General features: G+C 34.7%; 3 protein-coding genes across 3 annotated transcripts; 1 reads left to right on the forward strand and 2 right to left on the reverse strand.

The window, feature by feature from the left end:
• Window positions 1-22,774: 22,774 nt before the first annotated feature.
• Window positions 22,775-61,147, reverse strand: LOC133321031 (HIG1 domain family member 2A, mitochondrial; the record flags this gene model as incomplete). Its single annotated transcript, XM_061530135.1, has 3 exons — window positions 61,133-61,147; window positions 23,028-23,182; window positions 22,775-22,940 (listed from the first exon to the last, which is right to left on the reverse strand). Coding segments are annotated over exons 2-3 (314 nt in total), but the record flags the coding sequence as incomplete, so codon positions are not given.
• LOC133321028 (mucin-5AC-like) lies at window positions 36,525-41,607 on the forward strand. Its single transcript, XM_061530131.1, has 4 exons — window positions 36,525-39,900; window positions 40,165-40,655; window positions 40,720-40,894; window positions 41,369-41,607. Exons 1-4 carry the CDS (start codon window positions 36,534-36,536, stop codon window positions 41,605-41,607), a joined length of 4,272 nt encoding a protein of 1,423 aa, XP_061386115.1. The 5' UTR covers window positions 36,525-36,533.
• A 160-nt stretch (window positions 61,148-61,307) lies between the features above and the next one.
• LOC133321032 (potassium channel subfamily K member 1-like) lies at window positions 61,308-77,305 on the reverse strand. The gene is made up of 5 exons (XM_061530136.1): window positions 77,082-77,305; window positions 67,236-67,376; window positions 66,957-67,166; window positions 66,677-66,880; window positions 61,308-61,591 (listed from the first exon to the last, which is right to left on the reverse strand). The coding sequence occupies exons 1-5, from the start codon at window positions 77,302-77,304 to the stop codon at window positions 61,308-61,310; spliced, it is 1,062 nt and encodes a 353-aa protein (XP_061386120.1). The 5' UTR covers window position 77,305.
• Window positions 77,306-131,571: the final 54,266 nt, after the last annotated feature.

The raw sequence follows: 131,571 nt of genomic DNA on the forward strand, positions 1-131,571 counted from the left end.
AAAATTCCGCGTGGATGCGGAGTTATAGCATCAATAGTAAACATACCTCGAAATTTTTGAACATATAATATGCGTTTATCTTAAGAACGGTTGCAGATAGCGTTTTCAAAATTTGCCTGAATAACGAAGGTGTGAATACACACCATCCATACAAAAATGAGCATGGTACGATCAACGGAAAATGCACTCTTTACTGCATTTTAAGAATCAGCATATTAAAAATTGAAAATATTTTGTTTGTAGACTCTAAAATGCTGAAAAGATTTGACTGAGATTTTCACAGAACGTCATAACATGCCCTGGGAATAACGTATGCTAAGATTCCACTTCTAAGATTTCCCGAGGATGCGTTGTTATAGCATCGAACGTAATCATACCACAAAAATTATGAACATGTAAATCGTGTATGTCTTAAGTACGGTTACAGACACCGACTTCAAAGTATTGCTGAGTACCGTGAGTGTAAATACGCATCATCCACACGACAGACCGCGGACAAGGGAAAATGCAGAACTCATTGCATTTAAATTTATACGTAGTAAATAGAAAAAATATTGTTTGTGGACTCAAAAACCATTAAGCAGATTTTATTAAAATGTTCCCGATCCCATGGAAGTAACATAGATTGGAAAAACTGAGGAGTAATAGCATCAGAAGTATTCATACATCTGAAAGAATGTACATATGTAGAACATTTTCTATGGGTATATCTTAACGTAGCGGCTTGAAAATATGGTTGAGTAACATGGATACAAATACTCATCATACGATGAGGAAATACTTTCAAATGATGAGGATATATTTTGAAATACATACATATGCATGTATGTACATATGTATATTGAAATAAAAATTGTGTAGAATTGAAAAAAATTGGTTGACATTTTAATTTTCAATTTTTGTCAGTTTGTGAAAAAAATTTTATTTTGAACAAAATCAAACAAAGTGTTATTTGGATTTCAAAAAAAAAAAATACAACAACAATCATTTTAATTATAAATCGACTTATCACCTGGAACAAGTCAGAGACTGGGATAGGGTAAATTCAGATACACCACTGTTATTTCAAACCAGTAAGGAACGTTCAAAAGTTGGACGGGCCGGACAATATGATACCCTTCACAACTTTGGGTACATACAAGAGATGCAAATATATACAATATCTGGTAAATAGAACAGACTTCGCATCTTTGAAGGTCTATTGAATTGGTATTGGGCGAAATTAAATGTGTGATCTTCATAGATATTTGCACCAATGAAAAAACCATACACATACCATTTTGACAGATGGACATGCGTAAATCGACTCAGAAAGTTATTCTATGCATATTCTCAAAAGGAACTATGGGTGTATCACGATTTCTTTTGCCTGTTAGAAACTTATGGACAAAGACCTGTACTACAGTGTGGTGAAGGGTATAAAAATCGAGTTTTTTGAGGCTGCATATTTATTCCTTTATACTCTAGTACTAAGAGCTAAACACTTTCTTCAAGGCTTCTAAACAATTTGTGGAGGAGGTAACAGATGGAGGTGATAATATATATTTTTTGAATGGTTGTTACTTTGCGAAAAAACAAAAAACAAAAATTACCACCATTACAGAAAACAGCGAATTATTTAATAACTAATATACAACTACTACAACATGGACATTAATGCGAGCATATAAAAATACAAGGGTTTACCTAATTTTAAATTAAATTTAGTAAATATTACAGCTGCATATAGGATGCTTTCTAATTGACCATATCTAAGTTTGAATTTGATAATTTCAGCAGGGGCAGCGAAGCGCCACGGGCCCCGCTAGTATATACATACAAATGAATTTTATGTATTTCAAAATATATCCTCATCGGATGATCCGTATTTGCATCCATTTTTCTCAACCAAATTTTCAAGTCTTAAAATATACACATAGCAAATGTACATACATATATTCTATCAGATGTATGAATACTTTTGATGCTATTACTTCGCATCAACGCGGACTTTTAAAAGCTTGTCTAACCTATATAACTTCCATGGAATCGCATGACGTACTACATTTTACCTTGATCGTACCATGCTCATGTTGTAAATGTATCCTATCAGACGTCGTCCCTTCGAAGGAACATTGACGTTAAATTGAACGAACTTAAATATGTGATCTTTATCTATATGTAAACCGACTAACATCAATCCCTACAAATATCATTCTGCAAATCGATTTAAAGCAAACATGACTCACGCTATTTTGTATGCCGTACTGTTTAAAATTTAATCTCAATCAGACACCCACTGATTATTTGGTGTACAATCAACATATCTAAACCTGAACCGATTTCAACGAAACTTGTCACATATTAATTAATATTAACATCAGTAGGTTGTATCTATCGGCCTAGCTATGGGTCTTTAGTGCACCATTTACTTAAAATCGGACGAAAATATATAAAGGACGTATATGTAAATCTGAACCGATTTTCACGAAACTTATCACACATCATTCTAGACTTACTTCAGTACGCTATGTCAAAATTCTTGTTAATCGAAAAATACATAGGGCTTTAGTGCTACATTAACACAAAATCGGAAGAAAATATAAATGGGAGCTATATCAAATTCTAAACCGATTAGCACACATAATTGTAGGCTTAATTCAGTACGTTTTGCCAAATTTCGTGCAACTTTGGTGTACCATTTACGAAAAATCGGGCGAAACTATTTATGAGGGCTATATCCAAATCTGAACCGATTTTCACAAAACTTTGAGCACATTATTCTAGACTTAATTCAGTGCCCTCTGCCAAATTTCGTGCAAATCAAAAGATGTATAGGAAGTATGGTACAGCCCAAATAAATGAGCTGTACCATACTTCATCCAAATCGGATTATAAATGCGACTTGTACTTTATTTACAATTTAACATCAACAGACGGACGGACATGCATAAATCGACTCTATGCTTATTCTCAAAAGGAACGATGGGTCTGTCTCGATTTCTTTTGCCTGCAAGAAGGGTATAAAGAGGGAAAATGTGTGTACAGTATTAATTTGTGTATGCAGTCCAAATTATTTAACCCTTTGAGCCCCGAATTTTTTCCACAATCCTAGAACAAATTTCTGTTCAATTTTACAAGAATCAAAAATAATTCTGAGGGTAGAATTTGTACAATTTGAATACGAAGCGATTTAAATAATTTGGACTGTATACACAAAGTAGTACTGTGCACAAATTTACCCTCTTCTCTATATTGAAAATCTCATAACTTTACCAAAATTTTTAATTTGTTTGATATTTCTTTTGATATGTGTCGTCCATAATCAGGTCTTGACATATGAAATCCAAATAATACATATCTACTAGCTGCATATAAAATATAAGCTCTAAAACATTTTGTTGCCTGTGGGCAACATTGGGTCACAAAGGGTTAAATCGTATCGTATTCGAATTGTACGAATTCTGTTATCAGTAATGCGTACAGTACTAATTTGTGTATACCGTCCTCATTATTTAAATCGCTTCGTACTCGAATTGACGAATTTCGTTATCAGTATCACTTTTTTGATTGAGATATTTCCACCTTTATCATTTTCATAAAAACAAATTGGGAATTGGCAACACCTACATAAAGGTGGTTTGTGAACTTAGTAAACATCTGTGGTTTGTATATTTACTAACACTTTGCTATAATTGCCAGTTCTTTGCTATAATGGCCAATTCTGCTATAAAAAAGGGGCAATTTGTATGGGGGCTACTGTTTCCCCTGCCCCATCAAAAAATTAAGTAACCTATGTTACCTCAAATGTACTCAGAAGTCGACTGTGAAAATTTCATGAAAATCCTTTTAGTAGTTTAGGAGTCTATAGCTAACACCTATCAAACAAACTAACAAACAAACAGAAATTGATTTTTATATATATAGATGCAGCTAGTCGATATATATTCCATGGATTTCATATGTCAAGACCTGATTATGGACAAAATATATCAAAAGAAAAATAAAGCTTTTCAATATAGAGAAAAGGGTAAATTTGTGTACAGTACTAATTTGTGTATACAGTCCAAATTATTTAAATCGCGTACTATTCGAATTGTACGAATTCTGCCATCAGAATTATTTTTGATTCTTATAAAAAATAATATAGTATATAATTTTTCTGTTGATTTTGCATTAGGGTTTCTTGATAATGGACTTTTATTTTTCCGAAAGAATGTACTGTATCTCCCGAAAGCAAGAATGTAGCGATGTCAAATTTTGTGCATAACCTATTTAGGATAGTTGCATTAAATCTGTGAGCAGAAAATTGTTCTAAGATTGCGGAACAAATTCGGGGCCCAAAGAGTTAAGTGTAGTATATATAAGTGTTGCGAATTATTTTTTTAATACTTCAAAGGAATCGAGGGCTGATCAAAAAAACTTTACCACAGTTAATGTTTTAATTACGTGACCACCACTGTATATACCTTATAGGGTCGAAATGATTATTTCGAGGTACAAACGGAAAAACAAAATTAGTATACCTTACACCAGAGTATGGAGGGTATACTAATTTCATATCAGAGCTATGTACGTACTGAGTAACGAGCTAAAATTTGGAACCGATTGGATTTTTAGTTATACCCTTCACCACACTGTGGTACAGGGTATTATGTCTTTGTGCATATGTTTGTAACAAGCAAAAGGAAACGAGATAGACACATGGTTCCTTTTGAGAATATGCATAGGATCACTTTCTGAGTCGATTCACGCATGTCCCTCCGTCCGTCTGTCCGTCCATGTATTTTTGTGAACAAAGTACAGGTCGCATTTATGATCCGATTTGGATGAAATTTGACACAGATCACTTATTTGGCCCAAGGACGAATTCTATTGAAATTGGAGAAAATCGGTTCAGATTTTTATGTAGCTCCCACATATATTTTCGTCCGATTTAATGTAAATGGTGTACCAAAGTCTCTATATATCATTCGATCTGCACGAAATTTGGTATTGTGAACTGAATTAGGTCTAGAATGATGTGTGTTAAGATTTCTGAAAATCGGTTCAGATTTAGATATAGCTCCCATATATAGTTTCGTCCGATTTTAAGTAAATGGTGCACACTAAGACCCAAAGTTAGGCCGATTGACACAACATTTTGCACAACGTACTAAATTAATATAACCTAACGTGTGGAAAGTTTTGAATTCGGTTCAGATTTGGATATAGCTCCTATATATAATTCGATTTTAAGTACATAATGCACCAAGAACTCAAAATGTGGCCGATATGCACGAAACATACTAAAATTAGTATAACTTAAACTGTGACTAGTTTCGAATCAGATTTTGATATAGCTTTTATATAAATTTTCATCCGATTTTTAGTAATTCGTGCACCAATCGAACACGCGGATTGATATTTACTTTAAATTGATTTACATAATTTTGTCTCATTGTAAAAAATATCTGATCAAATGAGAAATTTAGTATAGGTTGCAGAATGACATGTTTATGGAACCATTTTTATGTTAATGGTCCTTCAAAAATGCGACGACTATTAGGATTCATCTGTTGAATATACCTAAAGTGGTGATGGGTATCATATAGTCAGCTTTTACATATAGTCGACTTTACTACTTTCCTTACCGATGCAGAATATGCCAAACCACATAAAAGGTGTAAAGAAGAGCATAATATGTGGATTAAATATTAAAAATCGCTTAATATTTTGATTCGTGTATGTGTAAAAGCGTTCGTATTGAGTTGTTTTTCATTTTAATTAAACCCGGACCGGCCGCCCCGTTCTTTTATCGTATATTCAGATTTAGCAAAAGGGGCTTTTGTAAAATTTTAATTATACCCGGCCTGGTCCCGGGTTTCTTGTATTGCATAATCATATTTAGCAAAATGTGATTTTTGTAAAGTCGGCATCTTATTTTTAACTAAAGGAGGGTGCGGAAGAGGCAAACGCCAAGTTCCAAAATGACTTCTGTCGCACCCTCTCACAAATTGGAAAGATGCTCATGAATACTTCACCGACCTCTAAAAAAGGACTTTATATCGAGAATGTTATGGACAAACAAGCTTTAGATATATTGAAATAAGAAAAGTATAATGTTAAAGTGGCCATTGAGACATTTTTATTGTGTGAAAGGGAAGACATATATATATATCTATATATATAAAAGAGTTGCGTTATAAGTGACTGACTGATCATCAACGCCCAGAAGAAACGGCTAAAGCTAGAAACTTGAAATTTAGCATGTAGATGGGGTTTGGTGAGTAGGCGTGTGATAAGGCGGGGTTTTTGGAAATTCGTACTAAAAGGTACTAAAAACTGTATTACGGGGGAACGGTTAGATGTAGAACTTTTAAATTTGGCACGTAGCTTTGTCTAGGACGAGCAAAGTGGAATGTGTGAAAAATTTTGGAATTTAGTACTAAGAGGTACTAAAAAGTACTAAACATTATATTTGAATGGAATTGATAGAGAAACACATCTGAAACTTTGTATGTAGCTTAAGTTATTACAATAAGAACGACGTGCAAAAATATTTGTTGGAAATTAGTACTAAAATGGAACTAAAAAGTACTAAAACTTTATTACGCCGGAACGGTTGGAAGTAGAACTCTGAAATTTTGTATGCAGCTTTGTCAATGATAAACAAATCAGAATGTGTGAAAAAAATTTGGAATTTAAAAATAAGAAGTACTAAAAAGTACTAAACATTATATTTGAATGGAATCGGTAGAGATACATATCTGAAACTTTGTATGGAGCTTAAGCTCTTACAAATAGAATAACGTGCAAAAATATTTTTTAGAAATTAGTTCTAAAATGATACTAAATAGTACTAAAAATTGTTTACGCCGGAATGGTTGGAAGTACAACTCTGACACTTGGTATGCAGCTTTCTCAATGATAAGCAAATCAGAATGTGCGAACAAATTTTGGAAATTAGTACTAAAGGTACTAAATACTACTCAACAATGGAACAGGTAGGGATAGATATCTGAAATTTGGTGTGGAGGTTAAGAATGATGTCCAAAAATATTTATTAGAAATTAGTACTAAAGTGATACTAGGTAGTACTAAAAACTGTATTACGCCGGAACGGTTGGAACTACAACTCGGAAATTTGGTATACAGATTTGTCAATGATAAACAAATCCGAATGTGCGAACAAATTTTGAAAATTAGTATTCAAGTTGATATCTTTCTGAAATTTTGTAACTTAAGCTATTAAAAATAGAAAAATGGACAAACATATTATTTTTTGAAATTGGTTCTATAGTATTTTAAAAAGTTGTGAAACTTCGCATATAGCTTGAACTATTACAAATAGAATACTATACATAATTTTTTTGGAATTTAGTACTGAAGAGGTGATAAAAAGTACTAAATAATAAAATACAATGGAACTGGTAGAAATAGAAATCTGAAATTTAGTATGTAGCTTACTCTATTGCAAATAATATGCAATGCATAATTCTTTTGAAATTAGTTCCAAATACTGTAGTATAATGGAACCGAAAGTAAAGTACAAATTAAAAAAGTTGTTTTTGAACATTTTTAGTATAAAGTACTAATTAGGAAAGTTTACAGACAGATATCCGAAGTTTAGTATTTATCTTTGACTATGGCAAAAAATATGTTTTATGGAAAAAATTTCGGAACGTATTTATTAAAAATTACTAACGGTTATATGAAATATAGTTTCCAATCCCGCATGGATCTATACCGCAGCGAATGAATACGCGCATTTTGCTTAAAACTTCCAATGTGGTATACAACGAACGAGACTTCATATACAAATAAGTGCAACTATGGAAACAAGCCGCTGAACACCACAAGTACTTAAGTGTAGGCACTTTTAAACACAAATGTTTCATTGTAATGAATAATGGGCTGGATCTTTATGCGAGGATATACTAAAAATGCCGACATTTTTTCGATTGAGGATTTTGTAAATCGTAATGCACCAGAAATATTAATTACCGAAAGGAACAAAAAAGGATAAAAACGTATTATGGCACTATTTGAATTGGTCCATCGGGAGGATCGAGAAAATAGTACACTACAGAAAATATAAAAATAACTAAGTTGTACTCGATTTAGTAGGATAGTAGTATCAACGTTTCTCTTTGAAAGAAATGCGGAGTAAGATCTAAGATTAAAAAAAAAGATATAAAACCTATAATTAAAATGTTTCAAATTTATACTTAATCCAAAAGTGTATTGTATAGCTAAATTCATGTTTATTTTTTAAATATTAAAAGATTCGCTAACAACGTAGCGGGCCTATTCTAGTATACATATATATGAGCTTAATGAATGTAAAATATTGTCTTTAGTTTTAATACATTTTCACAATTAGTAATGGGACTGGGCGGACTATATGATTACTTTACACTTTGGGTAAATTTTTCATATGTATCCTAACAGACGTCGATAAATTAACAGAAAATTGAAGGAATTTAAATATGTGATATTTGTGACTAACATCAATCCATACACATGCCTTTCTGCAACCTATGCTAAATTTCATATCATTCGAACAGATATAGGGGGACCCCCCCCATTCTCGGTTTCAAAAAATGTAACTTTGTATTTTGATTTAATTTGAATCTACACTAATTCAAGAATGTCCCTACAAAATTTCAAGTGAAAATCTCAAGAACTCTTGAGCTGATTTATTCTTCTAGTATCAAGTGACGGCAAGAGGGCTTCTCAAACTTTAAGCGTTCCAGTGAGGAGTTATCATGCCTTCCCTCAAAAATAAAACAACAACAAAACAATAACAATAAAATTTTGTGAATTATTTTCCTTTCCCTTTAAATCTTTAAATATATATCTGCAAAGCTACATACCTTAACAAGCTTTGGTATTGATTTACCAGCCCATTGAAAATCTTGAAAATTTTAAATCGAGAATGGGGGAGGGTTCCCTTAAAACAAAGTTGATACGTGCTATTCGGCATGACGCACTGTTCAAAATTTAATCTCAATCAGACACACGTTCGAAATATATATGGAAGCTTTGTCTGCATCTATACCAATTTGATATGATAGGGATTTCGATCTTAAATCGGACGAAAATATATATGGGAGCTATATCTAAATCTAAACCGATTTTACCATTTACTTTAAATCCGACGAAAATATATATGAGAGCTTAGTACACATTATTTTAAACTCAATTCATAGCGTTCTGAATTGAGTTTAGAATAATAATAATTTCGTTCAAATCGAATAAATATAGGGGCCTAGGTACACAATTTACATCAAATCGGACGAAAAAATATATGCGAGTTATATGTAAATCAGAACAGATTTTCACGAAACTTAACACACATCATTCTAGACTTATTTTTTTACGCTATGGTAAATTTCGTGCAAATTGAATGGTATAAAGGGACTTTGGTGTCCCATTTAAATTAAATCGGACGAGTATATATAGGTGCTCTATGTAAATCTGAACGGATTTTCCCTATTTAAAAAGGTTTGTCCTTGGGACAAATAAATGAGCTGTGACAAATTTCATCCAATTCAGATTATAAATGCGATCTGTATTTGTTTGCAATCTAACATCAACAGGAGGACGGACTGCATAAATCGATTCAGAAAGTGAATCGATTTTCGGGTAGCCCCTTGATTTTCTTCCAATTAAAAACCAAAAGTGCTAAATTGCAGCCAATTTGGTCGATAAATACGTCCAATAAATACCACAAAATACTGAAATGAAATGGGAAATTGAAAAACTTCATACTATGGTGGAGTGTATAATAGCCTAGACAGACGACAGCCTTAATTCAAATTAATTTGTACATTATCCTCATTTTTATGTGTTGTTAATGCACAAAATCAAACTGAATTTATACTGAATTAAGGAATTTCAATATGGCAATGCTGTAGAAAAAAAATTGTTTGTTGTCAAATTTGTTTACGTTTACGAAAATAAAAATTAGAAATAAAGACAAAATTCAACATTTCTTCAAATTTGGACCTGTTTTATCTTCATTATAGCTGTTAGTTTTCCTTCCTGTCATGTATCAATTTCAAAAAGATGTAATCCTAAAAAATATTGTAAACAAATGTCAATATTTTCTTCCTACACACAGACAAATAGTTTTGAAACAAAAAACTGGTTCATAAATGCAGAAACTCTCGTCTGTCAGGGGTAAATTTTAATTCAAATTAAGAACTTTTTAATGCAAATTAAGGCTGTCGTCTGTCTATGGTATAAGAATATATTCTACTTTTTTAATATCAGAGCTAAACTTAAAATTCTTCTTGATTTAATCGAATAACATTCACCATATTTAACATTCATTCAAATTTATCCTTAATAATCCTCCTCAACTTAAACCAAACGTATATTTCGCTACAGCATATGATATGATTGAAATAAAAATTGCAGCTTTTCTCGCCTTATAGCTTTTCTTTCAAAGAAACTTTCTCACATTCCGACGTTCAGATTAACAGAAAGTTTTCATATTTCTAGATAAAAGTTTTGTGAATAATTCAGAAACTGAAAACGTGTCATATAAATCTTACGGTGACATATGCAAAAAGATTTTCAGACCAACTTTCTGTTGGCAGTTGCAGTTTCAACACTTCAACTTACGTGTGTTGGTTTATTATTAATGTGTGTGAGATACATGGATTTAAAATGTGCTGGTCCTGACTTCATAACTATGTTCAGTGCACACCGAATTTTTGGAATATGACCAACAGGCGGCAAAAATCAAGGGAGAACGAAGTGACGGAGGGTTTATTAATCCGCCAAACTAGTCACGTGTGCAAACATGACGCACTTCAATCTTACTCAGCGTATATCACAAAAGGTGAAAATGTGGAAATTTGTATACCCTTCGCCACACTGTGGTACAGGGTATTATGTCTTTGTGCATATGTTTGTAACAGGCAAAAGGAAACGAGATAGACACATGGTTCCTTTTGAGAATATGCATAGAATCACTTTCTGAGTCGATTTATGCATGTCCGTCCGTCCGTCCGTCCGTTTGTCCGTCTGTAGATGTTAAATTATAAACAAAGTACTGGTCGCATTTATGATCCGATTTGGACGAAATGGCACAAGTCACTTATTTGGCCCAAGGACGAACCCTATTGAAATTGGGAAAAATCGGTTCAGATTTATATAAAGCTCCCATATATATTTTCGTCCAATTTAAGGTAAATGGGGCACCAAAGACCCTCTATATCTTTCGATTTGCACGAAATTTGACACAGAGTACTGAATTAGGTCCAGAATCATGTGTGCCAAGTTTGGAGAAAATCGGTTCAGATTTAGATATAGCTCACATATATAGTTTCGTCCGATTTAAGGTAAATGGTGCACCAATATCCCTATATATCATTCGATTTGCACGAAATTTGGCATAGAGTACCGAATTAGGTCCAGAATGATGTGTCCTGAGTTTCGAGAAAATCGGTTCATATTTAGATATAGCTCCCATATATAGTTTTGTCCGATTTAAGGTAAATGGGACATCAAAGTCCCTATATATCTAGTATTGAATTAGGTCAAGAAGGACGTGTGCCAAGTTTCGAGAAAATCGGGTCAGATTTATATATATATAGCTCCCATACTGGTTTTCAAATCGTTTGAATCGAATAATTCTGTGTCAGTGTCAATCCCTTTCGGCGCCTATGTTACAAAGTGTTAAAATTTTGGAACTTTGTAAAGAGAATATCAATCGAATGGATATTATACTTATGCTTCTAAAGTGTGGATCAATATTGACAACTTTTAGTAGAGAGATGTGCTACCAAATATGTTTCCAATACTAAATTACCAAATTGGGGGGGCTACATGAAGATGTGGGCCAATATTGATAGTTTTTCTAGAGATATTTGGTACCCAATGTGAACACAAAATACCTAATTGCAGACGTAGTGGTTAAAAAAAACGTGCGTAATATCCTCAAAATATCAATCTTTTGATCGTACCTGTATATGGGGACTATAACTAAATGCACACCGGTATACTGTCGAACTTGAACTATTTATGTGGGTTATGACAATAAACGAACCAATATTGAACATTTTCTGCAAAAACGTTCTTCAAGGAAACGAAGTACTAAACTAAAGTACGAACATTTTTAAATCTTTGTGCGTCGACTTCAACATGTTCTTAAATAAGTCGAAGTGTGTCACCAAAGTAACTATGGGTTTTTTAATGGATTAAGTTCCAGATAGCAATGGCCCACGACAAATAAATACGTTAGCTACACCTCATTGAATATATCGACTCCACCGAACTTTAAGTCGGTTTTTATCTGTTTCATAAATATCTAAAATTTAGTTACAGCAAGTGTTTAAGTTATCCTTTCCCTTATTTCTTTTCTTACAAACTTCACTTATGTTGATTGCTATAACTCGTAAGATGTAATGAGCTTACATATTACATTTATTGTATACTTTTTGTAATACTCAATGCTTATTCTGAGATAAGTACAACTAAGTGGGGGATTATAAGCCGATTAGCCTAAAGATGCCATGAATGGTAAGCATTTCAGTTGTATGCATTTTACACCTAGTATTCTTATAGTAATGAGAAGAACAAAGTCGGACAGACCCGACTATATAATACCCTACACCACCTTGGGTATATTCGAGAGAATCTTCTAAAATCGTATGGTTGCCCACAATATATAAACTAATTCTTAACGTATATTCCGCTTTAATGATTTCAGTTGTATGTGTACAGTATCATGTCGACCGAAATATATGTGATATTAATCAATATACGAACCATTTGCCAATCTATGTAACATTTTATATCAATCGGGCATACTAAGGGTGCTTAATGTTCCATTTGTATGAAATCGGACAAAATTATGGGACACTCCAATTACCAATCCATCTCAATGGGGCAAACATTGGATATTTGGTGCATCTGATGTAAATGGGACGAAAATATAATGGAGCTATAATTTTCAACCGATTTCAAAACATCATTCTAGGATTTGTTTAGTTACAATTTGGTATGCTGTACAAAATTTCGTGTCAATCGGACATACATTGGATCTTGAGTTTGCAGTATTATAAATTCCGACGAAACTATTTATGGAAGTTTTATACATCTGAACCGATTTTAAGCATTTCCAATAATGTTCATCCTTGGTCCAAAAACGATCAAATCATAAATACGGGCTGTGCAGACTAACGGACATGCAGAATTCGACTCGAAAAGGGAGTCTATGTATATTTTATATATCAAAAGCTGTGGGGTCTTTCCTTTTGCTTGTTACAAAAATACACCCAAGGACTTAATACCATGCACCACATATGTATAAAAGCATACACCACAGTTCATACTTCTAAAAATTACCTAAAACCTTCCAACCTTCCAGGTGTAAGATTGAGATATGTAAAAGTTTTATAAATTTGTACTAATTTGTACTAAATTCGGTATAATGTGAATTGTGAGTGAACCGATAGAGTTGGAATCCTGAAACTTGGATTTGGGATCACTGTGGGGATGTAGGGTTGGGGTATGTAGGAAATTTTAGAAATTTGTACTAAGTGTACTAAATTTTGTACAATTTAAATTGTGGGTGAAGCGATAGAGCTGGAGTCCTGAAATTTTGATTTAGGATCACTGTGGAGGTGTAGGAAGGCTTGGAAATTTGTACTACTTTGTACTAAATTTAGTACAATTTGATTTATGGGTGAACCGATAGAGTTGGAATCCCGAAATTTTGATTTAGGAATATTGTGGAGGTGTAGGATTGGGGTATGTTAGAAGTTTTGGAAATTTGTACTACTGTGTACTAAATTTAAATTGTGGGTGAGCCGATAGAGTTGGATTCCTGAAACCTGGATTTAGGATCAGTGTGGGGGGTAGGATTGGGGTATGTAGAATGTTTTGGAAATTGGTACTTCTGTGTACTAAATTTGGTACTGTTTGAATTGTGAGTGAACCGATAGAGTTGGAATCCTGTGCTACAATTTGAATTGTGGGTGAACCGATAGAGTGGGAATCCTGAAGCTTGGATCACTGTGGGCGTGTAGGTTTGGGTTAAGTAGGAAAATTTGGAAATTCGTACTACTGTGTACTATATTTAGTGCAATTTTAATTTTCGGTGAAACAATAGAGTTGAAATCCTGAAATTTGAAATCATGGTGTAGGATCGGGATATGCAGGAAGTTTTGTTGGATGGTTGAGGAGGGGTAAAATTTGGCTTGGGTGATAGGATTGGGGTATGTTAGAAGTTTTGGAAATTTGTACTACTGTGTACTAAATTTAAATTGTGGGTGAGCCGATAGAGTTGGATTCCTGAAACCTGGATTTAGGATCAGTGTGGGGGGTAGGATTGGGGTATGTAGAATGTTTTGGAAATTGGTACTTCTGTGTACTAAATTTGGTACTGTTTGAATTGTGAATGAACCGATAGAGTTGGAATCCTGTGCTACAATTTGAATTGTGGGTGAACCGATAGAGTGGGAATCCTGAAGCTTGGATCACTGTGGGCGTGTAGGTTTGGGTTAAGTAGGAAAATTTGGAAATTCGTACTACTGTGTACTATATTTAGTGCAATTTTAATTTTCGGTGAACCAATAGAGTTGAAATCCTGAAATTTGAATTTGAAATCATGGTGTAGGATCGGGATATGCAGGAAGTTTTGTTGGATGGTTGAGGAGGGGTAAAATTTGGCTGCGGTGAACCTTTGGAGCTCGAATCATGAAATTTGGTACTAAATGGTTCTCAAATTCAATTTATGGTCAATATTAATGTGTGGATTGTTTAGTTTTTCTGGCATATGTAGTATTTTGTGAAAATAAAAAAAGATGTTAATACATGTTTAAGTATTTCCTACATTCGCTAACGAAGTTGCAGGCATATTCTAGTCTCTTATAAAAATTTAAATCCACTTCATTAAATTTTCTAAAAACTATATTTTTTAGTATTGGTATTCATTGTGTAGGAGGAAGAGAACGAAAATATTTTACTCACTCCATGGCTGTCGTAGACAAACCACACTTCATTAAATGTTCCCGAGTGTTCTCTTTGCTGTTTTTATAAGTAGGTACTTCTGGAAAATGAACATCCAATGACGGACGATGACAAAAGAAAATGCAAGGCTGGTTCGAACCATTAAGGAACCATTTCTAATTATGTTTTTCTGCTGTATTGATGTAAATAATTAAGAACATTCTTGGTGTCTATAACAAAGCATTTTTATTGACTTCAGTCTGAAAGTGAAGCATTCAGGCCTAAGCATAAGGCGTGGATTTTTTAAATAATTTTTTCCAAAGGCCTACTATAAGGCGTGGATTTTTTAAATAATTTTTTCCAAAGGCCTACTATAAGGCGTGGATTTTTTAAATAATTTTTTCCAAAGGCCTACTATAAGGCGTGGATTTTTTAAATAATTTTTTCCAAAGGCCTACTATAAGGCGTGGATTTTTTGAATAATTTTTTCCAAAGGCCTACTATAAGGCGTGGATTTTTTAAATAATTTTTTCCAAAGGCCTACTATAAGGCGTGGATTTTTTAAATAATTTTTTCCAAAGGCCTACTATAAGGCGTGGATTTTTTAAATAATTTTTTCCAAAGGCATACTATAAGGCGTGGATTTTTTAAATAATTTTTTCCAAAGGCCTACTATAAGGCGTGGATTTTTTAAATAATTTTTTCCAAAGGCCTACTATAAGGCGTGGATTTTTTTTAAATATTTTTTATGTAGCTACTATAAGACGTGGATTTTTTAAATAATTTTTTCCAAAGGCATACTATAAGGCGTGGATTTTTTAAATAATTTTTTCCAAAGGCCTACTATAAGGCGTGGATTTTTTAAATAATTTTTTCCAAAGGCATACTATAAGGCGTGGATTTTTTAAATAATTTTTTCCAAAGGCCTACTTTAAGGCGTGGATTTTTTAAATAATTTTTTCCAAAGGCCTACTTTAAGGCGTGGATTTTTTAAATAATTTTTTCCAAAGGCCTACTATAAGGCGTGGATTTTTTAAATAATTTTTTCCAAAGGCCTACTATAAGGCGTGGATTTTTTAAATAATTTTTTCCAAAGGCCTACTATAAGGCGTGGATTTTTTAAATAATTTTTTCCAAAGGCCTACTATAAGACGTGGATTTTTTAAATAATTTTTTCCAAAGGTCTACTATAAGACGTGGATTTTTTAAATAATTTTTTCCAAAGGCCTACTATAAGACGTGGATTTTTTAAATAATTTTTTCCAAAGGCCTACTATAAGGCGTGGATTTTTTAAATAATTTTTTCCAAAGGCCTACTATAAGGCGTGGATTTTTTAAATAATTTTTTCCAAAGGCCTACTATAAGGCGTGGATTTTTTAAATAATTTTTTCCAAAGGCCTACTATAAGGCGTGGATTTTTTAAATAATTTTTTCCAAAGGCCTACTATAAGGCGTGGATTTTTTAAATAATTTTTTCCAAAGGCCTACTATAAGGCGTGGATTTTTTAAATAATTTTTTCCAAAGGCCTACTATAAGGCGTGGATTTTTTAAATAATTTTTTCCAAAGGCCTACTATAAGGCGTGGATTTTTTAAATAATTTTTTCCAAAGGCCTACTATAAGGCGTGGATTTTTTAAATAATTTTTTCCAAAGGCCTACTATAAGGCGTGGATTTTTTAAATAATTTTTTCCAAAGGCCTACTATAAGGCGTGGATTTTTTAAATAATTTTTTCCAAAGGCCTATTATAAGGCGTGGATTTTTTAAATAATTTTTTCCAAAGGCCTACTATAAGGCGTGGATTTTTTAAATAATTTTTTCCAAAGGCCTACTATAAGGCGTGGATTTTTTAAATAATTTTTTCCAAAGGCCTACTATAAGGCGTGGATTTTTTAAATAATTTTTTCCAAAGGCCTATTATAAGGCGTGGATTTTTTAAATAATTTTTTCCAAAGGCCTACTATAAGGCGTGGATTTTTTAAATAATTTTTTCCAAAGGCCTACTATAAGGCGTGGATTTTTTAAATAATTTTTTCCAAAGGGCTACTATATACAAATTCCTTTATAAAACCGAATAAAATATTCCATCCTTTTTATCCGTAATAACACTTTTCAACTTTAACCAAAGAGCACAATACAGAAACGTGTCTTTCGCTACTGCATTAGCTACGTATGACAGAAATAAAAATCTCAACTCTTATCGGCTTTTAGTATGTAGTTCTTTAAAAACAACTTTCCCACATTTCTACGTGCAGAAACGAAACTTTTATTTGGGCAGATAAAAGATTCCTGAATAAACTGAAAATCTACAATGTAAATCTTACGGTGACATATGCAAGAATACTTTCGTTGAATTAGCACTTCAGTAGGTCGATTCAGTAACTTATAACGATCCGACAATCGACAATTTTGTCTGCACATATGCCATGTACAGACGAGCGTTGTTCGCTCTCTCATTCGTTGTTCGACCCTTAATTATGAAGTAATTACTTAGTTCCCCATACAAAATTGTCTGAGCGAACACCGATTTTTGTACGTAGTTCAATTCGAATCACTCTCTGAATCATCAAGAAATCTGTCCCATCCCTAACAACTGAGAGCATTAATCGAAAATAAATTAATTTTGACAGCTTGAAAATATTTATAAAATTTTCAAACTTTTTTAGTAATATTGAAAATGATGAATGAAAAGTAAAAAATTGTCTAGTTTTTATATATGCAACAGGATGTAAATTTTGTTTTCTACATAATGCAATGTGAATTTCTTTCCCCATGGTTCTAATTAGCGTACAAAACAAGAAACAAATTTGGGGACACTCAAACAAAAAAATTCTCCAAAGTTTTATTGTGACATTTGAATTTAGAATAATATAAAAATGTATGAAAACAACAATATTTTCAGAAAAAATGGAAAACATGAATTAAAAGTAAATAGATATGGGTTCATACTATAGTCAGGAGAAAGAGAATTATTTTTTCTTTTTAGATCCATGTGTAATTCACGTAAATATGTTACAATTTTGGTGTAAAACAAGAAACAAAGAGTTTGAAATAAAAAACTCTGATGGCATGAATTAAGAATAGTGTCGTATGAACGGGTTAATTCATGTACGTAATTCTGAGAGCGAACTACGTTGTTCGAATGCCCGTCAGAACATAGCAATACAATCGTTTGCAGTAACGAAAATGTTATTCTGTAAAAATGTAGACAAATTGTCAATAAACTTTCAAAAAGCTTTCAATTTTGAACATTTTGAAAACAAAATACATACAAATTCAGAACAAAACAAGGCATGTTCAATATTGAAAAATATTTGTCGATAAGTTAACTTCGAATATTTTGGTGTTGTTTATTAACAACATTTTTAACAATTGTTGTTAAAAACTGTTATAGAATTGAAATATTGTTTATTTTGTCGTTATAATATTTTATCGATTTGAGAATAGTTTAAATTTGATAGTGAATCGACCCACAGGACAACTTTTTTGGCAGTTGTATTTTTAACACTTCAACTTACGTGTGATAGCATTTGCTTATTATTAAAGTGTGAACGAAATATCCCAACATACATACATGGATTTAAAATAAACTGGTCAAAACTTCATAACTCTGCACAAAAAATTTTCGGAATATGACCAACAGGCAGTATATATTAAGATGTCACGTATGCACTCATCTTCCCACCTCCAGATCCATATTTTGTTAGAATTAATGGAGTTGAATATCAAGGCTTTAGAGATAAGCTTAGTGACGCCAATAAAATATTAGTTTTTACAAACTATTAGAAATATAAACAAACTGTCTTTAGAAATAAGAAGTAAGCAGAGTGGAAAAGGCTGTTGGTCGGGAAGGGCGGCATATACTATACCGTACATCACATTGGTTCACTTTAATAGGTGCTCTTAAGAATCTTATGATAGCCCATAAAAAATATATTTTTGTATATAAATATGACACGATTTTAATCAAATTGACTCAAGTCATTCTAGACTCAATGCAGTAGTCTATGTCATATTTTATGTCAATCGAAATAACGTAGAATCTAAGCTATGTCCAATTATACTCTGACAATCTTAAACTACCAAATCGCTACACCACTCAATCTAGATCCTTACACGGGGGCTATGCCGAAACATGTACTTACGTTGCAACTTTTTATACCTCTACCACGGCATACAAATAGTTATCTGAAATGCAAATTCCAAAACAGCGCATGACTTTAGGATGTACTCAGGTAATACTAAATTATGGAAAATTGTCAAACATCTTTAGTTTGGTGTGTAATTTAAATATTGTAATTGTCATTTGAAGGGGTCTTTTCTGTCCTCTTTTCCAGAAGTGATTGAAAACTCATTCAAAGCGGGGTTAAAGCTGCTAAGAATATTCTACAGAAATGTTCGCCATAAAGTTTTACTATAGACTAAAACTCAAAAATCTTAAAAAAACAAAAACTTATTTTAGGGTTAATATCGTACTTATTACTAGTTTTATTAGAGACAAAAATGTTCTCCATCAATTTTTAGCATAAGTCACTGAACAAGTGAAATCTGTATATCGTTAGCTAAAATGCAAAAAGGCGTAACTAACAAAAGCATAATTGTGTGGGAGAAGCAAAAAACTGTTTTGAATGAAAACTATAAACATGTCATGTGAAATGAAAAAGTATGCCAGCAGGGTGATATTGCATGTGACGAATAATAGACTAAAATTTTTTAACAAATTTAGTTATTTAGTTTAATGGCAATCATAACAATTAAGTAAAAAAGTGAATTTTTGAATATTCATTCAAAAAGTCAATTTTCAATTTTTTGTTAGTTACGCCTTTTTGCATTTTAGCTGACGATTTATAATGTATATACCGAATATATAATCATACATTTTGAACAAAAAATCAAAATGTTCTTGCATTTTTTTTTTTTCAAAGACATTTCCCAGTACAGTTCCCTATTGATATTGGGAAAATTGGTTCAGATTTAGATATAGCTCCAATATATATATATATATATAAAAATGAATTTCTGTTGGTTTGTTTGTTTGATCAGTGTTAGCTATAGACTCCTAAACTACTGAACGGATTTTCATGAAATTTTCACAGTCGATTTTTGAGTACATTTGTGGTAACATAGGGTACATAATTTGTTGGTAGGGGCAGGGGAAACAGTAGCCTCCATTCAAATTGCCCCTTTTTTGGATAAGAATTGGTAATTTATAGCAAAATGTTAGTAAATATACAAACCACAGATATGTGCTATTGTGTCTTATTGGTTGTACTTGCTAAGCTTTTTCCATATAACATTTTGTATGATAAAATAACATTCTTTAATTTTATCAGTACAATTTTGTAACAATTTTGTTATTCCTTAAAAAATTACATTTATTTTGATCAAGAAATAAAGCAAGAATACAGAATAATTTCATATCGGCAGTACGGAAAATAATAAGAAAATGACAATTAAAAAAGTTTGTGATTTTGTGTTAAGTTGCTATTATTGCAGGGAATAACTTTTAAATATGAGTTTTGTACCTATGAATAGATGTGATACCTAAAAGTGTAGCAAGGTAACAGGGTATTATGTCTTTGTGCATATGTTTGTAACATTTTGAGAATATATGTACATAGAATCACTTTCTGAGTCTATTTATGCATGTCCGTCCGTCTGTTGATGTTAAATTGTAAACAGAGTACAGGTCGAATTTATAATCCGAATGAGATGAAATTTGGCACAAGTCACTTATTTGGCCCAAGGACGAACCTACTGAAATTGGTGGAAATTGGTTCAGATGTAGATATAGCTCCCATATATATGTTCGTCCGATTTTATGTAAATTGTGCACTAAAGTCTCTGAAATTATTCGCTTTGCACGAATTCTGGCATAGCGTAATGAATTAGGTCTAGAATGATGTGTGTTAAGTTTCGCGAAAATCGGTTCAGATTTAGATATAGCTCCCATATATATTTTCATCTGATTTTATGTAAATTGTGCATATAAATCTCTGAAAATCATCCGATTTGCACGAATTTTGGCAGAGCGTAATGAATTACGTATAGAATGACGTGTGTTAAGTTTCCTGAAAATCGGTTCAGATTTAGATATAGCTTCCATATATAGTTTCGCCCGATTTTAGGTAAATGGTGCACCAAAGTCCCTCAAAATCATTAGATTTTAACGAATTTTGGCACAGCGTAGTGAATAAGGTCCAGAACGATGTTTGTTAAGTTTCATATTTTGAATAAGTCAAAATTATGTTTTGCTTTTGAGATTAAATTTTAAACAATGCATAGATTGCAGAATGACATGTGTAGCGATTGATGTTAGTCGGTTTAGATACATGTAAAGATTACATATTGAAGTTCGTTTTTTATTTCAAAACACTTAGATATACTGCACTTAAGACGTTCAGTGTAGAACATTATTGCATTTTTCAATAAATAACAGTTTAAATTAAAAACCAGTAATGGAAGCTCAAAAAGTCGGACGGGGCCGACTATATGATACCCTATAATACCACTTTGGACACATACAAAATATGCTCATATGTACAATATCCTTTTTATAGAAAAGACATAGCATGTTTGGAGGACCATTGAAATGGAATCGGACGAAATTAACTGTGTACATAGGTATTTGAACTGAATTAAAACAATCCATACACATACCAATCTGAAATATATGAAAAATTGAATGCCAATGCTGCATTTACACAAAATCGGAGGAAACTATATACGGGAGCCATATCTAAATCTGAACCGTTTCAACAAAACTTCGCATACATCAATCTGGACCTAATTATGTAGTCTGTGCAAAATTTTGTCGGAAAACAATCTGACAAATATTGGGAAAATACGTGAAATCGGACGAAACTATATATTTAACAATATGTATCTAAGTCTGAAACAATTCCAACAAAACTTCGCATACATCAATACGGACCTAATTCAGTACGCTGTGCGAAATTTTGCTCAAATATTGGCAGTATGGTGTATTATTTACATAAAATCGGACGATACTGTATATGGGAGCTATATCTAAATCTGGACCAATTTTCTCCAATATTTAAAGGATTCGTCCTTGGGTCAAAAAAGTGACCTGTGCCTAATTTCTTCCAAATCGGATCATAAATGCCCACAACAATACATGTACGGACGGAAAGACATGCATAATCGACTCAGAAAGTGAGTCGACCCATGGTTCTCAAGAGGAACCATGGGTCTTTCTCGATTAGTATTGCCTGTTCACAAAGTCATAATACCCTGTAGCACAGTGTGTGGATATGCAATATGGATTTAAAAAAAACTTGAAGTGAATAGTGTGCATTTGAATTATAAATCGTTTGAACATATATATATATATATATTAATCTGTTGGAATTTCTCGGTAATTATCCAAACAATTGAAATTCGTCGCACAGTGTTGCATATCTTACAAATACTCTTCGGTTTCATTTAGTTGTCTATGCATTAAAATTCAACATTTCATATGTTGATTACGACAGATAACTCGATATCATTTCAAATTTATTTATATGAGGCAATATACATAAAAAAAGAGAAAATTAAATGTACTACACGAAATAGAAAATATACGAGAACTGCGTCATAAATTGGAATCATGTATATATCGTATATATGTATTTTCTCACAGCTCTTATACTTTATTATAAACATTTTAGCTTTTTTACAAAAAAAAATACTACAAATTAAATAAAATATTCCCCCAGCGTTATGAAATGCCCCCAAGAACATAGTAAAGTATATAATAGCAACAGGCTATGACTGTTGCACTCTCCTTTTTCCTTCGAGTCCTGCCAAGATAAATGCCAACCGGCATCTCACTACACTCACTTATCTTCCTTCTTTCCGTATGTCATCACAACACCGGTAATCAAGGCAACAACTGTAAAACCTTGCGCCGCAATACGGGCTCTCATCATCATTTGGGACATTCTGCGATTGCCAGTACGGAAATTATACAGACCATAACCCAAGGCACAAGCTGTGGCAATACATCCTATAATAGAGAATGGATGACGTTATGCTATTTTGTTCGTGTTTGCAATTATTTTCTTATATAAGTAAAAATGCATGTCAGACCTACCAATTGGTACCAAGGGATTTTCCTTAATTTTACGCATCATCTTTTCTTTGGTTGTCTCTGGAAACACCGGTCCAGATTCAATGCGCATTTGTATCCAGTCCAATTCTTCATCGGGAAGTTGTACCTTTTGCGGGGTTTGTGAACTCATTTTGTCTGTTTTTGTCAATGTTTTGGTTTCTTTCCTGGTGAAATAAATGAAATCAAGTGTTGGTCAACGTTAAAAAACACTGGTGTTGGTCAGCTGTTTTGGTAGACCGAGTTTGGAGCCAATGCATGAAATATGACGCCGTTTATTTATAACATTTGCTGCCGTAGGTGTGTTTTAGTGAACAATTGGTCTGTTCCCGTACTGCAAGAATCTACTAATTTTTACTACGATAACGAATTTTCCTTTATGATATCGAAGAAAATAGTTAAATCTAGTAGATTCTTGCAGTACGGGAACAGACCAAATGTCGTTTTTTATAACGCATTTGTGATGTGGATTTACGAAATCCTGAAAATAAATTAAATTTATATTTTTTTTTATTTCACCAAACACGTATTTCTGGGTTTCTCTTAAACGAATCATCTAAAAGAGACAAAATCATTTCAGTCGCTCAGCGCACAAATGAAAAATAGAGAAAGGTGATGATATATGGTGTTTTTAAAATTGCTTTAATAATTCGAATTAAACTATATAATGAAAAATGCATAATGCCGCCAATCTTTATTATTCAGAACAGATGTTATAAGTATAAAAGTTATGACTATACCAAGAACTTTGATAAATTTAATATTTTCCAAAAAGTGTAGTTAATCTATATGCGCCGAGCGACTAATTTAAAGAAAACAGTTGCAACATGTCGTAATTTATGTCACAAAAACAGAATTGTATTGTTGTATTTATTTTTAGTTATTCTGACATTAAAGCCACAACATAGATGTATATTTGTCCTTTGTTGACAAAATATGCCTTACCTTGTATATGTACCGAACATGACACAATGAATAGGTAGGCCATCTAGAGCAGCTGATGTCTTGATTAACTGCCGAAGTGCGTAATTTCTACTTGAATTCGATATGCAATGTTGCCAACCATATGAAATATTATATGGAAAAATTTGACAGATCGTCGAGACAAAAACAAATATTTTTGTTTTGATACATCACCTTATTATTGCATCATAGTACCGAGCATGGCACAATGAATAATGTTACGTTATTGGATTTTACTAAATCCCGTGTAGACGTTGTTTTATTTCCCGATACAATTCGTACCAAATAAAACGCGGGTTCTTTCAGATTACGATTATTACAATGACTTTATTCACACAACTTTACTTTACACGACGGTTTCAATTCGCGATCTGATTCACAACTGACTCACTGCCTTTCCATTCCCTCTATTTATATGAGCCCTGCCTGTCGCTACAGAAGTTTCTAGACGATCTGGTAACACCTAGATCACGAACAATCTACCAATGCAACAAACACATTGAGTAACAATAACAACAACAAACTTACTGAGTGAACAATAACAACAACAAACTTGAGTAAACAAACTTACAATAACAACAACACATATACAGGCGAGGGAATAACAAAGAAAGAGGAATAACAACAACACATATACAGGCGAGGGAATAACAAAGAAAGAGGAATGACGTTTAACAAGAATTGTACGACAATAACAAAATAGAAAATGAAAGAGGAAATGGAAGGATGTAGAAAAATCTATACAGTGGTTGTTGTTGTGAAGTTATTCAAATAAACTGCGTAGTAGAAATTTACGTTACAATCCAAATTCTTAAATTAACGGAATTCATCTAAATTAACTTAAATCTAAAGTTATATTCGTAACATTGCCCCCCGCTTAATCCTGTTCGTCCCGAATAGGCACAGTTCCCGTTCCGTAGGGGATCAGCCGCTCCAAATGTACAACTTTCATCTTCGACCTGGGACTGTCGCTCCTCTGGATGCGATAAACGACGTCATTTATTTTCGTGACAATCTTGTAGGGTCCTTCCCAGTGCGTTTGCAATTTGGGGCATAGTCCTTTCTTTCGTTGTGGGTTGAACAATAGTACCAGTTGCCCTTCTTGAAACCCATCGGTATTTGCCGCTCGATCGTACCTTGCCTTCATGCGGTTGCTAACCATTTTTATTCGATGTCGGACTGCATCGTGGACTTTACTAAAAGAGTTTTGGCTGTCTTCATCTTGGTTCACATCGTCGTTTGGGGTAGCACCGAATATCAAATCGCCAGGTAGCTTTAATTCATTTCCGAACAGAACTTTGGCTGGGGTCCGGGATGTGGAATCATGAATGGCCGATCTATAAGCCAATAAAAACTTTGGAATATGCTCATCCCAGTCTCGTTGGCCACTGTCCACCACTTTCCGTAGATGTTCTTCAAGGGTGCGATTGAATCTTTCCACCATGCCATCTGAGTGTGGATGTAGGGGCGTCGTTCTGGTTTTCTTAATTCCGTAGGAGTCACACATTTCCTTGAAGATCGCTGATTCAAAATTCCTACCTTGATCGGAATGAACCTCAGATGGAACACCATAGCGACAAATCCAATTTTTGCTGAACACATCCACAATTGTCCTGGCTTCTTGATTTGGGATAGCATAAACCTCCGGCCATTTACTGAAGTAATCCATGACCACTAAGACATACCGGTTCCCAGAGTCGCTTGTGGGGAACGGTCCAGCTACATCCATTGCGATTCTTTCAAAAGGGGCTCCTGAATTATACTGCTGCATGTAGCCTCGACTCTTCCGTGTTGGACCTTTAGCTTTTATGCACCTTTCACAATTGGCGATCCAGTCGGCAATGGATTTTTGACAGCCGACCCAGTAAAATCTCTGCTTTACCTTTTCAGCGGTCTTTGCTATGCCAAGATGTCCTCCACTTGGCCCATCATGAAACTCCGACAAGACATCTCTTATTTTAGAATCTGGGACGACGATCAAGTTCCGGTGGGATTTACCGTCCTCACTTTCCCATTTGCGGTATAAGCAACCATCTATTATAAGTAGACTGTCCCACTGGGCCCAATAAGATTTTAAAAGAAGGCTTTCGGAGGTAATTTCTTTGCGACTAGGTCGCTTGCCCGTTTCTATGGCCGAAATTATTTTGCCCAGAATGGGATCTCTTCGTTGTTCCGTCGACCAATCTTCTCCCGACTCAAACTGCAATCGTCGGACATCCACGATATTCTCTTTGCACTCAGCCTTTGAGCAGTGGCTGTATTCTACCTTGCATGGCCGACGAGACAGGGCATCAGCATTACCGTGTTTTCCGCCTTCTCTGTGCTCGATTCTGTTTAACGGTGACTCATTGGTGGACTGTTGAGCCATTCTTCTACCATCTTTCGTTAGAGGTGGTGACGATGACCTGGATCGTTTGCGCTTAGCTCTGCATTCGCGCGCAATATGACCTGCTTTATCGCAGTTGTAGCATCTAACCCTGGGCGTAGTCATCCCTACTAACTTTGTTTCTTCTATTACCCGCCTCATGGCGTCCTTGATCAAGTTAACGAGAGATTTGTGTTCGCAACATTCGGTCTCCAGTTGGCGAATCTTGTGGGTCTGGGGCTTAACAATTATTCTTGCCATCTCTTGGGCAAGGGCAAACGACACAGTTTCGGCAAACGACGCTTTTGGTGACGCATATGTTGCACATTTAATCTCAGGGTCACGTATGCCATTCACAAAGGTTTCGATTTTCATACGGTCCAGCAATGGGTGATTCTCTCCTGGATACGCCATTAGCACCAAACGTTCCACCTCAGCTGCAAAGTCTTGTAACGTCTCGTTCGCTCTCTGTACTTTTCCCCTTAGTTCCATAAGGTAGATGTTTTGTTTATGTTCGCCACCGTACTTACGTTCCAGTGCAGCAATAACATCTTCATAGTTGCTTCTAGAAGCGACAGGAATACTCTGTATAACATCAGCAGCACTGCCCTTCAATGCCAGAAGTAGTGCAACCGCTTTGTCGCTGTCGTTCCACGAATTTCTAGAAGCCACTGTCTCGAACTGTAACTTGAAAACATTGAATGACGTAGAGCCGTCGAATACAGGAGGTTTGATTTTTAGTGTGTTATCAGGAACTCGCACCGGACCACCCTTAATTTCCAGTTCTGATATTTTCTTCTCCAGATTCGTAACCCTGTGGTCGTGGACCAGAAATTTCTCATCCACAGACAGAATCTTCTCGTCAACCGACTGCACTTTCTTATCCAACTCTTTTATTTGGACCTCCACGGTTTCCACTCTCCTTCCAATAACTTCTGTAATGTTCTCGAGTTTATCCATCATTCTTCTCGAATTTTCCTCGCTCCTTCTGTAATTTTCCTCAAACATTTTAGCCAGCATTTCTCTTAAATCGTCACCCCTGGCAGAAACTGACGAGGCTTCCCCACCGTTGGATTCGCTAATTTCCGATAAATCCACTTCATCCTTACTGTCAAACTCATATGTATCGATGTTCATACCACGGCGCCCGAACTCATCCAACAGACGTTTTTGTAGCTCAGCCTTGTTGCCAGTAGAGGACAATTCCAATTTATTGAGCTCCTTCTTCAAGTCTTCCACTCGTAGATCCTTGAACTTCATCGTAGTATTATCGTAATCCCACTTCTGACACCAATTGTTACGTTATTGGATTTTACTAAATCCCGTGTAGACGTTGTTTTATTTCCCGATACAATTCGTACCAAATAAAACGCGGGTTCTTTCAGATTACGATTATTACAATGACTTTATTCACACAACTTTACTTTGCACTTTACTTTACACGACGGTTTCAATTCGCGATCTGATTCACAACTGACTCACTGCCTTTCCATTCCCTCTATTTATATGAGCCCTGCCTGTCGCTACAGAAGTTTCTAGACGATCTGGTAACACCTAGATCACGAACAATCTACCAATGCAACAAACACATTGAGTAACAATAACAACAACAAACTTACTGAGTGAACAATAACAACAACAAACTTGAGTAAACAAACTTACAATAACAACAACACATATACAGGCGAGGGAATAACAAAGAAAGAGGAATAACAACAACACATATACAGGCGAGGGAATAACAAAGAAAGAGGAATGACGTTTAACAAGAATTGTACGACAATAACAAAATAGAAAATGAAAGAGGAAATGGAAGGATGTAGAAAAATCTATACAGTGGTTGTTGTTGTGAAGTTATTCAAATAAACTGCGTAGTAGAAATTTACGTTACAATTCAAATTCTTAAATTAACGGAATTCATCTAAATTAACTTAAATCTAAAGTTATATTCGTAACAATAAGTAGTCTATTTAGCGCCGCTGATGTCGTGATTAACTGTCAAAGTGGGTAATTTCTACTTGAATTCGATGTGCAGTGTTTCCAACCATTTGAAATATTATATCGAAAAATTTGACAGATAATCGAGACAGTGGGGAAGTTGAATATTTTTTTACGCCTCGTTGGATTTTAGGTAACGTTGTCAAATATAAATTTTATTTGAAAATCCCAAAATCAAGTATAGATTTGCTGGGGTTGCCATCATCTATTTAGCAAATGAGACTACCTTTAATAATTATGCCATTGAATTAAGTCATGTCATAAGTCATGTCATAAAATATAAATGATTTGCCAAATGCAATATTACATTCCAAGTTGCTAATGTATGCAGACGATGTCAAGCTGTTTATCGCCCATAACTCTATGAAGCCCACGATGACTTAGGATTTATAAAACGATGGGATAAAGAATTCTCTGATCCCTACATTACAAAACAATTTTTTACATCTCTTGTGCGACCCATATTAGAAGATGGCTCTGTTGTATGGGATCCCCAATACACAACATATTCCGATAAAATAGAATCAGTGCAGTTAACCTCTACTTTTTGCACTGAGAGGTTAACATTGAAATAGCGACTTTGTGTTGCCTTCTTACAGTAGCAGGTTAAAATTTATTCCTATTCCTATTATTGCCTACATTAAAAAGGAGACGTATTATGTTGAACAATATGATGGTAATTAAAATCCTTAACGGTAATATACCCTCAGACTTCCTAATTTCATCCATTAGAATAAATGTTCCTTTTCGATCAAGTAGATATTATCAACCATTATACGTAGATTTTCATCGCACAAATTATTCTATGGGAGATCCACTTAGTAAAATGTGTATTGATTTCAATTCTGTATATTCTAAAGTAGACTATAAGTTGTAGCATCTGTAGATATAGCCTATGAACAATGTGGATCAAAAAAATTTAGATATTTATTATATTGTATTTTATTGTACATAGCATGTATATTTATACGCTATCTTAGAATATTCTAATTTTTTAGAAAACATACATTTTCATTATTAAAAAAAAATTCCAATCGACATGCATAACATTTTATGGATTTTATTTTTTTTTTATTAAAATACGTTGGATGTTAACATTCCATGCCAATTGCCGAGTCCACTACTGCATTCATGGTGTGTACAACACATAACATTTACAAAACATCACTTAACAGATGACCACGTTACTACATCTGTCATACGTTACGTATGACACTAACCGTCATGTTTGGCATTAGTTAGCATCTCTGTTTATACTAAATACAACCCTGCCTCCGCTAATGCCAACGATTGGCAATGCTACATTTTATTCGTGTGCTTTCGGATTTTCTGAAAAAATTTCGTTTTCGTCTCGCAAAAGAAAATTTTAATAAATTTTTACATTACGTGTCATTGTTAAACAAATAGAATTTGCATAAAAGTGTAATATAGCAAACTGGGAATATGTGTTCTATCAAATATCGTTGAAAAGTACAGTGTTTCAGCTTAAAAAATCGATGTGCATGTGAACAATTCGAGGAAAACATTTTTTGCTACCATGTTCGTGCCGCTAGTTATGTACATATATTCGTCGTATGTGTGTTTGTTTGTGTAAAATTGTGTGTTCAAAAAGGAGGAATAGAAAAAAAAAACGAGGAGAAACAAATAATAATGATGAACAACGTAATAGCCAAACAACATTATTAACAAAAAGAAAAAAAAAAACCAAACGACGACGTATAGGAAACTGAAAAGGAAAAAACGTCGGCAGAGGCAGCAAATGCTGTGTTGAGAGAATACAAAATAATTTGTATTACTTTTTGCCCAACGAGTGTGTGTGTGGCGGCAATGCATGCATGTATGGCGCGATATACATGGGACATAATTATAAATTAGTTCACAACAATATCTTTAAATAATCAAAGCAATTGAAAAAGAAAAAAAAAAACAATAAATTTTAACTTTGATACAGTTTAACTAGCTGTACGGTGACCGACCGACAAACAAGTCTATAAAAACAACAAAAAGTATTGCCGAGTGATCGACGACGACGTCAGCAGTGGCGGCGACGACGACGACGGTAAATCACATCAACAAAAACCGGTAATCAGTGAGAGGGAAAAATACCTGGCTGGTGTGGTTGGCGGTGACAACAGCACACAGAAATTGATAAAATAAAATTTAGAACTCGACCTTTGTTTTATTTTCAAAACTTCTAACTTGGTCAGCAAAACAACATACCAACAATCAAACAAGGCTAAAAAATACGAAGCAGCAGCAGAATACAACAACAACGTTAACCAAGTGTAAGTTTACCCCAAATTTAAGAGTTAACCCCATTGTTGTTGTTGTTGGTACGTTTACAATTTTAGAAATGTGTGTGATTGAATTTCTTCTCGGCCCGCAATGAAAAAATGCGCGCGCGACCACATTAGCATTGTTGACGCAGGCCAACATGATGATGGAACGCGTTACTGGCTGTTTGCCTCAACACAAACTCCACTCCATCCATCCACCACTGTACATTTCGCTTTAAAATTCCGTTCGTTTGGTGGAATATGTGTTTAGTTGTTGTTGGTGGTGTACAAGTGTTTGGTGTGTATTTGCGCGAAATATGTTGTATTCAAGTGATCCACATTGAATATGCTTTGCTTTTGGTTCTGATTTTGTTGTTGGTGTTTTCTTTTTTGGGGCTTTTACTTAGCGTGTTTCCGCGTATTGGTGTTTAAATGTTTGCGCGTTGACTCTACAATGTTGTTGGATTTTTTGCAGTGTGGTGTATTTTTTGACATGCTTGTCTGTAGGTGTGTGTGTGCAAGCGTGTATTGTTGTGCATGGTTGTGTTTTGTGCTCCATCGTCATCATCATCTTGTTCTAAAAGCCGCGCCACATCACACATAGGCCATGCGTTGTGTTGTGTTTACTGCCTGTGGCTGTGTGTATGTGTCGGTGTGTAATTCTTGTGTTTTTTTTTCTTTTGTTTTTTTTTTCAAACCTCAAATCTAAACTTTTTAACTTCAAATGAATGGAATGATTTATTATTGAATGTCCCATCCTTTTTTTGTAGACAATCGAAATTCATCCCATCCATATATTTTGTGCCCTCTAACGAATTTCTTTTCCCATTGATGATGATGATGATGTTTTTGTGTATTGATCGATTGAAATTCTCACACATATACAGTGGCTCCATCGAATAATCGGACAAGTGGTTGTCAGATATAATAACGCTATACATTTCAAAAAAAAATGTCTAAATGTGTAATTTTTTCGCTTTTATTTACACATTACTTACTTATATTTCTGAACAATACAAAAAACAACAACTTTCCTAGTGATAACAGTAAATTTCGTCAGAAAAACAAAATTAACTCAATTTATTGTGTTCAACGCAAAATCGGACAAAGCAAAGTATCAATGTTTAAAGTCCCGTTATTATGCAAATATTAACTTCAAATCGCTATTTTGTTTGTCATATTCATTCGTAAATTGCATTTAGACCAAGAAAGTGGTAATACTAAATAAAAATAAATGTAAATGGCTCCAAAAGGGAAACAATCCAGTGTGGAAATCAGGCAATTAATAGATAAATTGAGTTATGAAGATAAAACAGTAAGAGAAATTGCCGAATTGGTAGGAATGAGTAAATCTACTGTCCACGACATTATAAAGAGGTTCCGTGATGAGTTCCGATTGACCAATAAAAGCAGAGAAGGTCAAGGGAAGATATTAAATGAGCGAGAAGAGCGTTCGATATTAAAAGAAATAAAACAATATTCATTTTAAACCGCAAAAGAACTTAAAATAAATTTAAAAACTCGCACTGGAAAAGATGTGTGCCTAAATACTATTCGCAATACATTGCATAAATATAATTATTATGGGAGAGTTGCAAGAAAAAAGCCATTTATTAGCCTTAAAAATAAAAACTGTAGTATAAAATATGCCAAGGAGTTTTTACTAAAACCAGACGATTATTGGAAGCAGGTAATTTGATGATAGATCATCTTAAAATAAATTTCTATTGATAGTTTTCATTATATTAAGGTTCTGTTTACTGACGAAAGCAAATTTAATTTGCACGGATCAGATGGGAAGATGTATGTGTGGCGTAAGCCAAATGCTGACTATAATCATGAGAATACAAAAGCCACTGTTAAGCACGGAGGAGGTTCCGTTATGGTTTGGGGCTGCATGTCGAGTGCGGGAGTAGGTAATTTGCATTTTATTGATGGTAAAATGGACAAATTTGTCTACCTCAACATTTTAAAACAAAATGTAAAGCAAAGTGCAGACAAATTGGGTATCGCGAACAACTTTGCCTTTTATCAAGACAACGATACCAAGCACACATCAGGTGTAGCAAAGCTTTGGTTGATCCATAACTGCCCCAAACATATACAAACACCTGCACAGAGCCCAGACCTTAACGTAATTGAGCATCTTTGGGAAGAATTAGCTAGGAGAGTGTATGAAAAAAAATTTAACTCCTTAGTACAGCTTAAGGAGGCTTTACTGGAATCGTGGAACTCCATAGAGCCGGAGGTATGTCAGAATTTGGTCAAATCAATACCGAAGCGTTTACAGGCCGTTCTGGACAACAAAGAATATGCAACTAAATATTAGTTTCTCGATTTTTTGCATTTTTTACCATTGATACTTTGCTTTGTCCGATTTTGCGTTGAACACAATAAATTGAATTAATTTTGTTTTTCTGGCGAAATTTACTGTTATCACTAGGAAAGTTGTTGTTTTTTGTATTGTTCAGAAATATAAGTAAGTAATGTGTAAATAAAAGCGAAAAAACTACACATTTAGACAATTTTTTTGAAATGTAAAGCGTTATTATATCTGACAACCACTTGTCCGATTATTCGATGGAGCCACTGTAGGTATTGTTTCCATTTGAAACAACAAATACAATGGAATAATTTTATACCTGCGTTAACTGATGTTGTTCCTGCAGATGAAGATACTAACCATTGATTCTCATTAATATGGTCGGTCAAATATGTATCTAAATTGATAATTTGACTTGAAATCATTATTGAAATCTCTAGAAGGACACCGCGACAGCCGCGTTGAAGTTTTTATTTTTTTAAACTATTGTAAAGATTTTAAAAAGAGAGTTATATTAAAGGCTTTGAAAAATTGTTATTTAATAAAAAAATTCTCGACCATTGGAATCCTTTTTTAAAAGTGTGTCAAAAACGGCCGATTAGAGCTCAAGACCAAATTTTAAAGGAACCACTTCGCGGACCATTTGGAACACATATTTGTTAAGAGTCTCTGATTTCTTTGAATAGACCCTGTTTAAATGTTTAAATTGCGGACATAAATTTTTTCCGTAGGTGAAAGTCAGTATCATTTTTTGTGAAACTTTGGAGGCCCATTAAGATATGGATATCAATTTGAAGTAGATGAATTCCTGATTAGAAAAATTGTTTTTTTTTTTTTTTTTTTTTTTTTGCTGGAGAGGTACATGCTTCCTTAGATATGCGATTCCAAAATTTCACTGGGTCCCTTATATGGGATTGAAGCTGTTTCCTATGAGCAGAGATTTCCACAAATGTTACGTGACCGATTCTTCTTTTTAATGGCCGGCATTCGGTCCGGAATTTTAGGCTTCTATGGATAGATATCACAAATCCTCCTTTTAAATAAACTTTTAATTTTTTAATAGTAAGGGCACAGAGAGAATTCGGCGATCGTTTTCTTTCGGTAAGCGGTTTTTTTGCATTCCAACAATCATATCAAACACAACTAATGTATGTTCTTTCATATATGTTTCCTACAAAAAAAAATATTATAAATTTCCGTAAAATGCCACAGGTGAGGCACCTTTGAATATGCCCAATAAACTCAATTAAAAACGGAGTTTTTAACTTATGGCTTCGATTTCTCAAAATTTCAAATGGGGTAATAAGATTAGGAAATTAACAGAGTTTTTCACCATAGCCTAAAACTTTAAACTTGAACTACAGTTTCTTTACATACAGACGTTCGCCGAGTAGGACTCGGGTCGTTTATATTGTAGACCCCACTGTCTGTTGAAAAGGATCCGATTGAATTCACCTTTTGAACTCGTAGAAGAGATTCTATCGGTTAGGTTAACGATACGGCTGTCATTTACAGCCGTTCACTCAGATACATTTATCCATTGTACTCATCCTGGTTACCAAAAAAGAAGGAAGTATAGTAGAGGATGTTTAAAGAGTGTTAAAAAATTGAATATTTAAGCCATGTCAGAATCTTGACAAAACTTAGGATCTTCTTGTGGACTATTCCGGATAAGTATGTTAGATTATCGATTTAATATTTGCCAGACTGTATGTGTCTTCTGCTACTTAGTAGTGTACACCTACAGAGTATATGTTTAATTGCTCTTCCTCATCTTCCCAGCATAGTTCACTCCGTTAATGTCCCATTTGGAAATGGGTGATCTAAACCTGCTTTGATCTGTTAATATCAACGATTTATATCTCCAGCAGAGAGGTAGTTTTACGGCGAGAGACCATCTGTTGCCGGCTACCTCGCAGGTTGTACAGATTCCTTAATCGCTAGATTGGACTACTGTGAATCCCCTCGAGTAAGCTCATCGGCTATCTCATTCCCTTCCATGTTACTATGTCCTGGAACCCAACATAATTTAACTACCTGTCATAAATCATGAAGAGCATCTATCGATTAGAAAGACCCCTAAAGAATAATGAGGATATTCTTAGTGGCTTATAAAATTAAAGTTATTTTAGAGTTGGAGAAATTCCTTATCCACTACGGTCAGCAGTATCACATTTTTTCACTATTTTTCACATTGAAAAATCACACACTGCACACTGCGTTTTCCTCATCCGTCAAGGAATGGCAAGGACCATTTATGAATGTTTGGGATTGTCTTGTCATCAAACAATCATTCAGACGATTGCACCATCCTGAATGTAACTGACTCAAACCTACGTTGGTCGCCCTTTGACCAACGAAGTTGAAGTTCGAAGTTTTTCAATAATTGAATTTAATACATATTCCCCAATCTCCATCCAGTTATAAAAACGGAAACCAAAACATTTTCGCAGTAAGGATTCCTTTTCAGATATCAGATATAAAAATATTGACAATATTTGTGTGCTTATGCATCTATTATTTTCCGACCGTAAGATTAAAGAACAAGATTTTATGCCATCTAACATCAATTGTTTTATTCTGTATCAGCTTACATGTTTCATAAGGCAGTTTATCTCCAAATAAACTGCAGAAAAATATAATTGTTTGCAAGAAATTTCGGAGGTAACTATCCTCGAACTCTTTCTCAACGAACGAACCAAAAAGGAATTAGGTCCTTTCACAAAATTATTTAATTTTAGGACACTATTCCTCCGAAAATTGATGTGTAATTAAATAAATAATAAAAATTTTAATAATGTTCACACATCATGTTTAGTGACAGCAACGAAGGCGGCGATAATGACGACAACTTCACTTTTATTCGTTTTCAAAACACCGATGACTTTGTAAATTAGCTTTAATTGCCAAACTTTGTAGAAATTATCTTGCTTGTGTATATGTGTGTGTTGATGGCACCAAACACAAACGTGGTGTACATACAAAGTAAAATGCTCTTCTCTCATTGCACAACAACAACAACAACAGCAAATAACAGGCAGCATACCCCATTCACAAAATTGTATTTACAGCAAAATACAAATAAGAATTTTGCACGTTCAACGAACTTTTGTTTATATATCTGTTTGTTGCTTTACTTGTCGCATTCTACACGATGACCAAATGTACTGGCGCTGTTATATTTCTAATGTAATAGCAAACCTTAATGAGAAATTTTTAAGATTACTTTGACGACATTTAAATGCTTTTTGGTCACAGGGTATTCGATTGTAGTTTTTCCTACAGGATCATGTTTCAATTTCTTATATATAAATGCAAATTGTATGGCCATATGAGTTCTAAAGAATTTCTAGAGGTATGCAATTTTACCTAGGTATTCGGTGGGAAGAATTTCTTCTAACGGTAAATTGATTTCATCCTTATATAGAATACATAACTTTCCTATGCTTTACTTTTTAAGAACATTAACATTAATGCTAATCTTTTGTACATAACCTTATAACTAATCCGAATTTCTCTTTACAGATTCTATCCCAACTATACACATTTTGTAATTGAATGTCAAGATGAGTTACAATCAAAAACCGCCTGGTCCTGGTGGCAGTGGTATGGGAGGTGGCGGTGGTAGCGGCGGCCCTCCCAATGGCCCCAATAATATGCCACAAGTAGCGAAAACATTTGCTGGCATTCAACAACAAATGCAAAATTTAGTTCATGGTCAGAATCCATTGCCACAATCTTCACAGGCTGACTTGAATGCATTTTTCCAACAGCAACGTATACAGAGTATGCTAAAGCAACAACAACAATTTTTGCAATTTCAACAACAAATGCAACAGCAGCAACAACAACATCAGCAGCACCAACAGCAACAGCACCATAACATGGGCGGTGTGGGTGGTGGTGTTCCGGTTGGTGGAGTACCAGTTGGTGGCGGTAGTGGTGGTCCGAGTTCGGGTGGCGGCGGTGAACCTTTGGCATTAACACGAACTCCCGGTGCCGCCGAGCTATTAAACAAAACCTATCAACAGCAGGCTAATGGTAATCCAGCTGCAAATCCCACATTCAATCAGCTGCAGCAGACATTGCAGGCATTGCCTACGAATTTTGTGCAGCAATTGCAGGCTTTCCAATATCAAATACAAGCTAATAAAATGCATCAGCAACAGCATGGTGGAGTGAATCCACAAGGTGGTTCCCATTTGGGGCAACAGCAAGTTATGCCACAAGGTGTACCACCGCCACCCACCACAACAGCAATGTCTCATCAACAACAGCAGCAGCAACAGAAACACCAGCAACAACAAAACGCTGCTGCATTGTCGACCGCAGCAGCTGTGCAGCAATTTCAACAGAGATATTTATCAGCCGCTGCCCAAGTGGTGGCCAACAATAACAAACTAGCTTCGGTAGCTGCGACTCCACCGCCACTAACTAACCAGATGAAGACTCCAAATATACCAACAAACACTCAAATCACACCGGTTACAGGTGCCAATATAGGTGGTAGTTTAATACCTCCACCGCCCACCACCAGCTCCTCCTCGTCGCATCAAAAGGCAGGTCCCGCTAACATGGGACCAACCACTGGCATGAATAAGCACCAAAATCCCCAAGCTCCACCTCCATCCATATCAATGACACCCTCAAAACCAACATCCACAACAGCGATGCCCAGTGCCGCACACCAACACAACAAATTCACACCACCTACAAATGTGGCGAACAAAAACACATCTGTTCCGCCTCCAGGGCATAATCAGAATTTACAAAAGCCATATGCTGGTGGCGGTGGCAGTGCATACAACAATGCCAGCAGTCCAGCTAAAACAGGTACTGCCGCAAATCCAGATACGGCTACAGGGGCTGCCCTAAAGTCGCCACAGTCAACACCAGTGCAGTTGACCAAGCAAACGCCTGCGGCAGCTAATACCGCCAATACAATGGCTAACAAAGTAGCTGGTGGCAATACCAGTACAACATTGGCTCCCCAAACAACGGCAACCGTTACCACGGCAGTGGCGTCATCACCCCAGAAAGTGACGCCTCAAACCGTAGCAACTACTGCGTCTACTACGAGTGCTATACATCCTCCAACTCCACCTCAACAGCCTACGACAAATCCTCCCAGCAGCAGTGCATTAAAAACTACGCCAGTGGCACCACCTACTCCCACAACAACAAGTGCAACGGCCCCACAATCTGCACCAGAAGTTACTGATGCGGTAAAGGCAAATATCTCCGAAAAGGAGTCACCACTAAAAGATCAGGGTGCTAATAAAAATATCGCCTCAGAAGTGCCAAAAATGTTGGCCACTTCCGAAGAACAGAAAAAAGATAACGAAAAATCGGTTGGCAATAATAAAACTGAAACTTCTTCGCCCAGCAAAGCTGCTTCTGTTGCTGAAACTAGGACTGAGACAAATGCTGAAAAGCCGGCAGTCGAAGCAAAGGCTACTGAATCGAAAACGCTGGAAGCCGTCGAGTTGAAATCGACGAAAACTGAAAGTCAAGATGTTGACTCCACAAAAAAGGATCCTTCTTCCATTAATACCACGTCGGAGCAGCCTAAAATCACAGAAAGTACAGCAAATAAGGCTGTGGCAGAACAACCTGCTAAAGAAGCTCCACCAAAAACATCAGCAACTGAAGAAAAGGAAATGGTTGCACCAAAACTCTCTATTGAGTCGAAACCTGTCGATAAGTCAGGGCATAAAAACGAAACAACAAATGATACAACAAAAGAAACTACAAAATTATCGCCAGTAGTAACTCAAACGGCGGCAGATAACAATGATGATCAAACTAAATCTAAATCCAACTCGGAAGTAGTTCTACCCGTAAGCACTGAGGCCAAGTCCACCGACAAATCAGAAACAAAGGAAAAAGTGGAAAAAGACGAAAAAGAAGTTGACAAAACAACAACTAAAGAAACAAAAGAACACCTGGCAGAGAAACAAGACCAAGAAAAATCGGTTACTCAATCAAATGCCAATGTGGAGATTAGGGAAACTAAACGTGATGTTAGGGTGTCTTCTGAAGATGTAGTGGCCACATCTAAAAACTCATCAAAGACAGAAAACAAGTCTAGTAGCTCACCAGCAAAAAGCAACACCACAACAACAACAGCAACTGACAGTGCTAGTAGCGATCCAACTACCACTAAGGAATCAACTGATAGTAGTAAAACCATTACCAGTTCTGCAGCTGTTACGAGTTCAACTTCAGCGGAAACTTCCACGCCAGTTAAAAAACAAGGTCGGGCTGCGAAGACAACAACTGCCAAAGCTAAAACCACTTCCACAGCGACCAGCAGCAGCACTTCTAACGAAAGCAAATCGGCCGAAAAGTCGACAGAAGAAAAATCATCAACTCCAGCCCGAGCAAAGCGTAAATCTAAAGCCGCCGAACCTCAAGTATCGGATTCAGCTCCATCAACGCCTAAAGACGATGATTCAGATCGTAAATCAAAACGTCATCGTCTTAAGACAATTCTGTACCAAAGTCCACTTCCTGAATTGGCCTTCATCACGAAGCTGTCGGCCAGTGAGGCCTCAAATTCACCCAAGCCTATGTCAAGTGAAGATCGCCTAATTGTCTTCTATAAAAATGAATATATGGCCGTACGCAATGCCGAGGGTACTTTCTATTTGTGTCAGACCATGCAAAATGTATACCGAACATCGCCACGTATTAGCATTCGTTGGCTGTCCGAAGATCCCAAGGATAGTAATGTATATATACCGGATTTTTATGATCACACCGATATCGAATGTGTTCTAACTACAGTCGAACTGAAACGCATCGATAAGGGACATATGCGTTTGCCGAAATCGGAACGAACGCGTATTGAGAGCATTTTGAAAAAAGCGATTGACGTGGAAAAGGGTTTAGTACCACGGCCAGAATTAACGGAAGAGAATCCAGATGGACGTAAGTAGATTTTTTAAAATTACTCCAGGACATTTCATATAGTTTTTATTAGTATGTTTATAAGGTCCAAAAAAAGATCGATTGTTTATTTTGTTACGTTGGAAATTTAGGCAAGGTTTCTCAGACTTCCTAAGTATACGTCGTATTAGTACCGGACAGTTTCAAAGGAGGTGTTAATTGTGTCTCTTCTTCATTGAAATAAATCTTTGCTCGCTGTTTAGATTTTGTGTAATAATTTTTCATTTTTTTATATTTCTTTGACAGTTGACATTTCCCTCTTTAAAGATGAATCTCAAATTGAAAAGAAATCAGCATCTTTGGTTGATGGTGAAAGCGGTGGTTATCCTTTGGGAACAACGGGCACTAGAAAATCCCGAAAAGGTGGCAATACATCAACGGCAGCCAAAACATCTGCAGCAGCTCAAACACCTACCACGAAAACAACAGGCAAAAAACGGAAGCGAAGTCTTGGTGCAACATCGTCCGCTGGTAAATCGCCAGCAAAGAAACGAAAAACTTTAACCAAACGTAAAAAGAAGAGGACAACAAATCACAGTGATGACGATGAAGATGACGAGGAAAGTTCCGATGATTATGAATCGGATACGGAATATAAACCAACACAAAAACGTACCACAGTTGCGGCGAGTGCAACCAAAGCAACGCCAAGAGCACAAAGATCACCGTTGGCTAAGGCGAGGGCTGCATCGCCCATAACACCAACAACATCTAGATCTAGAAATGTACCTCAAAAAGTAAGTAATTTTGGGAAAATTTACGAAGTATATATTTTTTATTGTTTTATTTTTTATTCAATAGACTGCATCTCCCACACCATCGCCCTCAACATCAAAGGCCACACGAGGCGAACGAGCAGCCAAAAGGAAATCCCTTACAGATGCTGGTTCTTCCGAAGAATCATCAACGCCAGCCAGCAAGAAACCAGCAACAGCAACCTCAATTAATAATACAAAATCTGCAACTAAATCCAAGAGTAAGTCGAAGAAGTAAAACCTTTGGAAACTCCAAGAGCAGGAGGTGGAGTCGTCGGCGATATAATTAGCAAGCATAATCATAATTTTTTATGTCATGTCATGGGTCTCCTCCAAACACACTCACATACATTTATATATAGTGCATATATACGTGAACATACATAGAATTGTCATTCTTTTTCGGCCAGCATATTGTTTTTTTTTTGCCTTAGAGAAACTATAGAGTGGAATTCTAAAGAACAAAAATATCAATTGGAAACTACTTTTGGAGTTACCATTCATTCATACATGCATATACATAAAAACATTTGTATTGGTGAAAATTTATTTAATTCCTCTCATACCTATTAACACCATCATTCACAAAAAACTTCGTTCACCTGCCATACATTCGATTAGCAAAAATTCCATTTTTCAATGCATTTTAATGAAATTCTCACAATTATTGTGTGTGTGTGTAATATTCTTTTCAGCAGATGAAAATGTTGCGTTGGAGGATTCAAAAACTTCAAATAAATCAAATAATAACGAGTCAACCCCAACGACAATATCGAATTCCAATAATGCATCAACATCGTCAAGCAACTCCAAAACTGCCGCCACCACCACTTCATCATCTGCCGTCAGTGGTAGTAATGGTGCAGAAGCTGCAGCTACAACCATGGCTGATAATGGTGGTAATGGTAACCGAACTTCACGAAGTCGAAAGTAAAACATTAACATATATTTATAGAGATGATATTCACCAACACAAAATGAAGAAAACAAAATACACAAATTAAATATGTAGGAATGTATGAGAAGATGAATTACTTAAACGGTAAACTCTAGTAGGTTTAGTTGATATCAAATAAGTTTTTATTTATGATTTAAATGATATTTTCTTTGTTCTCTTCATTATACGAAACAACAACAACAGGAACATAATTTATATGTAAACTTTAATAGAATTTAGTTAGATAGTAAGGCCTCAAGTTTTTCCTCTTTCGTTGCTTGTCTTATGTTTTTTTTTTTTAATTTTTCATAACGTATTTACATTTTTATTTTAACTGTAAATGCAAAAATCGTAAAAACAAAATCTGTGTAATATTTCTCATAATTTAAGGACAATGAATGCTGAAGAGAATGAACCCAATAGCTCCCCACGCCCTCCAAACTCCCTATGTATGTGTACGACATTTAAGTGCGTATTTTTTTACATGTAATTATAACTATATTTTCCATTTGATTTTTGGATATTCTTTAACAAAATAATGTAAATTTAAGCTAAATATGTTTTTTCTATTTTTTTATGTTAGAATGTGTTTTATTGTGCATTTAATGTACAAGTAATTAATATATATATTGTTTAGTGTATGAAATTTATAAGTAATATATTTGTACTATTTTAAATCCGGATTAAAATTAACAACCACAAAAAGAAGAAGGGATTATGGAAATCAAATTACATATTCGTAAAATATGTATGCAGAAAGTCACATATTTGATTTCTGTTTTGAAGATTGTGTGCACGAAATCGTTAAGTCCATCTTTATATATGTATATCGAATCTTATTGAGTTCAGAATAAAACAATTGTTTAACGTTTTTGTTTAATTACTTTTTTTGTAATAATTACTACTTTCTCGTCATTTTTTAAAATATTTTTTTTTGTAAATAAATTCCGTCATTAGTCTTTTTTGGGTTGGATAACAACAATCTTGTAATTTTATTTCCAACAAAGAATGTGTTTGATTTCCATATGTCTATATTAAAACCCGATACACTGTTTATATAAACTAGTTTTCCAAAAAGTGAAAACAAATGTATTTTTTTCTTCTCTTTCCATAAACTTTTGATTCCTTCCCACCCCTCTAAATATTTTGTTTTTTTTTACATAAAGAACAAACAAACAAAAATAAAAATTAAAAAAAATAAAAAAGAAACATCAACAAGTTTCCCCGTTTAGTTTTAAGCTTCTTAACACGTTAATTGACAGATAGCTGTAGAAATTTATATAACCACCATTGGATATGAATGGAATACAAACAAAAGAAAAAGAACAACAACAGCAATTCTCATGTATAAGTTGATAAAAAATGAAAAACAAAAATGTTTCTTCCCTACCCCTCAAATTGATTGCTGCTATTCACCACTCACAACATATAATATATGCAAGAACATGACATTTAACTTTAATCCAATAACAGATAAATTAAAATATAATCAATTTTAAGATTAATAGAATTAAATAACAAAAATATAAAACATAAACAAAAATACAAAACAAATTCAACATTAAAAATCTTTAAAATATCTTAAGATTTTTAATTAAAAACAAAGAAACAAAAAATGAAATTAACAATTTAAACATATTAAAATAAATATAATAATAAATAATAAAAACAAACAAAAAAAAAAAAACAGAAAGGTGTGTTTTAACAAAAAGTTTTCGTGTGTTTGTTGTACATTAATTGCATTTGATTTTGGCTAATAAAGATGTAAGTAATCTTATACGAATTAAACAAATAATAATTATCAATAATATAAAATAGCCCGCAGTTGGATAAAAATGTATTCCAAATGAAACTTTAACTTTTATTAAAAAAACTTTAAAATTTTCTTATACGCAACGTGAATCTGGGACTCCTTATCAATTGGAAATATACTAATATACTGGAAATATAATTAGGTTGATATAAATGAAGAAGAAACATGTGGAGAATTCTATGTCTTGGCCCATTTTCGGTACGCTAAACGTCGATGCCGAATGGGGTGTTTTCTTTTATCAGAATATAAACAACCACAGCCTTAAGGCTTAATAGGGTATATACACTTCATACATGCCTCATCGAAATAACTGTACTAGACCCTAAATGTCTATGGACCAAATTTGTTCATATGTTGTTACTTTACAGGATATTATACTCTGCACAGTCTGGTTCTGGCTCTAAACTTGGTTTTGGTTTTATATGAATTTCTATCCGGCATGGGTAATATGAAATTCAGTCGGCCAAATCACCATTCTGAGCCTAAATCACCGAATTCGTTATCGAGTTCTGTTTCGTATAGAGAAATATTTCGACCGTTGTACATTTTTCGAGCCTTCTTCAAAGCGAGGAATATGAAAATATCCGCCTCGAAGTCGTCAGCCACACTATTCACCATATGGACTGCGGAGATGAGAATGCCGTTGAATATGCAAGTCGAGGGGCATACAATTCCGACCACCAACTACCCCAAAATACTCGTGGTCACATTCGACAGCATGTTCAAATCGTCCGCGCAAACCACAACTATCTGCGATAAGCTGAAAAGTAGGAACAAGGTCCTCAAGTCGCTTGCCGGCAGCTCTTGGGGCGCAGATAAGGAAACTTTGTTGACCTCTTACAAAGCGATAGGTCGGTCTGTGGCTATGCGGTTCCAGTGTGGTCTGCGAATTCCACTGATACGCAATGGAGAAATATAAACTGCTACAACAACAACAACAAAAAATTATAAATATAGGTCCACTTTTTCTGGTAGCCTCCATATAACGGTACCTCCTAATTTTCGGTATTTTGGGGGGTTTTGATCGTATTTTTCCACCGAATTGGCTGTAATTTAGTATTTCAAGTTCTTAATAGGTACCAAATCTCTCCACATAACATTATAAATATAGGTCAATTTTTTCGGATAACCCCCATATAAGGGTACCCCTAATTTTCGGTATTTTGGGGTTCTTGAGCGCGTTTTTCAACCGAATACGCTGAAATTTGGTACATTGGGTTCTTAATAGGTTCCAAATCTCTCCACAAAAAATTATGAATATAGGTCAATTTTTTCGGATAGCCCCCATATAAGGATACCCCCAATTTTCGATATTTTGGTGTTCTTGAGCGCGTTTTTCAACCGAATTTGCTGCAATTTGGTATTTTGTAGTCGTATATGGTAACAAATCTCCATACCAAAAATTAACGTAAGGTTCGATAATGAACTATAGCCGCATTTAAACCTAGCCCCTTTGTGGAGGTTCAAGAAGGAGTGGACCGATATTCACCATCTTTGAATTTGAACTAGGTTTGGAAGAAATAATAAGATGTGCAAAGTCTGGATGAAGTCTTAATTTTCTGAAACGGGTTTGGTCCAAAGAAACCAATATTTCGATGAGGCACATTTTCACCGTGTTAAAGTGCATACATCCTCATTCGCCATAAGGCTGAGGGTATAATTATCCATTAAAAATTTCTGAAATTTGTATTCTAATTTACATTATGGATTACATAATGCGTTTTTAAAAATGTCGGTATTGGTCCACTTTTTGGTATGTTCCCTATATTTTCATTTCTATTACCTGTCAGTAAGCGAGGTAAATAACCAAGCGAGGTAAATAACCAAATAAGAAATATGGTACTCGAGAGTGTGAATGATGCTCGGGGCCACTTGAGGTCATCGGTAGAAGAAATTGTGGCGAAGGAGATGGATAAAGTGTATTCTGTAATAGATCGTCTAAATGATAATGTCAATAGATTATCCATAAATCCGAAATCACCCTACAGCATAGAAGTACCGTAACACCTCCCGTTTTTAGTTCAGGTAGCCAAAGTATAAAAGTAGAACGTTTTGGGTTGAACTCTTTGGGAAAACCAAATAGTTTATCGGTGGAAGACTTCGTATACTGATTGGAATAATTCCAACAACATTATAGGTTAGTTTGGGAAGGCATTCTAAATGAGTTCCACATTCTACAATCTGTTCCTGCATACGAATAGTTCTGGCTCCAACAGAGATCCAATAACAAACGGTTGGGAATCATTAAAACATGGTTTAAACGAAAGGTTCAAGACGAGGCGGACGACTTTTGAAGCAATGCGGGATTTATTAGAAAGAAAGCATCGATGCATTATTTCACGATGTTAATCTGATGAGGGCCAAATTAGAGAATCCCGTCACAGACTATAAGATGATTTCTTTGGTCAAAAAGAATCTAAGGAAGAACCTATCAAGCATTGGGTATTCTATGCCCGTATAATCGCTAGAGCAATTAAGAGAAGTGTGCCTGGAAATTGAAGGCCCCATTTTCGACGTGACACGCTGTGCAAGAAGAAGACATATATAATACCAAACAGTTGACCATGAAGAAATTGTAGAAATGTCAGCTTTACATCAAATTGTCTGCTGAAATTTCCAAATAGTAGGGCATGGGTTTAGGGAATGTCCTTTGTCCCAAAGAATATTATTTTGTTTTTGTTCTTCCTCACGGGAAACGTGAGGAAGAACATGGAACAATCGTTCCTCCGACCAAACCCACTGTGATGAACCATTAACTGAATTAGTCAGATTAGATTAATACCAATAATTATTCTCAGATCCGTCGATATCTTCCACTTGAGGTCAGTGGAAGATAATGAAAATGGAAGATCTGAAAGTTTTCAAGAACCATAACCAGCCGATAATTGTGCCCATGATTTTGAAAGTGGTATAAGTCATATTTTTTTTGTTTCGAGATATTTAGAGTTTTGCATTTTAAAGGATTAAAAAATATTCTTCCATTATGGATTATGATTTTTTGACATTAAAGTAGTCCCAACAAAAAAGAATTTATTATGATTGTGAAATTTATTGTCATTTTTAAAAGAAAATGTGGTTTTGAAAGGTTTAAATGACTTGTACCACTTTCAAAATTAACTGCATGACTTTATAAATGACTTATACCAAAAATGAAACAATTTTTTTAGTAATTAACGTTTTATGCAAACTCATTTCATTGTGACAAAGTAAATTATTCATTAGTATTTAGAGAAATAAAGTGTTTGTGAAAAATTGGTGGAATATAGGGTAGTAGATCCATCATATCTTTACGTTTTTCTTTTGTTATTGGTCTTATATATATATATATATATATATTTCTTCTTATATGGGGCATTTTTTAGAAATCTGATCCATTGTATTTTTAACCAAGGCACAGCTTATTCATTGATGTTTTTCTTTCTATTATTCGTTGATTCTTTTATTTGTTTTGTAGAAATAAAATCTTTTTGATCCATTTGTACTACCGAAAATGGGTTTCTCATCTTACATGATTCTATTAAATTATAATAATGCTCAGAGACGTATAAATAATTAGATTTTTTAATTTCAGTTTCTATCAAACCAAAATCTCAATCATTTGGCAAGAAAGAATGGCCGGATACCATAAATTTATGATCAATTGTTTCAACATTATTATCAGATGACTGAACAATTTTTAACCATATTAAATGTTAAATTGTAAATTTTGTCCTGAGCAGGCATCACTGTAAGCTTTTGAGTGGTAATGTCCCGAATATGCTTTAAGATGCAAGACGCAACTTCCTGTGATCCTCTTGAGGCGATTGATTCACCCCAAACATACATTTTAGCATTTCCATTGTGGAAATTATGAAACCCTAAATTGTATATACTTAGATACTTTCGACCTGAAGTGTGACGTAATCTCGTGTAATGGCTCTCACATGCTGGAAAACTCTGAATATGATCTAGTACTACTTGAAGTTTTTCTTCATCAGTTTTTCTAGATGAACTAGCCATTTTGCCACGACCATCCATTCCAGGTGTTTCAGAATTTAAAGCACGGTTTAATCTTCCGTTAGATATTTTTAAAGTATTTTGTTTTTGCAAAATAGTCAGGCTTTTTTAAAGTATCCAAAAAATTTTTTGTTTCATATTCCTCTCCACTATTTCTGTTAATGTTTCTTATATTTTGTGCATAATTCTGTGGTTTGCGTGTTCTCTTTCTTGATTTCATTTTACGCTCTTCCATTTGTATGGTTTCTGCATCTAATTCATCAGAAGACGATATCATTCTTATTCCTTTCCTTTTCTTGGGAGCACTACTTACATTTATTCGCCGTAAAATGTCTACAATTAACTTGAAATCTGAAGACATGACAAAACTACTTTGTGAACACACTGACTTATACCACTATCAAAACCAACAATATTTGTATTTCACTTAACAACTAAAAAATAAATGCATTTTAATGACTTAGTTTGCATGGCATGCTGCTACTTTCTTCAGATTATATTATTTTATTAAGATTTGACAAGTAAAAGCTGATAAAGTAGATTTTTAAAACTTTTGACTTATACCACTTTCAAAATCATGGGCACAATTCCGAAGCAACAAATGTAGAAATAAGCATATGAAGAATAAAATGAGAATAATGAAAATGAGTCAAAGGCAAACAAAAAATAGGGAACTATAGAAAGTAATTTCTGAAGCCGTCATCCGATGCAAATCAAAAAAATATCCTAGATCATATGCCACTATCAAAATCGAAGGCAAAGAGATAAAAGGTCTCCTAGATTCAGGAGCCCCAGTATCGATAGCAGAGAAATAGTTGAGGAATTAAACCTACGGTTAACCCATAAGACACAAACGTTAGTACTGCGTCAGGGAAAACACGCCAAATAATGGGAAAAGTTATCGTAGATTATAAGGAAAAATTGGCACTGATGAATTTTTATTTATGTCCGGATCTCGAACAAGATCTTTATTTAGGTAATGACTGTTGGAAATTATTCAATATTGCTCCTGAAATATTCTCCATCGAAGAAATTAACTTGGACCTACAAAAGCAAATTCATGGGAACTCTAGCAATGAAAATATAAATATGCACAACGAACAACGAAATAGGCTAGATGAAATCATAAATAAATTTCCAACATTTGAAAAAATGGACTAGGTTGCACGAAACCTGAAAAATACAGTTGTGAGAAAGCCGAACAAAAATCGCTTCTGCCTCGATGAGAGGACAAAAGTAATCCGCGCCCTTAAAATGTCGTGTACAACTTCGAGTAAAAACAATTCTATAACGACCGCGGTGATCCGCGTAAACTACATTACGATGCCGAAGTACTCGATTTCGATTGCAGTGATTTGGCCCCTGGTTCGTCTCGTTAGCTGCTGCTATGTATCCACCCTGTACTACTGAATTGCTTCATTAACTGTTTGGATGTCGTGACGTGCACAAAGGATTTTCGTCTTCTCATGTAAGTGGTCTATTGAAGTCACAAGATACACCTCTTTGCAGTACTCTGGCAGGATTGAATGTTTATACCAAATTGTGGATGCCACGATTGCTCAACTGCGTCTATTTATATATAGATCTTATACATAGTTTGCTCGATGATTAGCATTTAATTTTTCATAAATTTCAGATTGGTATGTGTATGGCTTGTTTTAATTTAGTTCAAATATCTATAACTTCACGCTAGAGGCTAACGAATTTTACCCTTAATTAGAAATCGGAATAGTGGACCAGTATATTCAAAGGTAGCAGCATCTCCGCTGCCCATGTGGTAAAAAATGTGTATGTTATTGGCGGATATTTTCATATTTCTCATATGGAAAAACTCTGCAATGTTCATGAGGCAGATGTCATGAATTTTTTGGCCCTGACGCCAAATCTGTAATATTCATCTTAGCAGGAAATCTGTCTATTTTTCAATGTGTAAAGGTCATCTCTACTTTTCTGCATCTCAAATTAATTACATACTTTTAGCGCGATAAAACCGCTTACCTTCATTCTAATACAAAATTGGAAATAAAATAAAACAATCAATTATCGATCTACATTCTACTATTCGATATTTATTTGTTTTTTTTTATTATTTTACATAAATACATATATAGGTTTTTTGTGCATATATGCGTGTGTATACGACACGTACGTACGAGTATATCATTATCATCTTTACTATTATTTTGTATGTATATATTTTTAGTTATATGAATTTGTATATTGTATCAATGTCGTTTATATTTAAACAAATGCCAATATTTTGCGGGGTTTCCTTAAAATGTTTACTTGTAATTTTTTTTTAATTTTTTTTAATATATTTTTGTAATATCGTTGGAAATAAAATTATACGAATAATTATATATTTTATTTTTGTTGTTGTTGTTAAATAGTTTGTATAATACATTTTTGATTTTGAAAGGCATGGAATTGTGGCGGAATGATATGACATTTTGGAATTAGGCTGGGATATATTTCCGGTTATTTTTTTTTATTTTTGCACAACAAATATTTACAAGTATATTAATATTTTTAAATTAAAAAAAACATATTGTTAAGAAAAGTAAATGAAATGAATAATGCATTTTTTGCTGATATATGAATTTATTTCGTTTTCAAAAAATTGAAATGAAACCATAAAGCTGGTGTAATAATATTTGTAACAATTCTAACAATTAACATATATCTTCATTTGTTTCAAAAATGTAACAATCAGTGCCAATAAAGCATAATAAATCGTGTAGCATTAATATACGAGTATGTGTGTACTTAGGTATTTATATGGATTGGGTAATTAATGTGAATTATACATATTTTTTCAATTTCAATTATATACGGGAATTGAAATTTTCCGGAAATTTAAGAGCAACAACATTTGGAATAATAATAGGAATAATAGGAATCAAAATCGGCGCAGAAAAGGTAGCATTCAGTTGCCTTCGAACCAAACTAGTCTGACCATATCTCGAAGGATGTTTCTGTTTCTTACTAAAGCTCTAAAAATAACGACAAAAATCGGCGATTATCGTTAAAAGGGAACTATTTCGAATTGTGGTTTTATGTGACCCATGGCGTAATCGCGTTGATCTGAACATCTTAACATCGTAATATGTCTTCGAAGCTTAAAATAATTTCGATTCAATTTCTTATTTTTATACCCACACTGTGGTACAGAGTATTATGTCTTTGTGCATATGTTTGTAACAAGCAAAAATAATCGAGATAGACCCATGGTTCCTTTTGAGAATATGCATAGAATCACATTCTGAGTCGAGTCCGTCCGTATGTCTGTCCATGCTAAATTGTAAACAAAGTACAGGTCGCATTTATGATCCGAATTGGATGAAATTTGGCACCGCTCATTTGTTTGGCCAAGGACAAACCCTATTGCAATTGGGGAAAAATCGGTTCAGATTTAGATATAGCTCCCATATAAATTTTCGTCCGATTTAATGTAAATGGTGTACCAAAGTCCCTATATATCTTTAGATTTGCACGAAATTTGGCACAGCGTAATGAATAAGGTCTAGAATGATGTATGCAAAGTTTCCCAAAAATCGGTTTTAGGTAAATAGTCCACTAAAGTCCCTATATATCCTTCGATTTGCACGAGATGTGGCACAGAGTAATGAATAAGGTCTAGAATGATGTGTGTTAAGTTTCGTGAACATCGGTTCAGATTTAGATATAGCTCTCATATATATCTTCGTCCGATTTAAGGTAAATTGTGCACCAAAGTCCTTATATATCTTTCGATTTGGACGAAATTAGACATAGCGTACTGAATTAAGTCTAGAATGATGTGTGCAAAGCTTCGTGAAAATCGGTTCAGATTTAGGTATAGCTCCCATATATATCTTCGTCTGATTTAATGCAAATTGTGTACCAAAGTCCCTATATATCTTTCTATTTGCACTAAATTTGTCATAGCGTACTGAATTAAGTCCGGAATGATGTTTGCAAAGTTTCGTGAAAATCAGTTCAGAGTTAGATATAGCTCCCATATATATTTTCATCCGATTTCAGGTAATTGGTGCATTGAAGTCCCTATATATCTTACGATTTGCACAAATTTTGGCATAGAGTACTGAATTACGTCGAGAATGATGTTGCTAAGCTTCGTGAAAAGATCCATAGCTAGGTCGATTGACAGAACGTATTGAAGTAATATAAATTAGTCTCTTGGTAGTTTCCCTGAAATCGGTTCAGATATAGATAAATAAAAAACGCGACGTATGTTAGGATATATATGTACAATATACCCAAAGTGGTGAAGGGTGTCATATAGTCGGCCCAGTCCGACTTTACTACTTTTCTTACTGATTTACACTCAATCCGTTCAGAGGTGTTTAAAGTCATGCTGCGTTTGGCATTGCTGCAAAATTAATACGGCGAAGCAGGACAACTTAAACTGGCAAAAGGTTAACATTTAAAGAAGAAAACGATCTCTCTCTCCCTTCAATAGCGAACGGTGGCAGTAACAGCCACCTTTCAACGAATTGAGATGGAATCTGTCAAATTGTGACTGGCAGTACATGGCGAGAAGACCAAGCTGATGGTATCAACGCGCAAGACGTCCAGTAGACTCGGACCAAATGTGGAACTTAAAAACTACAGCTTTGAGGTAGTTAACGATTTTATATATCTCGGTGCAGCCAAGGCCAGTCCAAACACACACTTAATTGATGCTGATACTACCCGTGCTGTTGTATGGATCAAAAACATGGGCACTTGCGTAAGCAGCTCTTGGATTGTTTGAGAGAAAAAATATTCGAAAGATCTACGGGAACGAACTGCCTCGGCATTGAATATCGGCGTCGAATAAACAATGAGTTGTACCATATATACTTGGACATTGTCATAGTTAGTCGTATCGAGCTGCAGCAACTTCGGTGGCTAGGCCATGTTGTGCGAATGGATGAGGATACCCAGCTCAAAGGGCATATAAAAGAGAGCCTACTGATGGTTCACGCAAATGGGGAAGGCCACGAATTTAATAGAAAGATCAAGTGGAAGAACATAGTCTTTCAAATTGGAACAAGACCGATGTGCAGGAAATCTTTTTAAGCTCGGCTTATGGAACAAACTATGATGCAATAATAAGGTGATGTATCAAAGCAAAAACCTTTGTTTTTGTCTCAACCATCTGTCAAATTTTTTACTTATAATATTTCACATGGTTGGCAACACTGCACATCGAATACAAGTATAAATTACCCACTTTGGCAGTTAATCGAGACATCAACTGCGCTAAATTGACTACCTATTTATTGTGCTATAGAACAAACGTTCTGTCAAAAGCCAGCTATGTTTTCAAACTGTGTAAATACCATATGAGGCTAATTGAGTATTCGATTTCCTCCCAACATCGCGCTGTATAATATTTTTCCACAAACGAAATCATATTTCATAAAACGAAACAAAAGGTGTGGTCCATTTTGGTGCCTTCCCCATGAGTCAACCTTTTGAAAATTTTGAAAATGAAGTGAAGTTAGTCCAACATTAATAAACTTAATTTCGTATTAATTATTACATTTATTCTATTATTCATCGAATTTGTAAATGCTTTGCAGTCATTTGGTGCGCTAGAATTCCATATTTCATTAATTTTTCCTTCAGTTCTTAACTGACTGTTTTATTATAACCCATGTATTTAAAATTGGATTTACGAAGAACAATAGGTCGGCAGAGATATCACTGGTCTATATGAAGACTAATTGAATTATATAGATGGCGATTGAAAGGGTATAGAGGCACACTCCCTCTGTTTTCAAAAGAGACCATTTAGGTAAATTGGCCGTCCTTGAGCAAAACTAATGAGATGCGCCATCTTTGGTTTTAAAAAGTACAAAAATCGTTATGTGCTGTCGGGCGAAGTTTTTTTATTCTCTACCAAGTGGTCTGAATTAAAAATACCCTAGTTCGGTCTGCAGGATGTTTATGTTCTAATAAAATCAAATACCAAATTAGACACTCAATTTAAAAAACGTATACACAATTAATTGCGGATCGATATACTTGTGCCACTTAAAACCATTGACCTTTATTGAAAAATTCTCTGAGGAATCCAAAATGCGGCTGAAACCTCTAAAATATTTATCAAGACCAATAGGTCGGCAAAGATATGGCCGGACCTATATTAGTCATGTTTGTCAGCCTCCAAATGTTTCATAATACGAAATTAGGACCAATTCTGTTAGAAAAGACGGCGAATGTAAATCCACTTAAGCTAAAAAATTGAGAAGGTCTATTATTTTGAGTTAGAGTGTATTTTGGGTGTAGACAAAATGTTATTGCTCTTAAATTTCATACAATTGAAATGGTTTTAAATAATAATTGTGTATCTATAAAACATATTTTTACTTTTTCATTCAAAATCAAATTTTGTAAAAAAAAACTAAATAAGTATTTATTTTTATTTGCTTGCTTGTATCTATGTTAAATATTTGTTTAATATCGTTTTATTGGTTTTCTATGTATGATTTTTTTTGCTATTATTAAAAATATTTATTGTTGTAGAATTCCTTAAATATGTCTCCATTTGTTTGCATAAAAAAAAACAAATAAAAAATTGTGTCTTAAAATAGTCGTATGTATTTTATTATTTCGATGAGTGTATAAGAGAGTATAACTGTTTGACCTAAACAACGAATGTCATAAAATTATAATAACAAATATATGTATATATTATTATGAGTGGACGTATAATAAGTTTTTTTTTTTAATAACAATATAATAATATTTTGTATATAAAACAGAAAAAGAAAATGTGTTTGTAATACATACACTTAGGTTTATCACTAAAACAAATAAATGTTTATTATTTATATATTAAAATTTGTTTTTTGTTATTTTAATAGAGTTAAACAGAAACATAGCATTGAAAATAAAATATGTAGCTTTAAGCTTTATGGACATAGTTCCTAAGAAACACAAAGCTATATTGTAATATTTCTAGTTCATAACCAACTATGTTGAAAGCTTGAGCACAACATTTTACAAAAAGGTTGGGCGCCAAATTGAGAGAATATAAACACGGTAATATGTATTGAGTTTTATATGCAATAGTACCTCGATATCGAATGATTAGTCTTAGGCCGTTCCGGAACGAATTAGCTCAAAGTAAATATTTCAAAAAGGGAATGATCGGTAATAGAACCTCTTCTTTAGTTCATCTAGTTTCTTAAGCTCCAATCCTTCAGTTTGGTTAATGAAGGGACATGTATAGGAGATCGATTGAATCAAAAGGAACTAGGTGAACAAGAACTTAGTTCATTTTGATTTAATTGTTTCTCTACACCCTTTCGTGTAGGAATTTTGGATTCGCATCCTATGTTCGCATTATGACTACTTTTTAATGAAATATTCGAGCTATTGGTGGCATTTTAATAAATGAAATTTCAAAAGCAACTACTAAAATAATGAAATAATAAGTACATCACGTTTCAGTGATAAACACGTTTCACAAGCCGTTTGGAATCGAAGTTTGAATTAGCTGAATTAAATTATGGCTTCATTCTAGGTTTCTCACCATTTCCTCAAACTAATTTTTTCCATAACTACATCGTTTACTACGCCTAGAAAATAAATTGCAACAAAGGAAAACCGTGTAGGTCGTTTTCACACTTGCTTCTGAAGCGTTACTCGTAGCTAGTGCTAGATATAGCTACTCATATGCCGACTGTCAAAATAAATGCCGTATAAACACGTTTAGGCGATACCTTATAAATTGATTCCTAATAAAAAAACTCCAAAAATTATACACACATTGAGATAATGTAAATGCCAATCAGCTGTTTGATTTACCAATATTCTGAAGTCTGCCCAGCTGACTGAAAATAAAGTTTTAAAGCGCATTTACAATATAATAGTCATTGCCTCGATTTATTTGCCATACAATAATAATAGCAAGTATATTACGATTTACCATACAAAAATACTATATAATCAGATCTGGATCAATGAAATGCAACACTGATTTTGTACGAAAAATCATCTGATTTATTTAAGAGTCGGGAAAATGCGCGTTTTTAGTTTAAAATGTTTCATTATACTTTATCGTCAGTCTTGTCGTTTTAATAAACGTTGAAGTATTGAAGTATGTATATGTAAACTATTATCAGCTGACTGGAATTTACATCATCTAAATGTACATGTAAAATCGTATACCCAAACCGTTTAGATAAATGTCAATCAGCTGATTTATCTGCATAGCTGACTGAAAAGAAGTTTTACCTATGGCACACCAAACAAGTAGTCCATTTGGCGCAGCTGATGACTCGATTAACTGTCAAAGTGTGTAATTTCCACTTGCAATGTTGCCAACCATGTGAGATATTATAAAATTTGTGAGATACCATAAATTTGACAGATGGTCGAGACAAAAACAAATGGGGTTTGTTTTGATACAGCACCTTGGTTTCACCCATGATGCAATAATAAGGTGATGTGTCAAAACAAAACCATTTGTTTTTGTCTCGATTATCTGTCAAATTTTTCCTTATAATATTTTAAATGGTTGGCAACACTGCACATCGAATTCAAGCAGAAATTACCACCTTTGACAGTTAATCGAGACATCAGCTGCGCTAAATGGACTACCTATTCATTGTGCCATGGTTTCACCCATGATGCAATCATAAGGTGATGTATCAAAACAAAAACATCTGTTTTTTATTCGACTATCTGTAATATCAGTCATGGTTGGCAACATTGTACTTCGAATTCAAGTAGATTAGCCAGTTGAGCTTGATGGACTACCTAATTATTTGAAATTATAACGATTTAGCACGGAAACTTTTTTTCGGTCGTACATTTAATTTTATTTCTCCAACTAAAAAACTCGAAGCGATATTGCCTCTTAAAAGTTTAGTAATAAAAATTGCGCGGAGCATTAAACGTCTTCTCTCAAGAGTTGGGAGATCTATAAGTTTCAATCTATTTTCATAAGGCGGGAGAGCTAAATCTGTATTCCATGGTAAACCTCTAAGAGCAAAAAGAAGAAATTGTTTTTGAACTGATTCTATTGTGTCAGAATAACATTTGTAGAGAGGACTCTAAAGTACGCAACAGTATTCCAAGGTAGGTCGAACAAGAGTTACAAAGAGACGTTTGGTCACGTAGGGATCATCGAACTCTTTAGACCAACGTTTTATAAAGCCTAACAACGACTTCGCTGTATTAACACAAGCCTAAATATGTAAGTGGAAACGAAGTCTATTTTCTAGAATAACACCAAGATCGACAAAGGAGTCTACATTTTCTAATGTGTACGACCCTATTGAGTAATTACAGGACACATGTCGAGTTCTAAAGAACGATAGTTTTTGCATTTCTTGAGATTGAGAGACATGCCATTAAAACTACACCAATTTGCAAGGGAGTGCAGATCATTTTGCAAATAAATATATTGCTTTGGAGAATTTAGATTTGAGAAAAATTTAACATCATCAGCAAACATTAGCACTCTTGACGTTGTAATAGCTGATGGGAGGTCGTTTAAGTACAGAACAAATAAAACCGGACCTAAGTGACTGCCTTGTGGAACACCAGAAGTAACAGTTATGTTCTTAGAGAAAATTTCATTATATAATACTTTTGTGTACGGTGTTGTAGGTAAGAAGATATCCATTTTAAGAATAATGATGGAAAACCCATGATGTCCAATTTATACAAAAATAGGTGTTGTGCTACAGTGTCAAACGCTTTACTGAAGTCAGTGTAAATGACATCTGTTTGAAGTTTATTCACAAAACCATTATGGACGTAACATGTTAGCTCTAATAGATTAGTTAAAGTTGACCTCCCAGTTAAGAAACCATTATGACATGGAGATATTAGAGGGGCAACAATATGGGATAACCTACGTGTTACAGGTAATTCAAATAACTTGGGGATAGCACTTAATTTAGCAATTCCTCTATAATTTTCAATGTTACTTCTACTACCAGATTTGTGAAGGGGAATTATAAAACTGGATCTCCAAAAATAAGGAAAATACCCAAAAGACAACGAATCATAAAATATATTAGTAAAGGGGAATATATAATTCATGAGCACAGGATTTACGGATATATTCAGGAACAAAATCCGGACCGGGTGATTTAGAGTTATTTAACGATTTCAGTCCATTTAAGACTTCGCGAGAGTAATAGGAAGGAAGTTATTTTATTTGCAAATATTAGCAAATATCTTCTTACCATATTTATGGTAGTTACGTGTATCTTTTAAGCAGGAACCTTGCATTACCAAGGTCTACCGCGAACCGCGAAAACATGACGATCCTTGTAAGGACCTGTTAACGTAAAGGACTAATAAAAAACAATCCTTAAAATACTAAGGATCATCTAAACGATTTAGAATACATAAAACCAATAACCCAACATAACTTATTAACAAAAATAATAAAACCATCAAAAAATAACAACAAAATCGTACAAATCCTTCCAAGAGAATAACAAAATCATAAGTGCAAAGAATCATTAACAAATTTATAAGACAAAAAGAGTCTTATTTCTTCACAAACTAGTGCGAAGGCGGAAAAACAGAGAGAACAGAGCAAACCAGCAACACGGAAGCAAAGATAAGAGTACGTCCATCAAACAAGCACAATAAAGTATACAAAGACGCAGTAGAAACCGCAACAACTTTCAAACCTTGATCGACCAAATCCATCCAAAGGAGGAACCTGCAGTCTGTAAGTTTATGTCTAGATAATATTAATATTACAAATTAAGTATATATTACATATTTATGAGTGATACAGAATCGGTAGGGACAACCTCGGGCTACGTGTCCGATCTTGAATTTGAAGAACCTGTAGAGATATATCAAATAGCTTTAGACCCAAGATTTGATTCTAATGACGGATATTTGACAGAAGTTAACGGACACATTAGGCATACTAACCCACAAAGACGGATCATTAGAAGACGACGTAGACAACGCCGGGTAACACCAAGACAACATTTCTAATACACTTTTCCTCCAACATACTACACCTTCAAAATGACACCGAGTAACTTTTGTAAAGTAAAGATTGTAAAGTGCAATAATATTCTTACGGACATTCTTGACGAAAATGAACTTACTTACATAAACGAAAATTTCCAACAATTGAAATACAGTATCTACAATCACAAACTCAAAAAGCGAATAACACAATTCATCAACAATTGCGACATATGTATAAGAAAAATACGATAGGAACCCTATAAAACCGAAACTTCAAATTATTGAAACCCCTGACGGACCGGGACAAATAATACATATAGATGTATTTTACAGCCTGGGAAAACCCCTCTTTTTAACATTTATTGATAAATTCAGCAAATTTGCACAGGCAGTCAAAATTGAGAATCGCACCTGGATAGAATTTAGAAAAGCACTTACTCAATACCTGGGAATAGTTGGTAGTATAGGGAAAACCGTCACGGACAACGAACTAGGCTTTAAAGCTCTACCTCTTTTAGAGTTCCTAAAAGAGAAAGACATAGAAATTCACTTTACGTCTAACAATAACCACTCATCTAATTCAGACGTTGAAAGGTTACACAACACAATAAACGAACACATAAGAATCCTAAGGCACGATGCTGACAAGGATATTGATACCGTAGAGGAGAAGATATATAAAGTAATCTCGTTTTATAATAACACCATACACTCAACCACAAAATGTAGACCCGCAGACTTCATCAACGGGAAAATCGGACAGAACAAATACCCCGAAATAAAAGAGAAAATTCAGAATGCGAAGCAAAAGTCAATAGATAAGATTAATGATAATCGTGAAGACTGTGAACTTCGTACCGGTGATGTTTATATAAAACATGATCGTGGCGGGAAAAATCACTCAAAGTTTCTGAAAGTTAACGTTGAGAAACTAGATGAAAATCACGTAATCACTAAAACCGGTCATATATATTATAAATCCCACATAAAACGGAAAAGGGCTTTTCAATAATTCCTCTGTTATTTCCAGAACCAAAAACATGATGAAACTATTAACAATTATACTTCTACTGAGGACCGCTGATCCACAAATACTGAACGTTCAAGACTTAAGCGATAACCATGGATACCTCCCCAAAAAAATTAAGGACGTAGACATAATAGACTACTACATACAAATTATCCATGTGATCAACACAACTAAATACATAGATATAGCGAATATGATAGACTACAATTTTCAGAAATTAGCCAGTACATACACTAACCTAACTCCCTCATTGGAAAGCGTCAAAAGTAGCATGGACCTTTGTAAAACAAAAATTGATAATCTTACACCCACATTTAGACTGAAACGCGGACTCATTAACATATTGGGAAAAGGGATAAAATATGTCATTGGAACTGTGGACAGCGAGGACGAAGAAAAAATACTAAATCATTTTTCCCGAGTAGATGAATTTAATAACGTAACATCAACAGAAAGTAACAAACTGACATATTTAAGTACGCTACTATCAAATAAAGTAACTAATATGACAGCACACATAAATAACCAACAACGAATAATACAAACATACATTAATCAATTTAGGATAATAACATGTTAAGTATAAGTAGTAATATTAGCGCATTCATTATTTTTTTAATCTACATAAGAATGAATAAGAGAATTTATATATTGTCATCATCGGAGCTTCGAACTAACGGTGGAGGAGTTACGGCCTCACCAACATTTACCATATAAAGAACACCTACACACGTTAACATATGTTCGTATGAATGTGTACTTTTGCATATTGGCGTGTGCAACACTTCCGCCACAACTCAAATTAATAATTCCTTAAAATCAATCAGACGACCTATTTTTGGTGTCATTGTCCGAAGCACATAATTATAATAAGCAATTAATCAATTTACCAATAATTCTTTAATTTTAGATCAATGCACTTCTTTTCCAATAACTTTCTTAATTTGCAAATTCAGTACATTTCCATAAACAAAATTGAACCATCAACAATTCATTGGAATTACATGGCATCGCTTTGATTTGCCAATGTCAATTTTAATAAACAGGTCAATCATAAAATTTACTATAATTTTACAATAGTTTATTTCTTTACTTATTCATTCTTTTAGTATAAATAAGACAAACAAAACATATTATAATTAGTTCTTAATTTTGTTTTATAAAAATAAATAAATAAAAAAAACATCAATTTAATTGTTATGCTCAAGCTTTCAAATTCGAACGTTACATTAATGGCCTTTTCCGATCTACTCAATCTAATGTTCACAGTTTTTTTTGTCATTTTTTTTACCAAAGAATGGTCAATGACAATAGGATGAATGGAGGAGATAGACATTTCACCCAATATTTAATACAGCTAAGTTAGTTATTCTTTTGTAAATTCTACATTTAAATTTACTTATGCAGGTAGGTAGGTATGTATGCTGGTATATTTTAATAGTAGTTAGTATTTGTAATAGGTATGCAGCATGTCATCTAGTCAGTATCTATGTGGTTAGTTAGTTAGTAATTTGTCAGGATTTGAGTTTGCTTCTTGGAAAGCGACTTAGTAAATAGTAATGAATTGATGCCCGTAGTTTGTATGTATATGTGTCATTTACGAGGATATGGTTTCTATATATTTCGAATTTGGCAAACATTACTCTCGAAGAGATAATAAAAAACAAGTGAGGAGTGTTGCCATATTTTTGTTGTTGCATCAATTAGTTGTTAAATTTGATCTTCTTGAAAAGTATTTTTATGTTTTGGGTATTTTTCTTCGATACATTTTTTATGTATGTAGTATGCACCCATATTAAAATGATGACTATAAAGAGAGTATGTGTGCAATGAGACCAGTATTCCGAATACTTAAAACAGTGTTTTATTTTTTCCTGCTTCTTTCAGTTATCGTCAACTTTCTCTTACTTATGGCATACGTAAATCTCTGCTCTGTGATGACGAAGATGGTACCTCATCGGGACTGGGTGAATCATCACCACCATGTGGGCGAATACGTACAACGGCACGTCTTGTATCTTCGTTACGCTGCGGCATATACAGGCCAGACGGTCCAGAATAGCATGTTGTATTATTTCCTGCTAATCGTAACTTTTCAGTTTCGCCAAGTGTACTTTCGGTAAACAGTTGACCCAAATTCAATTGTGGAATATCATAAAATATTGTTAAGACCAGCATCATAGCAATGAGACCTGAAAGAAAAAAAAAAACATGAAAAATAATAAAATGTTTATCGTTTTTATGTTGAAATTTAATGAATAATAACAATTCGGCTCAACCGAACATCGAGCATTGTCGTCACAAGACAGAAACCCAAAAACACCCCGCTAGTACTTATTATACCCTTCACCAACTGTGGTACAGGGTATTATGTCTTTGTGCATATGTTTGTATCAGGCAAAAGGAATCGAGATAGACTCATGGTTCCTTTTGAAAATATGGAATCAGAAAATGATTCTATTTTCTGATACGATTTATGCAAGTCCGTCCGTCCGTGTATTTTTGTGAACAAAGTACAGGTCGCATTTGTGATCCGATTTGGATAAAATTTGACACATGTCACTTATTTGGCCCAAGGACGAACCGATTTTATGTAAATGGAGCAACATACTGCCAATATTACTCCGATTGAGGCAAAATTGTAAACAGAGTACTGAATTAGGTCCAGATTGGTGTAGGCGAAATTTTGTTGGAATCGGTTCAGATTTAGATAAGCTCCCATAAATAGTTTCGTCCGATTTTATTTAATTGTAGCACCGTAGAGTCAAATTTAGAACGATAGGTGCAAAATTTTGCACAGCGTACTGAATTAGGTCAACATTTACTTATGCGAAGTTTTGTTGGAATTGGTTTCGATTCAGATATATAGTTTCCTCAGATTTTGTGTAAATGGAGCACCATACGATTGATACAAAATTTTGCACAGCGTCCTGAAATTACTGCAGGTTGACGTCTGCGTTTAGATTTAAATATAGGTCACATATCGACGCCTCCGAACCATAGTATGCTAAGTCGACTTAGCATGTTTTAAAGTTCTTTACGTTTTTAGATACTACGGTCCTTAATTTAAATTCACTGAAATGTTGGTAATCATCGGCCAATCCAAACCAAAGGTTTAAGCAAAAATGTACTTAGCATGGCACGTACTATTGAATCGGTTGGAATCGGTTGAAGACGTTTCAGGTTTAAATATAGCTTCCATATATATATATATATGATTTCATCACAATGATGTACGAAGTAACGAATTTGTGTACAACGTACCAAATCGAACCTTGAATAACGTGTATTGGATTTTGTTTCGAGATAAATTTTGGGTAGCGCAGAGTGTTGCACCATACCAAATGGTGGATGCCACGGTTGGTCAAATACGTCTATTTATATAGATCCTATACATATTGACGTTCAATTGTTTTCATAAATTTCAGATTAGGATGTGTATGGGTTGTTTAAATTTATTTCAAATATCTATGTACGCAGTTAATATCGTCCGATTCCATTTCAATGGTCCTCCAAAGATTGTATGCCTAGTCTATCTAAAGGATATTGTACATATGAGCATCTCTAGTATGTACCCAAAGTAATCCTTACTGATTACTTTTTGGGTTGAACTTTTTTATCGAACGGAAGCACTGGTTGACGGGGTGGCGTAGGGGATATTAGATACCAAGCAACGGCTCTGATTGGCTTTAACATGGCGAAGTCCAGGCTTATCTTGGTCCCTCTTTCATCTCAATTGTGGGCACTGACCTCCCCGCGGTGCCACCTGGGGAGCTATTCTCATCACCCGATGAAATAGTGAGCTAATATGTGCCGCGAGTTCACCCATAAGAACTATAAAAAAATGTAGTATAGCTGCCATGAAACGAGACATGAAATTGGCTGCGGATTTATGGTTAACAGGAGAATAAAAGACCTCGTCTCCAGATTCACTCCAGTAGATGAGCGAATTGCTATAATCCGTATAAAAGCGAAGTTCTTTTACATCAGTCTAATTTGCGCCCATGCTCCGACCGAAGATAAAGATGAACAGACTAAAGACATATTTTACGAGCGCCTAGAAACAGCATATGACCGTTGCCCTGGCCATGACATTAAAATTCTGCTAGGAGATTTTAATGCAAAAATCGGAAAGGAAAATATCTTTGGCCCCACCGTCGGAAAATTCAGCCTTCATGAAGACAGCGGCATGAGGTTGATTGACTTCGCGGCAGCAAAAAACATGGTAGTTAGCAGCACCAGATTCAAGCATCTCGATATACCCAAGGCCACCTGGATCTCTCCTGATCATGTAACGAGAAATCAAATTGATCATGTTGTGATAGACGGAAGGCATTCATCCAGTGTTTTAGACGTCCGATCGATCCGAGGAGCGAATATCGATTCGGACCATTACCTTGTGGCAGCCAAGGTACGCACCCGTCTTAATGTTGCAGCAAAGGTGCGATCTAATACAACACGGAAACTCGACGTCGAAAAGCTGCAAACACAACAGGTAGCCGAGGCCTACTCCGCTCAACTTACCCATCTGCTTGAAGAAAGCACTTCTTGTCCCGATAATAGTATAGAATCACAATGGCAAAGAATTTCCCACTCCCTACAAACTGCAGCAAAAAGAACAATTGGGTACCAAAAACCACCACCAAGAAACCCATGGTACGATCAGGAGTGTCATAATGCTACTGATGTGAAAAACGCAGCGTATAGGGCAACCCTCAAGAGAGTAGCAACACGTAACGTGATGGAGAATTATCGGGAGAAAAGGAGAGAGGAGAAACGTGTTTTCAGAAAAAAGAAGAAAGAACAAGAAAAACGTGAGCGTGAGCAAATCGAGATGTACAGGAGTCAGAATGAAGTCCGGAAATTTTACCAACGAGTAAAGCACCAAACCGAAGGCTTGGGTGCAGGCACATCCTCCTGTAGAGATGAAGAAGGAAACCTGGTGACAGATACAGACAGCGTGTTGAGGATCTGGAAGGAGCATTTCGAAAAGCTTCTATTATCAAATAGTGGCGATGAAGAAGATATCCCAGAACCAATAAGAGATGATGGTATAGAGTGTATACCACCTAGCCAAGATGATGTCATAAAAGCAATTAATCGGCTCAAGAACAACAAAGCAGCAGGAGCCGATGGGTTACCAGCCGAACTATTCAAGACTGGTGGCCAGATGCTGGTCAGGAGCATGCACCAGTTGATTAGCACTATTTGGCTAGATGAATGCATGTCCAAAGATTGGAACCTCAGCATCCTGTGTCCCGTGCACAAAAAAGGAGACAAGACGATATGTGCCTACTATAGGGGAATAAGTCTCCTTCCCATCGCATAAAAAGTGCTATCCAATGTGCTGTGTGAACGATTGAAGCCAATGGTCAATGACATCATCGGACCATACCAATGTGGCTTCAGACCTGCCAAATCCACCATTGACCAGATTTTCACTCTGCGCCAAATCCTGGAAAAGACTCACGAAAAACACATCGACACATACCACCTATTCGTCGACTATAAAGCCGCATTCGACAGCCCTATGCGTTCAGAGGTGTTTAAAGCCATGTCTGCGTTCGGTATTCCTTGCAAAATTAATACGGCTCTGCAGGATAACTTTAAGTGGCACAAGGTCAGCAGTGAAAGTAGGAAAGGACCTATCGGAGCCCTTCAATACCGAACGAGGATTCAGACAAGGTGACAGTTTGTCGTGTGATCTTTTTAACATCCTACTGGAAAAGGTCATACGAGACGCAAATGTGAACAGAAATGGCATTCTGTACACCAAACATCACATGTTACTCGCCTCGCCGATGGCATTGATATAATGAATTACTTCAGTTTTGAAATTCGGAGAAGGATTGTGATGGCCAACAGATGCTACTATGGTCTAAGTAAGCAGTTTAGAAACAAGGCCACCTCCCGCCGGACCAAACTCACACTTCACAAAACGCTGATACTACCCGTGCTATTATATGGATCAGAGGCATGGGTACTTGCGCAAGAAGATGAGGCAGCTCTTGGGGTGTTTGAGAGAAAAATTCTCCGAAAGGTCTACGGACCGATCTGCGTCGACGGTGAATATCGGCGTCGAATGAACCACGAGCTTTACAATTTATACGCGGACATCGACATAGTCAGTCGTATTGAGCTGCAGCGACTACGGTGGCTAGGCCATGTTGTGCGGATGAATGAAAATGCCCCAGCTCAAAAGGCATATAAAAATGAGCCTACTGATGGTTCCCGTAGAAGAGGAAGGCCACGAATTAGATGGAAAGACCAAGTAGAAAACAACATCTTGGAACGTGGTCTTCCAAATTGGTGGACTTGCCCACAAGACCGACGCACTTGGAAATCTTTTTTAAGCTCGGCTTATGGAACAACCGTTCTGTAACAAGCCAGCTAAGTAAGTAAAGTAAGCACTGATTGACAGTTTGGTTGGAAACATCATTGCCAGTAAATGTTGGTAGACATTTGTGGAACATATACCATTAAACAGTGATAGCAGGTTAGTATTTCTGGTGTCAAGTTGTTTACAAGGTAACATTGGAAATCATTTCCGGTTTAGGTCCATTTATTTAATATATTTCCCAACAGTTTTTTTAAGGTACACTTTCCAAAATCTTTCGCTTTCCATTTATGATTGAAAATTTTATTCTCTATGGCGGAGGGTATAAAAAATAAGGCTTAACCAAATATCTTCTCGAATGAAAGTCGAAATTCAATTGGATTCAAACTTTGTTTGCTGTACAAAATGGGGCATTACCTGAAAAGAATTCGAAATATGCCAATTCATGTTTTGACTGCAGGGTCTATAACCTTCTGAATGTATAATACAATGTTTTCGTTAGCATGTGCACCGCCATTGTTTTCTTAATTTCAATGGGAAATGCAGTTCTTTGGGAAAATTTCGTTGGCGGAGTGTTTTTTAAATTTAAGTTTTTTTTCATAATAATAAAAAATACTTGTGATGGAACAGGTTCAAAGTCGATTTACTCATATTAAATATGTCTTCTAAACAATAACAAAATTTTGGTTATTTTGGCGCCCAACGTACATTTTTAAGTTTGATTCTATTTTGATGTTATCATTTACGTTTCACGCCAATTTTGCTGTAATAAGGAATTTTCTGGTTCATAATGTATAAAATTTCATTTAAAGTTCTGCATTTCTTCAATCATTTTGTCTTTCATCCGTTCTTCCATGATCTCATTTCGATTGACATACAAAATATTCTTCTACCTCTCCTTATCACGAAATTTCCATTTAATTGCATTACAAATACTTACCCAATACTAAATAGGCGGTAATTAACATTTTATATAACGAACGATTATCAATGGAAACACCATCACCGGGTATATAATCACCCAAGCCAATTGTCGTTAACGAGATGAAACAATAATAGAAGGCATCCAGTATACCCCATGTTGGTTCCAAATAACTGAAAACAGCAGTTGGTATGGCAAAGAATAACAATAGAACAATTATCACTGAAATGAGGGGAGAGCGGAGAGAAACGATAGTTAAAATAACACAAATCCTCCAAGTGTAACTCCTCCAACTTACCCACAATGGTCAAGTGCATAACACGAATATTAAACGGTTGATACAAATGACCTAATCTCGAATTTAATTTGCCCAATAGCCAATTAGCCGGTATTAACAATTTCTCAACCATGGCACTCAGCAGGACCAGTGTCAACGGTATACCAATTGCCGCATAAATCATGCAAAATATTTTACCCGTTTGACTGAGGGGTGTTACGTGACCATAACCTATGGGAATAAATGTTATTTTTGTATTGGAAAATTATGTATAAGTCTGTTGATCAATTTTCAGCTTACCAATTGTTGTTATAACAGTACTGGAGAAAAATAAGGCTTGGCCAAAACTCCAATTCATTTCATTAGTGGCATTGCGTAGCGGTGATATGCCACGATCATTGGCCGTAATGACAGCTTTAAGGAATTCCTCCAAATCATCATCTGCAAGAAACAAAATATAATCAATAATCGAGGATAAAAGAAATCATTAGAATATATATTCAAATATTTGACATTAGGTCTGCACGATATAATTTTAATAAGATGTTGGAATATCTTATATTTTGGATACATAAATAACCAGTAAGGAAAGTAGTAAAGTCGGACGGAGCTGACTATATGATACCCTTCACCACTTTGGGTATATTTAACAGATGAATCCTAAGAGACGTCGCATTTTTAAAGGACCATTAAAATGAAATTGGATCCATAAACATGTAATTCTGCAATTCATTACGCTGTGCCAAATTTCGTGCAAACCGAAAGATATTGAGGGACTTTGGTACAACATTTACCTTAAATGGGACGAAAATATATATAGAGCTATATATAAATCTGAACCAATTTTGACGAAACTTAACACACATTATTCTAGACCTAACTCATTACACTGTGCCAAATTTCGTGCTGATCGAACGATTATAAGGGAATTTTGTGCACCATTTACATTAAATCGGACGAAAATATATATGGAGCTATATCTAAATCTGAACCGATTTCCAGGAAACTTAACACACATGATTCTACGCCTAATTCATTACGCTGTGCCAAATTTCGTGCTAATCGAAAGATTTTAAGGGACTTTGGTGCACCATTTACATTAAATCGGACGGAAATATATATGGGAGTTATATCTAAATCTGAACCGATTTTCTGGAAACTTAACACACATCATTATAGACCTAATTCATTACGGTGTGCCAAATTTCGTGCAAATCGATAGATATATAGGCACTTTAGTGGACCATTTACATTAAATCGGACGAAAATATATACGGGAGCTATATCTAAATCTGAATCGATTTTCAGTAAACTTAACACACGCCATTTTAGACCTAATTAATTACGCTGTGCCAAATTTCGTGGAAATCGAGAGATATATAGGTACTTTTGTGCACCATTTACATTAAATCGGACGAATATATATATGGGAGCTATATCTAAATCTGAACAGATTTTTCCCAATTTCAATAGGGTTCGGCCTTGGGCCAAATAAGTGATTTATGCCAAATTTCATGCAAATCGGATCATAAATGCGACCTGTACTTTGTTCACAAAAATCCATAGACGGACAGACGGACGGACATGCGTAAATTTCAATAGGGTTCGTCCTTGGGCCAAATAAGTGATTTATGCCAAATTTCATGCAAATCGGATCATAAATGCGACCTGTACTTTGTTCACAAAAATCCATGGACGGACAGACGGACGGACATGCGTAAATCGACTCAGAAAGTGATTCTATGCTTATTCTCAAAAGGAACCATGTGTCTATCTCGTTTCCTTTTGCCTGTTACAAACATATGCACAAAGACATACTACCATGTACCACAGTGTGGTGAAGGGTATAAAAATCATAGTCGGAATTACTCAATCAAGCATTTAATAGCTTTTGGGTACTAATTCAGGCATCAGAATAATCGAAATGGAATCTATTTTAACTCTACCAGGGGGATTTCACTCCTGCTGGTAAAGTGACGGAATACGACTCCGACTCTTTTTGATGTCGCTTGAAACTGGATAAGCTTCTTTTTTAGGTTTTCTTAATTTTCTACTTTCTATTTTCAATGACGTGTTATAAATCGCTTTCACAATTCACTTAGAAATTTATACTTTTCGGAACAAATTAATTAATAACAGCTTATTTAAATTGTTGCCTCATCGTCAACCCCCTTCATCTGTGTAAAATTTCGTGAAGTTCGGTTTATAATTGTTGCCTATAGAGCGTCCAGAAAAACAGACAGAAATAAAGTTGTTGGTCCATTTCATTCTATAAATACCAGAACGATTGGGCCATAATTGTGGTCTGTATAGTGTTTACATTTATAATGGCCAAACGGACGGACGGGCACACTTGTCTAGATCGACTCAGCTAGTCGGAATATGATGATCGGCACACTTAAAGTTGGGTCTAGGATCAATATTTCGTGCTTTTACAAACACTTGCGGATACACATTGCTATAATACCCTGACAACATAGTTGTGTAGGGTATACATAGCCGTTATAAATTTCATATAAAAATTGAAAAAATTAAAATGGCCTTTTATTAACAACGAATTTGACTGTAATTTGATATTTTGTGCTATTATTGGGTAGCAAATCTTCCTACCAAAAATGATAATTTTTGATGCACTTTTAAGGGCAGTCCCCATATAACGGTTCCTCTAAATTTCGACATGTTCGGCGCTTTGTGAGCGTTTTTCAAACAAATCGACTTTAGTTTAGTATTTTGAATGCCGTAATATTAATATTGACTCAAGTTTTAGGGTAGGTCGTATATATAAAATCATTATGGCATTTCATAGTTAAACATAAACCATCGATTTCATGATATTATTTACTACCATGAAATGAAATATTTAATTATACCCTTCACCTTCACCCATATGTCTTTGTGCATATTTTTGTAACAGGCAAAAGGAATCGAGGTAGACCCATGGTTCCTTTTGAGAATAAGCATAGAATGATTTTCTGAGTCGATTTACGCATGTCCTCCTGCCGTCCTTGCATGTATTTTTGTGAACAAAGTTCGCATTTATGATCCGAATTTGATGAAATTTGGCACAGCTCACAAGGACGAACCCTATTGAAATTTTAAAAAACCGGTTCAGTTTTAGATATAGCTCCCATATATAGTTTCGTCCGATTTTATGTGAATGATGCATCAAACTCCCAATATTTGTCCGATTGGGACAAAATTTTGCACAGAGTACTGAATTAGGTCCAGACTTATGTTTGTGAAGTTTTGTTAAAATCGGTTCAGATTCAGATATAGCTCCCATATATAGTTTCGTTCGATTTTTTGTGAATGATACACCAAACTCCAAATATTTGTCCGAGTGAGACAGCGAATGCAATTGAGGAAAAAATTATGTGTGATAAGGTTTGTTGATATCGGTTCAGATTTTGTTTTCGGTCTCATATATATTTTCGTTCGATTTAATGTAAATGGTTTTACTCGATTTCATACAAATGGTACACCAAAGAATCCAAGTCTGCCCGTTTGACATGCAATTTTTCATTGATTTCAGAATGGTATATGTATGGGGTTTTTTTAATTGATTCAAATATCTATCTAGATTGCACATTTAATTTCGCCCGACTTCATCTAAATGGCCCTCCCAAGATTCTATGTCTGTTCTATCTACAGGATATTGTATATATTAACATCTCTTGTGTTTACCCAAAGTGGTGAAGGGTATCATATAGTCGGTCCCGTCCGACTTTTGAACTTTCCTAACTGGGTTTTTCTTATGTTTGATCCGAAATTTTGAATTCATATTTATAATCAGAGACCATAGCTCTAGAAAACGTGTTCAAAAATAATTTGATGACTATAATTTTTAAAAAATTTGACCTCCATGTTTGATTTACCATATTTAATTTAATAAGAATCCTCAAAACTCTAATATATGATATTTATTTATTTCATAAACCCACTGCTTTAATTATGGCCAAAAAATGGGATCTCTGGCTATAGTGCATTTGTTTGAGTAGTCTATTTCGAAATGGATAATAAATTTAACAATTATTTTACCACCAATGCCAATAAAGAATAAAATTCACGAGACTAGGGTTTCATTATAACAAATAATTTACTCAATAAGTATTTAAACAGTTGTCTCTACCTATAACTTTGTCTATATTTGCATTTCTTTTATATCCCATAATTATAATCCATTAAATAATCTATATAGAGAACTTTACTCAATCGGCATGATTTAGTATTTATTAAAAGTAGTAATAGTTTTATCGGGATTATTTTGAATACCATTGGATTGGAGTATTAGGAAAATTGTCATTTATTGTTTCATGTATTATAAGTTACTTTTATCACGTCAGAACTTTAATTATGCCATATGAGAACTGAATCGGACGAAATCATTGATTGGTCACTGGAATATTATTTAGTAGAATATTCTGCTTCCTCATTTGTATACCCACAGCCTTATGGCTAATGAGGGTATATACACTTTGATACGGCAAAAATGTGACTCATCGTTTTTTTTGTCCGTTACGGACAATTTGGAGCAACCTATTACCTTTGAACAACCTATTACCTTTATCAAGCCTAGATCAAGTCCGAAGATTGGACCCATTGGTCCACTCCTTCTGGTACCACTCCCGATTTGAACCAAACTGTATACAACCTATTATATTTTCCAAGCCTTCTGGTACAACAAAGGGTCAATATTTTATAAATTTGTAAATTTACATTTAAAGTTATTTGAATAACCGATTGGATCAACAAAAAAATCCAAAACCTCTTTGATAAAAATATATACCTCGTATAAAGCAAAAAGTAAAATCTGTCTGTAATTAATACAAAGGTCCCTCTCCGTTCGCGGTAAGTTTAAAAGCATAGCCTGTTTATACTCTTCACCACGCTGTAGTACAGGGTATTATATCATTGTGCATATGTTTGTAACCGCTATTAGACACATGGTTCCTTTTGAGAATATGCATAGAATCACATTCTAAGTCGATTTATGCATGTCCGTCCATCCGTCTGTCTGTCCATGTTAAATTGTAAACAAAGTACATGTCGCATTTATTACCCGACGGCCCAAGGACGAACCCTATTGAAATTTGGAAAAATTGGTTCAGATTTAGATATAGCTCCCATATATATTTTCGTTCGATTTAATGTAAATGGTGTACAAAGTCCCTATATATCATTCGATTTGCACAGCCTACTGAATTATGTCTAGAATGATGTGTGCTAAGTTTCGTAAAAATCGGTTCAGATTTAGATATAGCTCCCATATATTTTATTTTCAGGAAAACATCATACAATAGCTCTTATATAACATACCGCCTGAAATATTTGTCATTAACAGATCTCGTTATGCCGATCCCGATATTCCCCTTCGATCTAATACGAATACAGTTTACACCATCTCACCTTTTACTTGTGTATATTTCTCTAAAAACTTATTTCTCAAGGCGGTTATGGCAGCACGCTCTTGCAACTCCACAGGATGTTCTATATTTCGAAATAGAATAGCACCCATTGCTAAAAATCCAATATAAAATAAAACGAACGTTACAAAAAGTATTCGTTGCTTTCGATATTGTGGCGGACAACAATCATTCGATAAACCGGGCATTAGATGTGCCGTTGTACCGTCATCCGAATCTTGATATGTTGGACGTATTAAACATATTGAACCGATACTGACACCGTTATTTAAACTTATATTTGATTTTTTACGATAATTATGAGATGTTGTTGCTGTTGTTGTCGATTTTTTATAAATACTTGGATCCGACATCGATATTAAACGATCAATTGGCGGCGGGGCTAATGTATGCGTTTGATATTCAATTTGGCCATTATCATAGCCTTCTAAATTGTCGTAACCTTCTTTAAGTGGCATTTTTTGGTATTTTTATGTTTTATTTAATTTTGTAATATTTTTGTACTTTCAACAAATATTTTTTTATTTGTATTAAATTTTTTTTTGTTTAAAACCGTCTTAATTTTTTTCACAGAGCTATATACACCCTTCCATGTCTACGATCAGACTAAAATACCAATTCAAATTTCAGCTTGTCTGTTATCTGTTGTTTATTTATTCGTCGGTTTTTTGTTGAGTTCTGTTTTGGTATTCATATTTTTTTCACTCATTACGTTACTGTATTATCTCATATTTCGTTTTCGTTTGCATTTTTTGTCATTTTTTTCTGTTACGCCTGATGAAGAAGTATCATTCCATTTGAGCAGCCAATGGTGTTGCCATTTTCTTTCCAAAATAAGAAAATGGTCGGTTTCCAAAACAGGAAAATTATCGGATTTTATTTCTTAGACAAATAGCCCTTTAGAGGGCTCCAGGAAATAAAATATCTTTAATCTTTACGTCATTCTAGACTCAATACAATATACTTCGTTCACCATTTACATAAAATCGAACGGAAATATTTATATAGGGGAGCTGCGTCTAAATCGGAATTGTTTTCGAAAAAAAACATTATACATCTCATGACATTCATAATTTTGTAACCACAACAACTTGCTCAACCAGGGCTTTGATTTTTTCTATAGGAGATATTCGAGATTATCCCACCTAAAAAAAAAACACCCTCCAATAGGGAACTCGATTTTATTCGCTTAGATTTTTTTCTGCTTATCTGGAGATTCGTTTCCGAATAACTAGAGCTTTGACATTTTTTCTATAGATAAAACTCTCTATAGAAAATAACAGCGATCTCCGCTTTGATTCTTTTTCTATAGAAAAAAGTCTTTGCCCAAGTGGAGCTTTGAATTCTTTCTATAGAATAAAGTCTCCGTTTAAGTGGTGCTTGAATCTCAGATTTTGTTTTTTATAGAAAAATGTCTCCGTCCAACTGGGGTCTATGAATTTTCCTGTAAAAAGTCTTTGCCTAATTAGGGCTTTAATATTTTTCTATACAAAAAGATTAAAAAAAGCCCCAGAATCATTTTCTATAGAATAAAAGTCTCCCTCCAACTGGGGCTTTGATTTTTTTTTTTTGATAAATGGCTTAGCAAGGGCTTAGAATTTTGTTCTATAGGGAAAAACTGAAGCTTAGAATTTTTTCCATAGAAAAAAGTCTCCGCCCAACTAGGGCTTTCGATGTATTTTTGTAGAAAAAAGTCTCTGACAAACTGGGACTTTGTATTGTTTCTATTGAAAAATTAACCCTTATAAGGGCCTTGGATTATTTTCTATTATTTGATTTTTTATAAAGAAAAAAGTCTCCGCCCAACTGGGACTTTGAATTTTTTTACAGAAAAAATCGCTCACGCTTAACAAGCGCTTTTTACTATAGAAAAACTGGAGCTTTGCATTTCTTCCGCCCAACCAACTGTTTCTATAGAAAAATCAACGCTTTGGATTTTTTTCTAAAGAAAAATGTCTCCGTTCATCTTGGACTTTGCATTATTTTCTATAGAAAAATGTATCCGTCCAACTGGGGCTTTATTTTTTTTCTGTAGAAAAATATATTTGACCAAGGGGGGCTTTGATTTTTTATAGAAAAAAGTCTCCGCCGAACATGGCCCATCTGGGGGCCTTTGAATTTTTTTTCTACAGACAAAAATATCCGCCCAACTGGGACTTTGAATTTATAATATAAAAAGTCTCCGCCCACTTGGGGCTTTGGATTTTTTATAGGGGAAAACGGCGCCCAAATAGGTCGTTGAATTTTGTTATAAAAAAGTGTCAGAAAAAAGTACCCAAATGATTTTTTCTGTAGAAAAACACAGAAGCCAACTGGCACACAAATGGGAGATTTCGATCTGGAGATTTGAATTTTTTCTATAGAAAAAGAACACCAGCCCATTTTTATACCCTTCACCACACTGTGTTACAGGGTATTATGTCTTTGTGCATATGTTTGTAACAGGCAAAAATAATCGAGATAGACCCATAATTCCTTTTGAGAATATCCATAGAATCACTTTCTAAGTCGATTTATGCATGTCCGTCCGTCTGTCCATGTTAAATTGTAAAAAAAGTACAGGTCGAATTTATGATCCGAATTAGATGAAATTTGGCATAGCTCATTTCTTTGGCCCAAGGATAAACCTATTGAAATTGGGAAAAATCGGTTCAGATTTAGATATAGCTCCCATATATATTTTTGTACGATTTAAGGTAAATGGTGTACCAAAGTCCGTATTTATCTTTCGATTTGCAAGAAATTTGGCACAGCGTACAAAGTGTGCAAAGTTTCGTGAAAATCGGTTCAGGTTTAGATATAGCTCCCATATATATCTTCGTCCGATTTAAGGTAAATTGGATACCAAAGTCCCTATATATATTTCGATTTGCACAAATTTTGGCATTCAGGAAAATCAGTTCAGATTTATATATATATATATATCCCATACATATTTTCATCCGATTTAAGGTAATTGGTGCAACAAAGACCCTATATATCTTTCGATGTGCACGAAATTTGGCACAGCGTACTGAATTGCGTCTATAATAATGTGGGCTAAGTTTCATGAAAATCGGTTCAGATTTAGATATAGCTCCAATATATATTTTCGTCCAATTTAAGGTAAATGGTGCACCTAACTCCCTATATATCTTTCGATTTGCACGAAATTTGGCACGGCGTACTGAATTCAGTCTAGACTGATGTGTACAAAGTTTTGTAAAAATAGGTTCAGATTTAGATATAGCTCCCATATATATTTTCGTCCGATATAAGGTAAATGGTGCACCTAAGTCCCTATATATCTTCCGATTTAATCGAAATTTGGCACAGCGTACTGAATTCAGCCTAGACTGATGTGTGCAAAGTTTTGTAAAAATCGGTTCAGATTTAGATATAGCTCCCATATATAATTTCGTCCGATTTTAGGTAAATGGTGCACCAAACTTTTAATGTTTGTCCGATTGACGCGAAAGTTTGCACAACGTATCAACTTGAGACTAGAATGACGTTATTACGTTTTGTTGAAATTGGTGCATATATACTTCGAACGGGTGCTTTATTGAGATTAAATTTTGAACAGTGTATCAAGTACACGAATAGCGTGTATCAAGTGTTACATAAATTTGTCTTATTATACGCAAACAATTCTAAATCTGCCCGAATGAAATGAAACTTATCGTAGGTTTCAGAATATATGTACGGATTGGTGTTAGCCGTTTCACATATTGATAAAGACCACATATTTGAGTTCGTTCAATTTCATGTCAATATGCCTTCGACATCTATTAGAATATACCAAAGTGGTGAAGGGTATCATAATTTTTTCTATAGAAAAAGAACACAGGCTCATTTTTTCTTAAAGGAAAAATCACCAGACTGACTGCAGATTTATTTATTTTATTTTTTCAAAATTTTCTCGTAGGGCTTCCTATCTTTAAAATATATGAAATATGTTTCTATACCATTTTGGTAGAAACATATTTATTTTTCGATGGCAACCCTAGCTTTCTTCCCTCATCAATCTTAGCATAGCTTACAATTTAATTTTTTTTCAGAATATTTGCTTCTGATGCAGCTAAGAATGAATCTGATTGTATCATATTCTTATATTGTTATTGTTGTCTTGCCATTGTTGTTGTGTTTATTGTTTATATTCCAAAAAAATAAATAAAAGAAGCAAATCAGCTATTTTTTGTCCCGTTTAGACATATGACTAATTATGTAACGTTTAAAAATTTAGACAACTATAGGACGGCGAACACAAGTCTATGGGGGTACATTCAAATTGCATGTACATTACAAAGAATATGAATTACACAAGACTGTATGTATGGTTTGTATGTCTGTACAAATTTACAGGCATGCGACATGATCATTTTCTTTAGAGAAATTTCTACTGATAAGCATTAGAATAAGAATAATAAGAATAAGATAAGATTGCTTAGAAATGAGGAAATCGAATTCTCACGCTACAGCCACCAGTAACAATAGAACAAAAACAATTGTTAACTAGTGGAACCCTGATATTTTTAGATGTAGATGGAATAAAGTCGGCATTGACATTTTCACTCCCTTGAGGTGAGAAATTTTCTTTAAAAAGTTTAAGTCTGTCTTTATTTTTATAGAAAAAATCTGTGTTTAATTTTTTTTAATTTTTAAATTCTTATGGAAAACAATTATATACAATATACATTTCAATAAAATTTAACATCCAATAACAAATCACTTTCGAACTTACCATTTAAACACGCATGTTTATCCAGAAATTGATTTCGAAATGTTTCCACTCGTTGCGAAATCACATCAATTTTTGGCGCTTCAATGGCTGAGAACATCGCTGCACCCAAGACCAAAAACAAAACATAACCGCCGCATAAAAAGCAAAACCGACATCTTCCGCTTTTGTTGGCGGACGTGGCTGATGAATTTTTCGAGCTAATCGGAAATGCTCCTAAAAGCATGCTGCAAATAAAAAGTGAAAAATTAAAAAATATATATTAAAAAATTGTTCTTGTTTGTCCTCGAAACACCATACAGCACAGGTTGTTGGTATTGAATTATTTTTAGCCATGCATAGCTGCAATATGTTTTTGACAAGTAATATTAAAACAAACAGTAACAATAACAACAACAACAAGTAAAGAAACCATATAGACGAGTATGTACACGTGTGTGCATTTGATGTCAATATAATAGTGATTGTATTTATTTAATAAATATATCAAGTGAAGATGTGGTGAAAGCTGTTTTACTGGGTCATACACATGGCACTCTTGGTTGAAGGATTTTTAAATTATTGAAAGATAACATTTAATATCAAATGGAATTGAGTTTTCTATAGAAAAATAAACAAGTGAAAAAGCGTTAAGTGGACCTATACCGACATTTCTAAAAACGGATGATGTAACCATAATGTACACCAAATACAAATTTCAGCTTATGGCTAATGGCCTCATCGAAATATTGGTTCTAGACCCCATGTTTCTTTGGACCAAATCCGTTTCCGTAAATTTTAATTTCATCCAAACTTTGTCTACCTTATTATTTCTTCCACACTTAGTTCAAGTTCGAAGATGGGGAATATCGATCCACTCTTTCTGGTACGTCCAACACAGGGTCTAGGCCTAGGCCTAAATGCGCGGAACAAATCGGATAACTATTTCAATATAAACCAGTAAGGAAAGTAGTAAAGTCGGACGGGCCGACTATATGATACCCTTCACCACTATGGGTATATTAAAGAGGACCATTAACATGAAATTGGATGAAATAAAATATGTAATACTTATCTAAATGTGAATCGACTAAGATCAATCAATAAACATGTCATTTGTTTGTTACGGTATTCTATGCTAAATTTTGTACGACGTGCAATTTCATGTCAATCTGAAAACATGAGGAGTTTAATGCACCCTTTACTTACAGTACGTTTACATTTAACCGGATTTCGTTAACCCAGCGGGTTTCAATTGTCAATTCCATTGTATATATGTCATATAAATCCTCATAAAGTGGGTTAACCCGGTAAAAAGTTCTAATGTAAATGTCGTTTTAAAATCGGACGAAAATATATATGGAAGCTATATTTCTTGTTAGGTTATACTAATTTCAGTACGTTTTGTTCCTATCAGCCACATATTGATTCCTTGGTGCGTCAATTACTTAAAATCAATCGATAATATATAAGGGAGCTATATCGAAATCTGGACCAATTTTCACGAAACTTTGCAAACATCACTCTAGGCTCAATTCAGTACGTCGTGCCAAATTTCGTGCAAATCGAAAGATATATAGGGACTTTGATGTACCAATTACATAAAATCGGATGAAACTATATATGGGAGCTATATCTAAATCTGGACTGGTTTTCACGAAACTTGGCAGACGCCACTTTAGGCTCAATTCGGTACGCTATGCCAAATTTCGTGCAAATTGAAAGATACATAGGGACTTTGGTGCACCATTTACATAAAATCGGACGAAATATATCGAAATCTGAATCGATTTTCACGAAACTTGGCAGACATCACTCTAAGCTCAATTCAGTACGTTATGCCAAATTTCGTGCAAATCGAACGATATATAGGGACTTTGGTGTCCCATTTACCTTAAATCAGACGAAAATATATATGGGAGCTACATCTAAATCTCAACCGATTTTTCCCAAAAAAGTGATTCTATGCATATTCTCAAAAGGAACCATGGGTCTATCTCGATTATCCCTGTACCACAGTGTAATGAAGGGTATAAAAAGGGGGTTAATAATTTTTGGTGGGGGAATTGGGGGATACCCATATATGGGAGCTATGCCTAAACGTGGACCGATAAAGCCCATCATATATATATATATATATATATATATATTAGCGGGACCCGTGGCGCAATTTTTACTTCCTGGTAATTTAAGATTGGATTTGTACTTATCTGAGTATCATAAATACTTTTATGGACAGATTTATTCAAGATATTCTAATATGTTCATAATATTAGTTTAGAGCGGAATTTTGGAAATTTATTTTGCCTATCTTACTTCCATGGGATGGCATGGCGGACTGCGAAAATTTCTGCAAAGTCAATTCTGCAATTTTTGTGTCCAACCAAAAGCGTTTCTTTATTCTATGTAAAGATAAATTATATTAACCCTTTGAGCCCTGATTTTTTTTCCGTAATCATAGAACAATTTTCTGTTCACAGATTTAATGCATCTATCGTAGATAGGATATGGACAAAATTTGAGATCGCTACATCCTTGCATTCGGTAGATACAGTACATTCTTTCTGAAAAATGAAAGCCCAATATCAAGAAAACCAAATGAAAAATCGACGAAAAATCATTTTAAATTATTCTCTATATTCATTTTTACAAGAATCAAAAATAATTCTGATAACAGAATTTGTACATTTCGAATGCGAAGCGATTTAAATAATTTGGACTGTATACACAAATTAGTACTGTACACATTTTTGCCCTCTTCTCTACATTGAAAAGCTCATAACTTTACCAAAAATTTGAATTTTTTTGATTTTTCTTTTGATATGTGTCGTCGATAATCAAGTCTTGACGTATGAAATACAAAGAATATATGGGAAATTACAAAATTCTTTTAAAATTCCATTAAAAAAATTTTGAAAAAATTTTTTGCGAGCACATTTATGATTTTTGGTACATAGGTTAAGAAAAATATGCTGATTCGAAATCTGTTCGCGTTCACAAATTCGGATGCTGCGCACAAAAGTTATAGCGGTTTTAAATCTTGTATTTCAAATATAAATTAAATGGATTCCTATCCGTTGTAATTCGCGAATTTCTTCACAAATGCTTAAACACCATTGTTTTCTTTGCATACTAGTCAAATCACACTGAAATACGGTTTAATAGTCGCGAAAAACAAATAGAAAGATGAAGATATCGGAAAATAAAATAAATTAATTTTTGAATTAAAACAAATTTTTTTTTGAATTTTCGATTTTTTTAGTATGGTTAAGAGGATACGATTTTGCCTTAATCTTCTAAAATATACGACGCTTTCTTCTGCAAATTCTTTTAGATGATTGTTAAATATCGGCAGATTCATCTGATAAGCGTTTCGACGTCATTAATGGCTAAATATATTGCACTTACAATACATAAAAATGATCAATATTGAAAAGCTTGCAATTCGCGAATTAGTTGAAATCAGTTGATGCGCATGCGATTTTCGTATAAACCGAATCAATGTCTTTCAATAATTATTAATTTTTCGATGTTTAATTTAGCGGTCAAAGTGTGCCACTCGATGCACTTTACTATGCAAAAACCCTAAAAATGGCTAAAAATCACGCAACGTGCATACGATTTTTATGCGCATCCGATTTTAGTAATCTCCTATGAAAATACGCAAACGGACACCTATTTTAAAAGGATCGGTTAAGAACCGCGGATGTGCCTCCACAATCAATTTTTGATAAAATACGCATATTATTCGCGTATCGATGTATTTTTGACCTATTTCCACACAGATTCGCGAATTTGACAATACAAGCATAAATGCATGTAAAATTAATTCGAAGAAAACCGCGATTTTTTACGCGAATTTGTCAAAATAAGTTTTTGCAGTTTTTTCCACATTCAAGGTACTTATATCCGCCGTTTTATTGGACGGAATTGAACATGGATGGGCTCATTCGATCCGGCACGTAAAAAAACTAAAATCACGCGGGGTTCCACGGAATTTGAATGGACTTTCTTAATTTTAGACTCAAAAAATATGTTTTTTATAAAAATTTACGCACCAAATTTTCGTCTTTGGAACCCAATTGCAAAGAAGCTACAGTGAGCACATTCATGAGATATACACTAAACGAAGCAGAATCACGAGTTCTACGATCCTATAATTAGTTTATTCTATTATCTGGATGCGCATCCTAATTATAAGAAAAATTCAAAAAACACCGAAAATCCGGCTTCAAAATGTCAGCATCCATTTTGGGTGGATGCAGTGATTATATCGAAAAATCATACATTAGAACCATATTGTCCATGGGGTATTCTGCAACTTAGTCACTGATCACATGTGCGTGCGTTGTGTAGTTTAGCCACAAATCGGGAACGAACACAAAAAAACTCGTTGGCTTCAACACATTTTCACCCATTTTTTTACATTACCACCATCACAGCTTCCACGCAACTTATTATTTATTACCAATATTTCAAGATTTTGACAAGCACACTTCATTTTATAGAATTGAATTTAAATTATATGCAATATGTTCATATTTCGCGAGTTATAACCTTGCAAACCTCAGCTTCAAGGAATTTAAAAGATTTTTGTAATTTCCCATATATCTACTAGCTACATATGAAATATAACCTCTAAAACATTTTGTTGCCTGTGGGCAACATTGGGCCACAAAGTGTTAATAATTGGGAGTAAGTTCTCCCCATTGTTTCACTCCAATTCTTATAGGGATAATGCGTATATGTAACCAATTTACTCAGGCAAATTTTGAAGTGGAAATCTGTAACCCTTTTTAAGATATAACCCTTTTTAAGATATAAGCATTAATAGATATAAGCCTCGGGTTTTTATACAGAAAAATTCAAAGCCCAAGTTGGCCTGGGTGTTTTACTATATTTAAAGCCTCGCGCTTTGTGCTTGGCGCTTTGCAAACAAACCCCTAACCCCACATGAGCACTGCTTTTTTTCTTAGCAAAAAATTTCAAACCCCAGATGGGCGCTGTTTTTTGTTCTATTAAAAATTAAACTTCGTTGCGTGGTTTTTTATATATATAAAAGGTTTTTTTGAATGAAAAAAAAAGAACAAAAGCCCCTGTTGATCGGATTTTATAGAAACAAGTAAAAAATTGATACTTGCGCATTCAAACTTTATAAAATCGATCCATAGCCTTATATAATCTACTAAGACAATATTTATCCTACGTATATAGAGATGAATAAAGTTCAAAAGTTGGACGGACCGACTACCACTTTAGACATATAGACGTGATTATCTCATGATCCTTTGTGTAAGGTACAACATACGTCCTTCTCTAAAAATTTTAGTCGCATAGATACAACAATCAAATCATACATATGTTGCATAGCAAAATCTTGTCTAAATCGGATAAACATTAGAAGTTTGGTGCACCATTTATATTAAATCGGACGAAAATATATATGGGAGCACCGATTTTCACGAAATAAAGCTTAACACACACCATTCGAGACTTCATTCACTAAGCTATATCAAATTTCATACAAATCGAAAGATATATAGGGGCCTGGTACACTATTTACATAAAGTCGGCCAACAATATATATGGGAGCTATATATAAATCTGAACCGATTTTCAAGAAACTTAACACACATCATTCTAGTCCTAATTCATTACGCTGTGTCAAATTTCGTACAAATCGAAAAATATATAGAAACTTTGGTGCACCATTTATATTAAATCGAACGAGAATATATATAAGAGCTATATCTAAATTTTGACCGATTTTCACGAAACTTAACACACATTATTCTAGACTTTATTCAGTACGCAATGGCAAATTTCGTGCAAATCGAAAGAAATATAAGGACTTTGATACACCATTTACTTTAAATCGGACGAAGATATATATGAGAACATCTAAATCTGAACCGGTTTTTATGAAACTTAAGATACATCATTCTATTTACATGACATCGGATGAAACTATATATTTATATATTTAACTCTGGACCGATTTTCACGAATCTTGGCAGACATCACTCTAAACTCAATTCAGTACGTTATACCAAATTTCGTGCAATTCGAAAGATATATAAGTACTTTGGTCACCATTTACATAAAATCGGACGAAACTATATATGGGAGCAATATCTAAATCTGGAATCGACTTTCCCAATTTCAATAGGGTTCGTCCCTGGGCCATATAAGCGACCTATGCCAAATTTCATCCAATTCGGATCATAAATGTGACCTGCACTTTGTTTACAATTTAACATGGACAGACAGACAGACCGACCGACAATCATAAATCGACTTATAAAGTGAGCGTTTCCTTATGCCTGTTATAAACATATGCACAAAAACATAATACCCTGTGCCACAGTGTGGTGAAGGGTATAAATGCAGCTATACCAAAATGTGGACAACATTCGTAAAATGGGATGAGACCTTTAAAAGGGGGTTAGGTGAAATAGATGGAATATAAATTTGCCATGTAAAGATCATGTTCACCCTCTAAGAAATAGAGAATACCACATTATCGCCCCTATGATTGATAAATGTGGCTAATACCTTTAGAATATCGGAAGGTCAATACTTTGGTATTGGTCGTCCGATATATGTATATCATTTGAAATAGAAGTAGTAGTAATATATAGCCAATTTTCAAAGCTCTATCATAATATTCCGGTCTCTGTCCTGACTTCAGCAGACAGACATATAATTCTATTATTATATTATATAGAGGTATATAAATGGAACGGAATGACAAATGTAATTCACACTACATCTCATGAAAGCCCCTGGAGAGTGTAGGTTTTATTTTAAAACCCAATTGTAAGTTCCATCTCGACGATTTTCTATATATATTTCAATGCCCCCTGATTTATTTTCAAAATGTAGAATCATAATCCAGAAGATTAAAAAAAATTGAAATTTTGGCTGCATAAAAGCTTTAAATGAGCCAAGGGTTTTCTAGTTAAAAATTAAATACCCAAGTTAGACCGAGTGTTTCCCCATAATGATAAATAATGTTTTTTTGGTTTTATATAGAAAATAAATTTGAAGCCAATATTGTATGTCTATGTCACTCTATGAGCACACTTTTACACACATTATTAATGTATATATGTAAGTGTATTTGAGTTTGCGTATCCACACAAGTTATGACGTCAAGAGGTTTGAACTTTGGAACACTTTACGTGTTGGGAACAAAAAAAGTTTTAGTTGTGCTTCTTTTGTTTTTGTTGTTTTCCTTTCTCATTGTTGCTGGGACACCAACAATGCAGCCAAGCAACAAACAAAAAACTAATACTTTTACTTTTTAACTTGAACTAAAAAATGAAAAAGAAAAACTGACAAAAATATGTGGCAATATATTACAGGGTTTGCAATTTGGCCTTAAGAGCCAATGTTGTTCGGTCCAAAGAATATCTTATGAGCTCTGATTTAAATAATTTTTTTAATCGCTGATCTTTGACTTTCCGAGTTTAGTAACTAAGGCTGCTTGCAAATAATTGATTTAAGTATTTTCGTCAACAGTTTTAAAAATATAAATTCTGGCACGACATCCCTTACAAATAAACGGATTGCTGTAATGCGGTTACGACAGTTTTGTATGTTGCTTTGTTAGTTTTGCCAATACCAAAAGTTTCCAACAAAAAGGACATGAATGGTCGCTCGACTTGATTGAGAATCAATGAGCTTACATGCAATTTTTAAAATTTCAACTATTTGATGGTAAGGTATGATCGGAAAGTGAGAATGATTGAAGATTTATATGATTTTTTAGTTAGTTTCATTTTCAAGACGAAATACATTTCTGTGAAATATGGAATCAACGGAACCGACTATATTGGGACCACTATATCATTCTGAGCAGATTGCTTAGAATCCTGGTGAGAATTTTGTAATTATTTATTTCATACTAGCCTCTAAACAAATTAAAATAGATCAATTTTCTGCAGGCAGGGCTATATGAGCTATAAAAACCCCCATATAACGATACCCCAATTTGGTATTTTGATAATTTTGAGTGGTTGACGTAGGGGATGATAGATACCAAGCAACGGCTCTGATTGGCTTGAACATGGCGAAGCCTAGGCTTATCTTGGTCCCTCTTTCATCTCAATTGTGGACACTGACCTCCTCGCGGTGCCACCTGGGATAGCTATTTCCATCGCCCATTGAAATAGTAAGTGATATGTGCCGCGAGTTCACCCATAAGAACTATAAAAAATGGGTTGAGGCGTCGGGTTAGTTGCCTACAATCGGAATTCCCAAGCTACTATGAAAAAGCAAAGAAAAAGAAAACCAAAACATCTGCGAATCTGCACTTGGAATGTGCGCACTTTGTACAGAACAGGCGCAGTTTTCGCTTTGACGGATGTACTCAAGAAGTACAAAGCCGATATTATTGCCTTAGAGGAAATGCGATGGAAAGGGACAGGCGTAAGTAAATCATGCGATTACGCACTGTATTATAGCTGCCATGAAATGAATTTGGCTGCGGATTTATGGTTAACAGTAGATTAGCGAATTGATATAATCCGTATAAAAACGAAGTTCTTCTACATCAGTCTTATTTGCGCCCATGCTCCGGAGATTTTGCTAGGAGATTTTAATGTAAAAATCGGAAGGGAAAATATATATTCTGCCTTCATGAAAAAACATGAGGTTGATTGACTTCCCCGCAGCAAAAAACACGGTAGTTAGCAGCACCAGGTTCAAGCATCTCGATATACACAAGGCAACCTGGATTTTTCCTGATCAAGCAACGAGAAATCAAATTGATCATGTTGTGATAGACGTAAGACGTGTATTAGAGGATCGATCGATCCGAGGAGCGAATATCGATTCGGACCGGTACCTTGTAGCAGCCAAGGTTCGCACTTGTCTTAATGTAGCAGCAAATGTGTGATCTAACACAACACGGAATCTCGACGTCGAAAAACTGCAAACACAACAGGTAGCAGAAGCCTACTACGCTCAACTTACCCACCTATTTGACGAAACCACTTCTTATCCCGATAATAGTATAGAAGCACAATGGCAAAGAATTGCCCACTCCCTACAAACTGCAGTAAAAGCAACACTTGGATACCAAACACCATCATCAAGAAACCCATGGTACGGTCAAGAGTGTCGTAATGCTATCGATGTGCTATCGAAAACGCAGCGTATGGGGAAACCCTGCAGACAGTAGCAACACGCAGTGCGATAGAGAATTATCGCGAGAAAAAAGAGGAAAAAAGAAGAAAGAACAAGAAAAACGTGAGCAAATTGAGATGTACAGAAGTCAGAAAGAAGTCTGGAAATTTTACCAACGAGTAAAACACCAACCGAAGGTTTTGGTGCAGGCACATACTTCTGTAGGGACGAAGATGGAAACCTGGTGACAGAAACAGACAGCGTGTTGAGGATCTAGAAGGAACATTTCGAAAAGCTTCTGGTAGTGGCGGTGAAGAAGATACCCCAGAACCAATAAGAGATGACGGTATAGAATGTATACCACCTTGCCAAGATGAGGTCAGAATAGCAATTAATCGGCTAAAGAACAAAAAAGCAGCAGGAGCCGATGGGTTACTAGCAAAACTATTTAATACTGGTGGTTAGGTGCTGGTCGGGAGCATGCACCAGCTGTTTAGTACAATTTGGCTAGAGGAATGCATGCTCAGCATCCTCTGTTCCGGGCACAAAAAATGGAGACAAGACGATATGTGCCAACTATAGAGGAATTGGTCTTCTTACCATCGCATATAAAATGCTATCAGTGTGCTGTGTGAACGATTGAAACCGATGGTCAGCATCCTATGTCCCGTACATAAAAATGGAGACAAGTCGATATGCGCCAATTATAGAGGAATTAGTCTTTTTCCCATCGCATATAAAGTGCTATCCAGTGTGCTGTGTGAACGATTGAAGCCAATGGTCGACGACATTATTGGACCATACCAATGGGGATTCAGACCTGGCAAATCCACCATTGACCAGATTTTCACTCTGCGCCAAATCCTGAAAAAAACCCACGAAAAACACATCGACACATTCCACCTATTCGTCGACTATAAAGCCGCATTTGACAGCCCTATACGTTCAGAAGTGCTTAAAGCCATGTCTGCGTTCGGCATTTGTGCAAAATTAATATGGCTATGAAGGACAACTTTAAGTGGCGCAAGGTCAGTCGTTCAAGTCGGAAAGGACTTGTCGGAGCCCTTCAACGAGGATTCAGACAAGGTGATAGTTTGTCTTGTAATCTTTTTTACATCCTGCTGGAAAAGGTCATACGAGACGCAAAGGTGAACAGAACACCAAACAGCACATGTTACTCGCCTACGCCGATGGCATCGATGTAATGGGTCGAACATTGCTAGCGGTAACAGCCACCTTTGAACAAATTGAGAAGAAGTCTGCCAAAGTGGGTCTGGCAGTAAACGGCAAGAAGACCAAGGTGATGGTATCAACGCACAAGACGTCCAGTAGACTCGGACCAACTGTGGAACTTGAGAACTACAGCTTCGAGGTAGTTAAAGATTTTATACACCTTGGTACCGTCATAAATAAAACGAATAACAACAGTTTTGAAATTCGGAGAAGGATTATTAGGGCCAACAGATGCTACTATGGTCTAAGTAAGCAATTTAGAAACAAGGCCACCTCTTGCCAGACCAAACTCACACTTTAAATGACGCTGATGCTACCCGTGCTATTATATGGATCTGAAGCATGGGTACTCGCTCAAGCAGATGATACAACTCTTGGAGTGTTCGAGAGAAAAATCTCCGTAAGTTCTATGGACCGATCTGCGTTGACGGTGAATATCGGCGTCGAATGAACCACGAGCTACACAATCTATACGCGGACATCGACATAGTCAGTCGTATTGACCTGCAGCGACTACGGTGGCTAGGCCATGTTGAGCGAATGAATGAGAATGCCCCAGCTCAAAAGGCATATAAAAACGAGCCTACTAATGGTTCACGCGAAAGGGGAAGGCCACGAATTAGATGGAAAGACCAAGTAGAATACAACATCTCGGAACATGGTCTTTCAAATTGGAGGAGATGCGCACAAGACCAACGCGTTTGGAAATCTTTTTTAAGCTCGACTTATGGAACAACCGTTCTGTATCAATCCAGCTAAGTACGTAAGATTATTTTGAGTAAATAATTAAACATTTTTGGTTCGGAACCAAATCTTCTTACCAAAAATTATCAATATTGTTACACTTTATCGATAAGCCTCCATATTAATGTGATTTTCAGTATTTTAAGGATTTCGAAATTTGTTTAAATTTTTCCTTTTTGATATGCAAATCCTTTTTTGAAAAACCTATTCCAACATTCAAACAGTTACATCTGCCACGAAAGATTTCCATGTTCTTCCATTTACACATATGTACATATTTCTATGGTTCCGCATATTTGGAGTTGCCATTAATAATATTGAAATTTAGTTCTATTCAGAGTAATTTTGTTATTAAATTTGGTTCGGAACCAAATATTCTTACCAAAAATTATCAATATTGGTACACTTTATCGATAAGCCTCCATATTAATGTGATTTTCAGTATTTTGAGGATTTCGAAATTTGTTAAATTTTTTTCTTTTTTTATATGTAAATCCTTTTTTGAAAAACCTATTCCAACATTCAAACAGTTACATAAGCCATGAAAAATTACCATATTCTTCCATTTACATATGTACATATTTCTATGGTTCCGCATATTTGTAGTTGTCATTAATGATACTGAAATTTAGATCTATTCAGAGTAATTTTGTTATTAAATTTGTATTGTAATTAGACAAATTTGTTGATAAGATAGTTTGCTTCTTCTTTGTATTTTAATATAAATAGATATTCCACACACAAATCTGAATGTGCAAATACATTAAATTTAATGACAATTTATGTATGTATGTATGGAGTGTGATACGAGTACATATATGTAGATATCGAAATATATAGGTCAACTACAGCATTATATTAAATGCTATTGCTATGATCAGACAAATATTTCAAAGTGTGGATGGTTCCACATATTTGTACTATCAGCCTCATAGAAATAATTTATATGAACCACAGTGTCTTAAAATGAAATCCATTTCAGAAAATTTGGAATCGATGTAGTTATGTCCGCCCGTTCTAATCTAATATTTCTGTTCATGTATTTGTTCCATTTAGTAGCTTTTTGATAAGTTTTATGCGTTGTGAGAGTTTCAACTCCAGTTTTGAGGTTAGCCCCCATTTAACGGTATCCCCCAGGATTTTTGACGCATTTATCGATCGAATTGGCTGTAATTTGGTATGTTAGGTTTTAACTGGATTCAAAATCTATCTATATTTTAGGTAGATCCCATAAAACGATACCCCTCAATTTTCTTTCTTTTGAGGACTTCGGACACGTTTTCTAATCAATTATTACCCAGAATGGCAGATATTGACAGCCAACATATGTTTTTGGTTTATTATGTAGTTTCGTCCGATTTTAGATAAATAGTTCAGCCGATTGGCAAAAACTTTTGCACAACGTTATTAATTTACTATAGCATATCGTGTGTCAAGCTTCCTTATATAGCTTCGTCCGATTCTAAGTAAACGGTGCACCAAAGAACCAATGTTAATGCGATTGACACACATTTTGGACAACGTACTGAAGTTAGTATATCCTAACGTGTGTCAAGTATTGTTGAAATCGTTTCAGATTTGGATATAATTCCCATATATATGGGATTTTATGTAAACGATGCACCAAGGACCCAAAGTTTAACGTTATGTATAGTAGTATAGTATAACCTAATCTGTGACAAGTTTCGTTGAAATCGATTCATATTTGGATATAGCTTCCACATATTTTAAGGAAATGGTGCACCAATGGTGGGTACCGTTATCTGAGGGCTACCAGAAAAAGTAGACCTATATATATAATTTTTTATGGAGAATTTTTCAATGAATTCGGGTCAACGCGGTCAAGAACCCCACAATACCGAAATTGAAGGATAGCCTTATATGGGAGCTATGCCTAAACGTGGACCGATAAAGCCCATCTTGGAACTTTACCTGCCTGCAGACAAAAGACGACTCTATGCAACATTTTGGCGATCTATCTCAATTCGTTTAGACGCTAGAGCGATTACAACAGACAGACGGATATGAATTTTACGCTGATCAAGAGTATATATACTTTATAGGGTCGGAAATGATTATTTCGAGAGTTACAAACGGAAAAACAAAACTAATCTACCCTCCATACTATGGTGGAGGGTTTATATGGGGACTACCCCAAAAAGGGGGCGAATATTAATAATTTTTGGCAGAGAGATTTGTTACCATATACGACTACAAAATACCAAATTGTAGCAAATTCGGTTGAAAACGCGCTCAAGAACCCCAAAATGCCGAAAAAACATACATCATTGTAGGGTCCATTAAGTACGCTATGCTCCAAAGTCTCTATATATCCTTCGATTTGCACGAAATTTGGCATAGCCTGCTGAATTAAGTCTATAATGAAGTGCACTAAGTTTCTTAAAAATCTGTTCAGATTTAGATATAGCTCCCATATATATTTTCGTCCGATTTTATGTAAATGGTGTACCAAAGTCCCTAAATATCTTTTGATTTACACGATATTTGGCATAGCGTCCTGAATTGAGTCTACAATTATTTGTGCTTTCATATATATTTTTGTCCGATTTTGTGTTAACGGTGCACCAAAGACCCTATATATCCTTCGATCTGCACGAAATTTGTCATAGTGTACTGAATTGAGTCTAGAATGATGTGTGCTAAGTTTCGTAAAAATCGGTTCAGGTTTAGATATAGCATAGGTTGCATAATGGAATGTGTGGGGATTAATGTTAGTCGGTTTACATATAGATAAAGATCACATATTTAAGTTCGTTCAATTTTTTGACAATATTACTTCAAAAGGGCGACACCTATTTGGATATATATGTAGAATATGCCCAAAGTGTTGAAGGGTGTCATATAGTCGGCCCAGTCCAACTTCACTACTTTCCTTACGGGTCAAACATAACTTCAATGTCGAATTCCTTATTTACCGTACGACCATACGACAAGAATTCATGATGCACCACACTCGCCAAAAGCCACCGTCATTAAATTTTTCGAATTGTAATAAATAGAAGAGCACACCAAAAAAAGACAAACATTAACTTTTATTTGTCTAATTTAATTTTTTAACTGATCCCGTATACTATTTTAATACCACCAGCCTTATGGCAAATGAGGGTAAATACAGTTTGACATGGCAGAAATGTGCCTCATCGAAATATTGGTTTTAGGTCTATGTTTCCTTGGACCAATTCCAATTCAGACAATTTGGAGTCGGACGATAACTCTCGAAGGGAGTAACCGATTTCATCCAAACTTTGCATTGTCCACTTCTTCGGGAACCTACCACACAAAATGGTTAAAATTTTACTGACAAATTATTTTATAATACCATCGAACGGGCAATCCGATTTGAACCAAACTTTGCACAACCTAATAATATTTTTACCAAGCCTGTATATTGTATTCCTTCTAGTACCTCCCACGCAAAAGGTCAAAATGTTTAATTTTTATAAATCCATAAATTACACATCGTAATATTTTTACTAATCGTATGTCAAGTACGAAGATGGGACCTATCGGTCCACTGCTTCTACTACCTCCCCCGCAAAGTGTCAATATTTTAAAAAAATTGTTAATTCAATATGAAACGAATGGAGTGTCCGTAAATAAAAAGTGGAACAAGGTGGGTCCGCCGTCATTTCTAGTTAAACCACTGTATGAATGAGTTGTCAAAGTTACGGCGATTATCTTGAATAAAATATAATACACCAACAAAAAATTCCCGTATTGTCAGTATATAATACACATCCCAAAAGCAGATTTTGTACATAACTCAGGAGTTTAATGCTGAATTTGCTTTGCGATTTTTTACTTTTTTTGTAGAATATAATATTACACACACTAAAGCAAAATTTGCATTATAAATAGATAATATTGTAATAATGTGTTGTCAAAATGCAGTGATTCCAAATGTCAAGAGAGTTATAAAATATATGATAATAATCATGGTGCACTGCTAAGGTTGCAAGCAATTTGCATTTGTATACGATTTTAACTTTGAAATGTTTTTTTTTTTTTGAAATATGTCACTGTTTTTAAACTTTCTTAAAAAATATAAAGTGTATCTCAATTATCTTAAATGCTTTAAGCACCATCTGTTTTTCATTTTTCCGCCGCACATACCCGCACTGACATAACATTTGTTTTATATCTTCAAACGACTTGCTTGATATGTCATGACATCAATTTTTCTTTCCTTTTTTGACAGACATAAAAAAATAAACAAGAAAGTAGTTAGCATATCCGCATTTTATCGCCATAATATCACTAATGGCAATTCATTCATCCTGTTCAATCTTGCCTAGATTATCTCATAAAATATAACGATTATAAGGTAATCATAGACCTTGTCTCATTTCGAGAAGATGAACGAAAGGAAGGAGAAGAAGGCTCATAAGTGATTCAGTGTTAAGAATATCATTAACATACAACCAACGAACGAATCATCCATCCATCCAGTCATTCATTCATCCGTCCAAGCATCCAATCACACGTACAGTTAAAACAAACACCCTGACAGCCCGTCATACCACCCACGCATATCGTATGAGCAATATGAATATTAAATTGCATTCATACATATAAATCATACGCGTCATGTACAACGCCAAGCGGCGATACGAGAGAAAATTACTTGTTCTCGGTAGAAAGGACCCATCGCTTATTATGGTTGCATGGATGGTTGGATGGCTGACTGGTGCTTGTTTGGCCCCATAAATCCCATGGAGATTCGATACAGCTGGTGTCGGTTCTTATGTGAAGAGAACATTGACTCTCAGTACTCTCAACGGATACTTTGGCAGACAATGTATGATAATGAAATGTAAATTACAAAGACACTTGATACGGACACTATATTTAAAGGATTGCAACCAAAGCCAAAAAAATGAATGAATGAATGTGCAGGGTTTTAACTATCTGAAGGTAGTGTCATTTTTATTATATGTAGCTAAAATTTAATAATTAATTGTATTCTAATTAGTTATTAAATTTATTTCGGACAAATGGTGTGGTATTCCTATAATTATAATTAGTCCGTAATGAGGGTATACACAATTTGATACGATCAAAACTGTATTTTATTAAACTAACAATTTTCTATCCTATGTGCTTTTCGGCAAAAGAGGTTTCAAACATGAATGTTTCAATTTCTATTGGGCTGCACATCTTCCTACCAATCTGCCTCTATTAACCCCAATAGTGTTGTAATTATTTTTTTCGAATTGTGGGACGAAACTTTCAGCGTCTCTAGATTGTGGGCCACTGAATTCAAAAATTTAATTTGTATCCTTTTTTCTTATCAGGATAATCGACAGGATCAATTTTTGGACTGTGGCGTATGTTCACACTAGCACTGCTCGGGTAGGGATTTGTAGATGATTTATTGATCGTATTATGAGTGTGACCATATGATCACGCTAGCACAGCTCGGGTTAATATCTGTCCACGTTTTGGTATAGCCGTCATAAAACGATACACTCAATATTTGGTATTTTGGCAATTTCTGAAGATTGGTTCAAATCTGACATTCCTTTCTCCTAGTATTGAAAATGTTTATTCTTTGTGGGGGAGGTACCAGGAGTGGACTTTCTCTAGGCTTTGTAAAGATTATAGGTTGTGCAAAGTTTGGTTCAAATCGGACATTCCTTTTGCGTAATAATGAATTTAAAAATATAGCATTTTTACCATTTGTGTGGGAGCTACTAAAAGGATTGGACCAATGGGTTCCATCTTCGGATCTTGGATTCCATCTTCGGCTTGGTAAGGATAACAGGTTGTGCAAAGTTTAATTCAAATCGGATATTCCATTCGACTCATACCTAATATATAAATATTGAACGTTTTGATCCTTTATGGAAGATCTTGATGTAGGCTTGGTAAAGATAATTGGTTGTACAAAGTTTGGTTCAAATTGGATAGTCTGTTTGCATGATATTATAAAATGAACTTTCCGCACAATTTTAGCCATTTTGTGGGAGAGTTACTTGAAGGAATGGACCGATATTGTCAATATTCGAACTTGAACTATGTTTGGAAGAAATATTCCAATATGCATAGTTTGGATGAAATCAGTTACTCCGAAAGTTATGGATAGTTATAATGCGCGTCATCCATTTGTTCCAAAAAAAAAAAAAAACATGAAATCTAAAACCAATATTTCTATGAGGCACATTTTGCCCTATTAGTGTATGTGCCCTAATTAGCCATAAGGCTGAGGGTATAGAATTGTTATAAAATTCTGCAACAGCCACATATCGTCCTCAAGTATTTAGCAAAATTGTGAAGAGTCTGGAGCGGTTAGAAATAATGTATGATCATTTCGCTCGTTCTGCTGAAAATAAGTGAAATTGATGCCGAAGACCCGAATGTGTCATTTCTAGTCCTTGCAGTTCACTAAAATACTGAAAAACTGGAGCATTCACAACGTCGAAGATACGTGGAATGAGTGCTGCAACAGCGGGCGGATATGTACATATGTTTGTAACAGCAAAATGTGCGTCAAGTTTTGTTAAAATCGGTTGAAATGAGATATAGTTCTGTAGCATGAAAGACATAAAAAATCTCTCGATCATTTTGGAAATAGTAAGATCCAATGACCCCTTTCGGACTATAAACCTTTCATAAAAAAATTTAACTTTGAACATATGTTTCTCAAAAATAATTCTTGGGTTTTCGAAGCGACCGAGATGGAAATTGACCTCATCGAAGAAATTCCGGAATATTTTTGTCGATGAAATTCCGAACCTGGCGTTATTCCCCAAGAAGTCACGGTTTCCCATTCCAGTATGGTCTTCTTAAACACTTTTGGAGTGGGACATCACTAACATCTGCCGATAGCTGCAATATTTCCACCAATAATATATTGTGCTCCGACAACGTGTTTTATGACGATCGATTTTTTTTTTGTTCACAAAATTCCCAAAATATGTTCGACTGAGATCTTACTGAATTAAGCCTAGAATGACAAGTGTTAAGTTTCGTTGAAATCGGTTCTCCCATATATATCGTTCGATTTTATGTTAATAGTGACAATTATCCCAATGATTGTCCAATTATTGAGTCTATAATGATGTGTGTTATGTTTCGAGAAAATCTTCCTGCAAACAAACATGGGCTCATTTCACCTGTCACCATATTTATCGAGTATAATATCAAGTAATCCATTTTATTAATACATTTTACAGCAAAATACCAAAAATTTCAATTGAACCTAATAATATAAAGTGGTAAAAATGTAAAGTTGACATACTTTTTTAATCTTAATTAAACAGATTAGAACATATTTACATATGTTCGTTCAATTTTCTGAAAATGGTTCACTAAACTCCTATGGTTTGTCTGATTCAGACTAAATTTGGAATACCATACTCGTTTGTAAAATGATGAAATCGGTTCAATTTTACATATGGGTCCCATATATATGTTCGTTGAATTTCATTTAGAGTGGTGAATCATATAACTAAAATTGTTCCGATAGCAATGACATTTGTCACGGGCAGTGTTGCCAATTTAGCACTTTTAGTGCTAGATTTAGCACTTTTCAAACTGGTTTAGCAACAACAAAATTGATCTAGCACCTAGCATCTTTTTTAGCTTTCGATTCCACAGCGACCTATTGACATTTCTTTATATTTTGCGGTATGAGTTTAATTTTCCAATGTTAAAAAAGAGTCAGTAAATTTGTAAACAAATAAAATAACCGACCCGGCCGAACTTTTTATACCCTGCACCATGTGGTGTTCATTATTGTCTTTTTTAAATGGGTGGGTACATCATAAGGTGACTGTGACATTGCCTGTTAGTAAATAGTTTGTTTGGGAAAATTAATAAAAAAAAAAAACAAATTAAGCGGGGCCTTTGTGTGGTAATAATGTATGCATAAATCATGAATCTAAATTGTAAACTTTCTGGAAAGATGTTTTTTATTCAACCCGAGTCCAGAATGTCAAATTGTAGCCACTTCATAGTACCGAAAATCGGTCTCGTCCCACTTTATATAATGGGTATGTCAAAAATGTCGGCAAATTAAACCTTAAAGTATGCAACAAGTGAAAAAGCGTTAAGTTCGGCCGGGCCGAACTTTGGATACCCTCCACCATAGATATACGGACAGGACTAGAAATGAAAATATAGGGAACATCTCAAGAAGTAGACCTATACCGACATTTCTAAAAACGGATTATGTAACCCATAATGTAAAAAATAATACAAATTTCAGAAATTTTTAATGGATAATTATACCCTCAGCCATACAGCTAATGACGGTGTATACACTTTAACACGGTGAAAATATGCCTCATCGAAATATTGGTTCTAGACCCGATTTTTCTTTGGACCAAATCCGTTGCAAAAAATTTAGATTTTATCCAAACTTTGCCCATCTTATTATTTCTTCCAAACTTAGTTCAAATTCGAAGATGGGGAATATCGGTCCACTTCTTCTGGTACCTCCACACAGGGGCTAGGTCTAAATGCGGCTATAGGTCATTGTCGAACTTTACGTTCTAATTTTTTATCTCGCTATCCTCCGCAGGTGAAATGATTACAAGAGAGTCTTAGCACCAAACTCAAAATGCGTAACAAATCAGATAACTAATTCAATATAAATAAAAAGGGGGTTATATGGGGACTACCCCAAAACGGGGGCGAATATTAAGAATTTTTGTTAGGGAGATTTGTTACCATATACGATTACAAAATACCAAATTGCAGCAAATTCGGTTGATAAACGCGCTCAAGAACCCCAAAATACCGAAAATTGGGGGTATCCCTATATGGGGGCTATCCGAAAAAATGGATCTATATTCATAATTTTTTGTGGGGAGATTTGGTACCTATTAAGAACTCAAAATACTAAATTACAGCTAATTCGGCGGAAAAATACGATCAAAACCCCCAAAATACTGAAAATTATGAGGTAAATTTATATGGGGACTTCCAGAAAAAGTGGACCTATATTCAAAATTTTTTGTGGAGAAATTTAGTACTCAATAGGAACCCAATGTAGCAAATTTCAGCGAATTCGGTTGAAAAACGCGCTCAAGAACCCCAAAATATCGAAAATTGAGGCGTACCGTTATATGGGGGGTACCAGAAAAAATTGACCTATATTTATAATTTTTTGTGCAGAGATTTGCTACCCAATAAGAATTCGAATTACTAAATTACAGCCAATTCGGTGAAAAAATCCGGTCAAAACCCCTCAAAAACTGAAAATTGAGAGGTACCCCTATATGGGGGCTACCAGAAAAAGTGGACTTATATTTATATTTTTTAGAGGGGACATTTGGTACCCAATAAGAACCCAACGTACCAAATTTCAGCGAATTTGGTTGAAAACAGCGCTCAAGAACCCTAAAATACCGAAAATTGGGGGGTACCCTTATATGGGGGCTATCCGAAAAAAATTGACCTATATTTATAATTTTTAGTATAGAGAATTTCAGCGAATTCGGTCGAAAAATGCGATCAAACCCCCCAAAATACCGCAAAATTGGGCGTACCGTTATATGGGGGCTATCCCAAAATATGGACCTATAGTTATAATTTTTTGTGGAGACATTTAGTACCCAATACGAACCCAATGTAGCAAATTTCAGCGAATTCGGTTGAAAAACGCGCTCAAGAACCCCAAAATACCGAAAATTTGGGGGTACCCTTATATGGGAACTATGCCTAAACGTGGACCGATATATCCCATCTTCGAACTTGACCTGCCTGAAGACAAAAGACGACTCTGTGCAAAATTTTGCCGATCTATCTCAACTCGTTTAGACGCTAGAGTGATTACAACAGACGGACAGACGGACGGACAGAGGGACAGACGGACATGCTTAGATCGTCTTAGAATTTTACGCTGATCAAGAATATATATACTTTATAGGGTCGGAAATAATTATTTCGATGAGTTACAAACGGAAAAACAAAACTAATATACCCTCCATACTATGGTGGAGGGTATAAAAAGGAGGGAAATTTCATATGGAGTATACGACCAAATATAGAAAATTTTCCGCATAAATATTTTCTAAAACATGATATGGCTAAACCCCTAAAAATATCGAAAATAGGTCGGTGCATTAATGTGACGGCTATGAGAAAACCTTCATCTGGATTGATTTTCTGCACATGTGCCAGGCTCCGAAAACGCGCAATGTGATATTACAATCAACTCTATTAAAAAACGTCTCCGAACGCGACTGAGGCTACTCCAAACCACGGACCAATATTGATAATTCAAAAAAACATAATGAAGCCACTTCGGTTGAAAAAGGTGTCTAAAATCACCAATACACCGAATAATTGTAGTACCGCTCTACACCGAAATATGGGCCCATATTAATAATTTTTGGTAGGGAGATTTTTTCAAGTGAAAATGCAATATATCATATTAGAACGCTGTGGTTCATGCAATCACATGAACCACAGCGTTCACTAGTCGACCAACCTCCTTAGAAATAACTTGCTAACTAACTCTTGTCGAGCTAACATCTGCGTGTTAGCACTAACAGGCCTCTGACGCCACCACACCAAATTACAAAACGTAGTTTGTTTGTTGTAAGAAAAGAAAGAAGAACCGCCAATAAAGTCAAGGATTGAATATATTAACTAGTTATCCCTTGTCTTTTATTTTTTGCATTTTCTTGCAATTTCTTACTTCTCTTTTTTTCTATTTCTTCTCTTTTACACCAACACGCGCGATTCATCATTAACTGATTGGGAGCTCTCCTTGTCGTTCACATCCCCCGTTCCCTTGGGTTAATCATTTGAAAGTCCATCGCCTAAACAATTAACTATATGTGAATTTCCTTCTATAAGATTTTTAGCACTTTTATTTGACATTTTTTAAAATTTTTAGCACTTTCTAGCATTTTTTTTAAACTAAATCTAGCATTTTTTATCGACAAAGTTTTGGCAAAACTGGTCACGGGGTAGCTTAGTGAGCCTACAATGCGGTATAATAAATGTCGGTAAAGTTGTTCATATTTATATTAAGACACGATATAAATATATAATAATAAAATTTGTATAGATGTAAGAATGACCTCAGTATGGATTGATTAAAATAGGTTCATATATCTCTGTAGAGGTTACAAAATGCAAGCCAAGCTGCTAAAATTGTGAATGGTATTTATGGTTCCGATTTGATTGTAAGGGCAGAGGTGAGTGTTATAATATTATTCAGTTGCTTAATACATTTAAAATAACATTTAACATGGCGTTACATTCAAATAAATGTACGAAAATGTCATTACACTCGACCCGTTTTAAAATTCTTGAAAAATGTCTAACTACACCTGCAATTTATTTGCCTTTCGTTTACACACTTCCTTATTTGCACCTTATTCGCGCTTGTACCTTTAAACTCCTTAACAAAATGACTGTCTTTTCTTGTAAGGGCATGGCTAAAAATAAATTTCGCATTCATTCATTCGTTCTATTTTTTGCGTTTTTTGCCTTTTCCATTACAAAGCAAAAAGAGGCAATGTGGTATTCATAAATGCCTGCCAAAGATGAAATTGAAAGAATAAATGAAACCGCCTTAAATATCCTTCAACACAAATCATCTTTATTTTCTTCATTACTAAAAATAAGCTTTTGTCGTTTTGCTTGTTTGTTTGTATTTTCGCTGTCTTGTCATTTTCTGTGTTGTGTTCGAGTTTTTTTTACGTTTCTTGACATTAAAATATGGCCAATTTAATTTAGCCGTAGGCGTTACCCCGGATGGAGTAGAAGACAAATCTGACAAATTCCTTGTGTAGCGCTGTGTGGGTTTCCATTTTTAAGATTGAAATGTTTAAATTGTTTCGTCGTATACAACAAAAATATAATCGACATAGTTGGCGGCACTTCTATTTCCTGCATTACACACAATTTCATATTCTTGACATAATGGGCAAGGTATAGTATGGATACAATTTTGGCAATATGGACGGGTTTGATTGTCATTGTTCAATCAATAAAATATAGTTATATCATCAGTTATTTGATTCATAGTTTATATGCAGACAAATGCCAATATTAGTACACGTTTTGATATAGACCCTATATAAATAGTGGCCAGTCACTCAAAGTATTATTTTATGAAAATTTAATTTCTTTTATATTGTCGCTGTTTATTCTTCTCGCTTCCTTCAAAGACACTGGAGTCAAGTGTTGCCAATATTTTGTTGATAAAAAATGCTCGGTTTTGTTAAAAAAGCAAGAAAGAGGTAAAAATTGTCAAATAAACATTCTAAAAAAGTTTATATACATACATAGAACTTTTCTTTTCGTATGCTGCATCACAGTGCGATATCCAAAATGTATCTCGACACAAAACCGTTGTTCTAGATTCCATTTGATACGTTGTGCACTAATCACGTCATAATCGGACAAACTTTAGTCATTTGGTACAGAATTTAGATGAAATCGGATAAATATATATATGGGAGCTATATCTAAGCCTGAAACGACTTCAGTCCAATACGCTATGTAATATTTCATGTAGACCGAACCGACATAGGTTCCTCCATTTGTACCATTTGCATACAATGGGACAAAAATATATGTGGGTGCTATATCTAAACCCTCTGAATAGATTTCAACAACAAAATATCGTGGAAAACAGAACAGAAACTATGATGCACGACAATATATGATCGGACAAATATTGGCAGTAAGGTGTTCCATAACTTAAAATCTGACGAAACTATATATGGGAGCTATATCTAAATCTGAACTGATATCAACCACGGCATCAAATTTGACTTAAGGGGACCCCCCCCATTCTCGGTGTTAAAATTTTTTTTATTTAATTCGAATCTACTCTAATTCTAGAATGTTCCTACAAAATTTCAAGTGAAAATCTAAGAACTCTTGAAGATATAGCCGATTTATTGTGTCAGTATCAAGTGACGGCTAAAGGGCTTCTAAAATTTTAAACGCGCTTTTCTCAAAACGAATGGCGTGCACGATAACTCAAAAACTAATAATCCAATCGGCTTCAAATTTTGACACGTTTTTCTGGGAGTGTGTAGCTCTCGTATGAACTAGGATAAAACTAATCGGTGAAGATCTTCCTTATTTTTTAACTTAGTTTGTGGTAAAAAATAGGCGATTTTCCATAAAAAATTTTTCAAAGTTCCGCCATTTTGTTAATTGTTATGCGAAGTCAATAATCCTAGTTCATACGAGAGCCAGGCATGTCCTCTTTCTAACACAGTTGGAATTTTCGGATTCCGATGTTCCAGTGATCATGCCCGCCATCGAAAATATGGACTTTTCTTTGAACCCAAAAAACAACAACAACAAATTTTGGTAAATTATTTTTCTTCCTTTTTAAATCTTCAAATATATATGTGCCAAGGTACAAACCTTAACAAGCATTGGTATTCATTTACCAGCCCATTTAAAATCTTAAAAATAAAAAATCGAGAATTGGGGGGGGGGGGGGGGTTGGTGGGAAAATCGGTTCAGATTTAGACATAGCTCGCATATATAGTTTCGTCCGATTTTATGTAAATAGTGCACCAATAGACCTATATATCTTTAGATTTGTACTAAATTTGGCGTAGCGTACTGAATTAAGTCTAGAATGATGAGTGGTGAGTTTCGGGAAAATCGGTTCAGATTTCGATATAGCTCCCATATATAATTTCGTCCGATTTTATGTAAATGGTGCACCAACGTGGCTATATATCTTTCGATTTGCACGATATTTGACACAGCGTACTGCATTGAGTCTAGAAGGATGAGTGGTGAGTTTCGGGAAAATCGGTTCAGATTTAGATATAGCTCCCATATATATTTTCGTCCGATTTTATATATAGCTCCCTTATAGATTATCGATTGATTTTAAGTAGTTGACGCACCAAGGAACCAATATATGGCTGAAACAGAGGGTAATGAAATTAATATAACCTAACCTGTGACAAGTGACAAGAAATCGGTTCATATTTGAATATAGCTTCCATATATGTTTTCGTCCGATTTTAAGTAAATGGTGCATTAAACTCCTCATGTTTTTCAGATTGGCACAACGTACAAAAGTTGGCATAGAATAGCGTATCAAACGAATGACATGTTTATGGATTGGTCTTAGTCGATTCACAATTCACATCCAATTTCATGTTAATCGTCCTGTTTAAAATACCCATAGTGGTGAAGGGTATCATATAGTCGGCCCCGTCCGACTTTACTGTTTTATTATATTTTTTAGTAAAAACTGATGAAACGGTAGATGAACGAGATTCAAATTTTCAACTTTTTTTTAAATCCTCCAACATTGAGGCAACTTTTGCACCATTGTTTGTTCAAGGACATATTCTTGTAACATATTCAAATAACAGTAAATTTAATTTCACGTCGAATGAATTCTTATTGATTTAGGTATATCCCCTATATATATATATATATATATATATTCGTCTGATTTTATGTAAATCGTTCACCAAGGAGCTTACGTCTGTTTCTGTTGTGGACAGCGCACTGTGCTGCAGTGTGTTTTGAAGTTTATAACTTTTATAGCTTGTTTACTTTCGGTTTTTGATTTTAAACATCTTACACACTTCATTATAGATTGAGATATAGATAGAGATTAGTCTGTAGGATCGCACTGTAATCGGACCGGCGAGTGGCATTTTGGTCACCGGTTCTTCAATAAAGAGCCCAGCCCAGTCTTTCCTGATACCCCTTATTCATCAGTTGTATGTATATACAATATAGTCTCCAAAGCCCTGGTTAGCGTTGTCGACATTGTCCTGTTGTCTCTGGACTTTCTACAATGACTTTATGCAATGCTACAATGCATTACACGTTTTGTCCATTGATGTCCACCTGACTTCGAACGTGTGTCTTATAGATTCAATGTATCTACTTTGGATTGAAATCTCATTTACAGCCTACGTCTCTTCTGTAAAAACACGTCTCTTTCCTAAAAACACAAAAAAGTGGACGGATATTGGCGACGCATGGTAGGGTGGAAAATCCCCAAAATATTATATGTTATATGAGGCCATCACAAAGGTACCCAGGCTTTATTTCGGAATGTTGGGTGGAACTGCGATTTCAACATAAAAATTGGTATTACAGAAAAAAAATTGTGTGAGTACGTCCCTGGAGGCTATACCTTAAGCGGGATCAATGTTGATTACATTGTTTAGAAATTACCGAAAATTAGGAGTTATCATTATATGAGGTGTTATGCCTAATTGAGACTGATATAGCTCTATTTCTATTTCCTTTACGCTAAATATTAAAAATACAGAAATCGGTGGGTATCATAAGGGGCTAGGCCTAAATGCGGGCTATCTAGTTTTGTATCTCGATATTCGCCGCAGGTGAAATGAGTACAACAGAGTCTTAGGACCAAACCCAAAACATGGAACAAATCAGATAACTATATTAATATAAACCACTAAAGAAAGTTCAAAAGTCGGACGGGGCCGACTATATGACACCTTTCTCCACTTCGGGTACCAATCTGAAATTTATGAAAAATGGAATGTCAATCCTCGAGCATAATATGTAAAAGATCTATATGTAAATGGACACAGTGCGCTATCCAAAATCCAATACAAAACTTGACATACATCAATCTAGACCTAATTCAGTACTCTATCCAAAATCTTGTCTCAATCGGATAAATATTGGAAGTTTGGCGCTGTATTTTAATAAAATCGGACGAAACTATATATGAGAGCTATATAAATCTAAACCGATTTCCACAAAACTTGGCATGTATCAATCTAGACCTAATTCAGTACTCTGTGCAAAAATTTGTCTCAATCGGACAAATATATATCTAAATCTGAACCGATTTCAAAAAAAACTTTGCCTACATCAATCTGGGCCTAATTTAATACTCTATGCAAAATTTTGTCTCAATCGGACAAATGTGGGCAGTATGGTGCTCCATTTATATAAAATCGGACGAAACTATATGGGAGCTATATCTAAATCTGAACCGATTTCAATCTAGACCTAATTCAGTACTATATGCTAATTTTTTTCTCAATCGGACAAATATTTGAAGTTTGGTGCACCATTTACCTAAAATCAAACGAAATTATATTTGGAAGCTATATCTAAATCTGAACCGATTTTCTCAAATTTCAATAGGGTTCGTATTGGGCCAAATAAGTGCCATGTGCCAAATTTCATTCAAATCGCATCTATAATTTGTTCACAAAAATACATGGACGGAGAAACGGGCGGACGGACAGACTGAAATGCTTAAATGGGTTATATGGGGACTACCCCAAATAGTGGGCGAATATTAATAATTTTGGATGTGATACCATATATGACCACAAAATACCAACTTACAGCGAGTTCGGTTGAAAACTCACTCAAGAAGTCCAAAATACTGAAAATTGTGGGTACTTTTCTATGAGATCCATCCGAATAAAGGACGTATATTCATAATTTTTTGATTTGGTACCAACTAAGAACTCAAAATACTAAATTACAGCCAATTCGGCAGAAAAATTCTACCAAAAGCCTTAAAATACTGAAAATAAGTGGTACCGTTATATGGAGGCTACCAGAAAACGTGGACCGATATAGCCAATCTTCGAACAATTTTGGCGATCTATCTCAATTCGTTTAGAGGATAGAGTGATTACAATAGACGTCATAGAATTTTACGCTGATTAAGAATATACATACTTTATAGGGCCGGAAAAGATTATTTGGATGAGTTACAAACGGAAAAACAAAAAAACAAATATACCATCCATACTATGGTGGGGGTATAAGAATCATTCACTTAGATGTGGGGATGAAACCCATATTGGAAGTCAGTACACCTATACTAGTGGAGGATATAAAAATATATCCCCAGCCGAACTTAACGTCTATTTTCACTTTTTTTGATCTGAACCCTAAACTATTTATTGTTCATACCTTTTATATTTTCAACAACTTTTTATTTTGTAGCACAGTGTAACCCAATTATTTCAAGAGTTCTATAAATTGTTTGCATATTTTCTTTCTCTTTTTAAAGATTTCCAGGAATTTTAATAATCTTTTAAAACATTTCAAATTTTTCCAAAGCCACAAAGCAACTAAACAAAAAATTCTTACTTACATGAAACTTCCGTTGAAAAAAAGTTGTAGCCGGGGGAAAATAATTTAACTTTTTAATTTAAGTATTTTTTTTGTAATTGTTATTGTTGCCTGCAAAAATTCACAGACAACTCCGCTTTATAATGTTAAGTGTTGGAGATTCAAATGAAAACTCTTTCTTTCTTTTTTATGTGGACGGCTTATTAATTCAAAACAATTTTGGGAACTTTTTTGTTACGTTTTCGTAGTATTTCTTAATTTTTTAATATTTTGTAACTCTCTGATTCACACCACCACTCAGTAGCCTCTACGATTTACTTATTTTTTAATTAAAAAACAATTAAAATCGAATTTACTTTCAAAAAGTTGTAGTGCTCTTTTGTTTAAGCCTCATAAATCCTTAAATCACTTAATAATCGCCTTAAAGCGGAATGTGCTGGGAGGATGGGGGATATTCTGGCCAGCCACCTCTTTTTGCCTCACTGACACCGTTTGTCGTCGTCGTCGTTGTTCTATTTTTAATTGAACGAATCACAGGATGTTTTCACTTTCAGCCATTAAATGTTGTTAACATTGAATTCCATGTGTGGGTTCGTATGTAAGTGTGTGTGTGTGTGTGCTTGAGTGTATTTTTCTCAAGTGAGAGTATATTTTCGTCAACAACAAGAACGACAAAAAACGCGAAGTTAATTACAAAAATATTTTTCTACTTCCTCTCCTACGAAGGCTCTACAGAAGTATTTAGTCCCGAGTCGGCTTTATTTGGGATTGCGGCTAGAACCCAAAAACACATCTGTTAGGGATTAGGGGGGTTTTGTATGTGTTAGTAGATGTTTTTATTTTTTCTCCACCGAGAGCTGTGAGAAAGAAGGATTGTGAGTGCGAGAATTTCGTTACTTAAAAAAATTTAATCCACTTTTGACGTATTTCACCGAAACTTTTTTATTCGCTTTAATCAAAATTTATTGTTGTTGTCGTCATTCCGTTGTTCGTGTTCCGATTGAATTGTAAGAACGAAATGAAACACCGAATATATGCGTATTTGTAAATAATCCTTAACGACGAGGTTTCATTTCACTTAAGATGAAGAAGGATATATAATTTATATACTTTTGTTTTTGTTGCTGTTCGGGTCGATTTTTATATGTCGTTTACAATTTTTGGTTGCCTACTGTTGTGTCGTGTGCCAGCAGCAGCGACTACTCTTCGTTTTATTTAATGTTGTGTTCTCTTGTAACGGTTCGAAAGGACTGAAAGTGTTTTATGGTGAAATCAAGTGCAAAAGCGTCAGTGGCAGACCAACATTACGATGTTCGTTCATACTCGTCATTCACATACATATACACACATAGACAGTCGGAAACTCACACAAACACATACATACACGTATACAGGAACGAAGAAATACTTTGTATATTAACACACGCCTCATTTTGAGGAAGCCGATGAGAAATTCAACTAGGAGTTCCATCAGCTACAACAACTGACAGGCCAGTAATGCCATGGAATGGAATGCAATGCCATGACTAGCTGAGTAGTGGCAGTAGTACCACTACTAGTAGTGGGTAGGTAGTACGGGTTGTTGACGTCTTTAAAACAGTGGGTGATTTTTTTGAGATCTGATAATTGCAAACTGATTATCAAAACAGTTGGAAATGTCACAGAAACCTTCAAAATATTTAATTGCGGATCAAATCATTTTAAATTAAACCCTAAAATGTGGAACAATATGAAAAAGCGGTTATTCAACCGAAATTCACGACTAAATAATTGGGCGCCACTATCCACTTAAAATGTCAATCTCACTGCTACAAATCCATGACAGCTGGTTCTATGCATCAGATCAACTCGAAATACCTACTTCGAATATGTTGATTCGTGTCGGAATAGAACCCCGGACCTTGGATCTTTAGTGTTAGTCAGAACCTAACTTCTACAAATCCACGACAGCTGGTTCTATGCATCAGATCAACTCAAAGATCTTTAGTGTTAGTCTGAACCGTATCTACGGTGAGATGCTATGGTTGTTGGGAATGGGTGTAATTTCGATGTTGATCCGGATTAACCAAATTAGGTGGTTTGGGCATATTGAGAAAAATATTTAAAAGTGGGCCAATGTTTGGAGAACTTGATCTAGACTCAAGTGTATATAAGGGTAGCTGTTAATTTTGGATTTGCCTATATTTGCCTCGGCCGAGAAGCCATCTGAACACCTCTTCTCATATACCAGGCTAGCTGAAGCACACGAAATTATAAGACCTAAAAGACATATTTTCCTGAACAATGGGGAAGGTGATTGAGAAGGATCCAGAGAGGTTTTCAGTAACCGCTTCTTTACTACAACTACTTTTTATACCCTTCACCACTCTGGGTTACAGGGTATTATGTCTTTGTGCATATGTTTGTAACAGGAAAAAGGAAACGGATAGACACATGGTTCCTTTTAAGAATATGCATAAAATCACTTTTTAAGTCGATTTATGCATGTCCGTCCGTCTGTCCATCTTAAATTGTAAACAAAGTACAGGTCGCATTTATAATCCGAATTGGGTGAAATTTGGCACAGGTCACTTATTTGGCCCAAGGACAAACCCTTTTGAAATTGGGAAAAATCGGTTCAGATTTAGATATAGCTCTCATACATATTTTCGTCCGATTTTAGGTAAATAGTGCACCAAAGTCCCTACATATCCTTCGATTTGCACGAAATTTGGCATAGCGTAATGAATTAAGTCTAGAACGATGTGTGTAAAATTTCGTGAAAATCGGTTCAGATTTAGATATAGCTCCCACATAATTTTCGTCCGATTTTAGGTACATGGTGCACCAAAGTCCCTATATATCCTTCGATTTGCACGAAATTTGGCATAACATTCTGAAATAAGTCTAGAAAGATGTGTTTTAAATTTCGTGAAAATCGGTGCAGATTTAAATATAGCTCCCATATATATTTTCGTCCGATTTAATGTAAACAGTCCCTATATATCCTTCGATTTGCACGAAATTTGGCACAGCCTAATGATTAAGATCTAGAATGGTGTGTGTTAAATTTTGTGAAAATCGGTTCAGATTTAGATATAGCTCCCATATATATTTTCGTCCGAGTTTAGGTAAATAGTGCACCAAAGTCCCTATATATCCTTGGATTTGCACGAAATTTGGCATAGCGTACTGAATTAAGTCTAGGACGATGTGTGTTAAATTTTGTGAAAATCGGTTCATATTTAGATATAGCTCCCACATATATTTTCGTCCGATTTTAACACGAACATTTGAACAATGTATGAAATTGGGAATTGAATAACGTTATTGCGTTTTGTTGAAATTGGTGCAGCTTCCATAGCTTCCATATGTATTTCGAACGGGTGTCTGATTGAAATAAAATGTTTATCAGTACCGAATAGCGTGTATAAATTTTGCTATAAAACGTTTTCCATAAATTTGTACCATGGTACGCAGACGACTCCAAATCTGCCCGAATGAAATTAAATTTATTATAGGTTGCAGACAGACATGCGTATGTTCCTTCGAGGGAACATTGGCATGTAAATGTAAGGATACATAAGCGCAATATACCCAAAGTGGTGAAGGGTGTCATATAGTCGGCCCAGTCCGACTTTACTACTTTCCTTACTGGTTATATACCTGCTGAACGGATTCCCAAACTAAAACCAAACGCTCCAGTAGAGGTGATGTTATTGGACAATGAACGAGCTTCATCGTACCACTCCTAAAGGTCCAAGGGCGAGAAAACTTAACAAATTGATAGATCAACTATAAGGGGGATAGCCACAACATGCAAGACATGACCACAGTGCCAGCAGGTTTGAAAAATGACGCAGCTGCCAATCATCGTCTCGGTCGAGAAGCTATCTGCACACCTCTTTTCAGATACCAGGGTAGCTGAATGAAATTTCCGTAGAATCGTCATTACTCCTCCTGCTTTAATATACACGCTGGACAAATAAACGAGTAATGTCAAACTTTTCCACCTGAGGCGATTTTATTGATCCATGAACAAGCTTCGTCGTACGACCCTTGAAGACACAGGGTGAAAGAACTTAGCAAATTGATAATTAGACATTGATAGGTCATTTCTCTTAGTTCGAACTAACGCTCGTCATCGTCTCCTTCAACGGACCATCTGAACGCTGTATTTTCCTGATCATACGAATATTGCGGAGCTACGTAATATCGTCACAAGTGCTGCCACTCCTTATATACCTGCTGGAAAAAAAAGACCAGAAGGTTAAAATAAATAATTAAAGAGGTCAGCAGGCCACTATGATGGATAGAAAGTCAAAATACATAGACCACCTGAAGTTATCGGAACAAATAAGATATGAACAACTCTCACTCTCGAACTCTGAAATGAAGGATAACAAAATAGAATACAAATTTAAAGGCTTAATTGTGACGGACCAAAGATGAGCTCGTGTTATTTTAGTTGGCAGTTTATTGAGCACCCCGAGAGTAACAGTGCAAAGATGAGAGGTCTATGTTGTGTAAAATAGTGCAAAGAAGAACAGGATATGATAGGTCGTCTACCAAGAGTAGTTCCGACATAGACAGACCATATATTTATGTACATACCGATCCACAATATAAATCTGCACACTCGCTTATCGGATCCAGGCAAAGGAACATTAGCCTGCATACCATCCGCTTTCTATTTAAATGTCTTGGACTCGAAATTCCCGGACAACCAAAAATATTAACATTTACAACTCTAGTTGCATTATTGACGAGTTTTACTAATGTTATGGAGCATTCCAGGATCTTGGAGTGTAAACCAGGCATGCTTACCCATATACGCTACCGTAACAGAGGGTCGATTGGTAAACATATTTTCTCTTTCTTTCTCTTTACGTTAGTCGTTTTTAATGGTGAATTCTCAGTTACGCTCGTACACACTTGCTCTCAATTTAATTTTGCCCAACACTGGTGTATAAGTCAATTGTTTCGATATAAGTCAATTGTTTCACATAGTTCTCCCATTTTCAGTATTTTAAAGGTCTTCGTGCGAGTTTCTCATCGAAGTGTTTGTAATTTGGCATTTCTTGGTTCGGGAAATCCATATATGCAGAAAATTTTCAATATAGGACCAGGATATTGATAGCAGAAATTTTTGCATATAGGACCAGGTTATTAATATATTGATGACGAGGTATACTAATGTTATGGAGATCCGACAAAAATTTCGTTCCCTAAAGCCCCTTGTATACAGGCAATATTGCCGAAATTTTCAGAGATACGTCCGCATGTATACTGCAAACTTTGAACGATAATCCCCACTGTAGTCAACAACAATATTTCATGAGCAGATGCCGACAACAAGAATAACAACAACAATGAAAATCATATGTGCGGGTGATGATTGTCTATTCGAATAACACTCGGATGGATATTACGACTCTGTCATTCTCTACAATTCGTGCATGGAATATGATTTCGAACTACGGAACTTACTACACAAAAGTGGAGAAGCACACACACACACTCAACCCTGACGCTCGCTCACTCATTCGCATTGGTGTTGTTTTGGTCGTTAAATTGCAACCTACTGACACTGGTCCTGCCGCTGCTACTGCCACTACTGAAAGTGACAACAAAGAAACACTACAAAAATAAAACAAACACAAACATACACACATAAAACAAACCAAAAAATATGACGTTTTCGCATTCGTTTTCACCCACTAACCCAGACCCAATATCTAGCCGAACAAAGAAATGGAACCTATACAAGAGCGAACAAAACACAATATATGGCAGAGCCGAATGATAATATATAGTGTAGCAAAGAACAGAGATATATGTATGAATGTATTTATGTGGAATAAAGGTTCGTGTGGTTCGCATTGTTGTATGAAGACTCGTTATTAATCGAATGGGGCTTACCATAGACAGAGGCAGTATGAATATCGACAAACAAAGAAATCTTAATAGAGCCATAGTAAAGGGCAATAAAATATTTATGGGAAATGTGACATGGAATGGGGAATCTTAGATCACGTATGGGTTAAAGCTTGAAACGTCCTCTAGAAATTATTGCGAGGAATGGCTCTGTGAATAAAGACGATTTTGGCGGTCAAGGGACCGGTTTGAAATTGATCGCTATAAGCGATATGAAATTGATCGCTATAAACGATATGAAATTGATCGTTATAAGCGATATGAAATAAAATTCAGAGCATGCTTCGGGACGACTGTATCCATCATTATAGCCGATATGTCAGTTCCGCTGTAACGAATTTTGGCTGTAATTTGTCATTTCGGGTTCTTGGAGTGTGGCATGCAGCTATGCAAGTAATTTTAGATATAGGAGAGACTGGGGTACTTTCGCATTGAGGTACCATCGGCAATGACGTTTTCGATATAAAACTATGATTGTACATCACTAACGTTACGGTATACATATATATATATACATATACATACATCCTCGTATATCAATATCTCATATATAGCTCCTTTGTAATCATACCCTTCACCACACTGTTGTACAGGGAAACGAGATACACACATGGTTCCTTTTTAAAATAGGCTAGATATAGCTCCCATATATAATTTGTCCTATTTCCTTCGATTTGCGCGAAATTTCTCAAAGCTTACTGAATTGAGTCTTGAATGATATTTGTGCTAAGTTTCGTGAAAATTGTTTCAGATGTTTGTCCAATTGCTAATGTTTGTCCAACTGCTACAAAATTTTGCACAACGTATCAAAATTCATCACATTGAGTTCTAGTCTGACGGTATAGCGTTTTGTTGAAATTGGTGCAGATGGAGACATAGCTTCCATATATGGGAAATTACAAAAATCTTTTAAATTCCTTGAAGCTGAGGTTTGCAAGGTTATAACTCGCGAAATATGAACATATTGCATATAATTTAAATTCATTTCTATAAAATGAAGTGTTCTTGTCAAAATCTTAAAATATTGGTAATAAATAATAAGTTGCGTGGAAGCTGTGATGGTGGTAATGTAAAAACATGGGCGAAAATGTGTTGAGGCCAACGAGTTTTTTGTGTTCCTTCCTGATTTGTGGCTAAACTACACAACGCACGCACATCTGATCAGTGACTAAGTTGCAGAATACCCCATGGACAATATGATTCTAATGTCTGATTTTTCGATATAATCACTGCATCCACCCAAAAAGGATGCTGACATTTTGAAGCCGGATTTTCGGTGTTTTTTGAATTTTTCTTATAATTAGGATGCGCATCCAGACAATAGAATAAACTAATTATAGGATCGTAGATCTCGTGATTCTGCTTCGTTTAGTGTATATCTCATGAATGTGCTCACTGTAGCTTCTTTGCAATTGGGTTCCAAAGATGAAAATTTGGTGCGTAATTTTTTATAAAAAACATATTTTTTGAGTCTAAAATTAAGAAAGTCCATTTAAACTCCGTGGAACCCCGCGTGATTTTAGTTTTTTTACGTGCCGGATCTAATGAGCCCATCCACGTTCAATTCCGTCCAATAAAACGGCGGATATGGGTACCTTGAATGTGGGAAAAACTACAAAAACTTATTTTGACAAATTCGCGTATATAATCGCGTTTTTCTTCGAATTGATTTCACATACATTCATTCTTGCGTTATCATATTCCCGAATCTGTGTGAAAATGGGTCAAAAATATATCGATACGCGAATAATATGCGTATTTTATCAAAAATCGATTGTGGAGGCACATCCGCGGTTCTTAACCGATCCTTTTAAAATAGGTGTCTTTTTGTGTATTTTCATAGGAGATTACTGAAATCGGATGCGCATAAAAATCGTTATCACGTTGCGTGATTTTTAGCTATTTTTAGGTTTTTTGCATAGTAAAGTGTATCGAGCGGCACACTTTGACCGCTAAATTTAACATAGAAAAATTCATAATTATTGAAAGACATTGATTCGGTTTATACGAAAACCGCATGCGCATCATCTGATTTCAACTAATATGCGAATTGCATGCTTTTAAATATTGATAATTTTTATGTATTGTAACTACAATATATTTAGTCATTTTTACAGTCGAAACTGTTATCAGATGAATATACCGATATTTAACAATCATCTAAAAAATTTTGAAGAAAAAAACGTCGAATATTTTAAAAGATTAAGCAAAACCGTATTCCCTTAACTATACTATAAAAAATCGAAAATTCAAAAAAATTTTGATTTAATTAAAAAATTAATTTATTTTGTTTCCAGATATCTTCATGCTTTTATTTGTTTTTCGCGACAATTTGACCGTAATTCAATGTGATTTGACAAGTATGCAAAGAAAGCAAATGTGTTTAACTATTTGTGGAGAAATTCGCGAATTAAAACAAATAGGAATTAATATAATTTATATTTGAAATACAAGATTTAAAATCGCTATAACTTTTGTGTGCAGCATCCGAATTTGTGAACGCGAACATATTTCGAATCAGCATATTTTTCATAACCTATGTACCAAAAATCATGAATGTGCTCGCAAAAAAATTTTCAATTTTTTTTTATGGAATTTTAAAATAATTTTGTAATTTCCCATATATTTTCGACCGACTTCATGTTAATTGTGCACCATATAATCAAGGGGTGTCTGATTGAGATGAAATGTTGAATAGAGCAGCATACCGAACAGCGTGTATCAAGTTCGCTTTAAATTTATCCCATAGTACACAAACGACTCTAAATCATGTTAGTCGGTTCACATGTAGACGAAGATCGCATATTTCATTCATTCAATTTCATGTCAATGATCCTTCGAAATGGTCTGACAAGATACATCAGTTAAATGTACTAAAAGTGGTGAAGGGTGTGATATAGTCGGCTCAGTCTGAATTTACTAATTTCCGTACTGGTTTTAAACTGATTTCACCCTTTTCACAGTATCAACTCCGACATAAATTGTGACATCGTAATACTGCATGTATGTATATGTTCATTGCTCTATTAACGCATTCTTATGGCGTTGGTGTTGTATTGGGAATATAGAATTTTATTGCATTCTATCTACTTACTGCTACTGTTGTCCGGACAGTTGTGGTTGTGTCTGTGTGTGGTTATCCACACCATGCAACTCCCATTCTGTTGGTCTCACACACCCAACAGCGTTGTAAACAAGCTGCAACAGCTGCATACCGAACCATAGTGAACTACAACAGTTGACATTTATGTTAATAGTTTGTGACTGGACCCTAAGGCATGGCTGTAGCTTCTCTTCGTTTCTTTCGTCCATTAAATAGTTACTTTAATTGGTTTCCGTGACATTTTGCAGTGGTAAGCAATTGACAGGATCTGGAGTGTTCGAATTCACTCAAAATTAAATCAATCGCGTCGTGTGTGTAAATTTCATATCAATTGTGGAATACCAAAAATAAGGTGTTGCCTATTTGGTGAATGAAATCTCAGGTGATGAAGTTGTGATCGAAAAGATTACGTTCAACGAATAATCCTTCAAATAGACATACGTTTTTATTCCATTAGAGTTATTAGATCCAGACTTTAGGATATATCATTACCGTTCTTACATGAGTTTATTTCAATAAACATGAACGCGTGTGTTCATGTTTATTGAATTGTCAATACTGGACTGTCCTATAATAATCCATTGTATTGAAATACAATGTATGGATTAAATTTACACAGTATATAAATAGACTATTAAAAGTTTGACGTCATACCGGTGTCATAAATAAATGGAATTAATTTTACCTTTAGCATGATATTTTTACACAAAACTATAAAATAATAAGCCTTAAATTTAGAAGAGGCATTAGTCAATGTTATAGCTCTCCATGGCAAAAGGCAATGCAAATACAAAATAATATATTTTTTAATAAAAAAAAACAGTAAGAAAAGTTCAAATGTCGGACGGGCCGACTATATGATACCCCTCACCACTTTGGGTATATACAAGATATGCTCTGTACGTACGACATTGCATCCTTGGTGGACCATTGAAATGGAATCGGACGAAATTAACTGTGTGAAGTATATAGATATTTGAACTAAATTATAACCATCTATACACATACCATTCAGAAATTTATGACATCGTATGAAATCGAGAAAAATATGTATGGCGCTATATGCATATGGAGGATTGCTCAATACGTCCATTTGCATATAGCGCCATACATATTTTGCCGTATGCTGCAAGACACTGCGCTATCAAAAATATATCTCCACACCAAACCTAATACACGTTATTCTAGGTTCCAATTGATACGTTGTACACTAATTCGTCCTAATCGGACAAACTTTAGTAGGGAAGGTATATCTAAACCTGAAACGACTTCAATACAATACGCTATGTAATATTTCATGTAGAGTGAACAGACATAGGCTCCTCCATTTGCACCATTTGCATAAAATCGGACAAAAATATATGTGGGAGCTATATGTACATCTGAATCAATTCCAACAACAAAATATCGTGCAAATAGAACAGGATTTATGGTGCAACATGCCAACTTGTAGTAACTTCAATATGCTATGTAAAATTTTTTCTCAATCGGACATATATTGGCAGAATGGTACTCCATAACATAAAATCAGACGAAACTGTATATGGAGCTATGTCTAAATCTGAACTGATTTCAATATGGTTCCTCCTTGGGCCAAATAAGTTATCTGTGCCAAATTTCGTCCAAACCGGATCATAAATGTGACCTGTACTTTGCACATATCCCATTTACAGCTAAAATGGTCGAAAAAGTTGGCCTTCAAATATAAACATGAAAATTGTTTTGCGGTGAGAGCTGTGTAAAAAAATACACCTACAATCAAATTTCCTGCGAATAAGTCTCTTTCTCATAAATTACCCGGAATGCCAAATTATAGTTATAGTTACCCGCCAAATTTTCGTCTTCGGAATCCAATTGCAAAGAAGCTACGGTGAGCACATATACACTAAATGAAGCAAAATCACTAGTTTTAAAGTTTAGTCCATTATCTGGTTGCGCGTCCTGATTATAAGAAAAATTCAACGAATACCGAAAATTTAGCTTAAAAATGTCATCTTTCGCCCCCCTTTTTGGGATAGTCCCCATATAACCCCCTTTTTATACCCTTCACCACACTGTGGTACAAGGTATTATGGCTTTGTGCATATGTCTGTAACAGGCAAAAGGAAACGAGATAGACACATGGTTCCTTTTGAGAATATGAATTGAATCACTTTATAATACGATTTATGCATGCCCGTCCGTCCGTCCATCCATGTATTTCTGTGAACAAAGTACAGGTCACATTTATGATCCGATTTGGATGAAATTTGACATAGGTCACTTATTCGGCCCGAGGACGAACCCTATTGAAATTGGAAAAAATCGGTTCAGATTTAGATATAGCTCCCATATATATTTTCGTCCGATTTAAGGTAAAAGTCCCTAAATATCTTTCGATTTGAACGAAATTTGATACAGCGTACTAAATTAAGCCTAGAATGATGTGTGCCAAGTTTCTTGAAAATCGGTTCAGATTTAGATATAGCTCTCATGTATATTTTCGTCCGATTTAAGGTAAATGTTGCATTAAAGTCCCTATATATCTTTCGATTTGCTTCAAAATATTAGCATTCGTTTTGGGTGGATGTAGTTCTTGAGCGCGGGGTTCTTTCGCCCCCTTTTTGGGATAGTCCCCATATAACCCCCTTTTTATACCCTTCACCACACTGTGGTACAGGGTATTATGTCTTTGTAACAGGCAAAAGGAAACGAGATAGACACATGGTTCCTTTTGAGAATATGCATAGAATCACTTTCTAAGTCGATTTATTTATGTCCGTCCGTCTGTCTGTCTGTCCATGTTAAATTGTGAACAAAGTACAGGTCGCGTTTATTATTCGAATCGGATGAAATTTGGCACAGCTCATTAATTTGGCCCAAGGACGAACCCTATTGAAATTGGGAAAAATCGGTTCAGATTTAGATATAGCTCCCATATATATTTTCGTCCGATTTAAGGTAAATGGTGCACCAAAGTGGCTATATATCTTTCGATTCGCACGAAATTTGGTACAGCGTACTAAATTAAGCCTAGAATGATTTGTGCCAAGTTTCCTGAAAATCGGTTCAGATTTATATATAGCTCTCATAGATATTTTCGTCCGATTTAAGGTAAATTGTGCATTAAAGTCCGTATATATTTTTTGATTTGCACGAAATTTGGCATATCGTACTGAATTGAGTGTAGAATAAAGTCTGCTAAGTTTCGTGAAAATCGGTTCAGATTTAGATATAGCTCCCACATATATTTTCGTCCGATTTAAGGTAAATGTTGCACTAAAGTCCCTATATATCTTGCGATTTGCACAGCGTATTAAATTATGCCTAGAATGATGTGTGCGAAGTTTCGCGAAAATCGGTTCAGATTTAGATATAGCTCCCATACATATTTTCGTCCGATTTAATGTAAATGGTGCACCCAAGACCCTATATATCTTTGGATTTGCACGAAATTTTGCACAGCGTTCTGAATTGGGTCTGGAGTCATGTCTGCCAAGTTTCGTGGAAATCGGTTCAGATTTGAATATAGCTCACATACCTATTCTCGTCCGATTTTTTGTAAAAGTTGTACCAAAGCCTCTACATTTCTTTCGATTTTCACGACATTTGTATAGCGTACTGAATTAAGTATAGAATGATGTGTGTTAAATTTCGTGAAATTTGGTTAAGATTTAGATATAGCTCCCATATATATTTTCTTCCGATTTAAGGTAAATGGTGTGCCAAAGTCCCTATATACCGTTCGATTTGCACGTAATTTGACATAGCGTACTGACTTAAGTCTAGAATGATGTGTGTTAATTTTCCTGAAAATGCAGATTTACATATATCTGCCACATATATATTTTCATCCGATTTTAGGTAAATGGTGCACCAAACTCCTCCGATTGACACAAAATTCTGCTCAATGTATTCAATTGAGACTAGATTGATTGCGCTTTTTTTGTAATGAGTAGACATAGCAGACATAGCTTCCATATATATTTCGAACGGGTGTCTGATTGTTATTATCGAATAGTGTGTATCAAGTGTGCTATCAATCGATTTACCCAAATTTGTCCCATTGAAATTTAGCATAGGTTGCACAAAAGCATGTATATGGATTGATGTTAGTCGGTTAATTTATTGATAAAGATCTAATCAAAGCAATTGTTTTTAATGGAATTAACAAAATGAGAATACCCATATGTAGAATATACCTAAAGTGGTGAAGGGTATCATATAGTCCGCCCAGCCCGACTTTTCTACTTTCCTTACTGGTTTATATTGAAATAGTTATTTGTTTTTTCCGCGTTTTGTGTTTGATTCTAACACTCTGTTGTAATCATTTCACATTTCACCAAGGATAGCGAGATAAAAAATTAAAACGTAAGGTTCGATAATGAACTTTAGACCTAGCCCCTGTGTGGAGGTTCCAGGAGGAGTGGACCGATGTTCCCCATCTTCGAATTTGACTAAGTTTGGAAGAAATAATAAGATGGCAAAGCTTGGATGAAATCTAAATTTTCTGAAACGGATTTGGTCCATGGGGTCTAGAACCATTATTTTAATTTCTAGTACCTGTCAGTTTATCTATGGTGGAGGGTATCCAAAGTTCGACCATCACCATCACAGCTTCCACGCAACTTACTATTTATTACCAATATTTTAAGGTTTTGACAAGAACACTTTATTTTATAGAAATGAATTTGAAATTTTGAATTATGTAAACCAATTACAGCCGATTCGGTTAAAAACGCCTGTGCTTCCAAAAAATAGCTCAAAATACCAAACTACAAGCAATTTGATTGCAATGCGTGTCTCCGAAAATACCAAAAATTTGTGAGGAATCGTTATATGGGTGCTATCCTAAAAAGGGTTCAATAATGATGGTTTTTGATAGGAATATTGCCGTATAAAAACCAAAATACCAAATTACAGACAATTCGTTTGAAAATCGAGCCAAAGATCTCAAAAATACCAGATATTGGGCGGGTACCGCCATCTTCAGTTGGATAATGCGTTTTGGTCCATAAAAATGCTTACAATTGTGCAACAAATGTATAGGGACCTATATTGAAAACATCATACAAATAGATTTTTAACCTCCTAGAACCTAAAATTAAAATTTAAAGTCACTTCATTCGAAAAATGCGGCCACATGTTATGACCCATTTATGGGAATCTGCGATCGATTGGCATGATTCGAACAATAGGTCAATAGCAATATCAGTAATCTTTTTGATAGCAATTCAACGCTTATTAAAGATTATTTTCTTCACTGCTTCAATATTTTAATTTGTTCGATAGACTAGAAGGAGTATCGGCATTGATATGTTGCCGACCTTCCTTGAGCCGGTTATACCATAATTGAATGTGTGTTCTCCTCATAATAGACTCGCCAAAAGCCACAGTTTTTATTTCAAATGACCTAGAGTATTTAATTTCATTTCTAGAACAAATTTAGTACCGTTTCTTTGATTCATATATTCGAATGATAAACAACCAAATTACGACTTAGCTTTTTATGTGCAAAAACCTTAAAATGACTGAAATGTGGTATCGAAAATCGAAAATCTCTCGAAAATTGAAAATCAGTCCTTGTACTGAGTACGCAGCTCTCGCACATTTCAACGTGTGATGGACTTTATAACATCATTCATTAAAAATAATCGTCGTTTTTTTATATAAATACATGTATATAATTAGCATTCTGTTGAAATGCTGCCTTACATATCGTAATTACATTATACATATTAGATTTCTAATATTTTAATCAATTAGTCATTTAGGCAACTCAACGAAAAAAAAACATTCCGTTCAGATTAAAAATAAATGTTTCCATTTGACTCGACACTAATTAAAATTTCATTAAGGCTCATTGCAGATGGTAATCATTGTTGACTTGACTTGAAAAATGTATACTCGTATGACATCAATTAGTACAATCATGTATATTCTTACCAGGCGAGTGAAATTTAAACCTTTAATTAATGGGCATTGAAAGGATTCAAAGGAAATATGAACAAAAATAGATAAAATACATGAAAATACTATTGTAAAGTAATCTGCGAAATTGTAAATGAGATATTCAGTTTCTATGTGTGTGTGTGTTTTCAATGATTAAAGTCTTGGGGGAATCAAGTAAGAACGACCTGAAGTTGGACCTGTCTATTACTTATGTAACATGTAATTTTACGTTTCAATTTTATGAAATGAGAAACGAGGAATTTAGTAATTTGTCCCATTCATTTGTACTCGTGTCAGTTGGCTCATGCATAGTGACATTTCCCAAGAATTTAAATCTTATGTTTGCGAAAGCTGCGCAGTGACATTGATTATGTTCCAATGTGTTATTTTCTTCCCCGTATGCCCTGCACGCACTTTCTCTTCTGCAAATGTGTTTACAGTCTGGGATTTCCAGTTTCTGAGAGGGCCTGATTAGCTAAGTCTGACATTTTCTATGGCCATGTTATTCTAACGGATTGTGTGGGTCTCTTCTGCACTTAACTCCACATCTTTTGCTCAACAAGGTTTAGTAGCAATTCAGGTATGTAAATTGACTTTTTCGTTGTCTATAATCCCTGTGTGACCTGTAGTTCTATTCTGATTTACCGACAATAATCGATAACTGCAATGTTCGTTAAGTTAGCGACCAAAATAAAGCTGTCGATAAACCCTACCTAGTGATATGATTAAGTTGACGTAATTTTATTTTTTTTTTACATAAAAATATATTTTTTAATATTACCGATATTTGTCAGTGATGCAGAAAATAGTTACATAAATGGATTACTGGTACCCATATAATTCGTACCAGTTGACGATGTGAAAATAGGTTATGGTATTTATTTTGAAACTTATTCCTCGTGTGCGAATTTCTTGCCCGTTTTGATAGTTTAGAGCTCAGGCCTGGCAGTAAAATTGAAATGGCTGTTTCCGTTCTACTATAAAAGGTCCCACTTCGGTTATCCTGTTTATAACTTGTGGCAAAGGATATTATAGGCAAAAGGATACGAGATACCTCATGGTTCCTTTTGAGAATATGCCTAAAATCACATTTTGAGTCGTTTTACGCATGTCCGCCAGTCCGTCTGTCCATGTTAAATTGTAAACAAAGTACAGATCGCATTTCTGATCCGAATGAGATGAAATTTGGCACATCGCACTTATTTTTGGCCCAAGGCGAACCCTATTGAAGTTGGAGAAAAACGGTTCAGATTTATATATAGCTCCGATATATATTTTATATTATTTTGTAAATGGTGCACCCAACTCCCAAGGGTTGTCCTTTTAAGACAAAATTTGACATAACGTATGGAATTCAGTCTAGGAGAGTCCCTTAAAATTGTCCAATTTTAAGTAAATAGTGCACCAAAGAGTCAAAGTTTGACCTATTGGCACACACATTTGTAGAATGTACCGAAAATAGTATTGCATAACGTGTACAAATTTGTGTTGAATTCTGTTCAGTTTTAGATGCATATATTCGTAAAATTATAGGCAAGTGGAACAGCAAACTCCTCATATTTGTCCAATTTATACAACATTTTGTGATTGGTGTAAATTAAGACTTGGCACCCATATATATATTAGGTTGGGGGAAAAGAAATTCATTATATTTTCGGCAGATGGCTGTACAAATAGATTTCTCGTAAACTATCCATCAAACAATTTCAAATTTATGACCGTTGGAAGGGAGACATTTCACATTAAAAAAATATTTTGCTGTTTTTTGTCTGGTGCATTTAGTTGTGAGTTACAGGGTGTTAAAAATGAAAAAAAAAAACAAAGAGAAAATTCGGTACATTTTACAGCTTTTCTTTGGTGAATGGCCTTTATGGTTCCGTACTGTAACAGCCAATTATATGCAATGGATGAAGCATATCGACAATATTAGTGTTAAAAAATTTAAACAATATTGATATTGATGAAGATATTGGAATGGGAGATTTGCCACATAATTCAGAACAGAAAATGTCAAACCAAAATCATTTCCATTGTAAAATGTAAAGTACCGAAAGTCGGAAGGTATCGTTATAACGAAGATATAACTAAGACTGGACCTATACTAATACCAACTTTGCAAAAACTTTCCCCATTCTACTACACTTTTTTCACATGTTATTCAAAACATATGAAATGTAATTCGAGAATTTCATTTGTAATTCACAACAAATAATTTGTAATTCGAGAATTTCATTTGTATTAATAGAATACTTTTCGAAATTCATAGAATTCCATTTGAAATTCATAAACTTCCATTTGAAATTTCAAATATTGCATTTTAAATTCATAAAATTCAATTTGAAATTTATAAAATTCCATTTTAAATTTAAATAATTTTATTTGAAATTTTTAACATTTGATTTGAAATAAATAAGATTTCATTTGTTTTCCATAACATTTAATTTTAAATTCGAAAAATATTATTGATAACACACAAGGAATATGTATGAATTTGAAATGAATTGTTACGAATTACTACTGAAATATTTTGAATTACAAGTAAAATGTTATAAATTTCAAGTTGAATTCTTTGAATTTTAAACGAATTTCTTTGAATTTCAAATAAAACTCTACAAATTTCCAATGGAAATATAGCAATTACAATTGAACATTTTTAAATTTCAAATGGAATTTTTTGAATTTCACTTGAAAAGTTTAAAATTACAAATGAAAAGTTGTGAATTACAAATTGCATACTCGAATTACAAGTGAAATGTTATGAATTGCTAATTGAGTTTTCGAATTACAAATGAAGTTCTCGAATTGCAATTGAAATGTTTTGAATAATATTTAAAAAAGGTGTAGATCGACTCAGCTAGTCGAGATATGATATGATCGGTATACATAAAGGTGGGTCTAAGACCAATATTTCGCGGCGTTTCAAACTCTTAAGGGCTGCACAAAGCTATAATACCCTGACAACATACACCTTTTTCACATGTTATTCAAAACATATCAAATGTAATTCGAGTATTCCATTTGTAATTCACATCATATAATTTGCAATTCGGGAATTCCATTTGCAATTCATAACATTTCAATTGTAATTCGAGAATTTCATTTGTAAATCATAGAAAACCTTTCGAAATTCGCAGAATTCCGTTTGAAATTCATGTAGTTCCATTTGAAATTCGTAAAATTTCATTGGAAATTCTAAAAACTCCATTTGAAACTACTAAAATTCCATTTCATTCCTTTCAACTTTCAAATAAATTTATTTGAAATTCGTAATATTTGATTTGAAATTAATAACATTTCATTTTAAATTGGAACAAGTGAAAAAGCGTTAAGTTCGGCCGGGCCGAACTTTGAATACCCTCCACCATAGTTATACTGCTATGAAAATATAGGGAACATACCAAAAAGTGGGCATATACCGATACCGACTGATACAGATAACGCATGGTAGAGTATAAAATACTCAAACTACTGTAATTTATATTGCAAAGGGTATGCCTAAAGGGGGACCAATATTGATTACATAGTGTAGGAAATAGTGAATATTTGGGGATATTATTATATGAGGGCTATGCCTAATTAATATACCGGACATTAATTCAATTCTTTCCTTCAGGAGGTATCACTCTATTAAGGAGATGCCTAAATGTCTACCAATATATTCGTCTTTGTAGGGTAAAAATTGACTATTCCCCGTAACGACTACCCAACTGCAACACACGAATCATATTAGATAGCTATTTTAATAAAAACCAGTAAGGAAAGTAGTAAAGTCGGACTGGGCCGACAATATGATACCCTTCACCACTTTGGGTATATTCTACAAATGTATCCTAACAGACGTCGCGTGTTTGTTATATATCTATATCAGGGAAACATGCCAGAGATTATATTACTTCAGTACGTTGTGTCAATCGGCCTAACTATGGATCTTTTCACGAAGCTTAGCAACATCATTCTAGACTTAATTCAGTACTCTATACCAAACTTCGTGCAAATAGAAAGATATATAGGGACTTTGGTGCACCAAGTACATAAAATAGAACGAAAATATATATGGGAGCTATATCTAAAGTTGAACCGATTTTAACGAAACTTAACACACATAATTCTAGACCTTAACACACAACATTCTATTACTCTGTGCCAAATTTCGTGCAAATCGAAAGATATATAGGGACTTTAGTGGACTATTTACCTAAAATCGGGCGAAACTATATATGGGAGCTACATCTAAATCTGAAGCGATTTTCACGAAACTATGCCAAATTTCGTGCAAATCGAAAGATATATAGGGACTTTGGTACACCATTTACCTTAAATCGGACGAAGATATATATGGGAGCTATATCTAAATCTGAACCGATTTTCATGAAACTCAACACAGATCATTCTAGGCCTAATTCATTTCGCTGTGCCAAAGTTCGTGCAGACGGACATGCGTAAATTGACTCAGAAAGTAATTCTATGCATATTCTTAAAAGGAACCATGTGTCTATATCGTTTCCTTTTGCCTGTTACAAACATATGCACAAATACATAATACCCTGTACCACAGTGTGGTGAAGGGTATAAAAAGGGGGTTATATGGGGACTACCCCTAAAAAGGAGTGAATATTAATAATTTTTGGTGGGGAGATTTGTTACCATATACGACTACAAAAAAACCTAATTTCAGCGAATTGGGTTTAAAAACGCGCTCAAGAACCTCAAAATATCCAAAATTGCGGGTACCATTATATGGGGGCTACCCGAAAAAATTGACCTATATTTATAATTTTTTTGTGGAGAGATTTATTACCCAATAGGAACCCAATGTAGCAAATTTCAGCGAATTCGGTTGAAAAACGCGGTCAAGAACCCCAAAATACCGAAAATTGAGGGGTACCGTTATATGGGGGGTACCAGAAAAAATTGACCTATATTTATAATTTTTAGTAGGTTTATTTGGTACCCAATAAGAACTCAAAGTATCAAATTTCAGCGAATTATGTTGAAAAACACGCTCAAGAACCTCAAAATACCGAAATTTTGGGGTTACCCTTACATGGGGGCTGTCCGAAAAAGTGGACCTATATTTATAATTTTTAGTGGGGAAATTTGCTACCCAATAAGAACTCAAAGTACCAAATTTCAGCGAATTCGTTTGAAAAACACGCTCAGGAACCTCAAAATACCGAAATTTTGGGGTTACCCTTACATGGGGCTGTCCGAAAAAATGGACCTATATTTATAATTTTTAGTGGGGATATTTGCTACCCAATAAGAACTCAAAGTACCAAATTTCAGCGAATTCGGTTGAAAAACACGCTCAAGAACCTCAAAATACCGAAAATTGGGGGGTATCCTTATATGGGAGCTATGCCTAAACGTGGACCAATATAGCCCATCTTCGAACTTGACCTGCCTGCAGACAAAAGACGACTCTATGCGAAATTTTAAGGCTCTATCTCAATTCGTTTAGACGCTAGAGTGATTACAACAGGCAGACGGACAGACGGACATGGCTATATCGTCATAGAATTTTACGCTGATCAAGAATATATATACTTTATAGGGTCGGAAATGAGTATTTCGATGCGTTACAAACAGAAAAACAAAACTAATATACCCTCCATACTATGGTGGAGGGTATAAAAAGGGGGTTATATGGGGACTACCCCAAAAAGGGGCGAATATTAATAATTTTTGGTAGGGAGATTTGCTACCATATACGACTACAAAATACCAAATTGCAGCAAATTTGGTTGATAAACGCGCTCAAGAACCCCAAAATACCGAAAATTGGGGGTATCCTTATATGGGGGCTATCCGAAAAAATGGATCTATATTCATAATTTTTTGTGGGGAGATTTGGTACCTATTAAGAACTCAAAATACTAAATTACAGCCAATTCGGTGAAAAAATCCGATCAAAACCCCTCAAAAACTGGAAATTGGGAGGTACCCTTATATAGGGGCTACCAGAAAAAGTGGACCTATATTTATAATTTTTTGTGGGGACATTTGGTACCCGATAAGAACCCGATGTACAAAAATTCAGCGAATTCGCTTGAAAACCGCCCCCATGAACCCTAATATACCGAAAATTGGGGGTACCCTTATATGTGGGCTACCCGAAAAAATTGACCTATATTTATAATTTTTAGTATAGAGAGTTGCTACCCAATAAGAACTCAAAGTACCGAATTTCAACGAATTCGGTCGAAAAATGTTATCAAACCTCCCAATATACCGCAAAATTAGGGGTACCCTTATATGGGCGCTATCCCAAAATATGGACCTATATTTATAATTTTTTGTGGAAACGATTAGTCGCCAATACGAACCCAATGTAGGAAATTTCAGCGAATTCGGTTGAAAAACGCGCTCAAGAACCCCAAAATACCGAAAATTTTGGGGTACCCTTATATGGGAGCTATGCCTAAAAGTGGACCGATATAGCCCATCTTCGAACTTGACCTGCCTGCAGACAAGAGACGACTCTGTGCAAAATTTTGGCGATCTAACTCAACTCGTTTAGACACTAGAGTGATTACAACAGACGGACAGACGGACATGCTTAGATCATCTTAGAATTTTACGCTGATCAAGAATATATATACTTTATAGGGTCGGAAATGATTATTTCGATGAGTTACAAACGGAAAAACAAAATTAATATACCCTCCATACTATGGTGGAGGGTATAAAAATGTTATTGGAAACACCCAAAAAATGTGTAACACATTAAGGTGGGTAAAAATTTATGTACATATTAATGTAATATATTCCAAGTAAATTTGTCATGATTGTCATGGAATTAAAAACAATTCTTATATGTTTTTAACATTTTTATTTTATAAAATATTTGCACAATATTATGTTTATAGGCTTTAATTCAGGAAATTGGAAATACATAAAATTAGAAATACATTAAAATTAGAAATACATAAAAGTAAATTAAACAAAAAAGTATTCATATAATTCATATAATATAATTAATAAATAGTAAAACACATTAAAATGCCAATTATGTTCCCACTGGCATATCTTCTAAACACAGTGCCAATTCATGGAATGATGTTGAATGAATAACTGCTCTTCCACAATCTCCCAAATTCACAATTTGCGTGGCATCTTGTACCAAGTCTACTACATATTGAATTCTTTGTTCTCCTAAATTAGGGGGCGATACCTGAGGAGTTTGCATATTTGACTTTACATAACATTTTATTTTAGACCATATGGTCTCTATGGGATTTATTTGAGGGGAATACGGTCCCAATCTTAACAAGGATCATTGTCGCAAACTACAACCAATTCATTTAAATCGTTGCCCATTTCCTGCCATTTCTCAAGAAGTGATCGCACCCATTCATTGGCATCTGTAGCACGAAAAGACCCACCCATTTTTATCACGCCACTATTTCCGATTGCTCCAATCAAGTGAATATTTGGTTCTTTGGATGATGGAAGGGCACTAATTGCTCTTACTCCAACTCGGGACCAACCATTCTTTCGGCGACAAAAAAGATTGAAGTTTGTTTCGTCGATATAGACAATTTGTTTTCCAAGCCGAATGTATTCATTAAGATCTCTTACATATTGAACCCTTTTTTGCTTATTATGTGCGTTATTCATTTCTTGTGACACTTTTTTATTGAGTACAATTGTCCATGCAGGACATTGGATATTGTCGAAATTGCTACAGTTTTCGAAAATTGTCTATGGACACGCTCCTTTATAGCTTTTAAAGTCATACGTGAATCATGCTCTATCCATGATAAAATGGTTGATACATCTTCCGCCGTCAAAATTTGATGTTTACCACCTCCTCGTTTCTCCTCTTCTTCTTTGTTATTTTTCACCCAATAGATTGCTGTTGAATAAGGTATGGACAAACTTTGCGCAAGTTCCATCCAATTATTTCCTTTATTGGCGCATTCAAGTATTCGTCTCCTATCTTGAGACGAACATTTATTGTAGCTTGTCTGAACAACATTTTCCAATACATCTATTGCTTCGCGACAAAGGGGACAAACTTCTGTCTGTAATTGATGAACACAATTTGCATGGAATAAATGTCCGCCACTATTTTTTAATGTTGCCGCGCTTCATATTACTCTGACAAATAGCGCACACATCTTTGAATTCCATAATAAAGAAATAAAATAAATTTTAAACACTAATTCAAACGCAGGTTCAAAAACAACTAAATTTGATAAATACGTGGCAGAAAATATAATGTATTTTGCAAAGCCTACTATTGTTTTTAAAAAATTTGCTTTTTGCATCATGAACTTTAATGTATGTATTTAAATTTAATTCATGTAGATTATTGATTTTTTTCATGATTGATTTTTATTTATTCTTTTAAAAACCGCAAATATATATATATATATATATATATCTTTTATGAATTTGTTATGTATATATATATATATATGTGTGTGTTAGTTTTTTAGTATTATTTTCACTACATAAAAAAATCTTCCCCACTAATTATTCAATTTATTTATTTTATTCGAATTTGAAATAAAATGTTAAGAATTTGAAATGAATTTATAATAAAACAATTTACAAGCGAAATTTTATGAATTTCAAATGAAACTATACGAATTTCAAATAAAAAATTACAAATTACAAATGAAATTCTTAAAAATTGAGATGGAATTTTTTGAATTACATATAAAAAGTTCAATATTACAAATGAATTGTTGTGAATTGCAGATTAAATACTCGAATTACAACTGAAATGTTATGAATTGCAAATTGAATTTTCGAATTACAAATTAAATTCTCAAATTGCAATTGAAATGTTTTGAATAACATTTGAAAAAGGTGTAGTTGTGTGGGGTATAATAAGAAATCAATTTTGAATTGTGCCATTTTACCGCGATAATACAACGATACGCTTATTTGAAGATTTGCTTAATGATACCTTCTGAAGGAAAGAATTGAGATACAAAACTAAAATATTGGTTTCGAAATTGAGCTATTTCGGTCATTATGCATAGCCCCTCATATAATGATAACTCAAAATATTCGCTAATTTCTAGCTATGTAATCAATAGTGGTCCCCACTTAGGCATAGTCTAAGCAGTTTGAGCATTTTATACACATGTTCCACTCTACCATGCGTAATTAATATCGGTCCACGTTTTGGGGTTTTCAAATTTGAAGAAAAATACCAATTAAAACCCGTTGAAATTTTTATTTGCTGTACATAATTTTTTACATAATCCGGTTTGTAAAACTGTCGATATAGGTCCAGTTTTTGACATATTCCTATATTCTATATTTTCATTTCAAGTACCAGTATATGTATGGTGGAGGGTACTCAACTTTCGGCCCGGCCGAACATTTAACTTTTTTCACTTGTTAATGTCGAATATTAGATCAGAATATTTTACATATATCGTATTAAAAGTAAATAAGTAATTTACTTCAATGAATGTACATACCTAAAAATTACATTTTAAATATATCACCTGGTAGAACCATGTGCGTTATCACGTTGCCATACATAAGGTTTTATCCTTATTCAACATGTATTTTTTCCGTAAATACATCTTATTTAAAAATCATATCCTTCCTGCTGTTCAAATTGATGTCAAGTTGCAATAAAGGTGAAATAAAAGTCCCCATTAAAATATAAGAGGATATTTTATTAGCCATCCTTACGAATACCCTTTACACTGCTCACTCTCTCACTTGTCCACCTTTTCGTATAAGTAGAATGGTTCTATTTTTATATTCGATATGCGAATCAATAAATATGAACAAATGGCGTGAAAGGCTCACACCCATTGCAATACAGCAAACAAACAAACGTAGAGTAAAGAATGTCTCGATAAATCAGCCACCACCCCACCACGAACAATACCACCCCCATCATCATTGATGGCAATATGCAATCGAAAGGACATCAATGTTGACACAGACAAACACAGAGAAAATATGTTCAAACAATAACAAAACGATAGCAGCGGCAGCAACAGTAACCGACGAAGACAAAGATATCGTAAGAAAAACAAATATTCTAAGGATTTAAAAGTAAAAATAATGGCAATGTTGCAAAGGCTAAAATAACAGCAACAACCACTGAATACTATGAAAAAAAGGACACATGCACACGCACACACAAACGTGTTTATGCATTACAATCCACTCAGCTATCGCTTGCGAAGAAATGTAAACATAAACCGAAATTAATGTAGGGTGGGGACACAAGCAATTTACGCCGTTGTAATCTCTCTCTAGTCTAGATATATACACAGTATCCCTGTCATTCCCTCTCTTTACTTTATACTCGTGTTTACATTCGCACACAGATGTAATGAAATGACAAAAGGATAAATCAGCTTGAAAATCCAAATTGATACGCAATGAAGGTGATTTCGTTTGATAAGGACGCTTTTTGGGGGATTGAGAGAGTTGGAAGAAAAGAAGTTGCCGCATGTACCGTTAAATTCGTTTGCAACACCACTGGCATGCATGGGTATATGTATTTGTGCGTGTGCGGTGCGCTCACACCCACCCACAACCCCCAAAAATGGGTTAACCATTGTAGAAAGAAATAAGACGAGAGAGAGAGAGAGAGAGTGAGAGCGAAATAAGACAGGAGAGAATTAGTGGGAAGTGTATGTGTGTGTTTCAGGGATGGGAAATTAAATTCAACAGTAATTCAATGAAAAATCGAAAGAACTCCGTTCATAAGATTGATTAATGAAATTGGGAATACGATTAAAAATTGATGAAGATCAAAAAAACGGGAAATGGGTGGTTTTTTTATTTTTTTTTATTATTTTATTTTATAAATTCTAAATTCTTGTTTTTTCCCTTTATAACATTCCAGTAGAAGGTGTCTTGCAGACAACATTAACGAATCGTGTAAGACAATGACAATTCCTTGAAGACACTTTTTTAGACAACACTGTGAGATCGTTGACGAAATTTTCACACAAGTGCGCAGTATTCATGCAAGACAACTTGTTCGACAGGGTAAGCGATACTGTCGTTGACGATCACTTCGGCAACTAAACTCCCCACTTTTCGTTAACGACAGATTCACTTACTAAATTTTCACACAGGTCTTAAAATTATGAACAAGTAAAAATGTCGCTGGGCCGAACATTTTATATCCTCCACCATGAATATGACATTCAAAATACTTTTAGTTGAAATGTCGGCCTTCCTAATTCGAATACTAATCCTGGCCGTGCCAAAGAACCGTATCGCTTGAACTTTCAAAAGAAACGATACCAGCAATCATGTCATACGATTTGAGAACATCGAGACCACTTCTCTCCGGTCAATGTTGAATCGTTGGATAATAAATTATATGTGAGGGCGCTAAAACCCGATAGAGTGAAACAAAGAATTCCCCAGAGTGAGTTGATTTCTCAAAACGGC

Source organism: Musca vetustissima, unplaced genomic scaffold, assembly GCF_032173495.1.
Source record: "Musca vetustissima isolate MV318-11 ecotype Yass unplaced genomic scaffold, APGP_CSIRO_Mvet_v1 utg3598, whole genome shotgun sequence".
NCBI classification, from domain to species: domain Eukaryota; kingdom Metazoa; phylum Arthropoda; class Insecta; order Diptera; family Muscidae; genus Musca; species Musca vetustissima.

Bases quoted from the DNA above. Each gene is read 5' to 3' on its own strand.
- LOC133321032 (XM_061530136.1), bottom strand. From the start codon at position 77,304: ATGCTTTTAGGAGCATTTCCGATTAGCTCGAAAAATTCATCAGCCACG. The intron at 67,167-67,235 runs GTAAGCTGAAAA...TTATTCCCATAG, and splicing joins TACTGTTATAACAACAATTG to GTTATGGTCACGTAACACCC. The intron at 66,881-66,956 runs GTAAGTTGGAGG...CCCTCATTTCAG, and splicing joins TATGCACTTGACCATTGTGG to TGATAATTGTTCTATTGTTA.
- LOC133321028 (XM_061530131.1), top strand. From the start codon at position 36,534: ATGAGTTACAATCAAAAACCGCCTGGTCCTGGTGGCAGTGGTATGGGA. The intron at 39,901-40,164 runs GTAAGTAGATTT...TTTCTTTGACAG, and splicing joins GGAAGAGAATCCAGATGGAC to TTGACATTTCCCTCTTTAAA. The intron at 40,895-41,368 runs GTAAGTCGAAGA...TATTCTTTTCAG, and splicing joins ATCTGCAACTAAATCCAAGA to CAGATGAAAATGTTGCGTTG.